The 143,017-nt window shown below is 44.5% G+C and overlaps 4 protein-coding genes and 1 pseudogene across 4 annotated transcripts; 3 read left to right on the top strand and 2 right to left on the bottom strand.

Annotated features, from left to right (window-relative positions):
* Positions 1 to 5,795: 5,795 nt before the first annotated feature.
* LOC101283895 (taurochenodeoxycholic 6 alpha-hydroxylase-like) lies at positions 5,796 to 17,043 on the bottom strand. Its single transcript, XM_049708156.1, has 12 exons — positions 16,802 to 17,043; positions 13,823 to 13,964; positions 13,140 to 13,184; positions 12,531 to 12,658; positions 11,219 to 11,343; positions 10,691 to 10,845; positions 10,116 to 10,222; positions 9,843 to 10,033; positions 9,615 to 9,748; positions 8,658 to 8,722; positions 8,448 to 8,524; positions 5,796 to 6,056 (listed from the first exon to the last, which is right to left on the bottom strand). The coding sequence occupies exons 1-12, from the start codon at positions 16,994 to 16,996 to the stop codon at positions 5,888 to 5,890; spliced, it is 1,533 nt and encodes a 510-aa protein (XP_049564113.1). The 5' UTR covers positions 16,997 to 17,043; the 3' UTR covers positions 5,796 to 5,887.
* A 24,646-nt stretch (positions 17,044 to 41,689) lies between these two features.
* LOC125964032 (dnaJ homolog subfamily C member 14-like) lies at positions 41,690 to 43,044 on the bottom strand (annotated as a pseudogene).
* Positions 43,045 to 56,010: 12,966 nt separating this feature from the next.
* LOC101272359 (cytochrome P450 4A11-like) lies at positions 56,011 to 142,251 on the top strand. Its single transcript, XM_049694246.1, has 13 exons — positions 56,011 to 56,187; positions 72,717 to 72,858; positions 74,010 to 74,054; positions 113,586 to 113,713; positions 114,696 to 114,820; positions 115,171 to 115,313; positions 115,750 to 115,856; positions 115,939 to 116,129; positions 116,225 to 116,358; positions 117,260 to 117,324; positions 117,467 to 117,540; positions 119,928 to 120,544; positions 135,351 to 142,251. Exons 1-12 carry the CDS (start codon positions 56,011 to 56,013, stop codon positions 120,094 to 120,096), a joined length of 1,500 nt encoding a protein of 499 aa, XP_049550203.1. The 3' UTR covers positions 120,097 to 120,544; positions 135,351 to 142,251.
* On the top strand, positions 109,202 to 112,709 carry LOC125964034 (taurochenodeoxycholic 6 alpha-hydroxylase-like). Its single transcript, XM_049708140.1, has 2 exons — positions 109,202 to 109,442; positions 112,269 to 112,709. Exons 1-2 carry the CDS (start codon positions 109,248 to 109,250, stop codon positions 112,557 to 112,559), a joined length of 486 nt encoding a protein of 161 aa, XP_049564097.1. The 5' UTR covers positions 109,202 to 109,247; the 3' UTR covers positions 112,560 to 112,709.
* LOC101272104 (taurochenodeoxycholic 6 alpha-hydroxylase-like) lies at positions 123,787 to 142,251 on the top strand. The gene is made up of 12 exons (XM_049708104.1): positions 123,787 to 124,017; positions 127,107 to 127,248; positions 127,888 to 127,932; positions 128,410 to 128,537; positions 129,508 to 129,632; positions 129,973 to 130,127; positions 130,564 to 130,670; positions 130,753 to 130,943; positions 131,038 to 131,171; positions 132,071 to 132,135; positions 132,272 to 132,348; positions 134,734 to 142,251. Exons 1-12 carry the CDS (start codon positions 123,823 to 123,825, stop codon positions 134,900 to 134,902), a joined length of 1,533 nt encoding a protein of 510 aa, XP_049564061.1. The 5' UTR covers positions 123,787 to 123,822; the 3' UTR covers positions 134,903 to 142,251.
* Positions 142,252 to 143,017: the final 766 nt, after the last annotated feature.

Here is a 143,017-nt window from a genome sequence, read left to right as displayed (position 1 = left end):
TAGGATGTGATCAGTCCGTACGGCGTAACTGCAAGTTTGATTCTCAGACCTAGTGGTGATGGAAATAGGAAAGGAAGGGCCCCAGGGGCCAGGAAGAACTGTCTATCAGGATTAACTTCTCCCTTCTTGGCCTCCAGTTACAGTCTGTCCTCTACCTGTCAGTCTCCTCAATTCTTAGAATGTGTCACCTTGAGGCAGGGTCATGTCCTAGTCTTCCAGGGCCCGCATCATTCCACTCTGGGGCCCGGGGAGGACCTTGCACATAGTAGGGGCTTAGCCATACTGTTGGCCAGAAGATGGGGCCCCTGGGAGGAGCCCGTGACTCTGGCCTGTATTGGGAAGGGGTAAGGGAGAATGCCAACTTCAAGCCCAGGAAAGGTGATCCCCTGAGATTGTAAAGCCCTCTTCCCTGGCCTTGCTCATTGCTGGGACAGTTCCCTTGACCTTGTGCTAGGTAGTGAAGAGCACTGGTCTGGGGGTGTGGCTTATTTTCACTCAGCAGACATTGATCATGGGCCTTCACTGTGCTTCCTCTCCGTGTTTCCCTTTCCTTGTCAATAGTGTGGAGAAAAGCATTTTTACCTTGCTGGGTTAGAAAAGGATCAAAAGAGATAAAGTACAGGTACCGCCTTCCCGCAGGACCGTGTTGCTCGCAGCCCGGAAAGGCCTGGCTCTGTTGCTGGCAGTGGTGATCTGAGGAAGATGACCTACCTGACCATGTGCCTCAAGGAGAGCTTCCGCCTCTACCCCCCTGTGCCCCAGGTGTACCGCCAGCTCAGCAAGCCCGTCACTTTGTGGATGGCCGCTCTCTACCTGCAGGTGGGATGGGGTGGATTCTGGGTGGAACCGGAGTCCTTGCGGGTGCTCTCTGTACCCTCGCACCAGTGGGGAAGAGCCCAGGCTTTGTGCTTGGCCTGCGTCCAAGTCCTAGCTCCATAAGGTAGGGGTAAATCCCTCTACCTCTAAGCCTCTGCTCTCTCTTCTGTAACTGGGGATGAGAAGGGTCCCTGCCTTACTGGGTTGTCCTCAGGAGGAAAGAGACAATATTCGTCAGGGCTGTCATGTACCACCATGCAGGTTGGGCCCTGAACAACTTCAGGAGGCATCATTCACTTCGGGTACGATGCTGTGCGATGTACAACCCGTATAACCGTGTGTGGTAGCTTTGTAAGGAGTGTTTAATGCTGGGTCTGACACCTAGTAAGCACCAATGAATGGTAGCTGTTACTGCTGATAGCATAATACCATGAACAAGTACTTCCCTTGAGAGTCAGGTAATGGAAAGCAGGAAGTGTGTGATAGTCCTTGCCTGTCCTACCTTGTGGTGGGGTGGGTGCATCAGTCCTTTTTCCCTTTTCCTTTCTACAAATGTCTGTGTCCAGTGTTGTGCTCAGTGAGGGGGCTACAGGAAGTAGGTGTGATGATGATCAGAGGTACTTTGATGTGTTGAGGGTGGTCATGGACTCTCTGTCACTGGCAGTACTCAGGGAGGAGCTGGTACCCAGTTAGGGGGACGTTAGGGGATTCTGGCCCTGTGAGGAGGTGGGCCTGGCTGCCTCATGACCACCTGGTCAGAAGGCCTCTGCTCTGCCCACAGGTAGCCTGATTTCTCTGCACATCTATGCCCACCGTAGGAACAGTGCAGTGTGGCTCGACCCCGAGGTACGCCATCCCCGGGCCCAGAGGTCAGATGGGGTGGGTGGCTACGGGGTCAGCCTGCCCTAGGACCTGGGTATTTAAGCAAGGCCTGTCCCCTCAGGTCTTCGTCCCCCTGCCCTTTTCCCCGGAGAATGTGGTTGGATTTTTGCCTTCATTCTGCTCTCTGCTGGGCCCAGGTAAGGAGAGCCTAACATCCCTGGTCCTCTGAACCAGGGAGGTGAGGATGGAGGATGTCGTTGGGGAGGCATCCTTTGGGGGAACTCTGGGATGAGGGGGACCATGCTGGGTGTGCGGTGACCCTGATGCGGGGGAAGTTCCAGGGACCTTCCTCCTACCATTAGCATAGTCTTGTCCTTGGCAGGTGGGTGGGTGAGTCGTTCCAAGAGAGACCCCCTAAGCCACAGCCCACAGTGTGAACCTTCCTGGTCTGGGACCCTCACCATACTCCCAGGGTCTGTTTCTTAAGCCCAGGTCAATCAATCAATCAGCCAGTTATTCATCCAAAAAGAGCTACTGATTTCTGTTGGTCACTTAGAGCACTGGTTTTCATCACTCTGGACACCCTGTAGCCTGATGTCATTTTGTGCTGCTCATCGCAGGAACTGCCTCGCACAGCAGTTTGCCATGAACAAGATGAATGTGGTCACAGCCCTCTGCTTGCTCTGTTTTGGGTTTTCCCTGGACCCCTCAAGGCCACCCATCCAGATGCCCTGCTCTCCAAGAATGGCATCCACCTCCACCTGAAGCCGCTGGGCCCCGGCTCTGGGAAGTAGATCTGCTGAGAGTAGGGCCCCAGCCAGCCCAGGTTGTGGCCTCTCCCTGGGTGCTGCCATCTCCAAGCTGGGTTGCAGAGTAGCTGTGTTCCCTTGTCTTCCGCAGGCTTGTGGATTAGTGGGGAATAGGCACCTGCGTAGACTGTCACCTTGAGGGCAGTGCCATGTAAACATGTGTGTCTATAAATGCTTACTATGCATGTGTTCCAGAGCTCACTCATTCATTCAACAAACATATGGTGAACACCTATTTGCTTCTAGACTCTCCATTCATCTCCCGTAATTGTCCATCTTTCTAAAATTGACTCAGCGTTTGCTGCAGAAGCTGTGCCTTGGGATTGGCGGTTATGAGCAGGCACTCACTCACTTCACGTGATAGATGGCTGGCTTTCGGGCCTGCCCCTTCACTGAGATCTGTTTCTTTTTTAACTTTGTGTGTATGTTTTTGGAATATAACAGACATAAGGAAAAATTGCTTAAAGCAGAAATACACAAGACAATGAATTTTTTTTAAAAATCATTTATTTATTTATTTTTGGCTGTGTTGAGTCTGTTGCTGCGTGCGGGCTTTCTCTAGCTGTGGGGGCTACTCTTCATCACTGTGCGTGGGCTTCTCATTGCAGTGGCTTTTCTTGTTGCAGAGCATGGGCTCTAGACACTCGGGCTTCAGTAGTTGTGGCACGCAGGCTCAGGAGCTGTGGCTCGTGGGCTCTAGAGCACAGGCTCAGTAGTTGTGATGCATGGGCTTAGTTGCACAGGTGAAGAAATGGTTTCAACAGGTATCATCAGGGAGCAGAGCCCAGTGTCCCAACCATGTCTGGCCCACGGGTGGCTCTCGAGTCTAAGATGTGTCTCCTTCCCTGATCTCTGGATCCTCCGCAGGCCAGTGAGGCAGGACTGAGGAGGCTGTGATCCCACTTAAATACTAAGGGAAGGAACCTGCCAAGATGCTCATCGGGGAGGAGCTTGAGCGGAGGCCTTCTGACTCTGGCCTCTTCTGACTAAGACCCCATGGGTAGAATTGCCTTTCTCTCTGAGGACACGTGTCTGTGGGAGCTCTGGAGCCAGAGGGAAGGAGGAGGCTCCATGTGAGAGGGGAGCTGGGAGCAGCGGGCACCAGAGATGAATTCCACGTAATCCTACCCGCTCGCAAAACAAACCCTGCTGCCTCCTGGGATCCAGAGGCTGTGTGCATGTGTGTGAGCAGAGCGTGCAGTGTACGAGGGGCACATATAGCTGAGGCTGCACAGGGGTGACTGTCTATGTATGTGTCCTGGGGGGTGTGCATAGGAGTGTGGACACAGCTGGGGTTTTTCCTACTGTGTGGAGTGAGCAGGGTCTCTTCTTAGTCACTCTCTTCAGCTCCTGTAAAATCCTGAGATTAGAGCTCACGTCCATGGCTGGCACCCGGAAGACAAAGTCCCCATCGTCCCATGCTCTGAGAGTGACCAGCCCGAGCCCTTCTGCACCACCTAACACCAGGGGACCTGCCAAGCTTCCTGTCCAGGACAGTCCCAGCGAATTCTCCTGCCCCACCCCCGGTCAGGCACAGAGAGTCCTCCTGGCCCCATGTTGGAGCAGAGTGAACTAGCCCTGTGACCTAGGAATGGGGAGGGGACTGGGCCGAAGGTTCCAGCTGCAGGCGGCGGCTGGGGGGAGATGTCCCCTTCAGGAGGCACATGGTCGCATCACAGCACAGCACAGGGCTGCAGCGGGGTCTCGTCTGGCATCCGGGGCCCTGAGTTAGGAAGGGCAGGGGTGGGACGGGAGGAGGACCTGTGTGCAGAAGCAGCAAGAGAGCAGGGCTGGTGTAGAGAGGCTGGTGGAGGAGTGCGAGGGGCCTGGCACTGGTCAGGGTCAGGAGGACCAGTCCCCCCGAGGTCTCCAGGAGCGCCAGGGTTGAAGAAGCCCGTCCTTGCTCAGGGGCTGGGCAGACACGCCGGGGACTGCAAGGGGCTGTCCTGTGGGGTAGGTGCACCGGCTGGTCCTCTGCTTCGGGTCTGACATCCTCTCCCAGCAGCCAAGCCTCGTGCCCAGCTGGTCCTCCCAGACCCTCCTGCACAGTCGCCCGCTCGGGCCTCTGAGGAGCCTGCAGGCCCTGCGTGTAAGGAAGGGCTGCCGGGGTCTGGTGACATGGCCAGCGCTTCTCAAATCTGGGCTGGGCTCTTCTCAAATCTCATTTGGGGTGAAGGATTGGCTTCCTGAGGCCCTCGCGCTGAGCCAAGTCTGTAAGGCTTCTTTGCTCAGGGCAGGATGGGCTCTGGCTGGGCCCCTCTAAGGATATAGCAAGGAAGCTACCACACAACAGCAGGGAGGCTCCTTCCCCGACGGGTGCCCAGGGTGAGCTTCTTCCCTCTGAGCCTTTGGAGACGAGCCCTTTCTCCTGACTCAGCTGCCGTGGGAGCCTCAGGTGACAGGCGGGTTGTGGGGCGTGAGGGACCCCAGAGTGTGAGGCTGCAGGGGCGCTGGGACACGCTTGTCCTGCTGGGGTTCTGGGCCCACAGACCAGGGGTCATGTCCCCTCCTCGTCTCCTCTGCTTTCCCTCCCCTTCTCTCTCTCTTTCATTCGGTCCAGCTCCTTGCAAGGGAAGACACACACGCTCCATATGACACTGTGAATTTATCCAGGGAGTGGGAAAGAGGGGAAGCCAGGTGAGTGACAAATGGGCAGACCCGTAACACACGGGAGTGATCGGGGGCCCAAGGCGATGGTAGTCACGCGGGACTTAGCAGCTACAGTAACGGCTGCCCAGGGTGTCCGTGTCCTAATCCCCGGAACTCAGAGCAAGCCTGTTTTATCTGAGTGGGCCTGCGTAATCACAAAGGTCTGATGAAAGAGAAGGTGATGTGAAGACAGAAGCAGAGGAACATTTGAAGAAGCTGATGGATTTGAATATGGAGGAGGGCCCAGGAGCCAAGGAATGCAAGGATTGCAGCTCTAGATGTGGGAAAAGGCAAAGAGAGGGATGCTCTCCTACATCCCTGCACCGGGGGCCCTGCCAACACCTTGGCTGTGTCCAGGGAAACCCACTTCCGGCTTCTGACTCCAGAGCTGTCAGAGAATAACTCTGTGTTGTTCGAAGTCCCTAAAGCTGTGGTCAATTATTTTAGCAGCAAAAGGAAGTAAATTCAGGGACAAACAGTCAGGCAGAAGGGGCAAAAGACAAGGAGAGAGTAGACAGACTGGAGGAGGGCAGGCGATCAGGGTTTAGGTGGACAGTCAGAGGCACAGGTGGGTCAGAGACAGATGGAGAGATAAGCAGATAGGGAGCCTGGAGAAAGGTGAGAGGAGGAGGGCAGAACGTCTGACGGGCAGGAGGCAGGAGATGAGGTAGGCCGGGCAGGTGGGCAGATAGAAGCAGGAAATGGGCACAGAGGCAAGGACGGGAGAGAGTGACAGCGAGACAGGTTGGCAGGCAGGGGCCCTCAGAGCTCATCCTTGTCTCCAACAAGCATTACAGGAGCTTCCTGAGCTGCAAGTGGATCCCATTCTTGGGCTTCAGCACAACTCTTGGAATGGGAACAGGGACCCTGGAGGGATCGGGTGCCAGCTCAAAGCGAAGCAAGGTCAGGGCCACGGCCACCTTCATCTCATTCATGGCAAACTGCTTCCCGATGCAGTTCCTGGGTCAGGGAGGGAAAAGGAAGTGAGCAGAGGCTTCTAACCCCTGCCGGGCACAGGGCATTCAGGGCTCGCCTCCACGTGGCCCAGCCCCGATCCCTTCCTTAGGGTTCACACTGAACGTGCCGCCCAAGCCTCGGTCCACCCTCTCCCCCTGACCCTTACAAAGGCCACCTCTCTCCAGGACTAGCTCCTAACTCCTACTTCTGCTCTCAGCTCTAGCAAGTCCTATTGGGGAAGGTCTGCCTTCTAAGCCACAGGGTCAAGTCACGTGAATCAGTAAATGTGAATTAGTACTTTGTTCACTCGTCCACAGGCAGTTTCTGCTTTCAGGCCAGGCCAGGGCACTGTAGGGGGGTGTGGGCAACTCTCGGGCCCTCACTACCCATGGCAGACAAGCAGGGGCCCCAGTCCCCAGACAGGACAGGACGGAGTTGTGTAAGGAAGTCAGGATGGCAACCAGGCTTCTTGGAGGGGCCACGGGTTAGCGCCCCTCGACCTGCTGGACCACTTGCCTCCCAGTTAATGCTCCGGCCTCCTGTCTCCCCGCAGCCCCTCAGTCAATCCGCCCCTGGAGCCTTCCCATTCTACTCCAGCAAGGCCCCTCCTCCCATCCCGTGGGCTCTTCACTGGCCTTTCCAGTCTCCTTGCCTCCCGTCCCTCTACTGCAGCCACGGTGGCTCGGGGCCTGCTGCGCCCTCCATCACAGGGATGACACGTTGTGGGCCTCAGCTGGCGTCACAGCGCTCTCTGGGCTGCTCCTCACTCACCTCGCACCTGTCCAGCCCCTCTTCCTCATTCCACTGCTGTTGAGGTCCCCTCCCCCCGCCTCTGCCGGCCGCATGCTCAAGACTCAGTCTAGTGACCACCTGGCCTCCCGCCTCTGCCGCCTGCGCCTCTTTCTCCCACATCCCCAAGCAGCTTTAGTGTTAACTCAAGGACACATCATCGTCCCGTGACCAGACAGTGCCAGAAATATGGAACATTCCACAATCTGCTCAGTGAATGAATGAGTGAAAGAGTGGAAGAATGCATGATGTCTGTCTTGTAAGGCCAACGTACTGACCACTACACTATGGAAACGTCGCATGTCTGTCTTGAATAGCGGTAGTTGTCTCTTGACTGTGAACTCTCAGAGCAAGGAAAGTTCCTTTCGTCTCTGTGTTCCCATCTTGTAATATATGGTTTGGCACACAGAGGCAGGCTTAATAAATAGCTTTCTATTTGAACAAAGTTAATTGAATTGAAAAAAAAAAAAGGAGTGGATTAAAATTAAACATTAATTCTGACCTCAGAATTGAGTTGCCAGGTACCCCCTGTCCTCTGGTGGCAGCCGCATGACCTGCAGCCAATGTCTACGAGGAAGAACAGGACCCTGGCACAGATCAAATCCTAGAGCAAATTCCGGGAACGTGTTGCCCAAGCCTGTTCTGTGAAGGTTGATTCACCGACTGAAAATTTCACAGAATTACAGGCTCAGAAAAAACTTGGATTACTAAGTAGTTCCAAAGTTATGGAAGTTACTATTTCGGAGGGGATCTGTAGCCGTTGAAGGTTTTCACAGCAGTCATTGTGGAGTGTATCATCCAGGTGAACAGCTATTTCATGTGTGCTTTGTATTGTACACGGCAGGAACCTCTCAAATGCGTGTGTCCAACACAAAACAGTGAGTTTTCTCTCAAAAGCACTTGATTGCCTTCAATTTCATCCTTTTTTGCCAAAATTAGACTCTGTAGATTCTGGGACTATGGTATATAATCCCCACTACATATATAGAATTTTGGCAACCAGAAATGGTGTCATGTTTATATGAATATGCAGTCACAACTGTTAGGTTTGACTACAGAAAGAGAAAAGACACATGTGGCTATGTAACTTTGTTCAAACGGCAACTGTAAGTGATCACATACATGGTTTGAAGCCTCAGGAGAAGAAAAGCAGCTGGAAATCTAAATCCATGCAAACACAACTGATGATACAGTCAGAGGTGGATTGTTGAATTATGTAGAAAAGGCAGTGGGCTGGACTAGAAATGTGTGAAGAGAGAAAACTATCTTTAAAGATGACTGATAATTGTGGAAAGCAAACATCTGAAGTTTACCTTTCATGAAAAATTCTAAAGCTGAAAAGTCATACTCCTAAAGTGAGGAAAACCCTGGAATACTTTGGAACAGCCACGGCCATGGCAATGTGGCTGGTCGTTGCGGAAGTCAGGAGGTCAAGGTCTCCGTGGCGTGCCCTGAAGGCCTTCTTGTACATGGGGACACACGCCTCCTTCTCAAAACGTCAACATACAGGGACATAACTGCATACACCACATATGAATGTAGACAGTCACACACATCAGGTAGCACCCAGTGACACCTCGATGCCCCAGGTACAGAAGGCCTCACCTGGATCCTCCTGAGAAGGGCAGGAAAGCATGGCTGTGTTGAGAAGAACCTGGTGCAAACCGGGATGGGTCAAACACCTGCAGAGAGCACCGGGGCCAGGACAGGTGGGATCAAACTCCTTGCACCAATCCACCAGGGGACAAGAATCCCCGAGGGGAGCAGGGGAGGTGCTGGTCTGGAGAAAGCATTCCATCCCCTCCTCCATCATACCTCTGGGTTCGGCCACACCTTCGGGTTGTGGTGAAGCCCATAAAAGAAGAGGGAGAGCGGGACTCCTGTGGGGCAGGGAGGAGAGAGAGAAGACTGATGGTACCCATGGTAACAGGGGCAATGTGCACAAAAGGCCCAGGAGCCACCATGAGAGCTACCCTCCATCCCTCTGAATGAAATGGTGCTCTTGCAAGACAGGTGGGCTGGAGGTGACAAAGCACATGAGCACAGATTAGGAGCAGGTAACCATGGCCAGGACTGAGAAGGAAAAGAATTGGAGGCTTAGTATCAGGATCGCCTCACATGAAAACTCACAGTTATCAGATGCCATCATGAGCCCTCGGGGAAAGTGCATTAACTCATCTAATCCTCACAGCAGCCCTCAAGGAAGGCACTCCTATCCGCATGTGCAGATGAGGCACCTAAGCTTCTGAGAGATTAAGGGACGTGACCATAATCCCACAGCTAGGAGGTGGCAGGGCTGGGATTCAGACCCACTGGGAGGTGAGCCAATGGGTGGTCTCCAACCATGGCAGGGCTCTCAGACCTGATCATCAGCTGCTCTCGGCCATCCACCTGAGGGCTCCTCAGAGACTGGACCAACTGACCCATGACAATGGATTCTCTGAGCTCCCTCATTTACTTAGACCCCATATGGAAAGAACAACATCTCCACCTGCTTCTCTCTTAAGCCTTGATGTCTCAAGGAATTCGAATTTTCAGGCTCTATTACAAGACCACCTTCAGGGTCTAGCATTTGTTTACTGAGCTTTTGCTGTGTTCAACTTCTATGTCAAGCATTTTACAAAACTTGTCCAAACTACAGAGTAAACATTAATTATCTTAAGGTGGAAACGAGTCAGAGCATCTCAGAACTGGGAAAGCACATGTGGATTTCTGATCTCCCAGGTGGTCATGCAGAGTGCTTAGTTCAGTGGGTATGGGTGAAGCTCATACCTGCAGGTAAGGAGCGTCCATCAGGGAAGGTGATGGGCTTGCTCAGATCTCTGAAAATGAACGGCACTGGTGGATAGAGTCGCAGTGCCTCCTTGATGCACATGGTGATGTAGGGCATCTGTTCCAGGTGGTCCCTGAAAGGCAGCCCATTTGAGAGCGGCAGAGCCAGACAAGCAGGGGTCCTCCACTCGCGGAGGGGCGAGGTCCTCCCACCTGCTGGGCACTCACCAGGTGATGGATGCGCCATCCCCCAGGAGGCTCTGGATCTCTTCCCGGCACCTCTGCTGATGCTCAGGGTGGGAGGCCAGAGCATAGAGGGTCCAGGAGATGCCACTGGCTGTGGTGTCGTGACCCTCAAACATGAACGTGTCCACTTCGGCACGGAGCTCCCTGTCAGACAAGCTGCTCCCATTCTCCATCTGCGGAGGCAGGGAGAGTGCAGGGTCTGCCCTTCCTCTGTGCTTCTGGGCAAAGCCTCAGGCCTCTCCTGCCCACACTCACTCTGGCGAAGAGGAGGATGTCCAGGAAATCCAGGTGCCTCTTGCTCCTCACCTTCTCCAGCTCTCCCTCCTTCTGCAGGTGAGCCTTCCTCATCTTGATCACTCCATCTGTCCCAGAACAGTGGTTCCCAGGCAGAGCTGAGGGCTCCTGGGGGCTCAGATGCAGCACCCACTGTACCCCTATCTGCCCCTCAGGCCCAATCTGGGTACCAGGTGGATGAGGACGAGGGTGGGAATGGGCGCACATGTCAGGGCAGAGAGCTCCAGCATCGTCTGATCCAGGTGGGGAATCCCCTCAATAGCACAGCCCATGGAGGCTCTGCCTGGATGATGCTGGGAGGGGGTCTCATTCCACCGTCAGCAACGTGGTGACACATGTGTCTCCCTGCACCTCACCTGACACCCTGACGTCTCGGGTCCCAACCCCTGCACCAGGAAGTACCCAGTGTGGGTGTGTGCCAGCCCCTGAAGAGGAAGCAGGAGTCTGGGCCCTGCCTGAGGGGTCAAGGCCAGGCCCTTTTACATGTGCATGATGGGGGTGGGTGGGCGGGAGATGCCCAGAAGGATCAGAAGAACCTGTGTGTTGATGGGTGAGCTGACAGGCGCGGTGGCTCCAGCGGCCTTCAGGGCTCAGCCTGTAGATGATGTCGTTCTGGTAGAAGATATTCCTCACCCGGGAAAAACTCAGATTGCTGAGGTCCTTGATGGCTTGGATGTAGGATTGGATTTTCCTGAAGGGAGAGGATGCAGAGGAGACTGGATTGGAGGGAACCTCTGACCTGGAGACGGAGTGGGGCTCCGGGTGGGGATTCCTCAGTCAGTGGGGACAGGCAGCACTGAAGCTTTGTCATTTCTGCCTTACAGCCCTGGAGGCACTTAGTCCTTTACAAGTGGCCTGAGCAGCCAGGCTTCTCCCTGTGCAGGAATCAGGGACCTGTGACTGAGGCAAGGTTGGTCTGGGTGGAATTTGACTGTGGTCCATGGCTCTGTGCAGAATATTGCTTTTAGAGCTCATAAGTGTCCACGCTGCCCTAACTGCTTCTCAGGTAAGTCCTCCCCAGCTGGTGAGAACAAGGACCCTGCCGTTGAAAGGTTGTCACTGACCTGTCTGTCTGGATGCTGCCCTGGTGGCTGAAGGCGCACTTCATGATGGTGTCCAGGGTCATCAAGGAGACGTGTCCAAGGACCTCCAGATGTGAGTCCAGGCTGACGAGCTCCTCCCACTTGTCCTGTGGTGGGAGGGGTACATTGACCCTGCTCTGCTCTCCCAGAAGGCCTGTGCTGACAAGGCCGGGCTCTCTCTCTGTCTCTAAATCTTCGGAAGAGATTTCCTCACTTTCTAAGCAGATGTGTTTTAGCAATTTAAGGCTGTAACACACACATGTAATGTGACGTCTATTTTCTCAGAATCTTTTATTATATAATTAATCATGTTCTCTCATAATATTCTGTATTAGTTCCAAAGTTTAGGAACAAGTGTTGATCATAACCACCTTATGGGAGGCCAGAAAACATAGCTTCTCAGGGAACAAATGTGGAGTCTTTTGTGTCCTGAGATTGGAACCGGACAGGTGATGCCCAACACTAGTATGCAAATATTTCAAGGCAAGGAAAAGCTTATGGGGCTCTATTGGGGCTCCTAGGAAGGGACATGAGGTACTTCAATTCCTTTTATTCATTTCATGTTAGCTGAGACCAGGTGGTGCCCAGTCCGGATGAGAGGTGATGCTTGTGAAGACCCAGCTCTCTGCATGTAAACCTGGCCTCATTTCCTCCCATGAGTGGCTCAATTCCATGCAGAGGCCCTGGACTCCATGCCAGAGTCTATCTGAGTGACATCCTAGGATGCCCACTCTACCACTGAAGCTGCCATTGTCCAGGGCAGCCAGGGGCAGTTTGCACTGCTGTCCAGGGGAATGACCCTTGCTCTTTCCTTTGTGTTGAAGATGTGGAGATGAGAGGAGAGTGGACTCTCAATACACCATGGCCTTGCTTTCCCTTTCCTTGGATCCAAGCTGGTGCTGGGATACCCCTCTGTCCCATCCAGTTTTGGTGAGCACTGTCTCAGAGTACGTTCTGAATGCATAATTCCGGGGGCTGTGTCTGACGGATGCCTGAGGGACACAAGTGTTTGAGAGTGGACTTTTTTTTTTTTTTTTTTTTTTTTGCGGTACGCGGGCCTCTCACTGTTGTGGCCTCTTCCATTGCAGAGCACAGGCTCCGGACGCGCAGGCTCAGCGGCCGTGGCTCACGGGCCCAGCTGCTCCGCGGCATGTGGGATCCTCCCGGACTGGGGCATATCCCCTGCATCAGCAGGCGGACTCTCAACCACTGCGCCACCAGGGAAGCCCCTGAGAGTGGACTTTGTCAGCAGTGCTGGATATGAGTGGGTCCAGGTGACGAGGGATAGACTCACCAGCATTGCTCGGACAGAGTCGGCCATGAGATCCACGTAGGGCTTCAGGATGTCATAGTGGAAGGCTGGGGTCAGCATCCGCCGGTGCTGGAACCACGTCTGCCCCTCCAACACAAGCAAACCATTCCCTGGGCCACAGATGGGTGTGTGTGTGGGTCGGGGAGCCTGGATCAGAGGGACGACTGGGCACAACTTGGGAGGAACCAAAGGTGTCAGGAAAAGACACACCATGGGCAAAGGTAGGAAAGGCCAGTACAGTTCAGGAATGTGAATTTCCAGAATGGCTGGTCCATAGGATGTGATTATGACAGCTGTGAGACAGAGGTTGAAGAAGAGTAGGGGGGCAGGTGATAGAAGGAATTAGTTAATAGTCAGGCTGAGAACATCGCAGAGGACTGAGAAGTGATGAAGAAGAGGCTGAGCTTCAGGCGGGCTCTCAGCACCATTACAAAGGGTGAGAGTTTCACTGGAAGGAGAGAAAATGAGGCTTGACTGAGAGATGAGGTGGTGACAGGGTGCCTGGTACCCGTTGTTCTCCATTAAGCAAAGAGATAGCTCTTGGTAAACCTAACTGGTGGGTGGACTGCAGTTGTATTTAAATGTACTTACCAATCCAGGGGATCAGCATTCTGTAGGAATCGTGAGACTTTGGGTCTGAAAGGGAAGGAAGGGAAGTGGAGGGCACCGAACAAGGCAGGCAGCCCCCAGAGCAGCTGTGGCACCTTCCATTCCTCATGCTGGTCAGCTGGCAGTCTGTCTCTAGCCACCTCCCTCTTGCCTCCCATCCCTGACTCTCTCTGTCCTGATGGTCACTGTGGGCCCAGGAAGGCAGACTCAGTGTCCCAGCAGCAGAACACCCACAGGACTAAGACGGTGAATCGGCAAGAAAGATAGGCTCTGCTCAGCGCCACAGAGTAAGAAAGGAGCCTGTGGGTTTCTACAGTTTGTGGTGGTTTGGCCATTTCATGACCCAGGACAGGCAACAGTGAGAGGTGCCAAACCTACATCAGTGTGGACAGGGAATTGTCTTCCAGACCTGGGATCATCTCAGTTGGGTTAAAACAAGAAAGAAAGTAAGGCAGGAAAGAGAAGCCAGCCCCACCCAGGTGCTGAAGCACTCACTGTACGTGAGTAATGCTGGCCTTAGTCTGGCTTGTGGGCTGCAAGGACGGCTGGTAGGGAGCCAGGTACCGATGGCTGTAGTGCCAGTTTCTTCTGGAATTTCACAGATCCAGGGCCATGTACCCGAGAGGGAAGATTTTCTCCTGCTGGGATGTGGGTTTCCCTCTCACCTGATCTCCCCAGGACCGCCTTCATGTAGTCAGGGTCATAGATCAACACCAGGGCTTTCGTCCCCCACAGCCAGCGAGCACAGGCACTTGGGTACTTCTGTACCCACTTCAGTAGGGGTTGCAGCTCGGTCTCGTCTTGGAACTGTCCCCAAGGGAAAGATAAATCAATAAAACCCTTCTCTGAGTTCCAGTGCTGGAGTGGGGGTACAGGGCAGGATGGGTACAGGGAGATCGTTCTGGATCGATCAGCAGAACTAGGAGTTTGGAACTATTTCTTCTGACCTGGGCTCTGCCCCAGACCTGCTGGCTGTGCACCTTTGTCCTAAGACAACATTCTGTCCCCTTGTTGGGTAGAGCCCTGGGCCACCAGTACGAACTGCCTACAGAAACTTACATCAGGGATTCACTCCCAGCCGTAGAAAACTTTGGGAAGTGATTCGTACAACATTTGCATGAGGAATTTATGATAATTCGTATCACTTGGTAAGTAGTTTTGTCATGTAATTTTGTTTATTTAGAGAATAAAATATATTATAAAAATTAAATTTATAAATTAATTTCATTTTGCTATACTGGTTGTTATATATTTTCAGTAGTACCCCAGCATACATATAAATGTTTGTTAATTTGAAAGAGTGTCGGATGTATATGGATAAGTGAGAAAAATTATATACTAAATTGTGTTTGTATCATATATTTTACATATTGAGTGTGTACACAGATTCTGGATGTATATATGGAAGGTTTTGATATGTGGATTATTTTATCCCATTTTCATTTACCAGTGTCCAGAAACTTGTGTACACTTTCCACCACCTAAAGGAATCTCCTGAAACTCCTCAGTGTGGACCACAAAGGCCCTTGCTTTCTGCATTTACCCTCTCTATTCTTGCCTCCTGCTGGGCTGGTGAGTCCACAGGACCCATTGCTCTGCCCCCAAAGATGCTGCTGCCTGTGCGCCTTGCACTGGTCCCACCTGCTCACACTTCTAAGCCTCTGCCCAGGTTCTTTCCTCTACCTGGTGTGCCCCTCCTCTTTGCCACAGAGCAACTGCCTCTCCTTAACCTTGCAGATTCAGCTTCGTTTTATCAGCTCTGGATTTCTCGTCAACATTTGGTCCTAGGCATGTTCCATGCAGTCACCTCATCTTTAATTTAATGGCTTCTGTGTAACTCAAAGCAACCATCCGCCACTTGGGTATCTAATCTCTGCCTGCATCCTTCTACCATCAGGACTCACCAGCTCTGAGGCAACTTGCCTACTGTGGGATGGGTTCCTTCACTGAGCACGTATTTACTGAGCATCTACTATGTGCCAGGCACTGGTTTAAGGCACTGAATGAGGATGTGGCTGTAGATGCTTGTCTGTTTGGAGCCTCCAGGAGGAGACAGCGAGATTGAGGACGTGACAACCCTAGGGGCTCATGAATGTGTGATGGAGGGAAGACCAAGCCTCTGGGGAAGCTTTGGGGAAGGGGCCCTAACTCAGATCTGGACATTAGAAAGCTCTTTGTCATGCATGTACTCATTCATTGAGTCATCATTTACCCAGATGCTCTCAGGTTATAAAGATGAACCAGAGGAAGGCTCTCCCAGAAGGAGCTCACAGCTATGACACTGCAGACAAAACTAGTGGAATCCGGTTAGCACTGCTTTATGAGAAGGACAGCCAAGGGAAGAAGGGTTGTCCCCTCCGCTCCTGGGAGACCCGGAAAGACATCTTGGAGGAGGTGGCTTGGAGTTGGGCCTTTGTAGACAGACATATGAGGGACAAGATCATTCCAGGTAGAGGGTACATGGGAGCAGAGTCCCAGAGGCCAGAATGCCCAGGCAGGCGGGGAGGATGCTGAGTAACCTGGGGTGCTGGAGATTAGGAAGGAGAGGGGAGAGAGGTACTGGGCCAGCCCACGTGGGGCTCGGGCTGTTTCCGGTTCCCGTCTTTGGCTCCACTCTACTCTAATCACGCTGCAGAGAAAGGGAGGCCTCAGCTCTCTGCAACCCCTGATTTTCTCCCAGCATTTGTTCAGTCCACAAACCCTTGATGAGCCCCTCTCCACATGGCCCCTGGCGTGGCTCTGAGCCCCCCGCCGACCAGGCTAGTGCTGCCAGTGCTGGGTGGGTAGGCGCTGCCCCTGCCCAGCCTGCAAGCCGCTCCTTCCCTCCTTCCTGTCCCTCCACACACTGGCTGGGCAGGCTCCGTGCAGGGTGCTGGGGGTGAGGGGGATTTCACGCTCGGTTCCGAGAGCACATAGGCCACTGAGGGAGGACACCAGGCGGGCGACCTCACCCTGCGGATGCTGCAACTCAAATGTCAGTTCTCCTTACCTGGCATCATCCTGGGAACCTCGCTCATGTGTGCCAGCAACTTGTCAGGGTTTAAGCACCGAAATCAGGAGACTGGAAAATTCCTCAGTCTTAAACCGAGCCAGTTTGTCCCTACAGCTGACGTAACCCCCACCCAGCAGGTGGGTCTCTTTTCCTGTCACCTGACACCTTCTTAGATTCCTGTCTGTCATCTCCACGGACAGTGAGCCCACAGGGCAGCGTCCATCAGACTGATGTCTGTGCTCCCAGGCAAGCTCAGGGCCAGGCAGAGAGGATGCGATTGAGGGATGGGGCAGGGAAGCATCTAGAAGCCTGTTCTATGAGAACAGCTGAAGCTGCTCAGCCTGGAGACGGGGGAGACTCAGGAAGGAAGAGCCACTGTCCTCAAAGTGCAGGGCTGCCAGGACAGCCTGCAGATCTCCCTAAGGAAGGAGTGTCTGATAGACCCAAGGACACCAGCATGGGGTCCTGGGAGGGAGGGAGCTCCCCGGACTGGGATGAGGAGCCAAGACCTGAGAGGTAAGCTGGGTCCTTTTGTGAGGCCACGTGCTCGTCCCACAACAAGGCTTCGTCCCATGGGCTTGCTCACCAGGACCATGGTCTGAGAGCCCCGGCCCTCCCTGCCCTCCCACTTCCCCGTCCCACTCCATCCTACCTCCTGCATGTGCCCATAGAGCCAGTGGGAAGGAGGAGACGGGAACTGCTGGAGGGCTTTGAGCAGCCACTGTCTGTGCAGGTAGAGCTGTGCTGCCTTGAGCAGAAGCAGAACCAGGCCGAGCAGGGAGGCCACCTGCAGGAGCCCAGAGACACCGCCCAGGGCTCTGGGGGTGCTCAGCACAGAGACACTCATGGTGCAGCGGCTTCTGGATTGCTGACTGTCCCTGAAGGTGGCTGACCTCCCCTGAACACCCAGCCTGGTCAGGGAGGCTTGCCCCGCCCACCTGGGTGAGGGTGAAGGTGAGGACAGAGCTCAGACCTGGGCCTCCCGAGTTGTCTTTTGTTTTTTTTTTTTTAATTTAAACCAATATCTGTTACAAAATGTAAGTAATATAAAGAGACGATAATATTTATAAATAGAAATGGGAGTTTAGGTTGTAGCAGGATCCTGCAAACTATCACGTGCTTACTTTTTAAAAAACTTATACAAATGGAAATAAAACAGAAAAATGGATGTTTTTTTAAAACTTCTTTGAATAACATATCCCTGTGATATCTTGTTTAACACTGTGATATTGTACAGAACCAGAGTTTAAGTCTGTAGTATCATCTAGCTGTGGACTACCCTGCATGACCACACGAATCATTTTCATTCGTCTCATGCAACTGAAAATTCCATCTCCCCCGCTTTTTTTTTAACTAACCAGTAAGTTAATGAACACTGAGGGTATGGATGCTTAATATTTTCTTAAGTTTGCAGTGATATGTCTGTGTCAATACCCCTGCCTTCCTTCTTAAGAAATGAGAGAATACAAATTTGAAATGCAGTAAAATATGGCTACTATTGAAATACGATAGTCTTAGTTTTAAAAAAGGTTTAGGATAATGTACTTAATATTTAAATAAATTTAATTCAGGTCTCTTGCTTTAGTCACCTTTTGAGGCTTAAAGATTCTTAAAGCAAGATTCCTTTCAGAGTCATTGTTTTCACCTTGCTGTTTATTAATTATTGACTTAATCTGTGTTTGTCTGCATCCTCCATTCTTTCTCTCTGTACGATCATGCCTTCATCTCTCAGCAATGTTTCTGGAGGCTCTACCTCGTACCAGACACTTTACTAGAAGCTGGAGATACAGTCACAGATAAACAGATACAGTCGCTGTCCTTGTGCAGCTGGGTCCAGGCGATGCAGGAGGGAACGTCTACCCTTCTGGGGTTGGCACCTTACCATTCTGCCACCATCATGTCTGAGTGGCACTGCTGAATCCTATTCCAAGAATCTGATTCTAATCTCATGGCCAAGGCGTCCATCTGCTATAGTCAACTGTGGTTGGTGGTGAATAGGGTTTTCAAAGGCCCACCCTTTGCGAGGGAAGAGATCTCAGAGCAGACATCCAAATGAATGTCAAATACATGAATGAGTAGATGGGTAGAAGGACTCATTCGTTTATTTGTAACTATGTATTGAGTACTTACTTTGGGTCAATTGCCATCCTAGGAGCTAGAGATCCAGCAGCGAACAAGATCCCTGCTATTGTGGAGCTCCTGTTCTAGTGGGGGTGTGGGCGGGGCTGACAATCCTGCCCTGAACTGAGACGTGTCCTGCTTGAATTCATTCTCGGGGCTGCTCTGTGTTTCCAGGTCACGTCCATCATTGGGACTGCCCTGCTCTGTTGATCCAGTGCAGACACTGACTGGTGGGAGCCTCTTACCTCCCCAGCTGTGTTACCTGGTTTTCCTGGATCTCCTCTTGTTGGCCCAGAGGACTTGGGGTCCGTGTTTCCGCACAGGAGCATGCCTCCTTTCTGATTGCTTGGTGCCCAAGCCAGCCAGCTGCCTGCAAATCATTCTTCATTGGCACTGCCTTTGTTCTACCCGATTATGTATGGCATTCTAATTCCTGACTTTGCCAATATTAGAGGGGTTGAAAGAAATCTCAGTATTACAAGAGCTAGAAATGTTTGGTTGTGGTTGCTATATTAGGCCAGTAGAAATTGAGAGGTGATTAAGCACCATTAGTATAATTTACGTAAGAGAAATTATCTACTTATTGAGTCTATATATTCTCTGATGGCCATCTGTATAATGGGAACATCACTGGAGGTGTTTTAGTGGTTCCATCGGTCAACTCTTAACTCAGAAAAGTGACAACTGCATCAAAAAAAGACCAGAATTTCTCAAAATCAAAATAATCTGGAAATCGAATACAACAATTTTCATGAACAAACTGGGCTTTGGCTGACTCTCTGTGGCTGACTCCAGTAGGAGCCATCTTAGCTCCACTCTGCTGATAATCGCTCGGCCTCCTTCTCTTGAGAAAAGACTGGCTCTCCCCGTGTGCCCTCACCCCCTGCATCCCCCCAGGGCTGAGTGCTGGCTCACTCAGTGGGTAGGCACTGCCCTTCCCCAGCCTGCAAGCTGCTCCTTTCTCTCCATCCTCTCTCACTCCACACACTGGGCAGAGCATCTCTCCAGGTCAGGCTCTGTGCTGGGTACTGGCGTACAGGAAGGGGACGATATCTCAGCCCCAGGAAGCTCGCAGTACGGGGTATGAGGGAAGAGAGCCCAGAGATGAACAGACCCTACTTAATGGAACAGTCAAATGTCAATACCCTTTGCCTAGAGGCCATCCTTGAGGCCTGATTGATCAGTTTGCCTGGGAATATCAGTTTTAACCACTCAGAGTCCTGCATTCCACCAAACCGAGCCAGTTGGCCCCCCTCTGGCTGACATAACCCCCCACCCAGCAGGTGGGCCTCTTTTCCTGTAACCTGACATCTTCCTAGATTCCTGTCTGTCATCTCCACGGACAGTGAGCCCACAGGACAGCATCCATCAGACTGATGTCTGTTCTCCCAGGCAAGCTCAGGGCCAGGCAGAGAGGATGCGATTGAGGGGTGGGGCAGGGAAGCATCTAGAAGCCTGTTCTATGAGAACAGGTGAAGCTACTCAGCCTGGAGAGCAGGGAGACTTAGTAAGAAGAGCAATTGTCCTCAAAGCGCAGGGCTGCTAGGACGGCCTGCAGATCTGCCTAAGGAAGGAGTGTCTGACAGACCTGAGGACAGCAGCACGGGGTCCTGGGAGGGAGTGAGCTCCCCGGACTCACTGATTGATTGATCAAATATTCCTGGTTTTTCCCAGGAACCACGTGCTTGTTACACAACAAGACTTTGTCCTGTGGACTTGCTGACCAGGACCATGCTCTGAGAGCCCTGGCCCTCCCTGCCCTCCCACTCCCCCCGTCCCACCCCTTCCTACCTCCTGGTTGTGCCCGTGGCTAATTAGAAGCCCTTCAAGAACATTTTTATAATCACATTGGAGAGATCGGTTTTGCAATATCAATATCAAAATCATTTCTCCATTCAAATACATGAGAATTTCAAGATTAAGTTTTATCTTTAATCTAAATTATGATATTTTCCTACTAATAAGTTTAATTTGAACTGCAACCAGAAAATGTGCTCAACTGGGACTGCATCCCTTGCTTCCATCATCCAAAGAGGGTCCACCAGTTTCAGTCCTACTTTATTGAAGTACTACAGTTGTAGCAGGAGTAGTTTTACTTATTCCCTTTTATCCTTTGTTAGAATGGATATTTATTACGTTGAGGTAGGTTCCCTCTATGCCCACTATCTGGAGAGTTTTTATCATAAATGGCTGTTGAATTTTGTCAAAAGCTTTTCCTGCATCTATTGAGGTGATCATATGGTTTTTATTTTTTAATTTGTTAATAGGGTGTATCACATTGATTGATTTGCGTATATTGAAGGATCCTTGCATCCCTGGGATAAAGCCCACTTGATCATGTTGTGTGATCGTTTTAGTGTGTTGTTGGTTTCTGTTTGCTACTATTTTGTTGAGGATTTTTGTGTCTATAATCCAGGAGCATGGTATATTTCTCCATCTGTTTATGTTTATGAAGATATTGGTCTGTAATTTTCTTGTTTTGTGATATGCTTGTCTGGTTTTGGTATCAGGGTGATGGTGGCCTTGTAGAACGAATTTGGGAGTATTTCTCCTCTGCAGTTTTTTGGAAAAGTTTGAGAAGGATAGTTGTTAACTCTTCTCTAAATATTTGATAGAATTCGCCTGTGAAGCCATCTGGTCCTAGGCTTTTGTTTGTTGGAAGATTTTAAATTACAGTTTCAATTTCATTACCTGTGATTGGTCTGTTTATATTTTCTAATTCCTGGTTCAATCTTGGAAAGTTGTACCTTTCCAAGAATTTGTCCATTTCTTCCAGGTTGTCCATTTTATTGGCATATAGTTGCTTATAGTAGTCCCTTATGATGCTTTGTGTTTCTGCAGTGTCAGTTGTAATCTCTCCATTTTCATTTATAATTTTATTGATTTGAGTCCTCTCCCTTTTTTCTTGATGAGTCTGGCTAAAGGTTTATCAATTTTGTTTATCTTCTCAAAGAACCAACTTTTAGTTTTATTGATCTTTGCTATTGTTTTCTTTGTTTCTATTTCATTTGTTTTTGCTCTGATCTTTATGATTTCTTTCCTTCTACTAGGGTTTTCTTTGTTCTTTCTTTTTCTAGTTGCTTTAGGTGTAAGGTTAGATTGTTTATTGGACATTTTTCTTGTTTCTTGAGGTGAGCTTGAATTGCTATAAACTTTCCTCTTAGAACTGCTTTTGCTGTGTCCCATATGTTTTGGGTTGTCATGTTTTCATTGTCATGTTTCTAGGTGTTTTTTTCTTCTTCTTCTTTGATTTCTTCAGTGATCTCCTGGTTATTTAGCAGTGCACTGTTTAGCCTCCATGTATTTGTGTTTTTTACAGTTTTTTTCCTGTAATTACCTTCTAATCTCATAGCATTGTGGTTGGAAAAGATGCTTGCTACAGTCTTAATTTTCTTAAATTTTCCAAGGCTTGATTTGTGACCCAATATGTGATCTATTCTGGAGAATGTTCCATGTGCACTTGAGAAGAAAGTGTATTCTTCTGCTTTCAGCTGCAATGTCCTAAAAATATCAATTAAGTCTATCTGGTCTATTGTGTCATTTAAAGCTTGTGTTTCCTTATTAATTTTCTGTCTGGATGATCTGTCCATTGGTGTAAGTGAGATGTTAAAGTCCCCCATTATTATTGTGTTACTGTCGATTTCTCCTTTTATGGCTGTTAGCATTTGCCTTATGTATTGAGGTGCTCCTATGTTGGGTGCATAAATATTTACAATTGTTATGTTTTCTTCTTGGATTGATCCCTTGATCATTATGTAGTGTCCTTCCTTATCTCTTGTAACAGACTTTATCTTAAAGTCTATTCTATCTAATATGAGTATTGCTACTCTAGCTTTCTTCAGATTTCCATTTGCATGGAATATCTTTTTCCATCCTCTCACTTTCATTCTGTATGTGTCCCTAGGTCTGAAGTGGGTCTCTTGTAGACAGCATATATGTGGGTCTTATTTTTGTATCCATTCAGCCAGTCTGTGTCTTTTGGTTGGAGCATTTAATCCATTTACATTTAAGGTAATTATCAATATGTATGTTTCTATTACCATTTTCTTAATTGATTTGGGTTTGTTTTTGTGGGTCTTTTTCTTGAGTTTCCCACTTAGAGAAGTTCCTTTAGCATTTGTTGTAGGCTGGTTTGGTGGTGCTGGATTCTTGTAGCTTTTGCTTGTCTGTAAACTTTTGATCTCTCCATTGAATCTGAATGAGAACTTTGCTGGGTAGAGTAATTTTGGTTGTAGGTTTTTCCCTTTCATCACTTTAAATATGTCCTGCCACTCCCTTCTGGCCTGTAGAGTTTCTGCTGAGAAATCAACTGATAACCTTATGGGGATTCCCTTGTATGTTATTTTTTTGCTTTTCCCTTGCTGCTTTTAATATATTTTTCTTTGAATTTAATTTTTGTTAGTTTGATTAATATGTGTCTTGGAGTGTTTCTCCTAGGGTTTATCCTATATGGGACTCTCTGTGCTTCCTGGACTTTCTCATGTTACGGAAGTTTTCAGCTATAATCTCTTCACATATTTTCTATTATAGAAATAGAAAGACCCTTTCTCTTTCTATTATTCTTCTGGGACCCCTATAATTCAAATGTTGGTGTGCTTAATGTTGTCCCAGAGAATTCTGAGACTGTCCTCAATTCTTTTCATTCTTTCTTCTTTATTTTGCTCCGCAGCAGTTATTTCCACCATTTTATCTTCCAGCTCACTTATCCATTCTTCTGCCTCAGTTATTCTGCTATTGATTCCTTCTAGAGTATTTTTAATTTCACTTATTGTGTTGTTCATCACTGTTTGTTTGCTCTTCAGTTCTTCTAGGTCCTTGTTAAGCATTTCTTGTATTTTCTCCATTCTGTTTCTGAAATTTTGGATCATCTTTAGTATCATTACTCTGAACTCTTTTTCAGGTAGGTTGCCTATTTTATCTTCATTTATTTGGCCTTGTAGGTTTTTACCTTGCTCCTTCGTCTGTAACATAATTTTTTGTCATTTCATTGTTTTTGTTTTTTTTTTTTTTGATGGGTGGGGTTGTATTCCTGTCTTACTGGTTGTTTGGCTTGAGGTGTCTAGCACTGGAGTTTGCAGGTGGTTGGCTAGAGCCAGGTCTTGGTGCCGAGATGAGGACCTCCAGGAGGCCTCACTCTGATTAATATTCCCTGAGGTCTGAGGTTCTCTGTTAGTCCAGTGGTTTGGACTCAGTGCTCCCACCACAGGAGCTCAGGCCTGACCTCTGGCCTGGGAACCAAGATCCCACAAGGCATGCAGTACAGCAAAAAACAAAAAAAGAAACAAAAGGAGCTGTACAATAACAAAGAATAAAAAATAAAATAAAATTAGAAAGATAAAAAATAGATTAAGAAAAATAAAAATATTATTGAAAGAACTGCAACAAGGTAAAACAAAACCACAACAGAATAAAGAAAAAAAAAGTGGGTTGTGGGGGGCAAGCCAAAAGGAGCAGAAAAAAAAACAAAGAATAAAATTAGAAAAATTAAAGATTTATTAGAAAAATAAAAATATAAATGGATCAACAACAAGGTAAGACAGAACCCCAACCTAAAAGAAGAAAAAAAAAAGAAAGAAGAAGAAGGAAAAAAGGCCCTGGCTATCAGGGGTAGAGCTTCTGCAGGGGTGGGACTTAGGCAGGGGTGGGGTTTAGGGTAAGGCAGGGCCTAGGCGTGGTGGGGGTGGTTACTTTTAAGCATGGGGCGGGGCCTAGTCTTAGGGCCTGTGCGGAAGGGGAAAGGCAGCAAGTCCTCAGGGTGGCCTCCGGAATGTGGAGTTCCGGAGTTTGGAGGTAAGGCCCTCAGTGAGGGTATGTGTGTGAGGTTTAGGCCCAGTGCAGTTGGAGGGGGTCTCAGAGGGGGGTCTCCGAGTGTAGAGGTAGGGCCCTGGGTGGGGGTGTAGGTGCGGACCTTGGGCTCTTTGTGGCAAGAGGGATGTTCTGAGGGCAGAGGATTATGCCTGGGAGCCCAACAGGCTCCCCAGTGCCCACGTGGGCAGGGAAAGCACTGGCCACATTCCCTTCCATTCCTCTGCCTCCCCTGAGGGTCTCCCCCATTGCTGCTGGGCCCCTAACCATGGGAGGGTCCTGCTGGGTGTAGGAACTCCTCCTCTCCCTCAGCCGCCCCTCAGGGGTGCCGGTCCCATAGGTCTGGCCTCCCCCTGCCCTCCCTCCCACTCCCTCAGGACCCACGCATCTGGAGGGGGCCTCTGTGGGCAGAGGATCAGGCCCGGCATCTCAGCAAACTCCCAGGGGCCAAGTGGGCAGGGGAAACCCTGGCCACACTCCCTTTTTATCCTGTGCCTTCCCAATGGTGACCCGCTTTCCCCCTCCAGGCGTGGGATCCCTTCCCCTCCCCCACCCACCCCTAAGCGGCACGGGTCCCGTCCCACCTCCACTTCTCCTCCCCCCTCACTACCCCCAAAACCTCATGTCCTACCCGGTCGCTGGGGTTCCTCCCATCCCCTTGGGTGTCTATGGTCCCCTTAGGTGTCCGTGGTCTCCTACCGGTGCCTGGTAGGTGTCCTAGTTGTACAGAGACACGAATTCCACGTCCTCCTAGTGCGCCATTTTGACTCCACCCAGCAGGCGGATGCTTAACCACTGTACCACCAGGGAAGTCCTGCAACACTTCTTCTTAACAATACGTTCATTATTAATCACTTGTTACAAGCTATTCCTATTTAATTAGCCATAGCATTCCTAATGTTAATTGTACAAAAAGTTTTAGGGTATACACAACTTCAAAAAGGACCTAGTATTATTGTCTTCTATGGACTACTATAATCACCAAAGCTGTAAAATTATTAAAGAATCATTATAACCATGAACTTCCTCTATGTTAATATTTATCATTATATCACTTCTGTTGCTTGCCTTAATGTTAAATTGAATGCCCTTACCCATACCATTAATTAATATGAAATTAGGGATATGATTTATTATACGAATAGCAAGTTAGCTGTGTACTCCATCCCAAGATCAGGATAGGCTTCAAATTCAAAATATGCCTAAAATTGGTACATAGGAGCAGTTGCACAATTTCATATGAAGTAATTTCAGCAATCATTTTATTATCAGTTATATTAATAAGTGGGTCATGTATACTACATACTCTTATGATTACTCAAGAATATTTATGATTAAATTTCCCCTCATGGCCACTTACCATAATAGGATTTATTTCAACTTTAAAAGAAATGACTTGAGCTCCATTTGACTCAACTGAGGGAGAATCAGAACCTGTACCTGGCTTTCATGTTAAATATGCAGTTGGACCATTTCCCTATTCTTCTTAGCTGAGTATTAGCTGAGTATGCTAATATCATCATGATCAATACTCCTATAAAAATTCAGTTTTGGGCTTCCCTGGTGGCGCAGTGGTTGAGAGTCCGCCTGCCGATGCAGGGGACACGGGTTCATGCCCCGGTCCGGGAGGATCCCACATGCCGCGGGGTGGCTGGTACCGTGAGCCATGGCTGCTGAGCCTGCGTGTCCGGAGCCTGTGCTCCGCAACGGGAGAGGCCACAACAGTGAGAGGCCCGCGTACTGCAAAAAAAAAAAAAAAAAAATTCAGTTTTTAAAGTTGAAGTATAATTGATTTACTATGTTGTGTTAGTTCCAGGTGTACAGCAACATGATTTAGTTATACATACATATATATATATACATGTATATATATTATTTTTTAGATTCTTTTCCATTATAGGTTATTTAAAGATATTGAATATAGTTCCCTGTGCTATACAGTAGGATCTTGTTGTTTATCTATTTTCTATATAGTCGCGTGTGTCTGTTAAACCCAAACTCCTAATTTATCCCTCACCCTCAAAATTCAATTTTTAGAAGCATTTCATAACCTCTGTATTCCAGAAATCTACACATTTGATTTTAGTTTTAAGACTTTAACAATTTTATTTCTATGAGTGCAAGTATCTTACCCATTATTTTGTTATGGCCAACTCATTCATTTCCTATGAAAGAATTTCCTGCCACTAACCTGAGCCCTATTCATGTGACATGTTTCAATCTCCATTACGTTATCACTATTCCACCACAAACATTAAAAAAAAAAAGAAGAAGAAAGAAAGATACTGTAGTTTTAAGCCAATGATATTTGAGGAGATTTTGGACTGGAGTTAATGTTGTAATGGGTTGAGGATTTTGGAATGTTAGGATGGGATGAATGTGTTTTGCAAAGGGGATGAACAAGAATGTTTGAGAGCCAGAGGGCAGACTTCAGTAGGCTGAAAAATGACCCCCAAAGATATCAGGTCCTCATCCTGAGAACCTGTGGATGTTATATGATTTGGGGAAAGAGTCTTTGTAGATGAGATAACTTAAGAATCTCAAGCTGGGGAAATTTTCATGGGTTATCAAGGTGGGCCCTAAATGCAGGGAGAGATTTGGCACACACAGAGGAGAAGATCATGCATGCCAAAATGCAGAAGAGAAAGACTGGAAGATGTTGGCCTTGAAGATTGGAGTGATGCAGCCACAGCCAAGGAATGCTGGCAGCATCAGGGAACGGATTCTCCACTAGAGCCTTCGGAGGAAGCACAGCCCTGCTGACACTTTGGCTTTGGTCCAGGATGCTGAGTTTGGACTTCAGGCCTCCAGAACTGTGAGAGATTAAATTTCTGTTGTTTTCAGTGACCATGGTTGTGGTAATTTGTTACAGCAGCCCTAGGGGTTTTGTACCAGAGGAGGGGGTGCTGTAACAAATACCTAAAACTGTAAGTGGCTTTGGAATTGAGTACTAGGTAGAGGCTGGAAGAATTTTGAAGTGCATGATAGAAAAAACCTAGACTGCCTTAAACAGATGATTAGTAGGCATATGGACATGAAAGACGCTTTGGTGAAAACTCAGAATGAAGTGGAAGCATGGAAGGAAATGCTTATAGTCTTACAGAATATACATTTCATCATAACAGAATGTTGGGCGAAATATAAACATTAAAGGCGCTTCTGATGATGGCTCAGAAAGAAATGAGGAACATGTTATTGGAAACTAGAGAAAAGCAAATCTTGTTATACAGTGGCAGGAAATTTAGCCGACTTATATGCTACAGTTATGTGGAAAGCAGGGCCTCTAAGAAATGACCTTGGATATTTAGCTGACAAGATTTCCAAGCAAAATATTGAAAATATAGCCTGGTTTCTTCTTGCTGCTTATAATAAGAAGTGAGAATAAAGAAATAAATTGAGGGAAGAGCTGTTAAACAAAAAGAAACTAGTTCTTTATGATTTGGGAAATTGCCAGCCTATCCAGATTGCAAAAATTAGGCTAAAATGAAGAGAATCTCTCTTAGGAAATCATGCCGTGCAGAGAAGTCCAAGGGTGTCCTTTGTCGGTTCTGAAGAGGTCAAATGTGTGACACATAGATTCTCTCAAGAAACTCAGAAGGCAGGAATAGAGGTGGGATTATTCAGGAAAAGCCTCTGGAGGATCTCCCTGTCTAATGGTGTGAAGCCCTGTGACATACAGGGGAGATCCACAGGATTTATGAGAATGTTCTGTTAGCTGAGCTAGCTTGTACTGAAAGGGATCAAGAGAGGACAAAATGAAGGAAGGCTGCTGGACTCCAAATTCTACAGGAAAGAAACAAGCTAACAAAACTACTCAGCTGCAGATATGTGCTGTCCTTCAAGAGAAAGGGAGAATGACTCCAAGACAAAACCTTAGTGTCAGAGGGTACAGTCATGAGCCCAGAGGATGGAACCTCAAGCCACAAAGGATTATTCCCAGGCCTGAAATACAACGACATTTGCCCTGCTGAATTTTGAAATTGCAACAAACCAGACTCCTTTCTTCTCTTGTCTTCCTTTTGAAACAGGAATGTCTATAACTCTTACACTAGGCTTTGTCACCAATTTACTTTGAGAACAGATAAATTGTTTTTTACTTTCACAGGGCCAAATATTTAGGGGAATTTTGTTCCAGGATGGCTGATACCCAGGCTCACACCCATACCAAAGTGAGATGATTTAGGTAATAAGATTGAGACTTCTGAGCCGATGATATTTCCATGAGACTTTGGACTTGAGTTGATACTATAAAGGACTGAGGTTTGGGGGATTATAGGATGGAGTGAATGTATTTTGCAAGTGGAATGGACATGAATCTTTGGGAGACAGAGGGCAGACATTCGTAGGCTGAATAATGACTCCCAAATATATCAGATTCTATTGATAATTCTAGGACCATGTAAATATTACCTTACTAGAAAAAATGGTCTGGGAAGATGTGATTACATTCAGAATTTTGAGACTGGGAGACTATCCTGGATTATCAAGGTGGCTCCCAGATTAAATCATTTGTATCCTGATAAGAGGGAGGCAGAGGTAGACGTAACACACATGGGAGATGATCATGTGAAGACAGAGTGAAAAGAGATTTGAAGATGCTGATTTTGAAGAATGGAGATATGTGGCCATAAGCCAAGGAATTCCAGCAGCCACCAGAGCTGGAAAAGAAAGGGAATGAATTCACCCTAGAGATTCCAGAGAGTGTGGCTCTGCCAATATCTTGATTTTGGCCCAGGGATACTGATTTCACACTATGGCCCCAAGAATGATGACACATTAAATTTCTATTGTTTTAAGCCACGAAGGTTCTGGTACATTGCTACAGCTGTCCCAGGAGACTAAGATAGGTAGGATAGTAATCCTTTCTCTGAATACCTCATAGAATTATTCATTCATTCAGTCATTCATTCACTCAAAAATTACTATCTTTTGAGTTCGCAGTTTAGTGCCTAAAGGCAGAAAAAAAAATTAGTACAATAAATTATGATAAAGGATGTCCTGAAGGAATGAATAGTAGGCATAGACCACCTAGAGAAAGAGAAAATTAAAAAATAAAGATATCTTGGAGGATGGATAGAATACCAGTTGGCAAACGCTAGAAAAGATTTTAAAGTATTAGCAAATCCATGGATATCATACAGAAAAAAGCCAGGGATGAGGACACCATCTTCAACCCAACCCAACACTTCTCTCACTTTTCTCATGATTATCTCCTTCAAGGTCATATCCAAGACCCAAAACGCAGAAAGTAAAAAAAATATGCATTTCAGGAAGAATTCCTTGGAAGGCATCCTCCAAGGGGCCCCATTTCCTACAGACATGCTCTTCCACCTATTTACCTCTTACTCCCAACACCCTCCTCCTTTGCCCGTCCTCGTGACAGCTAATGCATTACACAACCCATGAGGCCAGAGTTCTTTCCTTTCTCCCCTAAATCCTGGGCTCGGTCCAAACTCCAGGGCATGTAACCACTTACATTCATTCCTCTCCACTTTCCCCCAGTTCTGTGGTTGCTCTCCATCCCCCTCTGGGCCCCCCTCGCCCCCACACCCCCGCCCCCAGGGACTCTTGGACTCCAAATCTTTCCCTTACTTGGCTCAGCGCCAGGTTTTCGCCCACAGCATAGGGGCAGTAAGGGAAAGACCTTTGAAGTGGGAGAGCCTGGGTTTGAATTCTGGTTGTACCTCTTTCTTTCCCTCCCTCAGTCCTCAGCTTCTTCTATATACGTGGGCTCACAATGCTCACAAACTCCTAGAACTCATCAATGAATTTGGTAAAGTTGCAGGATACAAAAGTAATGCACAGAAGTCTCTTGCATTCCTATACTCTAACTATGAAAGATCAGAAAGAGAAATTAAGGAAACAATCCCATTTACCATTGCAACAAAAAGAATGAAATATCTAGGAATAAACCTACCTAAGGAGGAAAGACCAGTACTCAGAAAACAATAAAACACTGATGAAAGAAATCAAAGATGACACAAACAGATGGAGAGATATACCATGTTCTTGGATTGGAAGAATCAACATTGTGAAAATGACTATACTACCCAAAGCAATCTGCAGTTTCAATGCAATCCCTATCAAAGTACCAGTGGCAGTTTTCACAGAATTAGAACAAAAAAATTTTACAATTCGTATGGAAACACAAAAGACCCCAAATAGCCAAAGCAATCTTGAGAAAGAAAAACGGAGCTGGAGGAATCAGGCTCCCTGACTTCAGACTATACTATAAAGCTACAGTAATCAAGACAGTATGGTACTGGCACAAAAACAGAAATATAGGTCAATGGAACAGGATAGGAAGCCCAGAGATAAACCTACACACGTATGGTCACCTTATCTTTGATAAAGGAGGAAAAAATATACAGTGGAGAAAAGACAGCCTCTTCAATAAGTGGTGTTGGGAAAACTGGACAGCTACAAGTAAAAGAAAAATTAGAACACTCCCTAACACCATACACAAAAATAAACTCAAAATGGATTAAAGACCTAAATGTAAGGCCAGACACTATCAAAGTCTTAGGGCAGAACAGGTAGAACACTCTATGACATAAATCACAGCAAGATCTTTTTTGACCTACCTCCTAGAGAAATGGAAATAAAAACAAAAATAAACAAATGGGACCTGTTGAAACTTACAAGCTTTTGTATAGCAAAGGAAACCATAAACAAGACGAAAAGAAAACCCTCAGAATGGGAGAAAATATTTGCAAACGAAGCAACTGACAAAAGATTAATCTCCAAAGTGTACAAGCAGTTCATGCAGCTCAATATCAAAAAAACAAACAATCGAGTTTAAAAAAGGGCAAAAGACCTAAGTAGACATTTCTCTAAAGAAGATATACAGATTGCTAACAAACACATGAAAGGATGCTCAACATCACTAATCATTAGAGGAATGCAAATCAAAATTACAATGAGGTATTACCTCAAACAAGTCAGAATGGCCATCATCAAAAAATCTAGAAACAATAAATGTTGGAGAGGGTCTGGAGCAAAGGGAACCCTCTTGCGCTGTTGGTAGGAATGTAAATTGATACAGCCACTATGGAGGTTCCTTAAAAAACTACAAATAGAATGACCATACGACCCAGCAATCCCACTACTGGGCATATACCCTGAGAAAACCATAATTCAAAAAGAGTCATGTACCAAAATGTTCATTGCAGCTCTGTTTACAATAGCCCGGAGATGGAAACAACCTAAGTGTCCATCGACAGGTGAATGGATAAAGAAGATGTGGCACATATATACAATGGAATATTACTCAGCCATAAAAAGAAACGAAACTGAGTTATTTATAGTGAGATGGATGGACCTAGAGTCTGTCATACAGAATGAAGTCAGAAAGAGAAAAACAAATACCGTATGCTAACGCATATATATGGAATCTAAAAAAAAAAGAAAAAAAAAAGGTCATGAAGAACCTAGGGGCAAGACAGGAATAAAAATGCAGACCTACTAGAGAATGGACCTGAGGATATGGGGAGGGGGAAGGGTAAGCTGGGACAAAGTGAGAGGGTGGCGTGTACATATATACACTACCAAACGTAAAATAGACAGCTAGTGGGAAGCAGCCGCATAGCACAGGGAGATCAGCTTGGTGCTTTGTGACCACCTAGAGGGGTGGGATAGGGAGGATGGGAGGGAGGGAGACAAAGGGGGGAGAGATATGGGGACATATGTATATGTATAACTGATTCACTTTGTTATAACGCAGAAAGTAACACACCATTGTAAAGCAGTTATACTCCAATAAAGATGTTAAAAAAAAAAAAGTTAAAAAAAACAAAAAAAACCCCAGCCTTATTGATATATAATTTACATACTATACAATTCATCCATTTACCAACAAAGATTTTTGGAATATTACATTCTTATTTTTTTAATTAGTAATATATATAATATGAAGTTTGCCACTTTAACCATTTTAAAGTATAAAATTCAATGGCATTAATTACATTCACTTTTGTGTAGCCATTGCAACTACATATTTCCAAAATTTTTGCATCACGCCAAAGAAACTCTGTAGCCATTAAGGATTAACTTCCCATTCTGCCTTCCCACATGCCCTGGTAATCTCAATCCACTTTCTGTCTCTATGAATTCGACTATACTAAATTCTACATATAAGTGGAATCATACAGTATTTTTCTTTTTGTGTCTGGCTTCTGTTACTTAGCATAATGTTGTCAAGCTTCATCCATGTAGTAGCGTATATCAGAACACCATTCCTTTCCATGACTGAATAATATTTCTTTGTATGTATATACCACATTTTGTGTATCCATTCATCTATCGATGGACAGTTATGTTCTTTCTACCTTTTGTCAGTTGTTAGTTTGTTGCAACGAACATTGCCTTACCAGTATCTGTTTGAGTCCTTGCTTTCGATCCCTTTGGGTATATACCTAGGAGTAGAATTCTATTTTAAGCTTTTTGAGAAATTGTCAAGCTGTTTTTGGTGGTGGCTGCACCCTTTCACATTTACCAGTGATGCACAAAAGTCCCAATTTTCCCACATCCTGTCCATTTGTTATTTTTTATTTGCTTTTTTAAAAAAATAATTATAGCCATCCTCAAGGGTGTGAGATAGTATCTCATTGGTTTTGATTTACATTTCTGTAATGACTAATGATGTTGAGCACCTTTTCATGTGCTTTTTGGTCACTTGCATATCTTCTTTGGTGATGTGTCTGTTGAAGTCCCTTGCCTATTTTTGAATGAATTGCTGTTTTTTTGTTGTTGAGTTGTAGGAGTTTTTTTTTCATTCTGATATATATGAATATTTTCTGCCATTGTGCAAGCTATCTTTTAACTCTTTGATCCATTTTGTGTTATTTTTTTGTATATGGTGTAAGGTAAGAGTTCACCTTCGTTCTTCTGCATGTGGATATCCAGTTTTCCCAGCATCACTTGCTGAAAAGACTGTCTTTTCTCCCATTGAATTGTCTTGACACCCTTGTTGAATGTCAATAAGCCATATATGGTAGGGTTTACTTCTGAGTACTCTATTTTTCCCTTTTGTCTATACATTTATCCTTATGCCAGTACCACAATGGTTTGATTATTGTAGCTTTGTAGTAAGTTTTGAAATCAGGAAGTATAAGGCCTCCAACTTTGTTCTTTTTTTGTAGTTAGTTTTGGCTGTTTGGTGTCCCTTGAGATTCTATATAAATTTTAGGATGAGTTTTTCTATTTCTGTAAAAAAAAAATCATTGGAGTTTTGATAGGGATTGTATTGAATCTATTCATTGCTTTTGGTAGTATTTTCACCTTAACAACACTAAGTGTTTCAATCCATTAACATTGGACATCTTTCCATTTATTTGTGTCTTCTTTAATTTCTTTCAGTAATGTTTTATAGTTTTCAGTGTACAAGTCTTTCACCTTTTTGGTTAAATTTATTCCTAATTATTTTATCCTTTTTGATGCTTTTGTAAATGGATTTTAAAAGTTTCTTTTTCAGCTGTTCATTGCAAGTATATAGAGATACAACTGATTTTATGTGTTGATTTTATATCCTGCAACTTTGATGAATTAGTTCATTAGCTCTAACAATTTTTTTTGTTGATTTTTCAGGGTTTTTTACATATAAAATCTTATCATATGCAAAGAGATAATTTTACTACTTTCTTTCCAATTTGAATGCTTTTTATTTCTTTTTCTTGCCTAATTGCCCCAGCTGAAACTTCAAGTACTGTGTTGAATAGAAGTGATGAAAATGGGCATCTGGGCATCCTTATTTTTCCTGATATCAGCAGAAAATCTTTCAGTCTTTCACTGTTGAGTATGTTGTTACCTGTGGGGTTTTCATATATAACCTTTATTGTTTTGAGGAAGTTTCCTTCTGTTGCTAATTTATTAAGTGTTTTTATCATAAAATTGTCAAATACTTCTTGACAAATATTGTCAAATACTTTTTCTGCATCAACTGAGATGATCATGTCAGTTTTTTCCCCCTTCATTCTATTAACGTGGTGTATTATATTTATTGATTTTTGTATGTTGAATCACCCTTGTAATTCCTGGAATACATGTCATTTGGTCAAGATGTATAATCCTTTTAATATACTATTGAATTTGCTAGTATTTTGTTAAGGATTTTTGCTTCTATAATCATAAGAAATATTGACCTGCAGCTTTCTTTTGTTGTGGTGTCTTTGGGTTTTGTATCAAGGTAACGTTGACTTATAGAACGAGAAAAGAAGTGTTTCCTCCTCTTCAACTTTCTGGAAGAGTTTGAGAAGAATTGGTGTGATTTCTTCTTTAAACATTTGATACAATTCACCAGTGAAGCCATCTGATCTGGACTTTTCTTATTTGGGAGGTTTTTGATTACTTATTTGATCTCCTTACTAGTTACACTTCTATTTGGATCTTCTATTTCTTCTTAAGTCAGTTTGGTAGATTATGTGTTTCTAGGAACTTGTCAATTTCATCTAAGTTACCTAATTTGTTAGTATACAACTGTTCAAAGTATTCTTTTATAATCCTTTTTATTTCTGTAAAATCAGTAGTAATATCCCCACTTTCATTTCTGATTTTTTAACTTGAGTCATCTCTTTTTTTCTTTAGTCAATCTAGCTAAAGGTTTGTCATCTTATTGATCTTTTCAAAGAGCCATCTTTTGGTTTTGTTGATTTTATCTATTGCTTTTTTTATTCTCTATTTTATTTATCTCCATTCTAACCTTTATTATTTCTTTCTTTCTGTCAGCTTTGGGTTTAGTATGCTTTTCTTTTTCTAAGTCCTTAAGGTATGCAGTTAAGTTATCATTTGAGACCTTTCTTTTTTTTCAATATATGTGATTGCAGCTATAAGTTTCCCTCCCAACATTGCTTACATAAGTTTTGACATATTATGCTTTTGTTTTCATTTGTCTTACGGTATTTTCTAATTCTCCTGTGGTTTTGACCTATTGATTGTTTAAGTGTTCTGTTTAATTTCCACAAATTTGTGAATTTTTCAGTTTTCTTTTGTTATTGATTTCTAGTTTCATTCCATGTAATCAGAAAATGTACTTTGCATTATTTCTTTTTTAAAAATATGTATGTATGTATGTATGTATGTATTTTTGACTGCATTGGGCCTTAGTTGTGGCACACAGGATGTTTCATCATGGTGCGCAGGCTTCTCCCTAGTTGTGGCATGCTGGCTCAGTAGTTGTGGCGTATGGGCCACATGGCATTTGGGATCTTAGTTCTCCAACAAGGGATTGAACCCACATCCACTGCATTGGAAGGCAGATTCTTAACCAGTGGACCACCAGAGAAGTCCCTGTATTATTTCAATCTTTTAAAATTATTCAAACTTTTTTGTGGCCTAACATATGGTCTATCCCAAAGAATGTTCCATGTGCACTTGAAAAGAATATATTATTGGGTGGGGTATTGAAGTCGTCAACTTATCATGGAAATATCTATCTCTCCCTTCAATTCTGTCAACTTTTGATTCATATATTCTGGGGCCCCTTTGTTGGGTGTGTATATATTTAAAATTGTATCTTCTTGCTGTATTGAACCTTTTATCAATATATCATGTCCTTTATTATCTCTTATAAATTTTTGAGTTCAAAATCCATTTTTCTGATAGTAATATAGCCACCGAAGCTCTCTTATGGGTACTGTTTGCATGGGATATATTTTTTATCCTTTTACTTTACTTTTTATCCTTTTACTTTCAACCATTTGTGTCCTTGTATCTAGAGTGTGTCTCTTCTAGAAGCATATAGATGGATCCTGTTTTTTTTCTTTTAATCTAATTTGCCAACTTCTGTCTTTCAATAGAAGAGTCTAATGCATTTATATTTAATGTGATTACTCATAAAGAAGGATTTACTTCTGCCATTCAGCTATTTGTTTTCTGTGTGTCTTATATGTTTTGTGTTCATTTCCTCCATTAATGCCTTTTTTGTTTTGCATTTTGTTGATGTTTTGTAGTACACCTTTTGGATTCCCTTCATCTTGCCTTTTATGTATATTTTAAATTTATTTTCTTAGTGGTCATCTTGGAGCTTACAATTACCACCTTAAATTTATACTAATCTTATTGAATAATACTTAGTAGTATATAAACATGTGTTCCTATACATCTCTGTCCCAACCTCTTTATATTATTATTGTCAAAGATTATGTCTTTATATATTGTATGCTTATTAACATAGCTATATAATTTTAATGAATTTTCCTTTTCATTTATGTAGAAAAAAGAAACTACAAACCAAAAGAAAACTACAATAATACTGGCTTCTATATTTACCTATGAAGTTACCTTTACTAGTTTTTTTTTAACATATATTTTATATCTTCAAGTTACTGTTTAGTGTCCTTTATTTGAGGCTGAAGAAATTTCTTTAGCATTTTTATTTATATTTTTATTTATTTATTTGGCTCATTGGGTCTTTGTTGCTGCACACAGGCTTTTCTCTAGCTGCAGCAAGCGGGGGCTACTCTTTGTTGTGGTGCGCGGGCTTCTCATTGTGGTGACTTCTCTTGTTGCAGAGTATGGACTCTAGGGTGCATGGGCTTCAGTAGTTGTGGTGCACAGGCTTAGTTGCTCCACGACATGTGGAATCTTCCCAGGCCAGAGCTCAAACTGGTGTCCCCTGCATTGGCAGGCAGATTCTTAACCACTGTGCCACCAGGGAAGTCCCTCTTTAGCACTTTTTGTGGGGCAGGTGTACTGGTATTAAATTCCCTCAGCTTCTGTTTATCTTGGAATGTCTTAATTTCTCCTTCATTCTTAAAGATAATTTTGCCAGATATCAAATTCTTAATTGACATTTTCTTTCAGAACTTCACATATATCATTCCACTGTCTTCTGGCCCTCATGATTTCTGGTGAGAAATCAGCTGTTAATCTTATCAAGGATCCCTTGTATGTGATGAGTCACTTATCTCCTGCTGCTTTCAGAATTCTCTTTCTGCCTCTAGGTTTTTATAATTTGACTATAATGTGTCTCAGTGTGGATCTCTTCAAGTTTATACTGCTTGGAGTTCATTGAGATTCTTAGATGTGTGTATTCAAATCTTTCATCAGATTTAGGAAGTTTTAGACCATTATTTCTTCAAATATTTTTTCTTCCTCTTTCTCTGTCTTCTTGTGAGATTCATAAAATGCACGTATTGGTATGCTTCATGGGTCGCACAGGTCTCAGGCTCTGTTTGTTTTCCTTCATTCCTTTTTCTTCTGTTCCTCCAACTGGTTAATTTCAAATGTCTTATCTTCAACTTGACTGATCATTTCTTCTGCTTGCTTAAATCTGCTGTCAGATCTCTTTAGTGAGTTTTTCTTTTCAGTTATTATACTTTTCAGAGCCAGTTATTGTACTTTTCTGTTTTGTTTATTTTTATAATTTCTATCTTTTTATTGATAATCTCATTTTGTTCAAACACGATTTTCCTAATTTCCTTTAGTTCTTTGTCCATGGTTTCTTTTAACTCATTGAACATATTTAAGACTGTTGGTTAACATCTTTGACAAACAATTCCAATGTCTAGGCTCCCTCAGGAATAGTTTATGTCATATTCTTTATTTCCTTTGAGTGAGTCATATTTTTTGTTTTTTTGCACGTTTTGTAATTTTTGTTGATTATTGGACATTCTGACTCTTATGTTGTAGTAATTTGGAAGTCTAATTCTGTCACTCTTCAGTCATTGCTTGTATTTTACTTGTTGAAGCTGGGAGCCATCCCTTGTGACTCTTCCAAACTATTTTTGCAAAGTGTGTATTCCTTGTTGTGTGTGGCCAGCCAGTTGTTTTCCATTGTCTCTGTTGTCAGCCAGTGACCTGGAAAATATTTCTTTAAATATCTGGCTCACAGGATGGGGTGAGGAGATCCTGTCACTTAAAATTCCCTCTTAGTTGGGAAGCCATTTCAGCCTGTGGGGGCCAAAACATATTGTGCTGGTCCCTTAGTGATGAAAAGCAGCAAATCAGCAACTGAAACACTCAACTCCAGCCTTGGGAGGACAGAGCCTTATTGCCAACCCTGGCTCCAGCAAGTTGCACTGGAAACACATGCCACTGTCCCCACAGCTGCCTGCCCTGGAGATAGTAGCCACTAATGCAACAAAGCTGAAACTGACTGAAATTTACCTGTCCCTTCATCAAGCTTTTCCTTAGATGTTATGAGTGTTCTACTAGACTCAGAGTTCCAAAATAGTTGCTTAAGACAGCTCCTGCTAGCTCAAGTGTTTCAATGGAGATATGGATTCCTGGGGCTTCTGACTTTGCCATCTTTCCTAATGTCACTGTGGCAGAGGGCCTTCTAATACTCAAATATTTAAATATTTGCCTACTTTTCCCATCCAAGGCGAAGCACAGAACTGTCAAGTTTCTCTTCAGCTGGGAACATTGTGTATCACCACTTCATATCTGGAATGAGAGTCAGAGGCAAGTTCTAAGAAAGTGAGATTTTCTTTCCTTAGCACCTAACACAGTGCTGGTAGCAGTAGAGCAGCAAAAAAAAAAAAAAAAATTCTGCTCTACCTTTGTCTAGTGCTTAACCTTTCCAAAGCACATTCATATCTACTCCTCAATTTATCAGGTGTTATTAACCTTATTTTACAGATAAGAAAACTGAGGCCCAGAGGTATCAATTGACTTTCTCAAGGTTACAAAGCAAGTACGTGTTGGAGTCAGGACCCACACCTCAGATTTCTAACTCCAGTTTTGCTACTACTGGCCTATCATTTATTTGGCACAATACTATATTCTCAGCATTGTACTAAATTAGCTTCCTTAATACTTATACTACCCTGTAAGGTAGTTTTTAGGAAATGCTCTATGGAACAACACCTGTGAGGAAGCAAGGACAGCAGGGATTAGGCAGGGGGAGAATATGAACTGTGATACACTTGAAATAGTTGGCTCAGGCAATCTCATGGTAAGCACTGAATCTGGGGTGTCCTTTAGAGTTGTTCTGAAAAGGGGTAGGGGAATAACTATTGTACCTCTACACTGACCAGTCATTGATTGCAGGCTGCCCCTAAAGGAGGAATGTGACCTTGGGCAAGGCAGGCTCATGTGGCCTAGGGAATTTCCCAGAGAGGAACATAGATGTGAGCCATCAGCAGCTAATACTCCTAGCAGTTGGGGGAATATGTACCTTATTCCTAAAGGGGGAACTTAGTGGTGCACCATACTCTCCTTTATAATCCACACTGTTCACTGCTTGGATCCACTTGCTTCATGTAGTAAATTCCTTGGGAAATTTAGAAGGCAAATGAGATGACCATTTGTGCTCTCAAGGTCACAAATGATACTCATCATCTCCCTCCTCTACTCCTTCTAAATTTTCCTCATCTTCAGCTAGCATCTCTGCTGGTCTAGATGGGGTGACTCAGCTCCTTATCCCTTAGGGACTGAGCCCTTGATCACACATGATCATCTCAGGATGCACTTGTCTGTCTACTGTCATAATTGGGTAGGTAAATACCAGAAGATTTCCTAATTGGTCATTTGGATGTCAAAGTAATTTACCCTGCTCCCATCGTGAATAGTAGCCATACCTCATCCTAATGATCAGGGTCAATTACCCCTTACAGGATGGGACTCCTTGTCTTGCCTTCTTGTCTCTTGGTAAAAAGACCCTGAAGTAACTGGGTGGAAGCATAGATTAATGTTTAATGGGATTTTTGCTGTGCCCCTGGTAGAAATATCTCCCGCTTGGGAAGAAAGTCTTTAGAGCCACAGAGCCTATTTTTGTGCATAAAGGAAGCATTAATTCCCCGAAGTGAATCACTGAGAGTGATGGTGAGCAGAGTCAATTCTTCTTCCACTGTTTGGTTTCTAGACCGATGTAATCTATGCATTGAAAATACAGAACCATTAGGTCGATGAGTAGGTTGTATATTGCATCCATGGGGCCCCATTCTCACAAGGTATTATCTCCAAGTTGGAGCCTCAGCTGTGCTTTCAAAAGGCCATTTCATCACCTTTTCAGGACAAACTTTTTGGTGGGCAGTATATGATGGGTCCCATGGTTCTATGTTCACCACCATACCTCCTTTCCTGTAAAGCAGCTCTCATAGTCGAAGATGATGTGTGAGATCTTGTGTTAAAGCCAAACCCTGTGTAAGCCCTTGAACAATGGTGTTAGCTGAAGCCCTGCAGGCAAGAATGGTAAACCAATAACTGGAACTTGGCCAAATCCAGTTAAGATTAATTCTCTCTCTTTCAGGATGCAAGATATCCAGTGTGTTTATCTTCTCAGGGGATGTCCTGTTTCAGGGGTTTAGCATTGGTCTCTTTTGTTGGTAGGTTGAATGTTTCACAGTGGCAGTCACTAGGTAAAAACTTCATGAGTAAGAGGGAGTCCATGTTACTGGACCCATTCATAGCCTCCTTCCCTGCCACTATGGCTACCCTGCTCATGTAGCCTTTGTGCCAGTACTGGAACACATGATGACAGAGGTTGATGTTAACTGATTGAGTCACTTTGTCTACCAGGATTTTTATGCCTCTTTTGTGATAGAAACTCTTGGGTGGGTATTAGGATACAATACAAAGATCTTCACACTTCGTGCCCATTGCCATTTTTCCATCCACACAACTGTTTCCCAGACCTTCTTCTCCCCTATTTTCTAATCTTTCTCCCTCTAGGTCCCAGTCAAACCAGCCAAGCCACTCACCACTGCTCATGAGTCTGTACATATTCTTATTCTATTTCCCATTGAAAGTATGATCAGATGCACTTCCTAAAGCTCTGTGCGTTGGGAAGATTTCCTCTCACTGCTGCCCTTCAGAACCGCCCCTGAATGGGGCTGTAGAGCAGTAGCAGTCCATTAACAACTTGCACTCACAGACGGCACCAACCCACGTGAGCACCACGCTCAGCCTTTTCCCTCTTCCGTAAGTGAGTCATAAAGGACCACACCTGCAGCTATTGGTATGAACTGAGGGAAAGTGTCCCAAGCAACAGTGGTGGACAACATGAAAGTCTGAGCCACTTAGCTCATGCATAACATAGAACTCACGCAGCTTATCTGTGCTCTCTGGTCCTAGTTGCACCGGATCCCGGGTGCACCACTTCTATCTTATGATCTATTGCTGCTGGGCCTGCTCAAACTTATGACTTAGTAGGTCTGACAGACCCAGCTCAAACAAATGTTTGTGACTACATGGTCATTCGTGCTCCATGGTTAGGTACCTTATCTCTACTGGGGCCCAGGAGCATGACAAGAGTTGATTTTCAAATGGCTGGAATCGTTCAAGGGGGATTGGGGACCCAAGATTTTTTTTTAAAGGGGGGGGAAGTGTCATCAGCTGTAGAAGCAAAAGACAAGACAAAGGCATACAGACCCCAGGGAAATACCCAGTTCCCACACTACTATGGGAGATATTGTCCAGCCCAGGTCCAGGCCCTAGGTTCTTTGTTCTAGCCACCCCCTATTTCTTTGGTATTGTCAGGAGACAAGACTCAGTTCCTGGGTGCTGGTGGAGGAGGGAGAGTAGTTCCAGGGCTTCCTATAACTACTGAGTGAACAATTTGAGCTTAAAATTTTCCCTTTTTTAAATATTTAAAAATAAACAAATCAAACTCCATCCTGCACTGTACACAGCCCTTTTGACTCCCTGACATTGATTTGTGGAAAGAGAGGGGGTGTCAACGTTGGAAGGGCCTCCTCACTTTCTTTCCCCACTTTCGTTTGGCTCCTCCTACTGTGCTGTTGGGCTTGGAGGCTGCAGTGGCCCCAGGGCCCTGCTGAGGAGCTGCAAAGAAGTTCCCGTTGGACACCTGGCCTGGGGGTACTTGAAAGATCTGGCTCAAGAAATCCCGAAGGTCAGCAGGAGGGGCATCTGGGGTAGCTCTCTGCTGCTCACTGGCGCCTGGCATCCGTGAACCAAATGAGATGTGATAGGGGACTCTGTGGGTATCTTGGGAGATTCCCACATGCTGGCATCCAGCCCACTCTGTGATGTCATACACCTTTCCATCCATCAGCGCAAAGTAGGTGATCTTGAGGCCCAACCTGCTTGACTCAGCCCCAAATTCTCCTTCCTCAGCAGGATGCAGCCTATTACACTCAGCACGGTGTCTGGCACTCTCAGGTTCCCGTTCCATTTCAAACCTCCCATGTCTTTCCCTGGCGTCAGCTGCACATGATAGTATTCACTGCTTCTTTGAGGTCATCCTGCAGCTTGGACAGAAACTCATTCACTGACTGGCTCAGCTCATTCTCTGCCATTCGATTCATCTCATATTGCTTCCATCTTTCAGGGTTGCTGACAATGTCCCAAGCTGCCTCCTCAGCCCGGGGATGATTATTGTTTGTCAGGATGAACCATCACTGCCAGCTGCCTATAGGCCTTCTTCAGTTCAACATCCGAGGCTGTGGCTCCAACCCCTAACACATGAAAAGGGTTTAGCTCATCCTCAGGAACCCCAGCCATGGTCAACAGTCGAGCCACTTCCTCTTCAGGCTGGCAGTAGCAACCACTAGCTACAGGTGCATTCCCCGGCTTATTCCTCTCTCGATCCAAGGCCAACTCCAGCCAACCCCACTGAACTATTCTTACCAGCTGCTGCCACGGCCTGCTATCTCTTGGCAGAATCAGGCACTGCTGCCAGGTGGGAGAAGCCAGCCAAGAGAAGAGCCAGGTGGCTTTACCCGTCCGGCCTAACCGGTCACTCAGTGCTACCAGAAACCTCCAGCCCAACTGTAGGCAGCCCAACAAAAGGGCCACAGCTGGGAGCAGCAAAGCCCCCAGTAGCCTAAGAAAACGGGTGAACAGCCCTACCCCATAGCAAAACCCTTGGCTCAGAAATTGGAACATTACCTGGTCCCAGCCCCCCAGCCACCCTGCCCAGACTCCCACCCAGACACAAAAATGGTCCAGATCACTGCCTTTCAGCTGCCTGCGTGCATGGATGAGATGGCCATAAGTTTCCATGTACTTCCCCACTAATACAAGCAGTTCGATCAGCCTCTAGAAACCTGCCTGTCCAAGCTGACACAGTTCCTCTGCCCCCCACAATCCCAGTCCTCTGTGCTAATCTGCCTGACTCCATTTCCGACCCAGCCGATGTAGACCAGGGGATCTGGGATCGCTGCGTCCACCCTCCCAAGTATCCTCCTTGGCTGGAACGCGGTGCCGTTGTCTCCGGGGTGCAGGTTTCTTTCCACTGGGCACGTGAAAAATCACTGGGAAACTTAAGAGGTTCCTCCTTATCATATTCCTCTTCCAACTCTTCATCTTCCCCCAAAGCGAAGAGCTGCGGTCACTCCTTCCCGGCAGAGGGCCAACTCCTCCCCGGCAGAGGGCCAGGAGGAGCTACGAGAGCAGCTCCCCCGGCTCCGCCTCCTGTTCACTCTCTGCTCGGGACCCAAGATTTTTAAGTGCATTGACTCAGATGTCCTATCTTAGGTATTAGGGTCCCATTCTTCCCAACTGGTACCCTGACTTTGTTGTGGCAATCCTGCTGGGGTTGAAAGTTTAATCTCCTCTGGAGCTTTGTTCTTCTGGGAATTAAGTTCTGGAGCTGCTCTTCAGTCCTTTCTGCCCTTTGGCTGCAGCAGGGCAATCCCCGGAGAAGGATGCGTCTTTGAGCCATTAGCAGCCAACACACCAGGGAGCTAGAGGAATGAATGCCTTGGCTCCGCAGGGGGATCTTGAAGGTGAACAAGGACTTCCACTGCAAGCCCTATGAATAAGTACTGAAAAAAATGCCCATTTTACAGCAGAGGAAACTGAGTCTCTGAAGCCGCAAAGTAACTTGCTCAAGGCTACACAGATAGTAAATAGTGCCCCATTATTTGAAACTGGTTTGTTCTGAATATTGAGCCAAGAATCTTAACCAACATGTTATATTTCATGAGTGTGTTTGCCAAATATCTCAGCTTCAAAAATCTGCTTAGTTACTTGGACAACCCTCAGTTAACTTTTGGATTACTTTCTGTGATAGGCAGAATAACAGCCCTTCCAAATATGCCCATGTTCTTATCCTTAGAACCTGTGTATATGTCACTTACATGACAGAAGGGACTTTGCAGATGTGATTAAGTTAAAGACTTTGAGATGGGGGAGATTTTCCTGTATTATTTGGATGGGTCCAAACTGAATCACATGGGTCCTTAAAGCAGAGAACCTTCCCAGGCTGTGGTCAGAGGGAGATGTGACTACAGAAGGGTCAGAGATCCAGTGTTGTTGACTTTGGAGATGGTGGAAGGAGTCTATGAACCAAGGAATGTGGATGGTCTCTAGAAGCTGGAAAAAACAATGAAATGGATTCTCCCCTCGAGCCTCCAGAAAGAAATGCAGCCTTGCTGACCTTGATTTTAGCTCAGTGAGACCCACGTCAGACTTCTGGCCTACAGAACTGTAAGATAATAAATTAGTGTTATTTTAAGCTACTAAATTTGTGGCAGCAGTAGAAAATGAATACACCGTCCTTTGAAATTATTCCTGCTTCCCTCCATTTGTGTAGCTATAAGAGTTGCACAGTGTCAACTGAAAAAAAATTTTTTTATGGTGGTGCTGGTTGTACACCTTGGGAATATACTAAAAACCACTGACCTGTGCACCTTAAAATGGTGAATTTTGTAGTTTGTGAATTACGTCTCATTTTTTAAAGAAAATACATGTGCTTCTTAACAGGGTTATCATTAGGGGACAGAGAGAAAGGGTACACAAAACCTTTATAAAACTACAACGTGCCATTTTTAGTGAGGATCAGATATATTAGTTGGGAGTTTCATTGTTGTTGTTGTTTGTTTGTTTATGTTTTAGTGGAAAGTAACAGAAACCTAACCTGAGACTTTACTGATTCACATAACCAAATCACAGGATGCCATAGGCCTGGAACTAGAGATTCCAAGGGGGCCACGTTCTCTCCACCTCTCATCTTGGCTTTTCTTCTTTTTTAATTTAATTAACTAATTAATCAATTTTATTGAGGTATAGTTGAGCTACAATATTATATACGTTTCAGATGTACAGCATAGTGATTCACAATTTTTAAAGACTGTACTCCATTTATAGTTATTAGAAAATATTGGCTATATTCCCTGTGCTGTACAATACATCCTTGCAGCTTATTTATTTGATACATAGTAGTTTGTTCCTCTTAATCTCCTGCCCCAATCTCGTCCCTCCCCACTTCCCTCTCCTCATGATAACCACTAGTTTCTTCTCTATATATGTGAGTCTGTTTCTTTTTGTTATATTCGCTAGTTGTGTTATTTTTTAGATTCCTTGTATAAGTGATAACATACAGTATTTGTCTTCATCTATCTGACGTATTTCACGAAGCATAATACCCTCCAGGTCCAACCACGTTGTTGCAAATGGCAAAATTTCATTTTTTAAAATGGTCGATTAGTATTCCATTGTGTATATACATACCGCATCTTCTTTATCCATTCCTCTGTTGATGGACACTTAGGTTGCTTCCATATCTTGGCAATTGTAAGTAATGCTGCTATGAACATTGAGGTGCACGTATCTTTTCAAGTTAGTGTTTTCATTTTCTTCAGATATATACCCAGGATTAGAATTGCTGGATCATATAGTAGTTCTATTTTTATTTTTTTGAGGAACTTCCATACTATTTTCCACAGTGGCTGCATCGAGTTACATTCCCACCAACAGTGTGTGAGGGTTCCCTTTTCTCCACACCCTCACTGATATTTATTATTTGCGTTCTATTTGATGATAGCCATCCTGACAAGTGTGAGGTGATATCTCATTGTGGTTTTGATTTCATTCCTCTGATGATTAGTGATGTTGAGCATTTCTTCATGTGCCTGTTGGCCATCTGTATGTCTTCCTTGGAAAAATGTCTATTCAGGTCTTCTGCCCATTTTTTAATCAGGTTGTTTTTTTGATATTGAGTTGTATGAGCTGTTTATATATTTTGGATATTAACCTAGAAGTAGAATCAGATGTACACCTTGAAGCTGACTCTGTTTGTCCTATGAGAGTCCCTTGAGTTGTAGGGAGAATAGACATCCATTTTCTGGGACAACTCAGGGTGTAATAGGACCTTCTGTTTGTGGGATTTGGCAAAAACTGTGTCTCTGAGTCAAAGTTCTCTACACAGACAGGTACAGAGGGACACACACTCCTTCCTCATCTGCATAATTGGAAGTGAGGGAGATTTGAGAGGATCAACAACGTGGTCCTGATAATCTCAGTGGCAGGGAAGGGCAGTGATTCCATTTAAATAAAATTACCTTATGCAAAGGGATATTCTAGACTGGGCACCACATTCAACGTAAGCCCCTAGGAGTTTTTAGGGGAAGGAATGATTTTTGCCTTGGTTTGTGGCTCGTTCAAGTAGCTTTTTCTGGTGCAGTGCTTTGAGGCACAGTGGCTGAAATGGTAAAGGGTGTCGACTAAAAAGAATTGTGACATTAGCCATCTCCTAGGTGGGTAGCCCTGACTGAAGCTTGGGCAACATCAGTGGTACCTCAGCATCACTCCCAGGTGGCTTTACAGAGCAAAACCAGTTTCCAACAGTGCCACCTCATGGCAGTAAGAACAATGACAGTGGCCGGGCTACTAGACTCCACTCTTGGTCTGGACTTGACTACCTACTTTGGGACCTCGAGTAAGTCCCTGGGGGCGGGGAGATGTGTGGAAAGAAAGGCCTCAAGAGGAAGCTGGCTGAAACTCTGTGCCTGTTGGCATTCCTGATATGAAATGAATCCCTTGCTTTATTCTCTCTAGTCTTCTACTGGCTGTGAATTTTCTGCTGGAATCTTCAGAGCCCATCCAATTGGGGAGGAGGTGAATTGCAAAGGAATCAGAAGGAAGGAACAGCAAAGGCAAAGGTCTGGAGGCATGGTGCTTTTAGGGAATGATGAGGTGAGTTGGCTGAGGGGGAAAAAGGGCCGTGGAAGGTGGAGATGGAAGTAAGAGTAGGGGTATACCTTGCATGCCATCACAAGAAAGAAGACCTTTTCCAAAACCCATGATGGTTTTGAAGCAAGACATGGACTTGGTCTAGGTCTGACCTACAACCATGGCAGCAGCCAGACTGCACAGATCAGATATGAAATTTGTTTGTAAGGTAGAGTCAGCAGTTTGTGAGGCAGAACAGGAAGAGAAAGTATCTGTCAGACTTCAGAGAGGTCTCCATTCACCTCCTCAGGGACCAAAGTGTCAGTTTACCCCCGGGGTCCCCCACTAGGCTCATTAAGAAGTCTGAAAAAAAAATTTAGGGCTTCCCTGGTGGCGCAGTGGTTGAGAGTCCGCCTGCCCCGATGCAGGGGACACGGGTTCGTGCCCTGGTCCGGGAAGATCCCACATGCCGCAGAGCGGCTGGGCCCATGAGCCATGGCCGCTGAGCCTGCGCGTCCGGAGCCTGTGCTCCGCAACGGGAGAGGCCACAACAGTGAGAGGCCCGCGTACCGCAAAAAAAAAAAAAAAAAAGAAGTCTGAGTGGGACCCCGTGCAGAGCCTACGTTTCTTTAAAAATACCAAGCACAGTCGGGCTCAGTGGCGCAATGGATAGCGCATTGGACTTCTAAAAATACCAAGCACAGATAGGAAGCATCCATTCTGAGGTGGGGTAGGGGGAGGACAAAGGCTTCCTGAGCTCTCAGAATAAGAACTGACTTAGGGCTTCTACCTTGACTCTCAAAATACGGGCTACGGAAGGGTCTTTGGAATGGGGGGTAAGGCATCTGTTCTACCCTGGAATCTGGGGGATCAGAATCTATCCTCATCACTACACCCCTACTTTCTGCACTGGGTCTTGATCCACACCCTGACCACGACTTCCTCATCTGGGCCCAGACATTAGTATCCCTTGTAGATCATCAGGTGGGTCTCTCTGACTTATATAAGTTAGCCCCTACCCCAGGCATTGCATATTTTCTACCTCCTCAGCTCAGCTTCTTCAAGACTGACTGATCGTCTGACCTCCACTCTCTCCTTTCCTACATCCTCCTTCCTTGGCAACACATGCATGCCCTCCTACCAGTTCTGGAAAATCCTGGCCAGAAAGAGATGACACAAATGTGAAACAATACACATGCCAGTCCCTTTTGCAACGGCTGCTGAGAGCCCGAGCTGGGACCAGCGACCCAGATTTAGTCTCACTTGTACATCCCACTCACCCTGGGAGCTCTCTGCGTTTCCGCATCCTTATCTGTGAAATGAACCTTATGTTGCCCTACCTTTCACAGAGCAGTCGGGAGAATCAAGCAGGGGAATATTTCTGAAAGTGGCGTATTTCTGTAAGCTCTTGTTATTTCCACTTCCTTGTGTTCCAGGTATGGATTCTTTTAAATTACAAGAGTCTAAAAGTCCATTTGTCTCTAAAGTAAGTCCCTTTTTCTGTAACAAAAAATAATTAAAGCCCTTTACCTAACCTTATTACTTAACTCATTTCTGCCCATTTGAGCATCTTTCTGTTTAAAAGGTTTGGGCTGTGCTTTTCAGTTCCTTCGCAGCACATAAGGTAATTTCCAGCTTTCAGCTTCATTCTAGGGGCAAAGCCACCCCACCATTTCCTCAATAGTGGTAGCTGTTGTAGCTGGTTCACTCAGAAGTTTTGAAAATGTAGGGATGAAAGCATTGAAAAAGAGGTTCGAACCATGGTTCATTCATTCACTTAATAAACATTCACTTGGTGGGAAATATGTGGTAGATGGTAAACTGCATGACAGTGTCTTTGCATGTTTGTTTATTGATGGGATATGTTTGTTTAGTATACATATTTTTTGTTTAATTTATGTTTGTTTAATGGCTGAATGACAAACCCCTTCCTTCACTTCCTTAGGTTTCCCTGGCCGGAGCCCTGGTTTCTCTGATAATCACAGTATATAAAAGCACGTGTGCACTCACTGCTCCCGCACAGTGCTCAGTGCTGTGCATTTAATTCTCACAGTAACTGACTGTGGTGGGTGCTATTGTCATTGCCATGTTTTACAGTTGGGGAAACTGAGGCTTAGGTTGCCACTGGCTTAAGTACCACGTGAGTCCAGGAGTTATGTTCCATCCACAGAACGGCATTGCAGGAAGCTGGTGAGCGGTTTAATCTGTAAGTAGATCTGACACAAAGCAGGATAATTTTTGGAGACATTAATCCTCATTTCCCTCTTTCCTGCTCCCATTTACTGGCTCGGTTATTTCTTGTCCTGGGGAAAGTTTAACATAGAGCAGGCAGTGCAGAAAGACTGGTTTCTTCTCTTGCTTTGTTTTCTACTGGCTGAGATCCAGATGGTGTGCTCCCAACTCTGAGCAGAGTTTCAGGCAAAAGGGCTATAAAGTATCATTTTCGTTCTGCACTTGATAGAGTGATTACATTAGCAATTTTAATATTTCAAGAAATGACCTACTGATGCTGACATACTTGCATTTTTTTCCCCTCCAACCCAATTATTTCAAGTGGAGGAAAATCTATTGTAAAAAATATAAAGGTTGCAAAAAAACAAAAAATGAAGTGACCCATCAGAGCTATTACCAATACAATGAAGGCCTTGAATAAAATCATTAAAAATGAAATTGAAAAAATACTTCTGCAGATCTGCTGAGATCATTATCATAAATACAATATACATGCAAGTTTTGCAAAATAGGTTCTTCATTAATTTTATTTTGACAATTCCCATCTTTGTCTCTATGGTAGAATGTCTTTCTGCATATTAAAAATTAAAAGCCATTTAAGTAACACAATGGGATAGCCATGATTAATAGAGCTAGTGCTGTTGACCATGGAAGCTAAAGCAATTGAAAAAAATGGAAGTAGTAACACATTTATAATTTTGCTACTGTCACAGTACAAAGAAGAATATTTTAAGTTTAAAATATTTTAAAAATGTTAAAATTTGCTTGTAAAGGCAACGTCTTTAGTCTTTGTCGAGTTTTTCCTTAAAGTTTAAGATTTCATATTTGTATATATAGTTTTTGTTTATCAAAATGAGTGCCATTTTATGAATAAAGTTATGTGGTATTTACTTATACAAAAATAAGCTCTCTGTTGTCCATAGAAAAGTTTGGATCCTGTTCTACAAGAATATAGGAACCTGGATATATTTTCTAATGCTGAATAAGGCTCAGAGTTCATTGTAATTGGAGTAGGTAACTGTGCTCTAAGTTTCAGGAATTTAAGTAATTTAAGGAAATGTGAATAGTGGTCATGTGGAAAAATACTTAGATGATTTGAATTTGGTAATATTGAATACTTCAAAATGTATAATTCAGGCTGATTTTCCTTTTCGTTTCTTACCAGGGTAAAATGTTATTATTTAGTCAATAATGAACGCAGGTTGATATTCGAAAATATTGGCCCATTTATGGCTCACTGTATGTGTCTGTGTAATGAGAAGAACTGGCAGGGGAGGGGTCTTATGATACCTTGGAGGCACCATGTGATACAGAGGACAGATCAAGGTCATGTGACTTAGCTTCTCTAGCCTTCAATGTGCTCATCTGTAAAGTGGGGATGGTAAGTAAGGCCTACCTAGAAGAATGGAGACAGTGCATGCAAAGTGCCTGGCATGTAGTATGGGTTCAATATTATTTTGATTTTATTATTATTCCGGATGAGAGTCTATCTTAGCATAGGCTGTTATGCCCTATAGTTACGTTACTTATGTGATAGCTTGAATAAAATTATTATTTTTTGAATTGCACCCAATTCAAACAAATGTGAAGGATTGCTGAAGGCATTTGTTTAACTTACTGTTGAGAATAGCAATTTATTTAACTCGATATTATGCAAGTATACTTTTGATCAGATGACTTCAATGTCCTCTTCAATTCAAGTATTTTGAATTTAAAATAGTTTTGAAACTATTTTTAAAATAGAAGATAAGAGACTAGCTCTTGAAATTGTAAAATTGAGTGATATGCATATAATTCAAAACTATGATCTGGAGACCTTTTTATGGGATTTTTAGGAGATTTACATTTTGTGCTCTTCTCTGTTGTGGTTTGAAATACCACAAAATGTGAAACTTTGCATCTACCCCTAACCTTTCCTTCTTCCTTCTAGCTCAAGACTAGTGACTGCACCAAGGATTCCAACCTCTCTCCTAAGAACCAGGGTAGCAGGGAGACCTTAACTTCCACTCTCAAATCCCTAACTAGGTAACATCCTGATTTTCTCTTTCTCAGAGCCAAACTTTTCAGGGTGGTTAATACTTTCTCCACAGTCTCGACAAGTTGCCATCATGTTCACTGCTCAACCCACTTTATTCTGGCTTCTGTATCTATCATTTCAACAACTCTTCTAACAGTTACCACTGACTTCCATGACACTAATTCCAAGAAACACATTTTATACTTGGTCCTTGTTGTCTCAGGAGCGCTTGACATCCATCTTTCTTTTCACGTGTTTCGACACTCCTTGTAGGCCATAACCCTTGGTGCTCCTGGTTTCCTTCATACCTCTCTACTGGCTCCTTTTCCTCCTCTGAAGCCTCACACTTCTCTACCCAGCTTTTAAAATATTGGAATTACTCAAGGTAACAGAGCAACACGATTAGACACATTCATTCAAAAGTCTCCCCAATTCACTGGTTGTGTCATTCAAAGGGACTGGGGAGAATAGTGCAACTGCTGTGTCATACAGGTGATGAGGAAAGGAGAAAGGACCTTGAAATTCTCAGTCTGGTGATAAGGGGCTTAGGGCAAGCCCCTTTCCTTTTTTCGGATTTAATTTCTTTATTTGGAAGACAGGACAAGGTCTAGATAATCCATGTACGTCCTTCCAGTTGTAGCATTTATCCATTATACTGTGTCTCTTTGCTTATCAATCTGTCCCCTCCACCAGACTGTGAGCCGTCCCAGGGAAAGGCCTCCCTTGATTCACCTTTGTATCCTGGCATGGCTCAGCACTAGCTGGTATACAGGAGGCAGCAGTGAGTGTGGGGACTGAGTCTATACCTCCTTCCGGAACATTTCCATTCTCTTACCTCCAGGCTCTTGCGGGAGAAAATAATGGAACTATGAGTCCTTGGCCCTCTGTATGGAACCTGCTATGTAAATTCTATTGGTTCCTGTTTTTTAACAACTTGCTTGCCCATGCCCTCAACATTAGCCATAGCAGCTGTTCCAGATCACCACTCTGCTCAGGCACTCAATCCTCCCTGCCCCTGCCAGGGCAGATGACGCCTCCGAATCCTCTAAGAAAATTGAGGTTATTTGGCATCAGAAATCGAATCTGTCCACTCCCTTCCCCTTTCTTGTCTCTTATACATCTAACGTGTTGGTCTTCCCAGTTGGACCCCTTCACAAACTACAACTACTGTTTTAAATTAAGAGCAGAACAAAGTGATTTCTACCTAGCCTCAATACGTTCATAAAAATGTCCATCTGTGGAGTTTCTGAGCCCCATCCCACCCAGCTCATCCATTCTATTCAGTGCCCATTCATCCCCTGACCCCATTTTTTCTCTCTTATTGCCCCTTTCTCAGCACTTTTCAGCACCATCTCCCTTATGAACAAACACCAGGCTCCCTGTCATGAAAACAGCCGTCATTTTAATTTAGTCTTCCTCTTCTCAGCTCCTTTCCCCACTCCCTGCCCTATGTTTATTCTCTTAGTATACAAACTCCTTGACCTGCAATGTCTCCATTTCTTTGTTGTCCCCTTGCTTTGGAGATCATTTCTATATTCCTCATTCTGCTCTTTCCTAAGTCTCCCCCTTCTCCCATACGTCTTCTTAGTTCAAGTAAATTAAATAACTGTAAAACATCCACTGTGTGCCAAGCCCAAATCTGAGCTCCAAGGGAATCCAAGAGATGAAAAAAACAATGTTTGAATCACCATAGAGTTTCAAAACCTAATTAGGAAGACAAGTTGTATATACAAAGAGATACATAAAGAGGCTGCGTAGGATTGCTGATTGTGGAATGAATAGTAAATGAAACCATGAACAAAGTGTCAAATGAGAGCTATAAAAATGAATGCTTTAATTGTTCACAGGATAGATTCCCATGGGCGGGTGGTGGTTAGAGAAGCGTTTATAGAGGAGGTGAGTCATGAACATGGTTTTGAGAAGAGCACGAGACACACAGGACAGGAGTTGGGGGGTGTTGGGGAGGGTGGTGTTAGGAATATTGATTCTTCTTCCTTTGTCTATCTCAATGAATAGAAACATAGGGATCGTCCTAGATTTCTTCCCTACTGTGCCCACATCCAGCCAGTTACCAATTCCCATCAAAAATACACTCCAATATTTCTCCCACTCATTCTGCCTCTCTGTCCCCTGAAATTCCCAGTCCAGGCCATCATCACATCTTATCTGAATACTACAATAGCATTTGAACTGGTCTCTTAGTTCAGGTCTTATACCCCCTATACACACACATAATTTGCTTCCATAAGTGTTAAGATCCTGGGACGTGGATTCCTGAAACTGCCTCCTTACCCTCTGATGTCCTTGAGCAAATTGCATAATCTCTCTGTGTCCCAGTTTCCATATATGTAAAATGAGGATAAGTAAAATGCTAATACCAACCTCAAATTTTTAATATGAGAATTAAATGAGCTACTACATATAAATCACTTTAGAACAGTACTTGGCACTTCGTCGGCACACAATGAATATTTACCTGCTATTATTAACCAAATAGTCATCAGGGTGCTCTACTATCTAAACATGTAACTTTCCATCTTAAATCCCTTCAGTGGCCTAAGTAAAGTCCGAAATCCTTACCTGGACCTGCCAAGCATCATTATCTGTGTTGCTGGGGGCTTTTTCAATGCCCCCTGTCCCCTGTATTGCAGCTGAGGAAATTTAATTCGGTGGACATTTGCATATGAATGCCAAGAGAAGGAAAAATCCCTAAAATGGGATTTTTGAGTCGCAGTAAGTATGGTAAGCCTTTCTTTGGCCAGAATAAATAATTTTCTAAATTCCTGTATCTCCCACTGTTGGAGTGGGTTGTAGATCTTTGCTCTCAATTAGAGGTAGAAAGAACACAGGTAATATCATAAGGAAAGTTTCTACTACATGAAATGGAGTTGTGGAAAATCCACCTCTTCCAGGCTGGTGGGCTGAGGCAGGAATGGGCAGAGGCCGGGAAGCCAGTGTTCAGGAGAGTAACTGATTTCTCCCACCGAGGTGCAAATCCGGGGAGGGGGAGTTTTGGATAGATGAGGGAAAAGTTGAGAGCACAGAGTTCCTTTTTGGGAGGAACCAGAGTGAAAATGGCAGTGAAGCAGAAAGAAGGCCTGAGCTAGCACCCTCAAGCCTCTTTTCGGTTCCAGGGTATATTGTAAAAAGCCCCAAAGTTCCTTTGTTTTCCAAGGAAGGACATGAAATGCAGCTGATGGACTGGCCAGGTCTCAGAGGGATAACACCTCCAGCAAGAGCCTGGGTATGACTGGGTCAGCTAAGGTGTCCTCAGGCCCTGACCTTGCCGAGAGAACTAACTAGAAGTTCACCAACCCAGGGACCAGACAAGACTAGATCTCACGAAGCTTAGACTAGCCAGGACCCTAGGCATGGATCTGAGGTCTTCAGCTCGACCACCATGATGCAGTCTTATGAAGGCCACCATACACTCATCATGATTTGGGGAAAGAGCAGGACACAGAAAAAGAATCTGAAAAACGAAAATGCCATGAGTCTCCCAGGAGAGACTGTATAAACCAGAAGATTCGGAGACACTGTCAAATAGCAACTTCTAGCTGAGGGACGGAGGTAGGCAGGAGGTGGGAAGATCTGGAGAAGAGGGAGCTGAAACACTTCATGGGTGCTGCGCGATGGTTTCAAAGGGCCAGCACTCGGTCCAGATGAAGTCATCCTCACTGGAGTGTGTCTTAACTATTACCCTGCCAAGTGAAATCTGGCTCCAGAGACTGGGGTTCCCAACCTGAGGAGTGCAAGGCAGTGAGGAGAGGAGAGCAGGGAGTTGTAGCAGAGACTGGGTTTATTGTTCTGGGCTGTAAATCCAACACCTTACATGTGCCTGTTTTAGCATAAATCAATGAATGAATAAAAGAATTCTGGGCAATATGTAAAAAGCAGGCTGGGAGTGGGGGACAGCAGCTTGGGAAGTTAGGTCCGTTGGGTCCTAGTTTACCATCTGATAGGTAATAAGTGCTAAAAACTCATCACTTTCTAATTATTTTACTATATTTTACCATTATCTATAATAATAGATGAGCTTGAGATTAATTACGTCTCTTGTATCCAGGGCTGGCTTCATGGGCCCCGGTCCTGAGCAGTCACACGGGGCTCTGCACTCAGAAGGGTGCTTGGTTTAATGCTCTGCTGTCATCAACTTGAAATTGTTAATGCATTTTTAACAAGGGGCCCCACGTTTTCATTTTGCGCTGTGGGACCCACAGATCTTGCAGCGGGCCCTTCTTGTGTCCGTGTGGGGGAAATACTGTATGATGGTAGCTACTTTGCATCTCTTCCCAGTTGAGTGTTCTGGGTCCTCTGCTGGCAGGCTTGAAATAGGACATGGTGGACATTGGCAAGCACCAGAAATCAGAGTGAGAACCAGTTGTAAAACATTTACCAGCGCACCACTGGACAGGCCACGCTCTTCAGGCCTAGTGATCGTACACACCCACTACCAGCCCCCAGACACCTGTGGGGTTTGATAGCATTTCAGTGGGAAAGAAGTTCTGTTTTTCAGAGCAGTTTACTAGTTCTTTGTGGCAAAGAAGAAAAACAATGACCTCAGCTTTGGCATTATTTCAAAACTTAAATGCAGGCCTTCCGTGATTGAAAACTGTCACAGTTGAATTATGACACTCCATGAGAAGAAAGTGTCCTGAACGAAGGTCGGCACCAATTGATAAAGGGCTAGAAATCCAGGAACTCACGCCTGCCTTCTCCGGCCAAGCCAGAGCTGCCCCTCCCACCGCTCCTGCTTTCTCCGGGGGAAGTGGGGATCTTGCCCGAGGGCTCAGAGATGCGGTGGGCTGGCTTTGTCCCGGAGTGAGTGGATGGATCCTCCCCCAAGAGCCAGGCTACAGAAAGCTGCCCCGCAATCCGCGCAGCGCAGAGCGATGGAATCCTCCTGGCGCGAGGCGCACTGGGCAAGGCCCTTTGACCTGGCGTTGGTGTTCTGCTTGGCCCCGAGTCTGCTGCAGGCCGTCAAGCTCTACCTGCAGAGGCATCGGCTGCTTCGAGACCTGCGCCCCTTCCCCTGGCCCCCCACCCACTGGTTCTACGGGCATCACAAGGTAGATAGAGGGAAGGGAGGGGTGAAGGAGGATGCTGGAAACTGGGCGGGCAGAGAAGTGGTTGTTTCCTTCCCTTACTCCCATCCCTCCCATCCCTCCGTCCTGCACAGACCTCTCCTGCCCCACCTGTGGCTCTCGGCATTGTCATTACTCCAGACTTGTTTTCTCACAGCCCTCCAGGGAAATGGAAACACCCTAGAGCCACTAGAAAGGAAGTTTGGGGGGCTGGGAGGGGTTATTTAAAGACACAATACGAAAAAAGAAGGCTCTGGTGTAATTCAGGTCTAATTGCTTCACCCGTCTCTTGCATTTATGTACTGTGTTTTAAAAAGCCTTCCGCATATACTGCTAAAAATAGTCGGTTATCCTAAATAATACATGTTAAGTGCAGAAGATACACAAAATTGGACACAGTAGTTGCCACCCTTAGTCCTTTCCAACCAGAGATTCTTGTGAAGTAGGGAGCAGCCCCAGCCAATCACACAAAAAATATTGACTAATTGGAATTTGCAAAGTAGAGAGAGACTCCTTACCTTTTGTTCTCTCCTGTTCTCTAAATCCACTCCCCACCCATTCCTTGTTTTATTCATTCAACCAACTTTGAGTGGCAGTTGTGTGATAGGTGCTAAGATTACAAAGAGAAGACAGATGCCTGCCCTCAAGGGGCCCAAGTCAGATGTATACTTAGACCACAAAGGGAAAATGAAAATACAGGGTAATGAGTGCTTTGGCAGAGGCCTAGGGACAAGGCAATCTTGGAGGGAAGTATATATCTCCACCTAGAGGAGAAAAAGTTCTATGAAAGGCTGAGCAGAATCTTAAAGGATGGGTGGGTGGAGAGGGTGTTCCCAGCAGACCTATTGTGTGATCTTTTGGCTCCCCCACTCCTAGTCCCTCTTCCCTAAAGCAACCACTTTCCCTTCTTTTATCTGTTTATTTAAATCCTTACCTGTAAGATAATACTGGGTTGGCCAAAATGTTTGTTTGGGTTTTTATATACGCTCTTACAGAAAAACCTGAATGAACTTTTTGGCCAACCCAATATTACTACATTGCATTTCTTAATTTAATAATTTTAGTTATCCATCTATTAACTACCTTATGATGAGTAATCACTTACACCCATCTTTCATTGTCCCAATATAGTGATATTGTATTTTTTATTAAATAGAAAAATTATTATTTATACTCTTTTGATTATGTAAATGTTATTTATCACTGACCTAATGGTTGATTTTGGTCCTTTTCTCATAGAGCTTTTTTTTCCCTCATGGTGTTGTTAACTTCCTCCTTTTCTCATTTGCTTAGTTTTTCAATATCTATCACTATTTTTTCCCCAAATGCTTTAATAGGCCTGTCAAACACATCACAATAATATTTCCAAATATTGGAACATATCAAACAATCTATCAGCCCATATGTTTTTCTGGAGGCGTTTCTCCCACAGACTTCTCCTCCTGTTCCAATCTGGACTGGTTGCTCTCTAGACCTGGTACACAGATGTTGTGCTGTCCTGTGTCATATCTCCTGTCTCCTGGACATTATGCCTTTTTTCTTCCTAATTTATTTAATCATTTTTACGGGTGACTTCTTGAGAATGAGTGAAGGAATGCCGGGTGAATTTTTTGAGCTCCTGAATCATTGTAAATGTCTTTATTATAATTTTGAACTTGAGTGATAACTTGGTTGGATATAGAATTATACTTTGGAAATAAATTTCTGTCATAATTTTGAAAACATGTTCCATTGTCTTCTAGCTTTCAGGATGACTTGAAAATTTCTTATTCTTTTCCAACTTTTTTTATTGTGGTCAAATACACCTCAAATAAAACTTACCATCTTAACCATTTTTAAAGTGTACAGTTCAGTGATGTTAAATACATTCATAATGTTGTGAAACTATCAACTCATCCGTCTCTGTAACTCTTTTATCTTGTAAAACTGAAACTCTTTACCCATTAAGCAGTAACTCCCCACTTCTGCCTTTCCCCAGCTCCTGGCAACCACCATTCTATGTTCTGTCTCTATGATTTTGACTACTCTTAAGTATCTCGTACATCGTGTAGTATTTACCTTTCTGTGATTAGCTTATTTCACTTAGCATAATGTCCTCAAAGTTAATCCATATTGTAGCATATGTCAGAATTTCCTGCTTTTTTAAGGCTGAATAATATTCCATTGTATGTATAGACCACATTTTGCTTATCCATTCACTTAATGGAGTTGGTGGACTCTTGGGTTGTTTCTACATTTTAGCTGTTGTGAACATGGGTGTACAAATACCTCTTTGAGACCTTGCTTTCAATTCTTTTGGGTAAATATCCAGAAATGGAATTGCTGGATCATATGGTAATTCTATTTTTAATTTTTTGAGGAACCACTGTACTGTTTTCCACAGTGGCTATACCATTTTACATTTTCACCAGAAGTGCACAGGGGTTCCAGTTTCTCAACATTCTTGCTAAAACTTGTTATTTTCTGTGCTTTTTTTTTTTTAATAGCGGCCATCCTAATGGGTGTGAGGTAGTATCTCATAGTTTGATGTGCATTTCCCTAGTGATCTGTGATACTGAGCATCTTTTCATGAGCTTATTGCCATTTGTATATCTTACTTGGAGAAATGTCTATTTAACTCTTTTGTTCATTTTTTTGAAATTAAAAAAATTTTAATTAAAATTTTTTTATTGAATGAAAATTCATTATTTTTTAATAAATTTATTTATTTTATTTGTTTATTTTTGGCTGCGTTGGGTCCTTGTTGCTGCTCGTGGGCTTTCTCTAGTTGTGGCGAACAGGAGCTACTCTTCATTGCTGTGTGTGGGCTTCTCATTGCAGTAGCTTATCTTGTTGCCGACCACAGGCTCTAGGCACACAGGCTTCAGTAGCTGTGGCACATGGGCTCAGTAGTTGTGGCTCGCGGGCTCTAGAGCGCAGGTTCAGTAGTTGTGGTGCACAGGCTTAGTTGCTTTGCGGCATGTGGAATCTTCCTGGACCAGCGATTGAACCCATGTCCCCTGCATTGGCAGGCGGATTCTTAACCACTGTGCCACCAGGGAAATCCCTGAATGAAAATTCTTTAAATTCTTTAGTGCTTTACAATTTTCAAAAGTTTCACACACGATTTCATATGATCCCCTAATAACCCTTTTTCCCCCACCCCTATATTGCCCACCCCCCTCCCCACTGGTAAGCACTAATTTCTTCTCTATATCTGTGTCTGCTTCTTTTTTGTTTTATTCACTAGTTTGTTGTATTTTTTATATTCCACATATAAGTGAGATCATACAGTAGTTTTTCTCTGTCTGACTTATTTCACTTAGCATAATGCCCTCCAAGTCCATCCATATCGTTGCAAATGGCAAAATTTCATCTTTTATGGCTGAGAAGTATTCCACTGTGTGTATATATATACCACAATTTCTTTATCCATTCAGCTGTTGATGGACACTTAGGTTGCTTCCATACCTTGGCTATGGCAAACAATGCTCCTGTGAACATTGGAGTGCATGTATCTTTTCGAATTAGTGTTTTTGGGTTTTTTAGGATATATACTCAGGAGTGGAATTGCTGAGGCATATGATAGTTCTATTTTTAGTTTTTTGAGAAACCTTCATACTTTCCACAGTGGCTGTACCAATGTACAATTCTCACCAACAGTGTACGAGGACTCCCTTTTCTCCATATCCTCGCTAACGTTTGTTATTTGTTGTCTTTTTGTTGATAGCCATTCTGACAGGTATGTGGTGATATCTCATTGTGGTTTTGATTTGCATTTCCCTAATGATTAGTGATGTTGAGCATCTTTTAAAGTGCCTGTCGGCAACTGCATTTCCTTTTTGGAAAAATGTCTATTCAGTCCTTTGTTCATTGAATCAGGTGGATTTTTGTTGTTGAGTTTTAAGAGTTCTCTATATATTCTGGATATTGATCTCAGATGTATGATTTGCTAATATCTCCTCTCAATCTGTGGATTGTCTTTTTACTCTGTTGATACTGTCTTTTCATGTACAAAAATTTTTTAATTTCATGAATTTGTCTATTTTTTCTTTTGTTGCTTGTGCTTTTGGTAAAGTACCCAAGAAATCATTGCCAAATCCAATGTTGTGAAGCTTTTGTCCTATATTTTCTTTTAAGAGTTTTAAAGTTTTAGGTCTTTGATCTATTTTGGGTTATATTTTGTATTTTTGGTAAGGGTACAACTTCATTCTGTTGCATGTGAACATCCAATTTTCCCAGCACATTTGTTGAAAGTCTGCCCTTTCCCCATTTAATGGTCCTGGCACCTTTGTCATAAATCATTTAACCATATATTAAAGGGTTTATTTCTGAGCTTTCTATCCTATTCCATTTGTCTATTTTTAAGCCAGAACCATACTATTTTGATTACTGTACTTTTGTAGTAAGTTTTGAAATCAGGAAAAGTGAGTCATCCAGCTTTGTTCTTATTGAAGATTGTTTGGGCTATTCAAGGTCCTTTGCTATGCCACATGAGTTTTAGAATGGATTTTTCTATTTCTGCAAAAGCATAATTGGGATTTTGATAGGGATTGCATTGAATCTGTAGATTGCTTTGGGTAGAATTCACATCTTAATATTAAATCTTCCAATCCATGAACATGGGATGTGTTTCCACCTATTTATGCCTTTTTAAATTTCTTTCAGCAGTGTTTTATAATTTTCGATGAATAAGTCTTTCACTTTGTTGTTTGGAAATACATAGTTTTCCAATACTTGGAAAGAGGAAGTTTCACTTCCTAAGTATTTTATTTATTCTTTTTGATATGCAGGCAGCAAAGCAGGCTCCAATGTCCACGAAAAAACCCTAGGTTAATAAATGCAGATGCTGATTATGGTATATATTAAGGTTGAAGAGTTAGGGACAGGACATTAACAGTGAATACTACAATTTGTTTGATACATCCTCTACCTCTCTCAATTTCTCTTTTCTCTCTTTCTGGAACTCCTATTGGTTGGAGATAAACCTTCTAGATCCATTTTTTAATCTTTTCTTCTTGATTTTATATTCCTAGAATTTCTACTAAAACATTGAAAAATTTTGACTGTCATAATTTTCATTTCCAAGAGCTCTGTCTTATTCTTCATCTATTCTTGCATCAGCTTCCTTATGATGCATTAAAAATCACCCTAAAACTTAGTGGCTTAAGACACAGCCAGCTATTTAGCTTATGATTCTGTGGGTCAGAAATTTGAGCTGGACTAGGCTATGAGGTTCTGCTGTTATGATCCAGGCTCAGTTGACCTCAGTTTGGCTCACTGATGCATCTGCAGTCAGCTGCTGGGGCAGGTAAAGGCTGGCTGTCACCTTGGGTGCCTTCTTTCTCTTCCATCTAGTTTATTATCCTTCAGCTAGTTAACCCAGCCTTGCTCATATGGTATCGGGGTCTCAAGAATAGCAAGAGACAAGGCTTCAATGTGCAAGTGTTTTCTAAGTCTCTGAGTCATGTTTGCTACTCTCCCAAAGGAAGACACATGGCCGAGTCAGTGTGGGAGAACACTATCAAAGTGTATGAATACAGGGAGGCATTAACAAATTGAGGCCATTACTACAGTCAATTCAACACATTCCTCTTTGGTATAGAATCCTGATCTTGTTTCATGAAATGCTATATCATGTCTTTTTTGAAGTATTAGTAACTTTTTTCAGTGTTTTTTCTGTTTGTGTATTAGTTATCTATTGCAGCTTAGCAAATTACCCCCAAGCTTAGCAACTTAACCCATGGTGATTATCTCACACAGTTTGTGAAGGTCAAGAATTTGGGAGTGGCATTGATTAGGTGGGTGAGTCTCTGTGAGAGACTCAGGGTCTCTCCTAAGGTTGCATGGGGTTGGCTGGGGCTGCAGTCATCGCAGGGCTCCACTGGAGCTGGAGAATCCACTTTCAAGCTCACTTACATTGCTGTTAACAGGCTATTGACCAGGACGCTTCAGTTCTTCCCACATGGACCTTTCCATAGGGCTGCTCACAACTAGGGTGACCCACTTGTCCCAGGTTACCTGGTTGTCTCCTGATTTTAGTTCTGAAGGTTTTATCTCCCGGGAACCCCTTCAGTCAGGCAAGGTGGAAGGGTTAGTCACCCTACTCTCAACAAGGCAGCTTGTTTCCCTCAGAGTAAGATGTGAGAGAGCAAGAGTGAGAGAGAGAGAATCTAAGATGGAAATTGCACTCATTTATAACCTCATCTTGGAATGTTTATACCATCACTTGTACTGTATGCAATCAGTCACACTGGCAAATCCGTGTACAGTGTGGGAGGGGACAATATAAAAAGATGGGAGATGATTGGAGGCCATTTTGGAGGCTGGCTACTGCAGTTTCTTTTGCTTTATGCCTTTCTTCTTGGAGGCTATCCTCAAATGTCAGATGCTCTTTGGCTGTCATTTCATTTTCTAGAGTGAGGCACTAAAGATGTTTGAAGTCTTGTGTACAGAGCGAGAACTTTCCCTGAGAGCAAACCTGTTGGAGGACCCAAACTGCCAGTATCTGTGGTTTTGTTTTTATTTTATTTTTTCCAGTTTCTTAGAGATGAATCTGCCTTTTATTTAGGAGATTGCAGATGACTTCTGGCATTCTGGGAGCAGAAAAAGGGAGTTAGGGATCTAATCATTTGTTATGCAGTCTTTCATTTAACTCCTCTATTTTTAGTCCAATGATTCATCCCTGCCCTCCACAATGCCTGATTTCTTCCAGTCTTAGAGCCTCTCTGGTTTAGTTTTTCTAGAAAATAAAACCTCTGATCTGTTGTGGGACTTAAAGGGGGTATTGCATGGGGAGAGGGTGGAGACCTGGGGTTGAACCAGCCCTTCCTTTAATCTACTTCTCCTTTAAGTTACTGCTCTCTATGTAACTTTTTTTTAATTTAACCTGATTAACTTTTTCTAAACTTCTCATTCCTCAACTTCCATTTACTCTGTTTCTCAGTAGAGTTTGATTTTTACCTTCCAGAAACTGGAGTTGAGAAGGAGCTATCAATCAGAAGTTGGGAATAATGAAAATGGACCAAGAGATCTGTTCTACCAGCTATTGAGAATGATGTATTAACGTAGTGCTTCTCCAAGTATTTGTAGTGAAGAACCAGTTTTTTTCCAATCTCTTGTAGATGTTTACTTTCATTAAAAAAAAAACAACAGAAATTGCAACAATGTCAAGTTACTATAAAAATTTCTAAATGCTATGCTCAGTTTCTATAATTATCTCATCACGGACTGGTTTATGGACCATGCTTTGAGTAACATTGTGTTAAAGTCTTCCACTCTTATTGTGAATTTCTTTATTTCTTTTTTTAGTTCTGATGTCCATTTTTGTTTTATCAATTTTCAAGATATAGTATAGTGTGCATACAGATTTTGAATTATTATATCTTCCTGGTAGACTAATCCTTTTTATATATGAACCATTCCTTTTTATATCTAGTAAGACTTCTTGCCTTAAATTCTACTTTATCTGATATTAGTGTAACTACACAGACTTTTTGTTAGTATTTAAATGATACTTTTAATCCTTTATTTTTAACCTTTTGGACTTTTTGTCTTGTGTCTTTTGTAAGCAGTATATAGGTAGGCTTTTAAAAATATATAATCTGACACGTTTTGAATTTTACTTGAAATAATTAGGCTATTTACATGTAATATAATTACTGATATGTTATTGATTTTTTCAGAGGATAAATTTATTTGATATTTGAAAAGAACTGAGACGATGTCTGGCACTTTGTAAGTGCTATGTAAGTGTTTGTTAAATGAAACATAAGTTCCACCACCAGACTGTGACCACTATAGGGTAAGGCACTAACCTGTCTTAATTCCATGTCTTCAGCACCTGGTACTTTGTATATTCCTTGTTCCTGTTCCCTCTGTGCTATTTGGTTTGACTTGTCTATTACATACTCACTAGTCCATTGTTAAATCAAATCCCATTCTTCACTGACACCATTACTATATTCTATCAGCTGATAGATGAATTGCTTCATTGTAATTTTTGTAAAGCTTTATTGAGATATAACTCACATACCACAAACTTTTACCCACTTAAAGTGTATAATTAGACAGTTTTTAGTATAGTCACAGAGTTGTGTAATCATAACCACAATCAATTTTAGAATATTTTTATCATCTAAAAAGACCCCACAAAACCTATACCCTTTAGCTCTCAGTCCCAAAGCACCCCATCACTCATCCCTGGGCAATCATTAATCTACTTTCTGTCTTTGTATACTTGCCTCTTAAGAATATTTCATATAAATGAAATTAAGTAACATGGTCTTTTGCAACTTGCTTCTTTAATTCAGTGTAATGTTTTTAAGGTTCATCCATGTTGTAGCATATATCTATGCTTCATTCTTTTTTGTGGCTGAATAATATTCCATTGTATGTATGTACTACATTTTGTTTATCCATTTGTCAGTTGATGGGCATTTGAGTTGTTTCCAATTTGGGGCTATTATTTGAACATTTTTTAACATATTTTTTTGTGGGTGTATGTTTTCATTTCTCTTGGGTATATATACCGAGGATTGGAATTTCTGGGTTAAATGGTAACTCTGTGTTTAACTTTTTGAGGAGATACCAGAGTTTTTTTCCAAAGTGACTACACCATTTTGCATTTCCATCAGCAGTGTATGAAAGTTCCAATTTTTTCACATCCTCAACAACACTTGTTATTATCTGTCTTTTTTATTATAGCCATTCTAGTAGGTATGAAGTGGTCTCTCATGGTTTTGATTTGCATTTCCCTGATGACTAATGATACTGAACACCTTCTCATGTTCTTCATTGGCCATTTGTATATCTTCTTTGGAGAAATGTCTGTTCAGATTATTTGTCAATTTTTAATTGGGTTATGTGTCTTTATTATTGAGTTGTAAGAGAGTTTTTAACGATATATATTAGCTACAAGTTTCTTATTATATATACGACTTGCAAATATTTTCTCCCATTCTGTAGTGTCTTTTAAAGCACAAAAGTTTTTAGTTTTAAAGAAATCTAATTTATCTGTTTTTTTCTTTTATTGCTTGTGCTTTTGGTGTCATAGCTAAGAAACAACTGCCAGATCCGAGACTAAGTCTTCATGTTTTCTTCTAAGAGTTTTATGTTTTTAGCTCTTTTATTTAGAACTTTGATCCATTTTGAGTTAATTTTTGTGTATTGTGTGAAGTAGGGGTCCAAGTTCATTCTTTTGCATGTGGATGTCCAGTTATCCCAGCACCATTTGTTGAGAAGACTATTATTTCTCTCAGTTGAATTGTTGTGGTACCTGAGTAGGAAGATTCCAGTCTTCCTCCTGTGTTTCTCCTTTACTCTCACATCACTACCACACTCACAGCACTTCTGATGCCAGATGTGTGGGGGTTTTCCCCACATCAAGCAATTCAGTGACACTAACTGCGTGTCCTACAATTTACCTCAACTATACTCAGTTAACATTATCTACCTGGAGATAGCATCAGATCCCACAGTTTAAGATAACATTCAGTCCCATAAGACTACCTCCACCCCACTTCAGATGCCAATTGCAAGTCCAGGTTGTTACCTATGCTTTTGACCAATCAGCTGCAAACCTGAGGTTCCCATGACCATCTCCTAGTTTTGATTAATTTGCTAGAACAGCTCACAGAACTCAGGAAAACAGTTTACTTACTGTTTACTGGTTTATTGTAAAAGGATATGATAAAGGATACACATGAACATCCAGATGGAAGAGGTGCATAGGCAAGGTGTGTGGGAAGGATCACAGAGTTTCCATGCCCTCTCCAGGTGTGTCACTGTCCCACCACCACCACCTGTTCACCAACCCAGAAGGTCTTTTGACCCTGTACTTTGGGGATTCTTATGAAGGCTTCATCATATAGGCGTGAATGATCACTAATTCCATTTCTAGCCCTTCTCCCATCTCTGGATAATGGAAGGAGGGGGCTGAAAATTCCAAGTTTCTAATCGTGGTTTGGTCTTTCTGGTGACCATCCCCCATCCAGGAGCCCGCCAAGAGTCATCTCATTAGAACAAAAGACACTGGTATCACCCAGGAAATTCTAAGGAATTTAAGAACTCTGTCAGGAACTGGGGTCAAAGATCAAATATTGGGGGCTTCCCTGGTGGCGCAGTGGTTGAGAGTCCGCCTGCCGATGCAGGGGACACGGGTTCGCGCCCCGGTCCGGGAAGATCCCACATGCCGCGGAGCGGCTGGGCCCATGAGCCATGGCCGCTGGGCCTGCGCGTCCGGAGCCTGTGCTCCGCAACGGGAGAGGCCACAACAGTGAGAGGCCCGTGTACCGCGAAAAAAAAAAAAAAAGAAAATCAAATATTGCAACAAAAGATGTTCCCAGTGCTCTTATCACTTAAGAATTACAAGGGTTTTAGGAGCTCTGTGCCAGGAACCAGGAGCAGATATATATATATAATTATAATAATATGTACAATTATTTTTGTATTATCTCACAGCACTTTTGTCAAAAATCAGTTGACTGTACATGTGAAGTTTTATTTCTGGATTCTCAATTCTATTCCATTGAGCTATATGTCTATCTTTATGCCAATACCACTGTCTTAATTTCTGTTGCTTTATAGTAAGTTTTGAAATCAGGAAGTGTGAGTCCTCCTACTTTGTTCTTTTTCAAGAATAAGACTGTTCTGGATCCCTCTGGTTTCCATACAAATTTTAGGATCATCTTGTCAATTTCTGCAAAGAATCCAGCTGTGATTCTGATAGGAACTGTATTGAATCTGCAGATCAATTTGGGAAGTATTGCCATCTTAATACTGAGTCTTCTGATCCATGAACATGGCTGTCCTTCATTTTATTTAAGTTTTTAGAAATTTCTTCCAGCAATGGTTTGTAGCTTTTGCTGTATGAGTTTTACATTTCTTCTGTTAAATTTATTTCTGAATGTTTTATTCTTTTTGATACTGCTGTAAATGGAATGGTTTTATTTTCAGATTTTTAATTGTATTCATAGTGTTTTGAAGTCCATATCCCTCTTGACTGTCACTAGATTATTTTTTGAATATTTTAGAGGTGCCTCTATCAGAGTTTTGAAGATTAGAAGCGGCTGATATGTCAAGCTGGCTAATATCCCCATCCCTGCCTATCTACCTTTTTTTTTTTAACTTTTTATGTTCCTTTTGATGATTCATCACTTAGTCGCAAGGAAAGGATGGAACTACTTCACATAGACAGTAACATTTTAGATATAGTCATAAGGTTCCAGAAGGGAAATGTGTGTGTAGTGAAAATTTCCTACAAGACCAGAAATTTCATTCCTTGCTCTGTTCCAGTCATACTGGTCTTCCCACTATTCCTCAAACATGGCAAGCAAATTCGCTCAGGGCTCCCTCAGGGCTTTGGATATGCTCTTCTCTGGTTGGAATGCTCTCCATGCACTAGTTTCAGGCCTTTGAACAAATGTCACTCAAACTAAAATAGAGCCTCCAATACTCTCTATCCCTAACTTTGTTTTTTTTATCTTAGCACTTGTCACTCTCTGACATCATATTATATACTCTGTTACTATACACTCCTGTTGACTGAAAAAAAAAATGCACAACCCAAAAGTTGAGAATTATATTTTATTCGGTGGACTTTCTGAGGACTTCAAGCCTGGGAGGTAGCCTCTCCGCTAGCTCTGAGGGACTGCTCCAAAGAGGTAAGGGAGGGGCCAAGATACGTAGGAGTTTTGCAACAAAGATCAAGTAGTTGGAACTTCAAAAGATTACTGTTAATTAAAGAAAACCGGGGGCATTCCCTGGCTGTCCAGTGGTTAGGACGCCGAGCTTCCACGGCAGGGGGCACGGGTTCGATCCCTGGTCAGGGAACTAAGATCCCAGAAGCCGCACAGTGTGACCAAAAATAATATTAATAATAGTAAAATGATATCTCAACTTAAGGAGTTTAGCACTTTTCTATGTATGGGAAGATGCAAGAGTCTGGGCTCATTGAAATCACTCCTTTGATATGCACTTTAGCTATCTAGGGGCAGCATCCTGTTCTTTCCCATTCTGCGTACCCTCAGGCTCACTGTTGGGGGGCAGTGGTAGTGGCTGATGGCTTGATGGCTTCAACATCCTTTGTTTGCTGATATGGCAGGCAACATTTTTCATCCACACTCCCCTTCTCCCCACTAGAATATAGGATCTGTGAGAGGAGAGTCTTTGTTCACCACTATAAACCCAGTGCTTGCGTCATAGTAGGTGTTCAATAACTACTTTGTTGCTGGAGAGGATGTGCGAAAGGGGGAACCCTCCCACACGGTGGGTGGGAATGTAAGTTGGTGCAGCCACTGTGGAAAAAAGTATAGGGGTTCCTCAAAAAACTAAAAATAGAATGATCCAGGAATCCCACTCCTGGGCATATATCCAGACAAAACTATAATCCAAAAAGATAATGCATGCCTATGTTCATAGGAGCACTATTCACAATAGCCAAGAAACAACCTAAATGTCCATCGACAGATGAATGGATAAAGATGATGTGATACCTATATACAATGGAATAGTACTCAGCCATAAAAAAGAATGAAATAATGCCTTTGCAGCAACATGGATACAACTAGAGATTATCATACAAAGTGAAGTAAGTCAGAAAGAGAAAGACAAATACCATATGGTATCACTTATATGTGGAATCTAAAATATGACACAAATGGACCTATCTACAAACCAGAAACAGACTCACAGACATAGAGAACAAACTTGTGGTTGCCAAGGGGGAGTGGGGGTGGGGGAGGGATGGACTGGGAGTTTCGGGTTAGCAGATGCAAACTACTACATGTAGAATGGATAAACAAGGTCCTACTCTATAGCACAGGGAACTATTTCAATATTCTAAGAAATCATAATGGAAAAGAATATAAAAAAGAAAGTATATATGTATAACTGAATCACTTTGCTGTACAGCAGAAATTAACACAGCATTGTCAATCAACTATATACTTCAATAAAAAGACTACTTTGTTGAATGCTCACATATATTAGATGCTAAATAAATTCATTCATTCAAAGATTTACTGACTACAAAGAATAGACCAGGTAGACTGACATTTATTCAGTCGCCAGTGTAACCCAGCCAGTGTGGGGGACCTAGTGTGTGTTTATGCAGGGTGTGTGTGTGTGTGTGTGTGTGTGTGTGTGTGTGTGTGTGTGTGTGTGTATCCTTGTATATAATTCAGGGAAAGTCTGTGTAGATAAGTAGCACTTGGGCTCCATAGTTCAACCCAGGTTTGAATCCTTACTACTAGTTGCTGGCTACATAATCTGGGAGAGATTACTTAACCTCTCTAAGGTTCAATTTCCTCATCTGTAAAATGGAGATTGCAATCATATCTGCTTCATAGGGTTCCTGATGTAAAGATTAAAGAATATAAAGCATGGGGGCTTCCCTGGTGGCGCAGTGGTTGAGAATCTGCCTGCTAATGCAGAGGACACGGGTTCAAGCCCTGGTCTGGGAAGATCCCACATGCCGCGGAGCAACTAGGCCCGTGAGTCACAACTACTGAGACTGCGCGTCTGGAGCCTATGCTCCGCAACAAGAGAGGCCGCGATAGTGAGAGGCCCGCGCATCGTGATGAAGAGTGGCCCCCACTTGCCACAACTAGAGAAAGCCCTCGCACAGAAACAAAGACCCAACACAGCCCTAAATAAATAAATAAATTAAGAAAAAAAGGAAAGAGTAAATCCTATTTAAAAAAAAAAAAAAAAGAATATAAAGCATGGAAAGCACTTGGCAGTGTGAGTAAAAAAATGTGGCCCACCATGTCAGCAAACAAAGGGTGTTAGAGCCATCAAGCCACTACAGCCACCCCCCAAGGTGAGCCCTGAAGGAACGCAGGATGGAGACAGACGGGCTGCTGGCTGCCAAGTCCTCAGCTGCTGCAACCACCCCCAGTGGTGCACCCTGAGGGGATTCAGGAGAAAATCAGGATACTGTTCCTAGATAGCTGAGGTGCATACCAAATGAATGATCTCAATGAACCCAGACTCTTGCATCTTCTGATACATAGAAAAGTGCCAAATTCCTTAACTTGAGATCTGGTTTTCTTTAATTAACAGTAGTCTTTTGAAGTTTCAACTACCTGGTCTTTGTTACAAAAACTCCTGTATATCCTGGCTCCTCCCTTACCTCTTGGGAGCAGTTTCTCAGAGCTATCTGAGAGGCTGAGTTCTGGGCTTAAGCCCTCAGTTTTGTCTGCCAACTAAAACATAATTCTCAACTTTTAGGTTGTGCATTTTTTTCCGTCAACGGCAGCACCTAGCTCATCGGAGTGTTTGGTAAATGTTAGCTATTACTATTCCTCAGGGGCTAAGCATTTTTCAAATGTTTCTGGACGGTGTTTCCTAAATATGTGTGATATTTATTTTCAAATGTATGTATATTTGTGGATGAAGAAATATAAATTCATCTATTACAAGATTCACGATAGCTTTCTCTCCTTTTTGTCCAGGCAAGAGTTACTAAAAGTATAACCAAATGCTTATGGCTGAGGGCATCTATGACAATTTCAAACCTAAAGAAATAATCCTCATGTTAAGTTACACTTTCCATGAGGGCAAAGACCTCGCCTGTCTTATATTTCTCTGCATCTCTATTCTCCTGGCACATATAATAGGCACTTAATAAATACTCATCTGTTTATTGTTTGCGAATGAATAAATATTTACTTTGTCGGAAAACACCGTTTGCACTGTTGGTGGGCCCTTGTCACTGGCTTGATTGTGGGAATGTTAGCAAAACAGAGTGTGCAGCATTTCAGGAACTAGATTTCAAGAGTCTCAATGTTTTAGGGGCCCTAAACTATCCAGGGAACACTTCATGGGTTAGAGCTGCTAGCTGGTAAAAGAGGAAATTAGGAACTGAAGTTTTCCACCTTTTCTGAGGAAAGAACAGTCACGTGGCAAATTCTGTGATGGGTCACACAAGGAAGAACTTGCCAGCTTTAAGATTTCTTTGCAAGTCAGACCCCCCACAATTGTGCTCAAATGCATAGCTAGGAACAACCAGACACACACACACAGATGCCCCTCCACCCTCCCACTTTATACAACAAGCAGATGTAAATGGATCCTACTGTCAGGGATTTAGAAGTGATCTGGTGTGGGGCGGGGGATGTGCGTCAGCTTGAAGCGGGATCTTAGTTCCCCAACCAGGGATCGAACCCAGGCCACGTTGGTTAGAGCACCGAATCCTTAACCAGTAGACCACGAGGGCCAGCGAGCTTGAAATGGAACCTTGGTCCTTGTCTTCTTTGAAGAAAGAATTCAGCAAAGAGATGAAGATAGTAAAGTGGGTAAAGCATTTATTAGAAGCAGAGTACATGTGAAAAGGACACATGGGTGGGCTCAGAGAGAGAGCTGTGCTTTGGGGGTGGCTTAAATTGCTTATATGGGGGCAGTTTTCCAGGTTCCCTCTGGCCAATCATCTTGCAGGTTTCCTCTGGCCAATCATCTTGCAGGTTTCCTCTGGCCAATCATCTTGCTCATTGCTCATATCTGGTCTGACTCAGTGCCCTACCCGATGTGCACGCACATCTTTTAGCCAAGATGGATTCCAGTGCAAGAGTCTCTGGGAGGTTGGCAGGACATATTATGGGTTGGTGCCCCCTCCCTTCCCTGACTCCTGAGGATCTTTTCTGCACATGTGTGGCCTGGGAAGTCTCCTTGATTCCAAAAAATGTGGTCATCTTATTTTTTTACTCTAGCAGAACTCAGCTCCTCTCTCCTCCTGTCTTGTCTTTGAAATGTCAGCAGGAGACAAGCTCCAACTGCTCAGCCTGAGGCCCATCTACCTCCTACTCAGAAGGAGTCATAGTAATCTTCTTATATCTACTATTTAAATGAGCCGTAGTAATCTGCTTATCAAGGCAGAAAGTTCATCTCTGATGGCAGTGTTCGTACGCTAATTTATAAATGTTGGAAGCTCAGAGTTTTGGTTTTTGAGTCTGCTTCCAGCTTTACACACCTGTGACAAAGAGCCTTCTGCTGTTATAAAGGAAAAGAATTAGGTTTTTTTGTAGATGGAATTGGCAGGTTTTTAGAGAAGCACTTACTACTAAGTCATGAGAAAGAATCAGTCATCAGTAATTACAGAGAGGGAATGGTGAGCTGGAAGGTGGGTCATGTTCAGTCTACTAACATCTTTTCCTTCCCACGTAAAAACATTTTTTTCAGCTTCCAGACTCCACTCCTAACCTATGTGACACTGGCAGGTGAGGCAGAGTGTGTGACTCTCCTAACTTCACCTTCTCACTTGGAAAAGCAGCTCACAGTATAGGTCATTCAACAGTCATGGGGTCTGGGGATACAACATATATTTATATTGAAAGATGAATACACTAACCTTGTTTAGAAAATTATACCCCAGACTTGGAAATCCCAAGGAATGTGTGTTCACTCACTTCCAGAAAAAGAGTCAAGGCCCTCTACCTGTGGGACCTCATCCAGGCCTTGAGCTCAACTTGCGGCTGTAAACGGGATGAGTCCAGATTGGCTGGCTTCTCTAATTTCTTTCACTTTTTTCACTGCAGATATTTCAGAATGGTAAAATGGAGAAGCTTGAGGAGATTATAGAAAACCACCCTTGTGCCTTTCCTCACTGGGTTGGGCCCTTTCAGGCATTTTTCTATATCTATGACCCAGACTATGCAAAGACATTTCTGAGCAGAATGGGTAAGAAAAGGGATGAATCTCAGGATCCCAGTCCTCCTAGGAGCGATTTGCACAACCCACAAGCAGGATTCTGAAGGAATTCTGAAGCAAAGATTGGTACTGGGCCTTTAAGAGACACTGGGGGAAGTGTGGAGAGGTTTCCCACCAATCCTGAAGGGGATTCCCACATCCCCCAGTCCCTTGTCTAGTTCAGACTCCCATAGGCCCTTTTAGGTCAGTGTATCTTAAAGCCCATCTGGCACCACCAGATCTCCAGGGCCTTCCTTTGCCTCTGTTGGTTTTGTGACTTCAGCAATACTCCCCACGCCCATCCCCTTTCTTGGACATAAAGTCTCCTTATTCTCCTGAAGGAGAATTCAGAAGTAGTGCTGCCTCTGCTGGTTCAGTATGTAAACCTGAATTAGATCATCCATTTGCCAGTCTAACCTCTTGATTGTGGTCTAAAATGTTTCTGTTTTCTGCATGTTTCTCAGCTGTGTTCCCTTTTGGGACATGAGGCATCTAACCTTCCCATGAGTCCTTTCTCAATGCTTCCAGGGTAGAGATTATCTCATACCACAAAATTTAAATGTCCAGTTTTTGCTCCCTCAACTTTGTAAAACTAAGATCTGATATGCTCACCTTTCTTCTTTGTGCTATTACCTCCGTGACACTTAGTAAAACTTGATAAAAGAAAGCAGCCTTCCCTTGAAAGCCTCCATGTCTCCCAGTCCCCCAGCTCTGATTCATCTCATGTTCACCTTGTAAAGGACACGAGCTGTAAAACACCCTCATGTTAGAGATCACGAGAACCCCGAGAGGGTTCTCACTCTCTGGGGTCTGCTGGTCCCTGCTCTAATAGTTCATTTGCTTTCCAAAAAGGATGTGATATATTGTCCCGACTCCTGTTCTGGACACTTTGCAATCTCTGTTTCTGTTGGGAGAAGTGGAAACAAGGGTTTGTGTACCTGCCTGCCTCCTGGGGCTGCTCTTGTCAGCTTTGTGAACCAAGATTTGTATGTTTCCCCAGGCGGCCAAGGCTGTAAGGAATGAGCCCTGGGCTCCCTTTTGCTCACTATTTATGGTTAGTGCAGGCAAATGAAGAGAACCTTCACCAACTCTGGTAATTTTCCTCTAATGTTGTCTTTCATTTCCTCTGCTTGACTCTACAGATCCCAAGTCCAAGTTCCTGTATGAGTTCATGGTTCCATGCCTTGGTATGTATGTGCAAATGAAGGGGGTGACTGACCCACTCTCTCTTGAAGTCCCCTTTCTATAGTACAGCATGCCAAGAAAACTCAAAAATTTTTTTCTCTCTCTCTAGTTGAGGCGTGTGAGCTCAGTAGTTATGGTGCGCAGGCTTAGTTGCCCCGTGGCATTTGGGATCTTTGCTCCCCAACCAGGGATGGAACCCGCGTCCCCTGCATTGGAAGGTGGATTCTTTACCACTGGACCACCAGGGAAGTACTAACAATACTGTATTGTGCACTTAAAAATTGAAGTGGGTAGATTTCAAGTTAAGTATTCTTACCACAATTTAAAAAAATAAAAGAAGCTTGGTCCAAAAATAAATCGCTTTAACAAAACATAAAAGTTGAAATCAATTAAGCTTTTTAAATTTTTATTTTATTTTTTAACATCTTTATTGGAGTATAATTGCTTTACAATGGTGTGTTAGTTTCTGCTTTATAACAAAGTGAATCAACTATACCTATACATATATCCCCATATCCCCTCCTTCTTGCGTCTCCCTCCCACCCTCCCTATCCCACCCCTCTAGGTGGTCACAAAGCACCAAGCTGATCTCCCTGTGCTATGCGGCTGCTTCCCACCAGCTATCTATTTTACATTTGGTAGTGTATATATGTCCATGCCACTCTCTCACTTCATCCCAGCTTACTCTTCCTCCTCCCTGTATCCTCAAATCCATTCTCTACATCTGCATCTTTATTCCTGTCCTGCCCCTAGGTTCTTCAGAGTGAAGTAAGTCAGAAAGAGAAAAAGAAATACCGTATGCTAACACATATATGTGGAATCAATTAAGCTTTTTAAGCAGTTCAACATCACTTTTCATGAGCACCATAATAGAGAATATTTATCAGGCAGTTAATTAATCCTTCCTCAGCTCCACCACTTAGTAGCAGTATGACTTTGGGCAAGTGACTGCTTTGTCTCAGTGTCATCTGTAAAATGGAGATAAAAAAGAACCTATCTCATAGGTTTGTGGTGATGATTAAATATGTTAATATATGTAAAGCACTTAGGACAGTGCCTGGAACTGAATAAATGTTAAATATAAAATATATTTGCCCCAGGAAACTGGCAAGACACACCTACACATGCATACATATAGACACACACAAACATAGATATTATAAGGAGGACACTCAGATAAGCAGATTAGAAATTATTTAAGACACAAATGGACGTTATGTATAGCAGTAGTTCTCAAACTTGTTCTCATCATGGCCCACACAGAAAATATTAATATTTCTATGGCTCATTGGAGGAAAAAAGAGTGGATTTGGGGGCATCTACACAGAACTTAGTGAAAAAAATTCTTCACATTTTCTTTCTATTACATAATTATGATGAAAAAACAAAATGCAGAATATTAGGGGGAAATTAAATGTTAAATTTGTTAAAAATAAAAACTTTTCAAATTAAAAAATTTTTATTAGTCAAATTTATCAATATTTTTACTGCATCTAGATTTTGAGTGTTAGTCAGAAACCTTTCCCTATTCCAGAATGTCTCAGCTGCGGCATTAATGACATTTTGGGCTGGATAAGTCTTTGTTATCCAGGTAGTGAGGAGCTGTCCTGTGCATTGTAGGATGTTTAGCTGCATCCCTAACATCTACCCACTTGATGATAGTAGGACTCTGACAGTTGCGGCAACTAAAATATCTTCAGACATTGCTGAATGTCCCCTGGGGTCAAAATTGTGCCTGGTTGAGAACCACTGCCCTGTAACCAAATTGTAAAGGCATTCATTCATATTTTCTTCTAGTGCTTGCACGGTTTTGTTCTTCTTGGATTTAGATCTCTGATCCATTTAAAGTTTATTCTTATGTACGATATGAGGAGTTGTTCTAATATTTCTGAATGGTTATCCAGTTGTCCCATCACCATTTTTAAAACGTTCCATCTTTTCCAGTGATTTGAGATGATAACCACTTTTATCATATTCTAAATTGGCATATGTACTTGGACCTATTTCTTGACTTTCTTTTCTATTCCATTCATCTCTCTATTTGTGAGCTAGAATCACACTGACTCACTTAAAGAGACTTTGTAGTATGCTTTTTTAATTACTAAGGCATTTTTCAGAGGGTTTTAGGTTTACAGAAAAATTGAGCAGAAAGCACAGAGTTCCCATATATTGATACTTCCTCACCTCCCCCATATACACAGTTTACCTTATTATTAACATCTTGCATTAGTATGGTACATTTCTTGTAATTGGTGAGCCATTATTATTAACCAAAGTCCATAATTTAGGGTTCACTCTCTATGTTGTACACTCCATGGGTTTTGACAAATATATAATGATATGTTTCCACCATTACAGTATCACACAGCATAGTTTCACTGCCCTAAAAACCCCCCTGTGCTCCAGCCACTTATCCCTCCTTTCTTTGCCCTGAACCCCTGGCAACCACTGATTTTTTTTACTGTCTCTATAGTTTTGCTTCTTCCATGTCATTAGTTGGAATCATACTATATGTGGCCTTTTTAGATTGGTTTCTTTCACTTAGCAATATGCATTTAAACTTCCTCCATGTATTTTCATGGCTTCATAGCTCATTTATTTTTATTGCTAAATTATATTTATTGTATGGGTGTACCACAGTTTGTTTACCCATTCAACTACTGAAGGACGTCTTAGTTGCTTTCAAAAAACAAAGTTTTGGCAATTTTGAATAAAGCTGCTATAAACATTTGTGTGCAGGTTTTTTTGTGAACTTAAGTTTTCAGCTCCTTTGGATAAATACCACGGAGGATGATTAGAGATTGTATGGTAAGAATAAGTTTACTCTTGTAAGAATCCACCAAATTATCCTCCAAAATGGCTGTACCATTTTTCATTAACACCAGCAGTGAATGAGAGTTTCTGTTGCTCCACATCCTTGCCAACATTCAGTGTTGTCACTCTTCTGGATTTTGACCATTCTAGTAGATGTGTAGTGGTACCTTATTATTTTTATTTTTTTTTTATTTAACATCTTTATTGGAGTATAATTGCTTTACAATGGTGTGTTAGTTTCTGCTTTATAACAAAGTGAATCAGTTATACATATACATATACCCCCATATGTCTTCCCTCTTGCATCTCCCTCCCTCCCACCCTCTCTATCCCACCCCTCTAGGTGGTCACAAAGCACCGAGCTGATCTCCCTGTGCTATGAGGCTGCTTCCCGCTAGCTACCTATTTTACATTTGGTAGTGTATATACGTCCATACCACTCTGTCTCTTTGTCCCAGCTTACCTTTCCCCCTCCCCATATCCTCAAGTCCATTCTCTAGTAGGTCTGTGTCTTCATTCCCGTCTTGCCCCTAGGTTCATGATCTTTATTTTCTTTTTTTAGATTCCATATATATGTGTTAACTTACGGTATTTGTTTTTCTCTTTCTGACTTACTTCACTCTGTATGACAGACTCTAGGTCCATCCACTTCACTACAAATAACTCAAAGTCGTTTCTTCTTATGGCTGAGTAATATTCGATTGTATATATATGGCACATCTTCTTTATCCATTCATCTGTTGATGGACACTTAGGTTGCTTCCATGTCCTGGCTATTGTAAATAGAGTTGCAGTGAACATTGTGGTACATGACTCTTTTTGAATAACGGTTTTCTCAAGGTATATGCCCAGTAGGGGGATTGCTGGGTCGTATGGTAGTTCTATTTTTAGTTTTTTAAGGAACCTCCATACTGTTCTCCATAGTGGCTGTATCAATTGACATTCCCACCAACAGTGAAAGAGGGTTCCCTTTTCTCCACACCCTCTTCAGCATTTACTGTTTGTAGATTTTTTGATGATGGCCATTCTGACCGGTGTGAGATGATATTGCATTGTAGTTTTGATTTGCATTTTTCTAATGATTAATGATGTTGAGCATTCTTTCATGTGTTTGTTGGCAAACTGTATATCTTCTTTGGAGAAATGTCTATTTAGGTCTTCTGCCCATTTTTAGATTGGGTTGTTTGTTTTTTTGATATTGAGCTGCATGAGCTGCTTGTAAATTTTGGAGATTAATCCTTTGTCAGTTGCTTCATTTGCAAATATTTTCTCCCATTCTGAGGGTTGTCTTTTCGTCTTGTTTATGGTTTCCTTTGCTGTGCAAAACCCTGTAAGTTTCATCAGGTCCCATTTGTTTATTTTTGTTTTTATTTCCATTTCTCTAGGAGGTGGGTCAAAAAGGATCTTGCTGTGATTTATGTCATAGAGGGTTCTGCTTATGTTTTCCTCTCAGAGTTTGATAGTGTCTGGCCTTATATTTAGGTCTTTAATCCATTTTGAGTTTATTTTTGTGTATGGTGTTAGGGAGAGTTCTAATTTCATTCTTGTACATGTTGCTGTCCAGTTTTCTCAGCACCATTTACTGAAGAGGGTATCTTTTCTCCACTGTATATTCTTTCCTCCTTTATCAAAGATAAGGTGACCATACGTGCATGGGTTTATCTCTGGGCTTTCTATCCTGTTCCATTAATCTATATTTCTGTTTTTGTGCCAGTACCATACTGTGTTGATTACTGTAGCTTTGTAGTATAGTCTGAAGTCAGGGAGCCTGATGCCTCCAGCTCCGTTTTTCTTTCTCAAGATTGCTTTGGCTATTCGGGGTCTCTTGTGTTTCCATACAAACTGTGCAATTTTTTGTTCTAGTTTTGTGAAAAATGCCAGTGGTAGTTTGATAGGGATTGCATTGAATCTGTAGATTGCTTTGGGTAGTAGACTCATTTTCACAATGTTGATTCTTCCAATCCAAGAACATGGTATACCTCTCCATCTATTTGTATCATCTTTAATTTCTTTCATCAGTGTCTTATAATTTTCTGCATACAGGTCTTTTGTCTCCTTTGGTAGGTTTATTCCTAGATGTTTTATTCTTTTTGTTGCAATGGTAAATGGGAGTGTTTTCTTAATTTCACTTTCCGAATTTTCATCATTAGTGTATAGGAATGCAAGAGATTTCTGTGCATCAATTTTATATCCTGCTAATTTACCAAATTCATTGATTAGCTCTAGTAGTTTTCTGGTAGCATCATTAGGATTCTCTATGTATAGTAGCATGTCATCTGCAAACAGTGACAGCTTTACTTCTTCTTTCTGATTTGGATTCCTTTTATTTCTTTTTCTTTTCTGATTGCTGTGGCTACAACTTCCAAAACTATGTTGAATAATAGTGGTGAGAGTGGGCAACCTTGTCTTGTTCCTGATCTTAGTGGAAATGGTTTCAGTTTTTCACTGAGGACGATGTTGGCTGTGGATTTGTCATATACGGCCTTTATTATGTTGAGGTATTTCCCTCTATGCCTACTTTCTGGAGGGTTTTTACCATAAATGGGTGTTGAATTTTGTTAAAAGCTTTCTCTGCATCTATTGAGATGATCATATGGTTTTTCTCCTTCAATTTGTTAATATGGTATATCACATTGATTGATTTGTATATATTGAAGCATGCTTGCATTCCTGGGATAAACCCCACTTGATCATGGTGTATGATCCTTTTAATGTGCTGTTGGATTCTGTTTGCAAGTATTTTGTTGAGGATTTTTGCATCTATGTTCACCAGTGATATTGGCCTGTAGTTTTCTTTCTTTGTGACATCCTTGTCTGGTTTTGGTATCAGGGTGATGTTGGTCTTGTAGAATGAGTTTGGGAGTGTTCCTCCCTCTGCTATATTTTGGAAGAGCTTGAGAAGGATAGGTGTTTGTTCTTTTCTAAATGTTTGATAGAATTCACCTGTGAAGCCATCTGGTCCTGGGCTTTTTTTTTTTTTTTGCGGTACGCAGGCCTCTCACTGCTGTGGCCTCTCTCGTCGCGGAGCACAGGCTCCGGAAGCTCAGGCCCAGCGGCCATGGCCCACGGGCCCAGCCGCTCCACGGCATGTGGGATACCCCTGGACCAGGGCACAAACCCGCGTCCCCTGCATCGGCAGGCAGACTCCCAACCACTGCGCCACCAGGGAAGCCCTGGGCTTTTGTTTGTCAGAAGATTTTTTGTTTTGTTTTGTTTTTGCAGTATGCGGGCCTCTCACTGTTGTGGCCTCTCCCGTTGTGGAGCACAGGCTCCGGAAACGCAGGCTCAGCGGCCATGGCTCCTGGGCCTAGCCGCTCCACGGCATGTGGGATCTTCCCAGACTGGGGCACAAACCCCTGTCCCCTGCATTGGCAGGCGGACTCTCAACCACTGCACCATCAGGGAAGCCCTGTTGGAAGATTTTTAATCACAGTTTCAATTTCAGTGCTTGTGATTGGTCTGTTCATATTTTCTATCTCTTCCTGATTCAGTCTCGGAAGGTTGTGCATTTCTAAGAATTTGTCTATTTCTTCCATGTTGTGCATTTTATTGGCATATAAATCTTGTAGTAATCTCTTGTAGTAATCTCTTGTACTTTACTACAAGTAAAATCTTGTAGTAATCTCTCACGATCCTTTGTATTTCTGCAGTGTCAGTTGTTACTTCTCCTTTTTCATTTCTAATTCTATTGGTTTGAGTCTTCTCTCCTTTTTTCTTGATGAGTTTGGCTAATGGTTTATCAATTTTGTTTATCTTCACAAAGAACCAGCTTTTAGTTTTATTGATCTTTGCTATCCTTTCCTTCATTTCTTTTTTATTCATCTTTATGATTTCTTTCCTTCTGCTAATTTTGGGGTTTCTTTGTTCTTCTTCTCTAATGCTTTAGGTGTAAGCTTAGGTTGTTTATTTGAGATGTTTCTTGTTTCTTAAGGTAGGATTGTGTTGCTATAAACTTACCTCTTAGAACTGCTTTTGCTGCATCCCATAGGTTTTGAGCCGTTGTGCTTTCATTGTCATTTGTTTCTAGGTATTTTTTTATTTCCTTTTTGATTTCTTCAGTGATCTCTTGGTTATTAAATAGTGTATTGTTTAACCTCCATGTGTTGTATTTTTTTACAGATTTTTTCCTGTAATTAATATATAGTCTCATAACTTTGTGGTTGGAAAAGATACTTGATACAATTTCAATTTTCTTAAATTTACCAAGGGTTGATTTGTTACTCAAGGTATGATCTGTCCTGGAGAATGTTCCATCACCTGAGAAGAAAGTGTATTCTGTTGTTTTGGATGGAATGTCCTATAAATATTTACAATTGTTATATCTTCTTCTTGGATTGATCCCTTGATCATTATGTAGTGTCCTTCTTTGTCTCTTGTAATAGTCTTTATTTTAAAGTGTATTTTGTCTGATATGGGAATTGCTACTCCAGCTTTCTTTTGATTTCCATTTGCATGGAATATCTTTTTCCATCCCCTCACTTTCAGTCTATATGTGTCCCTAGGTCTGAAGTGGGTCTCTTGTACACAGCATATATATGGGTCTTGTTTTTGTATCCATTCAGAAAGTCTATGTCTTTTGGTTGGAGCATTTAATCCATTTACATTTAAGGTAATTATTGATATGCATGTTCCTATTACCATTTTCTTAATTGCTTTTGGTTTGTTATTGTAGGTCTTTTCCTTCTCTTGTGTTTCCCACCTAGAGAAGTTCCTTTAGCATTTGTTGTAAAGGTGGTTTGGTGGTACTGAATTCTCTTAGCTTTTGCTTGTCTGTAAAGGTTTTAATTTCTCCGTCGAATCTGAATGAGATCCTTGCTGGGTAGAGTAATCTTGGTTGTAGGTTTTTCCCCTTCATCACTTTACATATGTCTTTCCACTCCCTTCTGGCTTGCAGAGTTTCTGCTGAAAGATCAGCTGTTACCGTTATGGGGATTCCCTTGTATGTTATTTGTAGTTTTTCCCTTGCTGCTTTTATTATTTTCTCTTTGTATTTAATTTTTGATAGTTTGAATAATATGTGTCTTGGCGTGTTTCTCCTTGGAATTATCCTGTATAGGACTCTCTGTGCTTCCTGGACTTACTAACTATTTCCTTTCCCATATTAGGGAAGTTTTCAAATATAATCTCTTCAAATATTTTCTCAGTCCCTTTCTTTATCTCTTCTTTTTCTGGGACCCCTATAATGCGAATTTTGGTGCATTTAATGTTGTCCCAGAGGTCTCTGAGACTGTCCTCAATTCTTTTCATTCTTTTTTCTTTATTCTGCTCTGCAGTAGTTATTTCCACTATTTTATCTTCCAGGTCTTATCTGTTCTTCTGCCTCAGTTATTCTGCTATTGATCCCTTCTAGAGAATTTTTAATTTCATTTATTGTGTTGTTCATCACTATTTGTTTGCTCTTTAGTTCTTCTAGGTCCCTGTTAAACATTTCTTGTATTTTCTGCATTCTATTTCCAAGATTTTGGATCATCTTTACTATCATTATTCTGAATTCCTTCTCAGGTAGACTGCCTATTTCCTCTTTGTTTGTTAGGACTGGTGGGTTTTTATCTTGCTCCTTCATCTGCTATGTGTTTTTCTGTCTTGTCATTTTGCTGAACTGTGTTTGGGGTCTCCTTTTCACAGGCTGCAGGTTCGTAGTTCCCGTTGTTTTTGGTGTCTGTCCCCAGTGGCTAAGGTTGGTTCAGTGGGTTGTGTAGGCTTCCTGGTGGAGGGGACTAGTGCCTGTGTTCTGGTGCATGAGGCTGGATCTTGTCTTTCTGGTGGGCAGGTCCACGTCTGGTGGTGTGTTTTGGGGTGTCTGTTGCCTTATTATGATTTTAGGCAGCCTCTCTGCTAATGGGTGAGGTTGTGTTCCTGTCTTGCTAGTTGTTTGGCATGGGGTGTCCAGCACTGTAGCTTGCTGGTCGTTGAATGGAGATGCGTCTTGGCATTGAGATGGAGATATCTGGGTGATTTTTGCCATTTGATATTACATGGAGCTGGGAGCTCTCTTGTGGACCAATGTACTGAATGTGGCTCTCCCACCTCAGAGGCACAGCCCTGATGCCTGGCTGGATCACCAAAAGCCTGTCATCCACACAGCTCAGAATAAAAGGGAGAAAAAAAAAAAGAAAGAAAGAATAAAATAAAATATAATAAGAAAGTTATTAAAATAAAAAATAATCATTAAAATTTTTTTAAAAAGTAATAAAATAAAAGAAAAAAGAAAGCAACCAAATCAAAAAACAAATCCACCAATGATAACAAGCACTAAAAAGTATACTAACAAAACAAAACAAAAGAAAACAAAACAAAAAAACGGACAGACAGAACCCTAGGACAAATGGTAAAAGCAAAGCTATACGACAAAATCACACACAGAAGCATACACATACACATTCACAAAAAAGGAAAAAGGGAAAAAATATATATATATCATTGCTCCCAAAGTCCACCTCCTCAATTTGGGAAGATTTGTTGTGTATTCAGGTATTCCACAGATGCAGGGCACATCAAGTTTATTGTGGAGATATAATTCACTGCTCCTGAGGCTGCTGGGAGAAATTTCCCTTTCTCTTCTTTGTTCGCACAGCTCCTGGGGTTCAGCTTTGGATTTGGCCCCGCCTCTGCATGTAGGTCGCCTGAGGGCATCTGCTCTTCCCTCAGACAGGACGGAGTTAAAGGAGCAGCACATTCAGGGGCTCTGCTTCCCTCAGGCTGGGGGGAGGGAGGGGTACGGAATGCAGGGTGAGGCTAGGGTGGCAGAGGCCAGCGTGACGTTGTACCAGCCTGAGGTGCACTGTGTGTTCTCCTGGATAAGTTGTCCCTGGATCACAGGACCTTGGCAGTGGCAGTCTTCATAGGCTCCTGGGAGGGGAGGTGTGGATAGTGCCCTGTGCTTGCACACAGGCTTCTTGGTGGCTGCAGCAGCAGCCTTAGCATCTCATGCCTGTCTCTGGGGTCCGCGCTGATAGCCGCGGCTCGCGCCCATCTCTGGAGCTCCTTTAAGTGGCACTCTTAATACCCTCTCCTCACGCACCAGGAAACAAAGGGGCAAGAAAAATCTCTTGCCTCTTCAGCAGCTCCAGACTTTTTCCCGGACTCCCTCACGGCTAGCTGTGGCGCACTAGCCCCTTCATTATGTGTTCACTCAGCCAACCCCAGTCCTCTCCCTGCAATCCGACCTCCGAACTCCGAAGTCCGAGCCTCAGCTCCCAGCCCACACCCGTCCCGGCGGGTGAGCAGACAAGCCTCTTGGGCTGGTGAATGCTGGTCAGTACTGATCCTCTGTGCGGGAATCTCTCCACTTTGCCCTCCACACCCCTGTTGCTGTGCTTTCCTCTGCGGTTCTGAAGCTTCCCCCCTCCACCACCCTCAGTCTCTGCCTGCAAACAGGCCTCCTAGTGTGTGGAAAGCTTTCTTCCTTCACAGCTCCCTCCCCTAGGTGCAGGTCCCCTCCCTATTTTTTGTGTCTGTTTCTTCTTTTTTCTTTTGCCCTACCCAGGTACGTGGAGAGTTTCTTGCCTTTTGGGAGGTCTGAGGTTTTCTGCCAGTGTTCAGTAGGTGTTCTGTAGGAGTTGTTCCAGATATAGATGTATTTCTGATGTATTTGTGGGGAGGAAGTTGATCTCCATGTCTTACTCTTCTGCCATCTTGAAGCTCCTCCCCCCTTATTAATTTTTTAACTTGCATTTCTCTGATAGCACATGATGTGGAGCATCTTTTCATATGCTTGTTTACTATTTGCATATATGCTTTGGTGAGGTGTCTGTTAAGGTCTTTGGCCCATTTTTAAATTACTTTTTTCTAATGTTGAGTTTTAAGAGTTTTTTATATATTTTGGATAACAGTCCTTTACCAGAAGAGGCTTTTGCAAATACTTTCTCCCAATATGTGGCTTGTCTTAATAGTCTCTTAACTGTGTCTTTTGCTGGGCAGAACGTTTGTTTTGTTTTGTTTTTTGTTTTTGGCTGCGTCAGGTCTTAGTTGTGGCACATGGGCTTTTTGCTGCAGTGCGTGGGCTTCTCTCTAGTTGTGGCATACAGGTTTTGTCTTCTCTAGTTTTGGCGTGCAGGTTTTCTTTCTCTAGTTGTGGCGCATGGGCTCCAGGGCTTGTGGGCTCTGTAGTTGTGGTGCACGCAGGCTCCAGAGCACGTGGTCTCTGTAGTTTGCAGCACGTGGGCTCTCTAGTTGAGGCGCACAGGCTCAGTAGTTGTGGCGTGTGTGGGCTTAGTTACCCTGTGGCATGTGGGATCTTAGTTCCCTGACCAGGGATCAAATCCACATCCCCTGCATCGCAGGACAGATTCTTTACCACTGGACTACCAGGGAAGTCCCAGAAGTTTTTAATTTTAATAAAATCAGCTTATCAGTTTTTTTTTTTCTCTCATGGATCATGCTTCTGGTGTTATATCATTGCCATACCCAAGGTCATATAGATTTTCTCCCATGTTGTTTCCTAGGAGTTTTATAGTTTTACATTTTACATTTAGGTCTATGATACAATTTAAGTTAATATTTAAGATGTTAAAGTGTAACATCTATGTCTAGATGCTTTTTCTTTTCTTTTCTTTTCTTTTCTTTTCTTTTGGCATGTGGATATCCAGTTGTTCCAGCACCATTTGTTGAAAGGACTATTCATTCTCCACTGAATTGCCTTTGCTCCTTTGTGAGAGATTAGTTGGCTGTATTTGTGTGGATCTATTTTGGGGCTTTCTATTTTATTCCATTGATCTATTTCTCTTTCTTCACCAATGCCAGACTCTCTTGATGACTGTAATTTTAGAGTAAATCTTGAAGTCAGGTAGTGACAGTCTTCCAACTTTGTTGATCTCCTTTAATTTTGTATTGGCTATTCTGGGGCTTTTGCCTTTCCATATGAACGTTAGGATCAGTTGTTGATAAACACAAAGTAACTTGTTGGGTTTTTATTGTGATCGTGTTGAATCTATAGATCAAATTAGAAAGAACACAATATTTAGTCTTCCTATCCATGTTCATAGACTATTTCTCAAGTTATTTGGATCTTTTATTTCTTTCATCAGAGTTTTGTAGGTTTCCTCATATAGGTCTTGTACATATTTTGTTAGATTTATTCCTAAGTACTTCATTTTTTGTTCTAATATAAATGGTATTATATTTTTAATTTCAAATTCCAATATTATTTATTGGTAGTATATAATAAAGCAGTTGACTTTTGTATATTAACTTTGTATCCAGCAACCTTGCTACAATTGCTTATTAGTTCCAGGAAGTTTTTGTTGATTCTTTGGGATTTTCTACATAGACAATTACATCATCTGTGAACAAAAACAGTTTTATTTCTTCCTTCTCAATCTGTATGTTTTTTATTTCCTTTTCTTGTCTTGTTGCATTGGCTAGGATTTCCAGTACAATGTTGAATCATAGTGATAAGAGGGGATATCCTTGCCTTGTATCTGATCTTAGTGGGAAAGCATCTAGTTTCTCACTATTAAATATAATGTTAAATGTAGGGTTTGGGGAGATTTTCTCTGTCAAGTTAGGGAAGTTCCTTCTCTATTTCTAGTTGCTGAGGGTATTTTTTTTTTTAATCATGAATGGGTGTTGGATTTTGTCAAATGTTTTCTCTGAATTTTTGATATGGTTATATTATTTTTCCTCTTTAGCTTGTTGATGTGATAGATTACATTAATTAATGTTTGAATATTAAACTAGCCTTGCATACCTGGACTAAATCCCACTTGGTCATGGCATATAACTCCTTTTATGCATTGTTGGATTCAATTTGCTAAAATTTTTTTGAGCGTTTTCGTATCTATGTTCATAAGAGATATTAGTTTGTAGTTTTCCTTTCTTGAAATGCCTTTGTCTGGTTTTGGTGTGAGGATAATGGCTGGTCGCATAAAATGAGTCAGGAAGTACTTCCTCTGCTTCTATTTTCTGGAAGAGATTGTAGAGAATTGGCAGAATTTTTTCCCTAAATGTTAGTTATAGTTCACCAGTGAAATCATCCAGGCCTGGTCCTTTCTGTTTTGGAAGGTTATTAATTATTGACTTAAACTTTGTTATAGATAGAGGTCTATTCAGATTTGCTATTTCTTTTTTGACTTTTGGTAGATTGCATCTTTCTAGAAATTGACCCATTTCAACTAGATTATCAAATTCGTGAGCATAGAGTTGTTAATAATATTTCTTTATTATCTTTTTAATGTCCATAGGATCAGAAGTGATGGTTCCTTTTATATCTGATATTAGCAATTCATGTCTTCTCTCTTTTTTCCTTAGTTAACCTGGCTAGAGATTTATCAACTTTATTGATCTTTTCTAAGAACCAAGTTTTGGTTTCATTGATTTTATCTCTTGATTTCCTATTTCAATCTTATTTCTTTCTGCTCAAATTTTTGTTATTTCTTTTTTTCTACTCAGTTTGGACTTAATTTTTTCTTCTTTTTCTGTTTCCCAAGGTAGAAGCTTAGATTACTGGTTTTAGATCTTTCTTCTTTTCTGATAATTCATTTAATACTATAAATTTCCCTCTAAGCACTGCATCTTACAATTTTGAATTTTCATTTAATTCAAGATATTTTTAAAATTGCTCTTGAGACTGCTTCTATGATTCATGTGTTATTTAGAAGTGTGTGCTTTACTCTCCAAATATTTTGGAGTTTTCCAATTATTCTTTCTCTTATTGATTTCTATTCCATTATGGTTTGAGAGCATACATTGTATGATTTCTGTTCTTTTAAAATTTAGGAAACTTCAAAGCTTTTGCACAGCAAAGGAAACCATAAACAAGACCAAAAGACAGCCCTCAGAATGGGAGAAAATATTTGCAAATGAAGCAACTGACAAAGGATTAATATCCAAAATTTATAAGCAGCTCATGCAGCTCAATAACAATAAAACAAACAACCCAATCCAAAAATGGGCAGAAGACCTAAACAGACATTTCTCTAAAGAAGATATACAGACTGCCAACCAACACATGAAAGAATGCTCAACATCATTAATCATTAGAGAAATGCAAATCAAAACTACAATGAGATATCATCTCACACCAGTCAGAATGGCCATCATCAAAAAATCTAGAAACAATAAATGCTGGAGAGGGTGTGGAGAAAAGAGAACACTCTTGCACTGCTGGTGGGAATGTGAATTGGTACAGCCACTATGGAGAACAGTATGAAGGTTCCTTAAAAAACTACAAATAGAACTACCATATGACCCAGCAATCCCAGTACTGGGCATATACCCTGAGAAAACCATAATTCAAAAAGAGTCATGTACCAAAATGTTCATTGCAGCTCTATTTACAATAGCCCAGAGATGGAAGCAACCTAAGTGTCCATCATCAGATGAATGGATAAAGAAGATGTGGCACATATATACAATGGAATATTACTCAGCCATAAAAAGAAACGAAATTAAGCTATTTGTAATGAGGTGGATAGACCTAGAGTCTGTCATACAGAGTGAAGTAAGTCAGAAAGAAAAAGACAAATACCATATGCTAACACACATATATGGAATTTAAGAAAAAAAAATGTCATGAAAATCCTAGGGGTAAGACAGGAATAAAGACACAGACCTACTGGAGAACGGACTTGAGGATGTGGGGAGGGGGAAGGGTGAGCTGTGACAGGGCAAGAGAGAGGCATGGACATATATACACTAACAAACGTAAGGTAGATAGCTAGTGGGAAGCAGCCGCATGGCACAGGGATATCGGCTGGGTGCTTTGTGACCGCCTGGAGGGGTGGGATAGGGAGGGTGGGAGTGAGGGAGACGCAAGAGGGAAGAGATATGGGAATATGGGAACATATGTATATGTATAACTGATTCACTTTGTTATAAAGCAGAAACTAACACACCATTGTAAAGCAATTATACCCCAATAAAGATGTTAAAAAAAAAAAAGCAGCCTAACAGAAAAGACAATTTACTTACCTCCCCTAAAAAAGCACAACAAATGAACCAAGAGGTGACTTCTTTACAATGAAGATATAATACTCAATCTAGAATTCTATACCCAGCTACCATATCATTCAAGAGTGAGAATAAAATAAAGAAAAATTTTAAAAAATTTTTAAAAAGAAAGAGAAAGACAAATACCATATGCTAACACATATATATGGAATTTAAGAAAAAAAAATGTCATGAAGAACATAGGGGTAAGACAGGAATAAAGACACAGACCTACTAGAGAATGGACTTGAGGATATGGGGAAGGGAAAGGGGAAGCTGTGACAAAGCGAGAGAGAGGCATGGACATATATACACTACCAAATGTAAAATAGATAGCTAGTGGGAAGCAGCTGCATAGCACAGGGAGATCAGCTCGGTGCTTTGTGACCACCTAGAGGGGTGGGATAGGGAGGGTGGGAGGGAGGGAGGCGCAAGAGGGAAGAGATATGGGAACATATGTATATGTATAACTGATTCACTTTGTTATAAAGCAGAAACTAACACACCATTGTAAAGCAATTATACTCCAATAAAGATGTAAAAAAAAAAGAAAAAAATTTAGGGTGTGGTTTATGGCCCAGAATGTTGTCTATCTTGGTCAGTGTTCTGTATGAGCTTGAAAAGGAGGTGTATTCTGCTATTGTTGGATGGGTAATTCTATAGATGTCAAATAGATCCAGTTGATTGATGATATTGTTCAGTTCAACTATGTCCTTGCTGGTTTTCTGCCTGCTGGATCTGTCTATTACTGATAGAGAGGTATTGAAGTCTCCAACTATTATAGTAGATTTATTTATTTCTTCTTGTAGTCCTATTAGTTTTTGCCTCACATATTTTGAGACTCTGTTGTTAGGCACATGCACATTAAAGATCTTTGTCTTCTTGGATAATTGACCCCTTTATCATTATGTAATGCCTAAATAATTTTCTTTATCCCTAATAATTTTCTTTTCTCTGAAATCTCTTCTGTCTGAAACTAATATAGCTTCTCCAGCTTTCTTTTGGTTAGTTAGCATGGTATATCTTTCTCTATCCCTTTACTTTTAATCTATGTGTACCTTTGTGGGTTTCTGGGACTTCCCTGGTGATGCAGTGGTGAAGAATCTGCCTGCCAATGCAGGGGACATAGATTCGATCCCTGGTCCAGCAAGAGCCCACATGCCATGGAGCAACTAAGCCCATGTGCCACAACTACTGAGCTCACGCACCACAACTACTGAAGCCTGCGTGCTCCAGGGCCCGCATGCTGCAACTCCTGAGCCCGCATGCTGCAACTACTGAAGCCCGCATGCCTAGAGCCCATGCTCTGCAACAAGAGAAGCCACCACAATGAGAAGCCCACACACCGCAATGGAGAGTAGCCCCCGTTCACCACAACTAGCGAAAAGCCCGAGCACAGCAATGAAGACCCAATGCAGCCAAATAAATAAATTTTAAAAATATACATATAAAAATACATAAATGAATTAAAGTGGGTTTCTTGTACACAACATACAGTTGGGTCTTGTTTATTCAGTCCATTCTGACAGTCTTTGTCTTGCGGGCCTCTCACTGTTGTGGTGGCCTCTCCCGTTGCGGAGCACAGGCTCCAGACGCGCAGGCTCAGCGGCCATGGCTCACGGGCCCAGCCGCTCCGCGGCATGTGGGATCTTCCCAGACCGGGGCACGAACCCGTGTCCCCTGCATCGGCAGGCGGACTCTCAACCACGGCGCCACCAGGGAAGCCCAGTCTTTGTCTTTTAATTGGTGTATTAAACCATAGATTTTTTTTTTTTTTTGGCTGCATTGGGTCTTCATTGCTGCATGTGGGCTTTCTCTAGTTGCAGTGAGTGGGGGCAACTCTTTGTTGTGGTGCACGGGCTTCTCATTGCAGTGGCTTCTCTTGTTGCAAATCATGGTCTCTAGGCACGCAGGCTCAGTAGTTTTGGTGCACGGGCTTAGTTGCTCCATGGCATGTGGGATCTTCCTGGACCAGGGTTTGAACCTGTGTCCCCTGCATTGGCAAGCAGATTCTTAACTACTGTGCCATCAGGGAAGTCCCGTGTATGATACTTTCAATGTATTGTTGAATTCAATTTGCTAACATTTTATTGAGCATGTTTGCATCTATGCTCATCAGGGATATTGGCCTGTAATTTTATTTTTTTGTGGTGTCTTTGTCAGGTTTTGGTATCAGGGTAATGTTGCCTTTGTAAAATAGTTTGGAAGTGTTCCTTCCTCTTTGGTTTTTTGGAATAATTTGAGAAGGATAGGTATTAACTCTTCTTTAAACGTTTGGTAGAATTCACCTGTGAAGGTATCTGGACCTGGACTTTGTTGTGTGGGAGTTGTTTGATTACTGATTCAATGTTGTTACTAGTAATCAGACTATTTGGATTTTTCTATTCATGATTCAGTCTGGGAAGATTGTATGTTTCTAGGAATTTATCCATATTTCTAGGTCTATTTTGTTGGCATATAATTGTTCATATTATTCTCTTATGATCTTCTGTATTTCTGTGGTGTTTGTTATAATTTCCCCTCTTTCATTTCTGATTTTATTTAGTGGCTCTTTTTTTTCTTGGTGAGTATGGCAAAAGGTTTGTCAATTTTGTTTTTCTCTTCAAAGAACAAACTCTCAATTTCATTGATCTTTTCTGTATTCTTTTTTAGTCTCTATTTCATGTATTTCCTCTTTGATCTTTATTATTTCCTTTCTTTTATTAATTTTGGGCTTTTCTTGTTCTTTTTCCAGTTTCTTTAAATGTACATTTAGGTTGGTTATTTGAGATTTTTCTTTTTTCTTGAGATAGGCCTGTATCACTTTGAATTTCTCTCTTAGAACTGCTTTTGCTGTGTCCCATAGATTCTGGAAAGTTATGTTTCCATTTTCATTTGTCTCAGTATTTTTTTTATTTCCTCTTTGATTTCTTCATTGATCCACTGATTGGTTAGTAGTATGTTGTTTAGTCTCCATGTGTTTATTTTTTTTTCCAGTTTTCGTCTTGTAGTTGATTTATAGTTTGCTGTGGTCAGAAAACATGCTTGATATGATTTCAGTCGTCTTAGATCTATGGAAACTTGCTTTGTGGCCTAGCAGGTGATCACATCTGTTAAGACCCTATTTCCAAATAAGGCTACTTTCACCAGTTCTGGGTGGACATGAATTTGGGGAGAACATTATTCAACCCAGCATATACTGTTTCTTTCTCTATGTGGTATGTCTTCTTTGCTTTATTAAAATATAATATTTTTTCCTTTTATGTGCTAATTCTAAACTCCTAATTTATCCCTCTCCCAAACCTTTCTCCTTTGGTAACCATAAGTTTGTTTTCTATGTTTGTGAGTCTGTTTCTGTTTTGTAAATAAGTTCATTTGTGTCATATTTTAGATTCCACATATAAGTGATATCATATCGTATTTGTCTTTCTTTTAATACAAGATCTTTTGATATTTAAGTTTAGGGACTTCCCTAGTGGTGCAGTGGTTAAGAATCTGCCTGCCAATGCAGGGGACGTGGGTTCGATCCCTGGTCCAGGAGGATCCCACATGCTGCAGAGCAACTAAGCCCCTGGGCCACAACTACTGAGCTTGTGCTCTAGAGCCCATGAGCCACAGCTACCGAGCCCACGTGCCACAACTACTGAAGCTCACATGCCTAGAGGCCATGCTTTACAACAAGAGAAGCCACTGCAGTGAGAAGCCCATGCACCACAATGAAGAGTAGCCCACGCTCGCCACAACCAGGGAAAGCACCTGCACAGCAATGAAGACCCAACACAGCCAAAAATAAATAAATTAATTAATTAAATTTATTTTTTAAATAAATAAATATAAGAAGTTTATATTTTTGTTCTATGGCTACAGTAGTATTTAGTCCTTTCATAGATCCTTAATCCCCCTTTTCCTTATTTAAACTTTTGCTATCTGATTTGTCAGTATTTTTTACTGTAGTAAAATACACATGGCATAACATTTACTATCTTAACCTTTTTTAACTGTGTAGTTCAGTGCTATCAAGTACATTCACATTGTTGTGCAACCATCACCAGCATCCATCTCCAGAACTCTTTTTATCTTGCAACACTGAAACTTTGTACCCATTAAACAATAACTCCTCATTCCACTCTCTCCTCAGCCCTTGGCCACTACCTTTCTACTTCCTTTCTGTATGAGTTTGACTAGATACTCCTACTACCTTATATATGTGGAACCATACAGTATTTGTCCTTTTGTGACTGATTACTTGATAGTTTGTCAGTTTTTAATGATATCCACTGATTTTCATTTATTACCTACACAGTTATTAGTGATTTTAATCTACTTTCCCATTTCTCCCTCCCTACTCCTCCTATTTTTGGTAGCATAATTTTTACTTTTAATGTTTATGTGCCCAAATTTCTATCCTTATTTTATTCTGAGATCTAGAATTAAATCTATGAAATACCTACCTCAGTTATTTTTATTTATTTATTTTTAAAAATATTTATTTATTTATTTATTTATTTATGTGGTTGTGCTGGGTCTTAGTTGCAGCAGGCAGGCTCCTTAGTTGTGGCTTGTGGTCTCCTTAGTTGCAGCTCACCAGGTCCTTAGTTGTGGCATGCAGGCTCCTTAGTTGTGACATGAAAACTCTTAGTTGCAGCAACCATGTGGGATCTAGTTCCCTGACCAGGGATCAAACCCGGGCATCCTGCATTGGGAGCACAGAGCCCTAACCACTGTGCAACCAGGGAAGTCCCCCTACCTCAGTTATTTTTATAAAGTTTTCCCAGTACTTTCTTGGTTGGATAAAGCTCATCCACTATAGATTCCTCAGGATGGGCTCATGAGCATAGCATTTTCTGAGTTCATGCAAGTTTATAACTGTTTTTTGGTAGACTTGATACTTGAAGAACAATTTTGCTGGATATAATATACTTGCTTCACACTTTGTTTCCTTGAGTTTTTTTTAAATGCTCTAATCTTGCCTTGATTTCTTTATTGTTCTTGAGAAGTATGATGCTAGCTTAATTTGTCATCCTTAAAAGTCATTTGGTATTTTTGCCTGGAATCTCTGTGGATTTCCTTTTCTCTGTCTTTAATGTCAAGTAATTTTATTAGGGTATATATTGAAATTGGTTATTCCCTTCCAATTTTTCCAGGCATAGCATGAGCCCTTTAATATGTAGATTTAATTTTTCTCTTATTTCCAAAAAGTTTTCTTAGATACAGTTTTAAATATTCTGTTCCGTATTTTTTTCTTTTAGCCCCTTCAATTATACATATGTTGGCATTTCTTTGCTTGTCTTTCTTTTTTTTATTTTATTTTATTTTTATTTATTTATTTATTTATTTTCGGTATGTGGACCTCTCACTGCCGTGGCCTCTCCCATTGTGGAGCACAGGCTCCAGACGTGCAGGCTCAGCGGCCATGACCCACGGGCCCAGCCGCTCCGTGGCATGTGGGATCCTCCTGGACCGGGGCAAGAACCCGTGTCCCCTGCATCGGCAGGCGGACTCTCAACCACTGCGCCACCAGGGAAGCCCCTACTTGTCTTACTTTTCATTACATTTCATGTGATAACTTTTCCATGAAAATGAGAGATTAGACTGAGGAAGAAAAGAATGATTGGTCACTTGCACCTAAATTTGACATTATTTTAATTATATTGCCTACCTAGTTATATAAAGTATATTTTTGGTCTGTTGTGTTTGTCTTTGGAACTTTGACCAAAAGTTTTAATTTGATGGGAAGATAAATATCTGCATAAATTAAAGCTATTTAAATATAATGTACCCACTTTGACCTCAGGAAATGAGGCAAGATTTGAAACTATTCTTGGGCCATGGCTTGTTCTGTAATTTATTTTACTTTGATTGACTTTGCTGTCACTTCGGTAATGGGGAGTTTTTATTCTACCCCAGAAAAGATAATCCAGGTTAGAAAGAACTCCCTCAAGGATGAGAATAAGCAGACTAACACTAAGAAGAGGAAGTAGCAGGATTTTCTGGATATTGTCCTTTCTGCTCAGGTAAATCTTTCAGATTTTGAGCCTGCTTGTATATTTAGTTAATTGTGTGGGTAGTTGGATGATTGGGGAGGAGGGAAGACAGAAGCAAAATTGGTCAACTAAATTTAATGGTACTTTTGAATTGGTGGTTGGTGCTGTACAGTTTGAGATAAAAACTGATACTGCAACTCTGTCACTAGAGGGAGTCAGATAAGACTAAATTTTTTACTGATTCAACAGGATTTGGTGATTATCATAAAGATACATGGTAGTTCAGGGAAACACAGGAAAAATGAATTGCAGGCTAAGCTGATAAAATGATGAGGTGGAGGTGCTGGAAAGTCTGGATAAATCTGGCAGAATGATTGTAGGAACTCTTTGCAGGGCCTGCTTTTCTTGTCTATCTTTGGTTCTCCTTTATGCTCTGGGCAAAGTGCAGCTCATAGTATATATTTGTGGAACTGAATAAAAATTAAAACTCTTATTTGATACTCAATTTTTTCCCCTAAAACCATTATTTTGATTGGGGCTCCAAACGTCTATAAATTGACATTGCATAAAAATATCTCTACTGTTCTTTCTAGGCTGAAAATGGCAACAGCCTCTCAGATACTGACCTATGGTCCAAGGTGAACACATTTGTGTTGGAAGAGCATGAATCCGTGACAGGAGGCATTTGCTGGCTCATCTACCACCTGGCTCTGTACCTTGAGCATCAGGAGAGATGCCGACAGGAGATCAGGGGCATCCTGGGGGACGGCTCTTCCATCACCTGGTAAGATCTGCATCCCTAAACATTTCATCCTAGTTTTCCTCCTGGGATTTTGCTTTTATTCTTTCCTCTTGGTGACTATAGTGTTTCAGGATTGCAGAAGATGTAGGTTACTATCCTCTTTTTCTAGAGGGCCCAAAATTATCCCTTTGTCTTTTGCACTCACTCATCCATAAGTTATCTATTTCATTGTTTTTCTAGTCAGTGGTGTGTAAAATGTCTGATTTCTTTCTTTCACTCAGGCCCTGGTGCACTGGAAATGGGGACATGATCCCTATATTTGCATTCACAGCTTGAATGGTAGGGCTCAAGTGGAGTTCCACTTCTGAGAGACCTGAGTGAGTATCTGTATTTTTAAGCCTCATTGTAGACATTCTCTCCCATCCCCTTGTTCACTTCTCAGGATCAGCTTTGGACTTAGAACTTAGTAATAAATGATACACACTGTACTTGAGTTTTGCAAATATAGGCTGAGTATATTTAAGTACTGAGGCACTAAAAAAAGGTGCAAGATTTGGTGTAGGTTCTGCCCTCAACAAGCTCATATTCTAGTACAGAAGGCTGGTCCCCATATAGTTGATTGCAGTATAACGTGGTGAGGGTGATGAGAGAGATACACATTGGTGACCACAGAGATTTAGAAGACCAGCAACAAACCTGGCATGGGAGGGGGGGCTCAAGAAGACTTCCTGGGAGATCTGACACTTAAGCTGCCTCTTATAGGATGGGTAGGAGTTAGCCAGGGGGAAAACATCAACTCCATTTGGCTAGACTTTGAGCTCTTCTTGCTGTTGGTGAAGCCCAGGTTATAGATTTGCCCCTCAGACATGATGTTTGCAAGGAAAACAGAGGTCCCTAATACAAGCAATGCTCTTCACCCTAGATAAATATTTCACATATCATTATTTTGCTGGTCAAAGAAGGATAGAAATGCTAACGACAACCCAGCCCAGTGACTAGGGGGAAAACACCATATTTCAAATGCAAAAGTCAGCTCGGTTAGAACATTTATAAAGGAAAATTTGAATTTATATAGGTATAGTAGATATCTCACTTTTTGTAATGAAATACTAGTCATTTCCTACCATAAATTAAAGGTCTAAACTGTATACCACAAGATGCAGTGTTGACTAGTAAGTTTTTATTCATTCGTTGAGTTTAGAAACAAACACTGTATATTATCTCACAACATTAGATATTTTAACCTTGATTAGGGTAGATATATATACAACTCAAATATTGACCTTCTTATTCTTGTTTGATGTATGTGAAATGTGAAAATTATAAAGAAATCTTTGCAAGATGAGAAAACAAAGTCCAGAGGATCTATTAACTACCATTTATTTTAATGAGAGAAAAGTCAATAATATTATAGAGAATAAAATATGGGCTTATAGTTACACTTTTTTATATTTATCATTGTAATTTTTTTTCATTGGAGTATAGTTGCTTTACAGCGTTGTGTTAGTTTCTGCTGTACAACGAGTGAATCAGCTGTATGTATACATGTATCCCCTCCCTCTTGGGGCTCTCTCCCACTCCCTCTGCATCCCATCCATCTAGATCATCAAAGAGCACTGAGCTGAGTTCCCTGTGCTATACAGCAGGTTCCCATTAGCTATCTATTTTACACATGGTAGTGTGTATATGTCAATCTTAATGTTCCAATTCATCCCAGCCCCCCTTCCCCTACCATGTCCACACGTCCGTCTTCTATGTCTGCATCTCTATTCCTGCCTTGCAAATAGGTTCATCTGCACCATTTTTCTAGATTCCACATATATGCGTTAATATACAATATTTGTTTTTTTCTTTCCGACTTACTTCACTCTGTATGACAGACTCTAACTCCATCCACGTCTCTACAAATGAACCAATTTCATTCCTTTTTAGAGGTGAATAATATTCCATTGTATATATGTGCCACATCTTCTTTATCGATTCATCTTTCTATGGACACTTAGGTTGCTTCCATGTCCTGACTATTGTAAATAGTGCTGCAATGAACATTGGGGTACATGTCTCTTTTTGAATTATGGTTTTCTCAGGGTATATGCCCAGTAGTAGGATTGCTGGGTCGTATGGTAGTTCTATTTTTAGTTTTTTAAGGAACCTCCATATTGTTCTCCATAGTGGCTGTATCAATTTACATTCCCACCAACAGTGCAAGAGGGTTCCCTTTTCTCCACATCCTCTTCAGCATTTGTTGTTCATAGATTTTTTTTTTAACATCTTTATTGGAGTATAATTGCTTTACAATGGTATGTTAGCTTCAGCTTCACAACAAAATGAATCAGTTATATATATACATATATTCCCATATCTCTTCCTGCTTGCGTCTCCCTCCCTCCCACCCTCCCTATCCCACCCCTCCAGGCGGTCACAAAGCACCGAGCTGATCTCCCTGTGCTATGCGGCTGCTTCCCACTAGCTATCTACCTTACGTTTGGTAGTGTATATACGTCCATGCCTCTTTATCGCTTTGTCACCGTTTACCCTTCCCCCTCCCCATAGCCTCAAGTCCATTCTCTAGTAAGTCTGTGTCTTTATTCCTGTTTCACCCCTAGGTTTTTCATGACATTTTTTTTTTAATTCCATATATATGTGTTAGCATACGGTATTTGTCTCTCTCTTTCTGACTTACTTCACTCTGTATGACAGACTCTAGGTCTATCCACCTCATTACAAATAGCTCAATTTCGTCTCTTTTTATGGCTGAGTAATATTCCATTGTATATATGTGCCACATCTTCTTTATCCATTCATCCGATGATGGACACTTAGGTTGTTTCCATCTCTGGGCTATTGTAAATAGAGCTGCAATGAACATTTTGGTACATGACTCTTTTTGAATTATGGTTTTCTCAGGGTATATGCCCAGTAGTGGGATTGCTGGGTCATATGGTAGTTCTATTTGTAGCTTTTTAAGGAACCTCCATACTGTTCTCCACAGTGGCTGTATCAATTTACATTCCCACCAACAGTGTAAGAGGGTTCCCTTTTCTCCACACCCTCTCCAGCATTTATTGTTTCTAGATTTTTTGATGATGGCCATTCTGACTGGTGTGAGATGATATCTCATTGTAGTTTTGATTTGCATTTCTCTCATGATTAGTGATGTTGACCATCCTTTCATGTGTTTGTTGGCAGTCTGTATATCTTCTTTGGAGAAATGTCTATTTAGGTCTTCTGCCCATTTTTGGATTGGGTTGTTTGTTTTTTTGTTATTAAGCTGCATGAGCTGCTTATAAATTTTGGAGATCAATCCTTTGTCAGTTGCTTCATTTGCAAATACTTTCTCCCATTCTGAGGGTTGTCTTTTGGTCTTCTTCATGGTTTCCTTTGCTGCGCAAAAGCTTTTAAGTTTCATTAGGTCCCATTTGTTTACTCTTGTTTTTATTTCCATTTCTCTAGGAGGTGGGTCAAAAAGGACCTTGCTGTGATTTATGTCATAGAGTGTTCTGCCTATGTTTTCCTCTAAGAGTTTGATAGTTTCTGGCCTTACATTTAGGTCTTTAATCCATTTTGAGCTTATTTTTGTGTATGGTGTTAGGGAGTGATCTAATTTCATACTTTTACATGTAGCTGTCCAGTTTTCCCAGCACCACTTATTGAATAGGCTGTCCTTTCTCCACTGTACATTTCTGCCTCCTTTGTCAAAGATAAGGTGACCATATGTGCGTGGGTTTATCTCTGGGCTTTCTATCCTGTTCCATTGATCTATCTTTCTGTTTTTGTGCCAGTACCATACCGTCTTGATAACTGTAGCTTTGTAGTATAGTCTGAAGTCTGGAGCCTGATTCCTCCAGTTCCTTCTTTCGTTCTCAAGATTGCTTTGGCTATTCGGGGTCTTTTGTGTTTCCATACAAATTGCAAAATTTTTTGTTCTAGTTCTGTGAAAAATGCCAGTGGTAGTTTGATAGGGATTGCATTGAATCTATAGATTGCTTTTGGTAGTAGAGTCATTTTCACAATGTTGATTCTTCCGATCCAAGAACATGGTATATCTCTCCATCTATTTGTATCATCTTTAATTTCTTTCATCAGTGTCTTATAATTTTCTGCATACAGATCTTTTGTCTCCTTAGGTAGGTTTATTCCTAGATATTTTATTCTTTTTGTTGCAATGGTAAATGGGAGTGTTTTCTTGATTTCACTTTCAGATTTTTCATCATTAGTATATAGGAATGCCAGAGATTTCTGTGCATTAATTTTGTATCCTGCCACTTTACCAAATTCATTGATTAGCTCTAGTAGTTTTCTGGTAGCATCTTTAGGGTTCTCTATGTATAGGATCATGTCATCTGCAAACAGTGACAGCTTTACTTCTTCTTTTCCGATTTGGATTCCTTTTATTTCCTTTTCTTCTCTGATTGCTGTGGCTAAAACTTCCAAAACTATGTTGAATAAGAGTGGTGAGAGTGGGCAACCTTGTCTTGTTCCTGATCTTAGTGGAAATGCTTTCAGTTTTTCACCATTCAGGATGATGTTTGCTGTGGGCTTGTCATATATGGCCTTTATTATGTTGAGGAAAGTTCCCTCTATGCCTACTTTCTGCAGGGTTTTTATCATAAATGGGTGTTGAATTTTGTCAAAAGCTTTCTCTGCATCTATTGAGATGATCATATGGTTTTTCTCCTTCAGTTTGTTAATATGGTTTATCACATTGATAGATTTGTGTATATTGAAGAATCCTTGCATTCCTGGAATAAACCCCACTTGATCATGGTGTATGATCCTTTTAATGTGCTGTTGGATTCTGTTTGCTAGTATTTTGTTGAGGATTTTTGCATCTATGTTCATCAGTGATATTGGCCTGTAGTTTTCTTTCTTTGTGACATCCTTGTCTGGTTTTGGTATCAAGGTGATGGTGGCCTCGTAGAAGGAGTTTGGGAGTGTTCCTCCCTCTGCTATATTTTGGAAGAGTTTGAGAAGGATAGGTGTTAGCTCTTCTCTAAATGTTTGATAGAATTCGCCTATGAAGCCATCTGGTCCTGGGCTTTTCTTTGTTGGAAGATTTTTAATCACAGTTTCAATTTCAGTGCTTGTGATTGGTCTGTTCATATTTTCTATTTCTTCCTGATTCAGTCTTGGCAGGTTGTGCATTTCTAAGAATTTGTCCATTTCTTCCAGATTGTCCATTTTATTGGCATAGAGTTGCTTGTAGTAATCTCTCATGATCTCTTTTATTTCTGCAGTGTCAGTTGTTACCTCTCCTTTTTCATTTCTAATTCTATTGATTTGAGTCTTCTCCCTTTTTTTCTTGATGAGTCTGGCTAGTGGTTTATCTATTTTGTTTATCTTCTCAAAGAACCAGCTTTTAGTTTTATTGATCTTTGCTATTGTTTCCTTCATTTCTTTTTCATTTATTTCTGATCTGATATTTATGATTTCTTTCCTTCTGCTAGCTTTGGGGTTTTTTTGTTCTTTTCTCTAATTGCTTGAGGTGCAAGGTTAGGTTGTTTATTCGAGATGTTTCCTGCTTCTTAAGGTGGGCTTGTATTGCTATAAACTTCCCCCTTAGAACTGCTTTTGCTGCATCCCACAGGTTTTGGGTTGTTGTGTCTCCATTGTCATTTGTTTCTAGGTATTTTTTGATTTCCTCTTTGATTTCTTCAGTGATCACTTCATTATTAAGTAGTGTATTGTTTAGCCTCCATGTGTTTGTATTTTTTACAGATCTTTTCCTGTAATTGATATCTAGTCTCATGGCGTTGTGGTCAGAAAAGATACTTGATACAATTTCAATTTTCTTAAATTTACCAAGGCTTGATTTGTGACCCAAGATATGATCTATCCTGGAGAATGTTCCATGAGCACTTGAGAAAAATGTGTATTCTGTTGTTTTTGGATGGAATGTCCTATAAATATCAATTAACTCCATCTCGTTTAATGTATCATTTAAAGCTTGTGTTTCCTTATTTATTTTCATTTTGGATGATCTGTCCATTGGTGAAAGTGGGGTGTTAAAGTCCCCTACTATGAATGTGTTACTGTCGATTTCCCCTTTTATGGTTGTCAGTATTTGCCTTATGTATTGAGGTGCACCTATGTTGGGTGCATAAATATTTACAATTGTTATATCTTCCTCTTGGATCGATCCCTTGATCATTATGTAGTGTCCTTCTTTGTCTCTTCTAATAGTCTTTGTTTTAAAGTCTATTTTGTCTGATATGAGAATTGCTACTCCAGCTTTCTTTTGGTTTCCATTTGCATGAAATACCTTTTTCCATCCCCTTACTTTCAGTCTGTATGTGTCTCTAGGTCTGAAGTGGGTCTCTTGTAGACAGCAAATATATGGGTCTTGTTTTTGTATCCATTCAGCCAATCTGTGTCTTTTGGTGGGAGCATTTAGTCCATTTACATTTAAGGTAATTATCGATATGTGTGTTCCTATTCCCATTTTCTTAATTGTTTTGGGTTCGTTATTGTAGGTCCTTTCCTTCTTTTGTGTTTCTTGCCTAGAGGAGTTCCTTTAGCAGTTGTTGTAGAGCTGGTTTGGTGGTGCTGAACTCTCTCAGCTTTTGCTTGTCTGTAAAGGTTTTAATTTCTCCATCAAATCTGAATGAGATCCTTGCTGGGTAGAGTAATCTTGGTTGCAGGTTTTTCTCCTTCAACACTTTAAATATGTCCTGCCACTCCCTTCTGGCTTGCAGAGTTTCTGCTGAAAGATCAGCTGTTAACCTTATGGGGATTCCCTTGTGTGTTATTTGTTGTTTTTCCCTTGCTGCTTTTAATATGTTTTCTTTGTATTTAATTTTTGACAGTTTGATTAATATGTGTCTTGGCGTATTTCTCCTTGGATTTATCCTGTATGGGACTCTCTGTGCTTCCTGGACTTGATTAACTATTTCCTTTCCCATATTAGGGAAGTTTTCAACTATAATCTCTTCAAATATTTTCTCAGTCCCTTTCTTTTTCTCTTCTTCTTCTGGAACCCCTATAATTCGAATGTTGGTGCGTTGAATGTTGGTGCGTTTAATGTTGTCCCAGAGGTGTCTGAGACTGTCCTCAGTTCTTTTCATTCTTTTTTCTTTATTCTGCTCTGCAGTAGTTATTTCCACTATTTTATCTTCCAGGTCACTTATCCGTTCTTCTGCCTCAGTTATTCTGCTATTGATCCCATCTAGAGTACTTTTAATTTCATTTATTGTGTTGTTCATCATTGCTTGTTTCATCTTTAGTTCTTCTAGGTCCTTGTTAACTGATTCTTGCAATTTGTCCATTCTATTGTCCATTCTATCTCCAAGATTTCGGATCAACCTTACTATCATTATTCTGAATTCTTTTTCAGGTAGACTGCCTATTTCCTCTTCATTTGTTAGGTCTGGTGGGTTTTTATCTTGCTCCTTCATCTGCTGTGTGTTTTTCTGTCTTGTCATTTTGCTTATCTTACTGTGTTTGGGGTCTCCTTTTTTTTTTTTTGCAGGCTGAAGGTTCGTAGTTCCTGTTGTTTTTTGTGTCTGTCCCCAGTGGCTAAGGTTGGTTCAGTGGGTTGTGTAGGCTTCCTGGTGGAGGGTACTAGTGCCTGTGTTCTGGTGTATGAGGCTGGATCTTGTCTTTCTGGTGGGCAGGTCCACGTCTGGTGGTGTGTTTTGGGGTATCTGTAGACTTATTATGATTTTGGGCAGCCTCTCTGCTAATGGGTGGGGTTGTGTTCCTGTCTTGCTAGTTGTTTGGCATAGGATGTCCAGCACTGTAGCTTGCTGGTCGTTGAGTGAAGCTGGGTGCTGGCGTTGAGATGGAGATCTCTCCGAGATTTTTGCTGTTTGATATTATGTGCAGCTGGGAGGCCTCTTGTGGACCAGTGTCCTGAAGTTGGCTCTCCCACCTCAGAGGCACAGCACTGAGTCCTGGCTGCAGCACCAAGAGCCTTTCATCCACAGGGCTCCTTAATTTGGGATGATTCGTTGTCTATTCAGGTATTCCACAGATGCAGCGTATATCAAGTTGATTGTGGAGCTTTAATCCGCTGCTTCTGAGGCTGCTGGGAGAGATTTCCCTTTCTCTTCTTTGTTCTCACAGTTCCCAGGGGCTCAGCTTTGGATTTGGCCCCGCCTGTGCGTGTAGGTCGCCGGAGGGCGTCTGTTCTTTGCTCAGACAGGACGGGGTTAAAGGAGCCGCTGATTCGGAGGCTCTGGCTCACCCAGGCCGGGGGGTAGGGAGGGTCACGGAGTGCAGGGCGGGCCTGCAGCGGCAGAGGCCGGCGTGACGCTGCAGCCTGAGGCGCGCCGTGCGCTCTCCCGGGGGAGCCGTCCCTGGATCCCGGGACCCTGGCAGTGGCGGGCTGCACAGGCCCCCCGGAAGGGCGTGCGGCCAGCGACCCGCGTTCGCACACAGGCCTCCCGGCGGCGGCAGCAGCGGCCCCAGCGTCCCATGTCCGTCTCTGGTCTCCGCACTCCCAGCCGCGGCCCGCGCCCGTCCCCGGAGCTCTCTCAAGCAGCGCTCCCAATCCCCTCTCCTCGTGCACCAGGAAACAAAAAGGGACGCAAAAGTCTCCCGCCTCTTCGGCAGGTCCAGACCCCTCCCCGGACTCTCTCCCGGCCAGCCGCGGTGCACCAATGCCCCGCAGGCTGCGCTCACGCCGCCAACCCCAGTCCCCTCCCGGCGCTCCGACAAAAGCCGGAGCCCCAGCTCCCAGTCCCGCCCGCCCCGGCGGGCGAGCAGACAAGCCTCTCGGCTGGTGAGTGCCGGTCGGCCCGATCCTCTGCGCTGGAATCTGTCCGCTTTGCCCTCCGCACCCCTGTTGCTGTGCTCTCCTCCGCGGCTCCCAAGCTCCCCCACTCCGCCTCCCGAAGTCTCCACCCGCGAAGGGGCTTCCTAGTGTGTGGACACTTTTCCTCCTTCACAGCTCTCTCCCGCTATTGCAGGACCCGTCCCTATCCTTTTGTCTCTGTTTAGTTTTTTCTTTTGCCCTAACCAGGTACGTGGGGGGTTCCTTGCCTTTTGGGAGGTCTGAGGTCTTCTGCCAGCGTTCAGTAGGTGCTCCGTAGGAGTTGTTCCACGCGTAGATGTATTCCATAGATTTTTTTGATGACGGCCATTCTGACCGGTGTGAGGTGATACCTCATTGAAGTTTTGATCTGCATTTCTCTGTTAATTAGTGATGCTCAGCATCTTTTCATGTGCCTCTTGGCCATGTGTATACCTTCTTTGGAGAAATGTCTATTTAGGTCTTCTGCCCATTTTTGGATTAGGTTGGGTTTTTTATGATATTGAGCTTCATGAGTTATTTTGGAGATTAATCCTTTGTCAGTTGCTTCATTTGCAAATATTTTCTCCCATTCTGAGGGTTGTCTTTTCATCTTGTTTATGGTTTCCTTTGCTATGCAAAAGCCTGTAAGTTTCATCAGGTCCCATTTGTTTATATTTCCATTTCTCAAGGAGTTGGGTCAAAAAAGATCTTGCTGTGATTTATGTCATAGAGTGTTCTACCTGTTTTCCTCTAAGAGTTTGATAGTGTCTGGCCTTACATTTAGCTCTTTAATCCATTTTGAGTTTATTTTTGTGTATGGTGTTGGGGAGTGTTCTAATTTCATTCTTTTACATGTAGCTGTCCAGTTTTCCCAGCACCATTTATTGAAGAGGCTGTCTTTTCTCCACTGTATATTCTTGCCTCCTTTAACAAAGATAAGGTGACCATACGTGCATGGGTTTATCTCTGGGGTTTCTATCCTGTTCCATTGACCTATATTTCTGTTTTTGTGCCAGTACCATACTGTGTTGATTACTGTAGCTTTGTAGTATAGTCTGAAGTCAGGGAGCCTGATTCCTCCAGCTCCATTTTTCTTTCTCAAGATTGCTTTGGTTATTTGGGGTCTTTTGTGTTTCCATACGAATTGTTAAATTTTTTTGTTCTAATTCTGTGAAAACTGCCACTGGTACTTTGATAGGGATTGCATTGAAACTGCAGATTGCTTTGGGTAGTATAGTCATTTTCACAATGTTGATTCTTCCAATCCAAGAACATGGTATATCTCTCCATCTGTTTGTGTCATCTTTGATTTCTTTCATCAGTGTTTTATTGTTTTCTGAGTACAGGTCTTTCCTCCTTAGGTAGGTTTATTCCTAGATATTTTATTCTTTTTGTTACAATGGTAAATGGGATTGTTTCCTTAATTTCTCTTTCTGATCTTTCATTGTTAGAGTATAGGAATGCAAGAGACTTCTGTGCATTACTTTTGTATCCTGCAACTTTACCAAATTCATTGATGAGTTCTAGGAGTTTTCTGGTGGCATTTTTAGGATTCTCTTTGTATAGTATCATGTCATCTGCAAACAGGGACAGTTTTACTTCTTTTCCACTTTGGATTCCTTTTATTTCTTTTTCTTCTCTGATTGCCGTGCCTAGGACTTCCAAAACTATGTTGAATAATAGTGGCAATAGTGGACATCATTGTCTTGTTCCTTGTCTTAAAGGAAATGCTTTCAGTTTTTCACCATTGAGAATGATGTTTGCTGTGGGTTTGTCATATATGGCCTTTATTATGTTGAGGTAGGTTCCCTTTATGTCCACTTTCTGGAGAGTTTTTGCAATAAATGTGTGTTGAATTTTGTCAAAAGCTTTTTCTGTATCTATTGAGATGACCATATGTTTTTTATTCTTTAATTTGTTAATATGGTGTATCACATTGCTTGATTTGACTGTATTGAAGAATTCTTGCATCCCTGCGATAAATCCCACTTGATCATGGTGTATGATCCTTTTAATGTGTTGCTGGATTCTGTTTGCTAGTATTTTGTTGAGGATTTTTGCATCTATAGTCATCAGTGATATTGGTCTGTAATTTTCTTTTTTTGTAGTATCTTTGTCTGGTTTTGGTATCAGGGTAATGGTGGCCTCATAGAATGAGTTTGAGAGTGTTCCTCCCTCTGCAATTTCTTGGAAGAGTTTGAGAAGGATAGGTGTGTTAGCTCTGTTCTAGCTGTTTGACAGAATTGGCCTGTGAAGCCATCTGGTCCTGGGCTTTTGTTTGTTGGAAAATTTTAATTATAGTTTCAATTTCATTACTTGTGATTGGTCTGTTTATATTTTCTATTTCTTCCTTGTTCAGTTTTGGAAGGTTGTACCTTTCTAAGAATTTTCTATTTCTTCCTTGTTCAGTTTTGGAAGGTTGTACCTTTCTAAGAATTTTCTATTTCTTCCTTGTTCAATTTTGGAAGATTGTACCTCTAAGAATTTGTCCATTTCTTCCAAGTTGTCTATTTTATTGGCAGATAGTTGCTTGTAGTAGTCTCTTATGATTCTTTGTGTTTCTGCAGTGTCAGTTGTAATTTCTCCTTTTTCATTTCTAACTTTATTGATTTGAATCCTCTCCCTTTTATCTTGATGAATCTGGCTAAAGCTTTATCAATTTTGTTTATCTTCTCAAAACAACCAAATTTTAGTTTTATTGACCTTTGCTATTGTCTTCTTCATTCCTATTTCATTTATTTCTGCTCTGATCTTTATGATTTCTTTCCTTCTACTAACTTTGGGCTTTTTTGTTCTTCTTTCTCTAGTTGCTTTAGGTGTAAGTTTAGATTGTTTATTTGAGATTTCTCTTGTTTCTTGAGGTAAGCTTGTATAGCTATAAACTTCCCTCTTAGAACTGCTTTTGCTGCATCCCATAGGTTTTGGATTGTCGTGTTTTCATTGCCATTTGTCTCTAGGTATTTTTTGATTTCCTCTGATTTCTTCAGTGATCTCTTGGTTATTTAGTAACGTATTATTGTTTAGCCTCCATGTGTTTGTATTTTTTACATTTTTTTCCCTGTAATTGATTTCTAGTCTCATAGCATTGTGGTCAGAAAAGATGCTTGATATGATTTCACTTTTCTTAAATTTACTGCAGCTTGATTTGTGACCCAGGATGTGAAGTATCCTGGAGAATGTTCTGTGTGCACTTGAGACGAAAGTGTAATCTGCTGTTTATGGATGGAATGTCCTATAAATATCAATTAAATCTATCTAGTATATTGTGTTATTTAAAGCTTGTGTTTCCTTATTAATTTTCTGTTTGGGTAATCTGTCCATTGGTGTAAGTGAGGTGTTAAACTCCCCCACTATTATTGTGTAACTGTCAATTTCCTCTTTTATAGCTGTTAGCAGTTGTCTTATGTATTGAGGTGCTCCTATGTTGGGTGCATATATATTTATAATTGTTATATCTTCTTCTTGGATTGATCCCTTGATCATTATGTAGTGTCCTTCCTTGTTTCTTGTAACATTCCTTATTTCCTTACTTTAAAATCTACTTTATCTGATATGAGGATTGCTACTCCAGCTTTCTTTTGATTTCCATTTTCATGGAATATCTTTTTCCTTACCTGCAATTTTAGTCTGTATGTTTCCCTAGGTCTGAAGTGGGTCTCCAGTAGAAAGCATATATGTGGGTCTTGTTTTCGTATCCATTCAACGAGCCTATATCTTTTGGTTGGAGGATTTAATCCATTCACATTTAAGGTAATTATCGATATGTATGTTACTATTACCATTTTCTTAATTGTTTTGGGTTTGTTTTTTGTTTTCGCTGAGTGGTGCCTACTGCTGAGCCCTCTCTTTCTAGGCAGGTACAGTTATGTTGGAGTATGCGCTTGCTCCAAGAAAGACTTTAGTCATTGTTAACAGACGCACTGACACCAAATCTAAGTGCCTCTCCACGATGACCAAGTGGCAATCATGTTTCTCTTACACTGTCACTGCTGATTAAGATTGCCTTTCATGAAAATTTAATTTGTCCTCTTTTCTTCAGCATTTTTTTAATTTCTGAAAAAACACTGTATTCAGGAAAGACTTCATATACAGCAAAAGAAGCTGCACCTATAATATAGCTAACAATATAAAGATTACAAGATTCTCAGCTACCTATTTTATCTAATCCAACAGAAAAATACAAATTAGTTCAGTGACTAATAAACAGTAGAGTGAAAACAATGACTCTGAAAGGAATCTTGCTTTAAGTGTCTATCAGCCTCAAAAGGTGACTAAAGCAAGACATCTGAATAAAGATTCCTTTAAATATTAAGTACATTATCCCAAATCTTTTTCAAAAAATATCATATTTCAGTAGTAGCCATCTTTCACTACATTTCAAATTTGTATTCTCTCATTTCTTAAGAAGGAAGACAGGGGTATTCACACAGACATATCACTGCAAACTTAAGAAAATATTTAAGCATCCATACACCCTGTGTGCATTAACCTGCTGGTTAGTTGAAAAAAAGGGTGGGATGGCGTTTTCAGTTGCATTGGACAAATGAAAATGATTCGTGTGGTCATGCACGGTAGTCCACGGCTGGATGATACGACAGACTTAAATTCTGGTCTGTACAATATCACAGGGATAAACAAGATATCACAGAGATACGTTATTCAAGGAAGTTTGAAAAAACATTTATTTCCCTGTTTTATTTCAATTTGGTTAAAGTGTTTAAAAATGTAAGCATGTGATAGTTTGCAGGATCCTGGTACAACACAAACTCCCACTTCTATTTATAAATATTATCTTCTCTTTATATTACTTACATTTTGTAACAAAAAAGAGATTGGTTTAAATTTTAAAAACAAAACAAAACATAAAAACCCAACCCTGGAGGCCCAGGTCTGAGCTCTGCCCTCACCTTCACCCTCCCCTAGGTGGGCGGGGCAAGCCTCCCTGACCAGGCTGGGTGCTCAGGGGAGGTCAGCCACCTTCAGGGACAGTCAGCAATCCAGAAGCCGCTGCACCATGAGTGTCTCTGTGCTGAGCACCCCCAGAGCCCTGGGCGGTGTCTCTGGGCTCCTGCAGGTGGCCTCCCTGCTCGGCCTGGTTCTGCTTCTGCTCAAGGCAGCACAGCTCTACCTGCGCAGACAGTGGCTGCTCAAAGCCCTCCAGCAGTTCCCGTCTCCTCCTTCCCACTGGCTCTATGGGCACATGCAGGAGGTAGGATGGAGTGGGACGGGGAAGTGGGAGGGCAGGGAGGGCCGGGGCTCTCAGACCATGGTCCTGGTGAGCAAGCCCATGGGACGAAGCCTTGTTGTGGGGCGAGCACGTGGCCTCACAAAAGGACCCAGCATACCTCTCAGGTCTTGGCTCCTCATCCCAGTCCGGGGAGCTCCCTCCCTCCCAGGACCCCGTGCTGGTGTCCTTGGGTCTGTCAGACACTCCTTCCTTAGGGAGATCTGCAGGCTGTCCTGGCAGCCCTGCACTTTGAGGACAGTGGCTCTTCCTTCCTGAGTCTCCCCTGTCTCCAGGCTAAGGAGCTTCAGTTGTTCTCATAGAACAGGCTTCTACATGCTTCCCTGCCCCATCCCTCAATCGCATCCTCTCTGCCTGGCCCTGAGCTTGCCTGGGAGCACAGACGTCAGTCTGATGGACGCTGCCCTGTGGGCTCACTGTCCGTGGAGATGACAGACAGGAATCTAAGAAGGTGTCAGGTGACAGGAAAAGAGACCCACCTGCTGGGTGGGGGTTACGTCAGCTGTAGGGACAAACTGGCTCGGTTTAAGACTGAGGAATTTTCCAGTCTCCTGATTTCGGTGCTTAAACCCTGACAAGTTGCTGGCACACATGAGCGAGGTTCCCAGGATGATGCCAGGTAAGGAGAACTGACATTTGAGTTGCACCATCCACAGGGTGAGGTCGCCCGCCTGGTCTCCTCCCTCAGTGGACTATGTGCTCTCGGAACCGAGCGTGAAATCCCTCTCACCCCCAGCACCCTGCACGGAGCCTGCGCAGAGGGCTGCCCATCCAGCGTGTGGAGGGACAGGAAGGAGGGAAGGAGCGGCTTGCAGGCTGGGCAGGGGCAGCGCCTACCCACCCAGCACTGGCAGCACTAGCCTGGGCGGCGGGGGGCTCAGAGCCACGTCAGGGGCCACCTGGAGAGGGGCTCATCAAGGGTTTGTGGACTGAACAAATGCTTTCTCTGCAGCGTGATTAAAGTAGAGTGGAGCCAAAGACGGGAACCGGAAACAGCCCGAGCCCCATGTGGGCTGGCCCAGTACCTCTCTCCCCTCTCCTTCCTAATCTCCTGCACCCCAGCTTACTCAGCGTCCTCCCCGCCTGCCTGGGCATTCTGGCCTCTGGGACTCTGCTCCCATGTGCCCTCTACCTGGAATGATCTTGTCCCTCATATGTCTGTCTACAAAGGCCCAACTCCAAGCCACCTCCTCCAAGATGTCTTTCTGGGTCTCCCAGGAGTGGAGGAGACAACCCTTTTTCCCTTGCCTGTCCTTCTCTTAAGGCAGTGCTAACCGGATTCAGCTAGTTTTGTCTGCAGTGTCATAGCTGTGAGCTCCTTCTGGGAGACCCTGCCTCTGGTTCATCTTTGTAACCTGAGAGCATCTGGGTAAATGATGACTGAACGAATAAATACATGCATGAAAAAGAGCTTTCTAACGTCCAGGTCCGAGTTAGGGCCCCTTCCCCAGAGCTTCCCCAGAGGCCTGGTCTTCCCTCCATCACACATTCATGAGCCCCTACGGTTGTCATGTCCTCAATCTCGCTGTCTCCTCCTGGAGGCTCCAAACAGACAAGCATCTACAGCCGCATCCTCATTCAGTGCCTTAAACCAGTGCCTGGCACATAGTAGATGCTCAGTAAATACATGCTCAGTGAAGGAACCCATCCCAGAGTAGGCAAGTTGCCTCAGAGCTGGTGAGTCCTGATGGTAGAAGGATGCAGGCAGAGATTAGATACCAAAGTGGCAGGGGGATGCTTTGAGTTACACAGAAGCCATTGAATTAAAGACGAGGTGACTGCATGGAACATGCCTAGGACCAAATGTTGATGAGAAATCCAGAGCTGATAAAACGAAGCTGAATCTGCAAGGTTAAGGAGAGGCAGTTGCTCTGTGACTAAGAGGAGGGGCACACCAGGTAGAGGAAAGAACCTGGGCAGAGGCCTAGAGGTGTGAGCAGGTGGGGCCAGTGCAAGGCGCACTGACAGCAGCATCTTTGGGGGCAGAGCAATGGGTCCTGTGGACTCGCCAGCCCGGCAGGAGGCAAGAATAGAGAGGGTAAAGCCAGAAAGCAAGGGCCTTTGTGGTCCACACTGAGGAATTTCAAGAGATTCCTTTAGGTGGTGGAAAGTGTACACAAGTTTCTAGACACTGGTAAATGAAAATGGGATAAAATAATCCGCATATCAAAACCTTAGTTCAATACCATTTCCATATATACATCCAGAATCTGTGTACACACTCAATATGTAAAATAATATGATACAAACACAATTTAGTATATAATTTTTCTCACTTATCCATATACATCCGACACTCTTTCAAATTAACAAACATTTATATGTATGCTGGGGTACTACTGAAAATATATAACAACCAGTATGGCAAAATGAAATTAATATATAAATTTAATTTTTATAATATATTTTATTCTCTAAATAAACAAAATTATATGACAAAACTACTTACCAAGTGATACGAATTATCATAAATTGCTCATGCAAATGTTATACGAATCACTTCCCAAAGTTTTCTACACCAGGGAGTGATTCCCTGATGTAAGTTTCGGTAGGCAGTTTGTACTGGTGGCCCAGGGCTCTACCCAGCAAGGGGACAGAATGTGGTCTTAGGACAAAGGTGGACAGCCAGCAGGTCTGGGGCAGAGCCCAGGTCAGAAGAAATAGTTCCAAACTCCTAGTTCTGCTGATCGATCCAGAACGATCTCCCTGTACACATCCTGCCCTGCACCCCCACTCCAGCACTGGAACTCAGAGAAGGGTTTTATTGATTTATCTTTCCCTTGGGGACAGTTCCAAGACGAGACCGAGCTGCGACCCCTACTGAAGAGGGTAGAGAAGTACCCAAGTGCCTGTGCTCGCTGGCTGTGGGGGACGAAAGCCCTGGTGTTCATCTATGACCCTGACTACATGAAGGCGGTCCTGGGGAGATCAGGTGAGAGGGAAACCCACATCCCAGCAGGAGAAAATCTTCCCTCTCGGGTACATGGCCCTGGATCTGTGAAATTCCAGAAGAAATTGGCACTACAGCCATCAGTACCTGGCTCCCTACCAGCCATCCTTGCAGCCCACAAGCCAGACTAAGGCCAGCATCACTCACGCACAGTGAGTGCTTCAACACCCGGGTGGGGCTGGCTTCTCTTTCCTGTCTTACTTTCTTTCTTGTTTTAACCCAACTGAGATGATCCCAGGTCTGGAAGACAATTCCCTGTCCACACTGATGTAGGTTTGGCACCTCTCACTGTTGCCTGTCTTGGGTCATGAAATGGCCAAACCACCACAAACTGTAGAAACCCACAGGCTCCTTTCTTACTCTGTGGCGCTGAGCAGAGCCTATCTTTCTTGCCGATTCACCGTCTTAGTCCTGTGGGTGTTCTGCTGCTGGGACACTGAGTCTGCCTTCCTGGGCCCACAGTGACCATCAGGACAGAGAGAGTCAGGGATGGGAGGCAAGAGGGAGGTGGCTAGAGACAGACTGCCAGCTGACCAGCATGAGGAATGGAAGGTGCCACAGCTGCTCTGGGGGCTGCCTGCCTTGTTCGGTGCCCTCCACTTCCCTTCCTTCCCTTTCAGACCCAAAGTCTTACGATTCCTACAGAATGCTGATCCCCTGGATTGGTAAGTACATTTAAATACAACTGCAGTCCACCCACCAGTTAGGTTTACCAAGAGCTATCTCTTTGCTTAATGGAGAACAACGGGTACCAGGCACCCTGTCACCACCTCATCTCTCAGTCAAGCCTCATTTTCTCTCCTTCCAGTGAAACTCTCACCCTTTGTAATGGTGCTGAGAGCCTGCCTGAAACTCAGCCTCTTCTTCATCACTTCTCAGTCCTCTGCGATATTCTCAGCCTGACTATTAATTCTTCTATCACTAATTCCTTCTATCACCTGCCCCCCTACTCTTCTTCAACCTCTGTCTCACAGCTGTCATAATCATATCCTATGGACCAGCCATTCTGGAAATTCACATTCCTGAACTGTACTGGCCTTTCCTACCTTTGCCCATGATGTGCCTTCTCCTGACACCCTTGGTTCCTCCCAAGTTGTCCCTAGTCGTCCCTCTGATCCAGTCTCCCCGACCCACACACACACCCATCTGTGGCCCAGGGAATGGTTTGCTTTTGTTGGAGGGGCAGACGTGGTTCCAGCACCGGCGGATGCTGACCCCAGCCTTCCACTACGACATCCTGAAGCCCTACGTGGGTCTGATGGCCGACTCTGTCCGAGTGATGCTGGTGAGTCTATCCCTCGTCACCTGGACCCACTCTCATCCAACACAGCTGACAAATTCCACTCTCAGACCCTTGTGTCCCTCAGGTGTCCATCAGACCCAGCCCCCAGAATGGTGCATTCAAAACGTACTCTGAGACAGAGCTCACCAAAACTGGATGGGACAGAGGGGTACCCTGGCAGCAGCTTGGATCCACAATTTGCTCTGAGATAAGGGAAATCAGGGCCATGGTGTATTCAGGGTCCACTCTCTTCTCATCTCCACATCTTCAACACAGAAGATTAGAGCAAGAGTCATTCACCTGGACAGCAGTGCAAGCCGCCCCCGGATGCCCTGGACAATGGCAGCTTCAGTGGCAGAGTAGACATCCCAGGATGTCACTCAGGTAGGCTCTGGCCTGGGGCCCAGGGCTTCTGCATGGAATTGAGCCACTCACGGGAGGAAATGAGGCCAGGTCTACATGCACAGAGCTGGGTCTTGACAAGCATCACCTCTGATCTAGACTGGGCACCACCTGGTCTCAGCTAACACTGGATGAATGAAAGGAATTGAAGCATATCATGCCCCCTCCTCGGAGCCCCAATAGAGCCCCTTACGCTTTTACTTTGCTTGAAATATTTGCTTACTAGTGTTGAACATTGTCTGTCCAGTTCAGATCTCAGAACCCCTAAGTTTCCCCCTCTGTCCCATAAAAAAGTATGGTTTCTGGTCTGCCACAAGGTGGTCATCATCATACTCTATTCTTAAAATTCAAAACTAATTCAGAATATTATGAGAGAACATGATTAACTATATAATAAAAGATTCTGAGAAAATAGGCATCACATTACACATGTGTGATATAGCCTTAAATTGCTAAAACAAATCTGCTTAGAAACAGAGGAAGTCTCATCCAAATATTTAGAGAGACAGAGAGAGAGCCTGGACTTGTCAGCACAGGCCTTCTGGGAGAGCAGAGCAGGGTCAATGTACCCCTCCCACCACAGGACAAGTGGGAGGAGCTCGTCAGCCTGGACTTGCACCTGGAGGTCCTTGGACACGTCTCCTTGATGACCCTGGACACCATCATGAAGTGCGCCTTCAGCCACCAGGGCAGCATCCAGACAGACAGGTCACTGACAACCTTTCAATGGCAGGGTCCTTGTTCTCACCAGCTGGGGAGGACTTACCTGAGAGGCAGTTAGGGCAGCGTGGACGCTTATCAGCACAGAAAGCAACATTCTGCACAGAGACATGGACCATGGTCAAATCCCTGATCCTGGCAAATGGAGAAGCCTGGCTACTCAGACCACTTGTAAAGGACTAAGTGCCTCCAGGGCTGTGAGGCAGAAATGACAAAGCCTCAGTGCTGCCTGTCCCCGCTGACTGAGGAATCCCCACCCGGAGCCCCACTCCGTCTCCAGGTCAGCTGCTCCCTCCACTCCAGTCTCCTCTGCATCCTCTCCCTTCAGGAACATCCAGTCCAACATCCAGGGCATCAGGGAATCTCAACAATCTGATTTTTTCCCGGGTGAGGAATCTCTTCCACCAGAACATCATCTACAGGCTGAGCCCTGAAGGCCGCTGGAGCCACCGCGCCTGCCAGCTGGCCCATCAACACACAGGTTCTGCTCCTCCTTCTGGGCGGCTCCTCCCCTGGCCTTGACCCCTCAGGCAGAGCCCAGACTCCTGCTTCCTCTTCAGGGGCTGGCACACACCCACACTGGGTACTTCCCTGGTGCAGGGGTTGGGACCCGAGACGTCAGGGTGTCAGGTGAGGTGCAGGGAGACACATGTGTCACCACGTTGCTGACGGTGGAATGAGACCCCCTCCCAGCATCACTCAGGCAGAGCCTCCGTGGGCTGTGCTATTGAGGGAATTCCCGACCTGGATCAGACGATGCTGGAGCTCTCTGCCCTGACATGTGCGCCCATTCCCACCCTCGTCCTCATCCACCTGGTACCCAGATTGGGCCTGAGGGGCAGATAGGGGTACAGTGGGTGCTGCATCTGGTTCCCCAGAGCCCTCAGCTCTGCCTGGGAACCACTGTTCTGGGACAGATGGAGTGATCAAGCTGAGGAAGGCTCACCTGCAGAAGGAGGGAGAGCTGGAGGAGGTGAGGAGCAAGAGGCACCTGGATTTCCTGGACATCCTCCTCTTCGCCAGAGTGAGTGTGGGCAGGAGAGGCCTGAGGCTTTGCCCAGAAGCACAGAGGAAGGGCAGACCCTGCACTCTCCCTGCCTCCACAGATGGAGAATGGGAGCAGCTTGTCTGACAGGGAGCTCCGTGCCGAAGTGGACGCGTTCATGTTTGAGGGTCACGACACCACAGCCAGTGGCATCTCCTGGACCCTCTATGCTCTGGCCTCCCACCCTGAGCATCAGCAGAGGTGCTGGGAAGAGATCCAGAGCCTCCTGGGGGATGGCGCATCCATCACCTGGTGAGTGCCCAGCAGGTGGGAGGACCTTGCCCCTCCGCGAGTGGAGGACCCCTGGTTGTCCGGCCCCACCTGCCCTCAGATGGGCTTCCTTTCAGGGACCACCTGGACAATATGCCCTACACCACCATGTGCATCAAGGAGGCACTGCGACTGTATCCACCAGTGCCATTCATTGGCAGAGAAATGAGCAAGCCCATCACCTTCCCTGTTGGACCCTCCTTACCTGCAGGTATGAACTTCACCCACACTCACTAAACTAAACACTCTACAAAACCACACAGAAGATCAGAAATCCACATGGGCTTGCCAAGTACCAGGATGACATGACTATTATCTCCGCCTCAAGATAATTAGTATTTACTCTGTGGTTTGGACGACTTTTGAAAAATGCTTGACACAGAAATTGAACCAACAAAAGCTCAATAAGCAAATGTCAGTTCCTGAATGTGGTTATAATGGAGGGCTAAAAGTCTAATTCCTTGAGACGTGAAGGCTTAAGAGAGAAGCAGACAGAAACAGGTGGACATGTGGTTCTTTCCATGTGGGGTCTATGTAAACAAGGGAGCTCAGGGAATGCACTGTCATGGGTCAGATGGTCCAGTCTCTGAGGAGCCCTCAGGTGGATGGCCGAGAGCAGCTGATGATCAGGTCTGAGAGCCCTGCCATGGTTGGAGGCCACCCATTGGCTCACCTCCCAGTGGGTCTGAATCCCAGCCCAGCCACCTCCTCTCTGTGGGGTCACAGACACATCCCTTAACCTCTTGAAGGCTCAGGTGCCTCATCTGCACATGGGGATAGGAGTGCCTTCCTTGAGGGCTGCTGTGAGGATTAGATGAGTTAATGCACTTTCCCCAAGGGCTCATGATGACACCTGATAACTGTGAGTTTTCATGTGAGGCGATCCTGATACTAAGCCTCCAATTCTTTTCCTTCTCAGTCCTGGCCATGGTTACCTGCTCCTAATCTGTGCTCATGTGCTTTGTCACCTCCAGCCCACCTGTCTTGCAAGAGCACCACTTCATTCAGAGTGATGGAGGGTAGCTCTCATGGTGGCTCCCAGGCCTTTTGTGCACATTGCCCCTGTTGCCATGGGTACCATCGGTCTTCTCTCTCTCCTCCCTGCCCCACAGGTATCGCACTCTCCCTCTCCTTTTACGGGCTTCACCACAACCCGAAGGTGTGGCCGAACCCAGAGGTATGATGGCCATGGGAGGAGCGGATGGGATGCTCCCTCCAGACCAGCACCACCCCTGCTCCCCTCGGGGATTCTTGTCCCCTGGTGGATTGGTGCAAGGAGCTTGACCCCACCTGTCCTGGCCCTGGTGCTCTCTCTGCAGGTGTTTGACCCATCCCGGTTTGCACCAGGTTCTGTTCGACACAGGGCTTTCCTGCCCTTCTCAGGAGGATCCAGGTGAGGCCTTCTGTACCTGGGGCAGCCAGGTGTCACTGGGTGCTACCTGATGTGTGTAACTGTGTACATTCATATGTGGTATATGCAGTTATGTCCCTGTATGTTGGTGTGTTGAGAAGGCAGCGTGTGTCCCCACGTACAAGAAGGCCTTCAGGACAGGCCACGGAGACCTTGACCTCCTGACTTCCGCAACGACCAGCCACATTGCCATGGCCGTGGCCGCTCCAAATTATTCCAGGGTTTTCCTCATTTTAGGTGTGTGACTTTCAGCTTTAGAATTTTCCATGAAACTTAAACTTCAGATGTTTGCTTTTCCCAATTATCAGTCATCTTAGAAGGTGGTTTTCTCTCTTGGCACATTTCTAGTCCAGCTCACTGCATTTTTTACTTAATTCACCAATCCACCTCTCACTGTATCAGCCGTCGTGTTTGCATGGGTTTGGATTTCCAGCTGCCTTCCTTGTCCTGAGGTTTCAATCCATGTATGTGATCACCTACAGTTTCTGTTGTTTGAAGAAAGTTACACAGCAGTGTGTAGTCTCTATCTCTGCAGTTGAAGCCAACAAAGTCATGACTGCTTATTAATATAAACAAGACACCTTTTCTAGTTGCCGTAATTCTTTATATGTAGCGGGAATTATACACCATAGTCCAAGAATCTACAGAGTCTAACATTGGCAAAAAGGCATAAAATTAAAGGCAATCAAGTGCTTTTGAAAGAAAACTCACTATTTTGTAATTGAGAAGTTTGTGGCATGTAAAATATAAAGGACACTTGAAATAGCTGTTAAGCTGTTAAGCTGGATGAGTCACTCCAAAATGACTCCTGTGAAAATCTTCAACAGTATAGGTCCCCTGCCGAAATAGTAACTTCCATTACTTAGTAACGACTTAGTAAACCAAGTTTTTCTGAATCTAAAATTCTGTGAAATTTTCAGTTGGTGAATCAACCTTCACAGAACAGGCTTGAAGCAAACATGCTTCCAGAATTGGCTCTGGGATTTGGTTTCTGCCAGGGTCCTTCTCCGCTGTAGACACAGGCTGCACATCATGTCGCTGCCACTAGAGGACAGCAGGTACCTGGCAACTCAATTCCTAGGTCAGAATAAACATTTAATTTTATTCCAATTTTTTTTTCAATTCAATTAACTTTGTTCAAATAGAAAGCTATTTATTAAGCCTGCCTCTGTGTGCCAAGTCATGTATTAGGAGATGGGAACCCAGAAACGTAAGGCACTTTCCCTGCTTCCAAGAGTTCACAGTCAAGAAACCACTACCGCTATTCAAGACAGACATGCGACGTTTCCATAGTGTAGTGGTCAGTACGTTGGCCTTACAAGACAGACATCATGCATTCATCCACTCTTTCACTTGTTCATTCATTCACTGAGCAGACTGTGGAATGTTCCATATTTCTGGCACTGTCTGGTCACGGGACGGTGATGTGTCCTTGAGTTAACACTAAAGCTGCTTGGGGATGTGGGAGAAAGAGGCGCAGGCGGCAGAGGCGGGAGGCCAGGCGGTCACTAGACTGAGTCTTGAGCATGTGGCCGGCAGAGGCGGGGGGACGGGACCTCAACAGGAGCGGAGCGAGGAAGCGGGGCTGGACAGGTGCGAGGTGAGTGAGGAGCAGCCCAGAGAGCGCTGTGACGCCAGCTGAGGCCCCGCGACGTGTCCTCCCTGTGATGGAGGGCGCAGCAGGCCCCGAGCCGCCGTGCCTGCAGTAGCGGGAGGGGAGGCAAGGAGACTGGAAAGGCCAGTGAGGAGCCCATGGGATGGGAGGAGGGGCTTTGCTGGAGTAGAATGGGAAGGCTCCAGGGGCGGGTTGACTGAGGGGCTGTGGGGAGACAGGAGGCCGGAGCATTAACTGGGAGGCAAGTGGTCCAGCAGGTCGAGGGGCGCTAACCCGTGGCCCCTCCAAGAAGCCTGGTTGCCATCCTGACTTCCTTACACAACTCTGTCCTCTCCTGTCTGGGGACTGGGGCCCCTGCTTGTCTGCCATGGGTGGTGAGGGCCCGAGAGTCGCCCACACCCCCCTACAGTGCCCTGGCCTGGACAGAAACCAGAAACGGCCTGTGGACGAGTGAACAAAGTACTAATTCACATTTACTGATTCACGTGACTTGACCCTGTGGCTTAGAAGGCAGACCTTCCCCAACAGGACTTGCTAGTGCTGAGAGCAGAAGTAGGAGTTAGGAGCTAGTCCTGGAGAGAGGTGGCCTTTGTAAGGGTCAGGGGGAGAGGGTGGACCGAGGCTTGGGCGGCACGTTCAGTGTGACCCGTAAGGAAGGGATCGGGGCTGGGCCACGTGGAGGAGAGCCCTGAATGCCCTGTGCCCGGCAGGGGTTAGAAGCCTCTGCTCACTTCCTTTTCCCTCCCTGACCCAGGAACTGCATCGGGAAGCAGTTTGCCATGAATGAGATGAAGGTGGCCGTGGCCCTGACCTTGCTTCGCTTTGAGCTGGCACCCGATCCCTCCAGGGTCCCTGTTCCCATTCCAAGAGTTGTGCTGAAGCCCAAGAATGGGATCCACTTGCAGCTCAGGAAGCTCCTGTAATGCTTGTTGGAGACAAGGACGAGCTCTGAGGGCCCCTGCCTGCCAACCTGTCTCGCTGTCACTCTCTCCCGTCCTTGCCTCTGTGCCCACTTCCTGCTTCTATCTGCCCACCTGCCGGCCTACCTCATCTCCTGCCTCCTGCCCGTCAGATGTTCTGCCCTCCTCCTCTCACCTTTCTCCAGGCTCCCTATCTGCTTATCTCTCCATCTGTCTCTGACCCACCTGTGTCTCTGACTGTCCACCTAAACCCTGATCGCCTGCCCTCCTCCAGTCTGTCAACTCTCTCCTTGTCTTTCTCCCCTTCTGCCTGCCTGTCTGTCCCTGAATTTACTTCCTTTTGCTGCTAAAACAATTGACCACAGCCTTAGGGACTTCGAACAACACAGAGTTATTCTCTGACAGCTCTGGAGTCAGAAGCCGGAAGTGGGTTTCCCTGGACACAGCCAAGGTATTGGCAGGGCCCCCGGTGCAGGGATGTAGGAGAGCATCCCTCTCTTTGCCTTTTCCCACATCTAGAGCTGCAATCCTTGCATTCCTTGGCTCCTGGGCCCTCCTCCATATTCAAATCCATCAGCTTCTTCAAATGTCCCCCTGCTTCAGTCTTCACATCGCCTTCTCTTTCATAAGGCCCTCTGTGATTACACAGGCCCACTCAGATAAAACAGGCTTGTTCTCTGGCTCTGGGTATTAGGACACGGACACCCTGGGCAGCTGTTACTGTAGCTGCTAAGTCCTGCGTGACTACCATCGCCTTGGGCCCCCGATCACCCCCGTGTGTTACGGGTCTGCCCATTTGTCACTCACCTGGCTTCCCCTCTTTCCCACTCCCTGGATAAATTCACAATGTCACATGGAGCGCGTGTGTCTTCCCTTTCAGGGAGCTGGATCAAATGAAAGAGAGAGAGAAGGGGAGGGAAAGCAGAGGAGACGAGGAGGGGACATGACCCCTGGTCTGTGGGCTCAGAACCCTAGCAGAACAAGCGTGTCCCAGCGCCCCTGCAGCCTCACACTCTGCGATCCCTCACGCCCCACAACCCGCCTGTCACCTGAGGCTCCCACGGCAGCTGAGTCAGGAGAAAGGGCTCGTCTCCAAAGGCTCGGAGGGAAGAAGCTCACCCCGGGCACCTGTCAGGGAAGGAGCCTCCCTGCTGTTGTGTGGTAGCTTCCTCGCTACATCCTTAGAGGGGCCCAGCCAGAGCCCATCCTGCCCTGAGCAAAGAAGCCTTACAGACTTGGCTCAGCGCGAGCGCCTCAGGAAGCCAATCCTTCACCCCAAATGAGATTTGAGAAGAGCTCAGCCTGGTCATGTCACCAGCCCCCGGCAACCCTTCCTCACACGCAGGGCCTGCAGGCTCCTCAGAGGCCCGAGCGGGCAGCTGTACAGGAGGCTCTGGGAGGACCAGCTGGGCACGAGGCTTGGCTGCTGGGAGAGGATGTCAGACCCGAAGCAGAGGACCAGCCGGTGTACCTCCCCCACAGGACAGCCCCTTGCAGTCCCCGGCATGTCTGCCCAGCCCCTGAGCAAGGACGGGCTTCTTCAACCCTGGCACTCCTGGAGACCTCGGGGGGACTGGTCCTCCTGACCCTGACCAGCGCCAGGCCCCTCGCACTCCTCCACCAGCCTCTCTGCACCAGCCCTGCTCTCTTGCTGCTTCTGCACACAGGTCCTCCTCCCGTCCCACCCCTGCCCTTCCTAACCCAGGGCCCCGGATGCCAGAGGAGACCCCGCTGCAGCCCTGTGCTGTGCTGTGATGCCGCCATGTGCCTCCTGAAGGGGACATCTCCCCCCAGCCGCTGCCTGTAGCTGGAACCTTCTGTCCAGTCCCCTCCCCATTCCTAGGTCACAGGGCTAGTTCACTCAGCTCCAAGAAAGGGCCAGGTGGACATATATGCACTACCAAATGTAAAATAGATGGCTAGTGGGAAGCAGCCGCATAGCACAGGGAGATCAGCTCGGTGCTTTGTGACCACCTAGAGGGGTGGGATAGGGAGGGTGGGAGGGAGACGCAAGAGGGAGGGGATACAGGGATATATGTATACATATAGCTGATTCACTTTGTAGTACAGCAGAAACTAACACAACATTGTAAAGCAATTATACTCCAGTAAAGATGTTTAAAAAAAAAGTTGGGGTCAGGAGTACACTCTGTGCCTGACCGGGGGTGGGGCAGGAGAGTTAGCCGGGACTGTCCTGGGCAGGAAGCTTGGCAGGTCCCCTGGCGTCAGGTGGTGCAGAAGGGCTCGGGCTGGTCACTCTGACAGCATGGGCTGATGGGCACTCACTCACTTTACTGTTCCTAGTGCTGGACCTAGTTGCTGAACCAACAAAGGAAAGTCTAGTTGCTCACAATCTCGGGGGAAGCAGAAGCAGAGACCTGAGAGGAACCTGAGAGGGGGTGAAAGGTTGTGCTGCAAGGGGGTATGTGTAGGTTGTTAGTTACCTCTGACCTTCAGTTAGGAGAGCAGCCCAGAATGTGGCCCTATAGGTTATATGTGAAGCACCTGTCATGAGGACAGGCAAAGGAAGAGGCTCTTGGGACAGAAGTTAAACTTGGTGGGGGAGCAGGTCAGGAGGAAACTCAAGGCTCCTAAGAGAGCTTGCTTCCAAGTAATTCTTCATGGAAATCTTTGGTGTTTTACTTTCTGAATTACAGGCACTGGATTAGATCTTGGGAAAGAGAATCATGAAACAGGGATGTAAGAGACAGAAAATGAAGGTTTCCCCATCCCTTGCTCTTTCACATATGACCTGCATGACTTTTTCAGTGCCCATCCCTCTAGAAGCACTCTCTACCTGGTGAACTCCTATTCACCCTTCAAAGCCCCATTCTTTTTTTTTAGTTTTCTCCTTTCCTGATCGGTCTGGACACTATTCATTCTTCCAGCACAAGCCTACAATTTTTCTTAACTAATATAGTTTTATACCTTTACCTATAGCCTGTGAGCTCAAGAAATATTTGCTGAGTGAATGAATGACTGAATGAACATTCATTGGATGTAAATAGGAAATGAATTATTATCCCACCTTTCAAAGGAGAAGCTGAGGCTCAGAGAGGACAAGTCTCTAGCTTCATATGTAGTGAAACTGCCCTGGGGCTGGACCTCCTGAATCCAAGGCCAGTGCTCTGTCCACTGGCACAGTCACCCAGGACACACTGCATAGTGGATGGGTACAAGCCCCGGGGAACATTTCAGAGGCAGCTGAGGCAGGCAGCTTTGAAGTCCAACAGAGAAGGATTTCAGTTTCAACTGGGACAAGCAGAGGCTGTTTTCCTCTGGCCACATCACTTTTCTTCTCTGAAATCAGTTTTCCCCTCTGAAATGGGATGATAATAAAACCAACCAAATCTACTGAACATTGGTAAACTAGACTGTGACTGTCTTGAAGTCAGCAAGATTCATGTCTGCTTTGCTTGCAGCTGTGTCCCAGCACCTAGCAGACTGCCTGACATGTTGTAGGTGCTCATTAAATATTTGGTAGGTAATATGGAGAAGGAAAGTGGGTTTGCGCTTGGCCATTGTCACTGTCAGCTGAGGAAGTTTTTCTCACACTGTTTCCAGAAGTGCATCCTCCACAGTTAATCAACCCTGGAGACCCAGGTCTGAGCTCTGCCCTCACCTTCACCCTCCCCTAGGTGGGCGGGGCAAGCCTCCCTGACCAGGCTGGGTGCTCAGGGGAGGTCAGCCACCTTCAGGGACAGTCAGCAATCCAGAAGCCGCTGCACCATGAGTGTCTCTGTGCTGAGCACCCCCAGAGCCCTGGGCGGTGTCTCTGGGCTCCTGCAGGTGGCCTCCCTGCTCGGCCTGGTTCTGCTTCTGCTCAAGGCAGCACAGCTCTACCTGCGCAGACAGTGGCTGCTCAAAGCCCTCCAGCAGTTCCCGTCTCCTCCTTCCCACTGGCTCTATGGGCACATGCAGGAGGTAGGATGGAGTGGGACGGGGAAGTGGGAGGGCAGGGAGGGCCGGGGCTCTCAGACCATGGTCCTGGTGAGCAAGCCCATGGGACGAAGCCTTGTTGTGGGGCGAGCACGTGGCCTCACAAAAGGACCCAGCATACCTCTCAGGTCTTGGCTCCTCATCCCAGTCCGGGGAGCTCCCTCCCTCCCAGGACCCCGTGCTGGTGTCCTTGGGTCTGTCAGACACTCCTTCCTTAGGGAGATCTGCAGGCTGTCCTGGCAGCCCTGCACTTTGAGGACAGTGGCTCTTCCTTCCTGAGTCTCCCCTGTCTCCAGGCTAAGCAGCTTCAGTTGTTCTCATAGAACAGGCTTCTACATGCTTCCCTGCCCCATCCCTCAATCGCATCCTCTCTGCCTGGCCCTGAGCTTGCCTGGGAGCACAGACGTCAGTCTGATGGACGCTGCCCTGTGGGCTCACTGTCCGTGGAGATGACAGACAGGAATCTAAGAAGGTGTCAGGTGACAGGAAAAGAGACCCACCTGCTGGGTGGGGGTTACGTCAGCTGTAGGGACAAACTGGCTCGGTTTAAGACTGAGGAATTTTCCAGTCTCCTGATTTCGGTGCTTAAACCCTGACAAGTTGCTGGCACACATGAGCGAGGTTCCCAGGATGATGCCAGGTAAGGAGAACTGACATTTGAGTTGCACCATCCACAGGGTGAGGTCGCCCGCCTGGTCTCCTCCCTCAGTGGACTATGTGCTCTCGGAACCGAGCGTGAAATCCCTCTCACCCCCAGCACCCTGCACGGAGCCTGCGCAGAGGGCTGCCCATCCAGCGTGTGGAGGGACAGGAAGGAGGGAAGGAGCGGCTTGCAGGCTGGGCAGGGGCAGCGCCTACCCACCCAGCACTGGCAGCACTAGCCTGGGCGGCGGGGGGCTCAGAGCCACGTCAGGGGCCACCTGGAGAGGGGCTCATCAAGGGTTTGTGGACTGAACAAATGCTGGGAGAAAATCAGGGGTTGCAGAGAGCTGAGGCCTCCCTTTCTCTGCAGCGTGATTAGAGTAGAGTGGAGCCAAAGACGGGAACCGGAAACAGCCCGAGCCCCACGTGGGCTGGCCCAGTACCTCTCTCCCCTCTGCTTCCTAATCTCCTGCACCCCAGCTTACTCAGCGTCCTCCCCGCCTGCCTGGGCATTCTGGCCTCTGGGACTCTGCTCCCATGTGCCCTCTACCTGGAATGATCTTGTCCCTCATATGTCTGTCTACAAAGGCCCAACTCCAAGCCACCTCCTCCAAGATGTCTTTCCGGGTCTCCCAGGAGCGGAGGGACAATCCTTCTTCCCTTGGCTGTCCTTCTCATAAGGCAGTGCTAACCGGATTCAGCTAGTTTTGTCTGCAGTGTCATAGCTGTGAGCTCCTTCTGGGAGACCCTGCCTCTGGTTCTTCTTTGTAACCCGAGAGCATCTTGGTAAATGATGACTCGACGAATGAGCAAGAGCATGACAAAGAGCTTTCTAAGTCCAGATCTGAGTTAGGGCCCCTTCCCCAGAGCTTCCCCAGAGGCCTGGTCTTCCCTCCATCACACATTCATGAGCCCCTACGGTTGTCATGTCCTCAATCTCGCTGTCTCCTCCTGGAGGCTCCAAACAGACAAGCATCTACAGCCGCATCCTCATTCAGTGCCTTAAACCAGTGCCTGGCACATAGTAGATGCTCAGTAAATACGTGCTCAGTGAAGGAACCCATCCCACAGTAGGCAAGTTGCCCTAGAGCTGGTGAGTCCTGATGGTAGGATGCAGGCAGAGATTAGATACCAAAGTGGCGGATGGTTGCTTTGAGTTACACAGAAGCCATTGAATTAAAGACGAGGTGACTGCATGGAACATGCCTAGGACCAAATGTTGATGAGAAATCCAGAGGTGATACAATGAAGCTGAATCTGCAAGGTTAAGGAGAGGCAGTTGCTCTGTGGCAAAGAGGAGGGGCACACCAGGTAGAGGAAAGAACCTGGGCAGAGGCCTAGAAGTGTGAGCAGGTGGGGCCAGTGCAAGGCGCACAGGCAGCAGCATCTTTGCGGGCAGAGCAATGGGTCCTGTGGACTCACCAGCCCGGCCGGAGGCAAGAATAGAGAGGGTAAAGCCAGAAAGCAAGGGCCTTTGTGGTCCAACATGAGGAGTTTCAAGAGATTCCTCTGGGCGGTGGGAAGTGCATAAAAGTTTCTGGTTATTGGTAAGTGAAAATAAGATTTAAAATACACATATAAGAACCTTAGTTCAATACCATTTTCATGTATACATCCAGAATCTATCCTATCACTGTGTATACGCTCAATATGTAAAACAATATATACACGGGCTTCCCTGGTGGCACAGTGGTTGAGAGTCCGCCTGCCGATGCAGGGGACACGGGTTCGTGCCCCGGTCCGGGAAGATCCCACATGCCGCGGAGCGGCTGGGCCTGTGAGCCAGGGCCACTGAGCCTGAGCGTCCGGAGCCTGTGCTCCGCAACGGGAGAGGCCACAACAGTGAGAGGCCCGCGTACCACAAAAATAATAAAAAAATAATAATATATACACATACAATTTAGTACTTAGTTTTTTTCACTTAGCCATATACATCCGACACTTTCATATTAGCAAACATTTACATGTATGCTGGGAAAATATTGATGATATATAGCAATCAGTAAGCAAAAGGAAATTAATATATAAATTTATTTTTTTAATATAATCTATTTTATTCTCTAACTAAAATTCTATGACAAAACTGCTTATTAAGTGATACGAATTATCATAAATTGCTCATGCAAATGTTATACGAATCACCTCCCAAAGTTTTCTACACCAGGGAGTGATTCCCTGATGTAAGTTTCTGTAGGCAGTTCGTACTGGTGGCCCAGGGCTCTACCCGACAAGGGGACAGAATGTGGTCTTAGGACAAAGGTGGACAGCCAGCAGGTCTGGGGCAGAGCCCAGGTCAGAAGAAATAGTTCCAAACTCCTAGTTCTGCTGATCGATCCAGAACGATCTCCCTGTACACATCCTGCCCTTCACCCCCACTCCAGCACTGGAACTCAGAGAAGGGTTTTATTGATTTATCTTTCCCTTGGGGACAGTTCCAAGACGAGACCGAGCTGCGACCCCTACTGAAGAGGGTAGAGAAATACCCAAGTGCCTGTGCTCGCTGGCTGTGGGGGACGAAAGCCCTGGTGTTGATCTATGACCCTGACTACATGAAGGTGGTCCTGGGGAGATCAGGTGAGAGGGAAACCCACATCCCAGCAGGAGAAAATCTTCCCTCTTGGGTACATGGCCCTGGATCTGTGAAATTCCAGAAGAAACTGGCACTACAGCCATCAATACCTGGCACCCTACCAGCCATCCTTGCAGCCCACAAGCCAGACTAAGGCCAGCATTACTCACTTACAGTGAATGCTTCAACACCCGGGTGGGGCTGGCTTCTCTTTCCTGTCTTACTTTCTTTCTTGTTTTAACCCAACTGAGATGATCCCAGGTCTGGAAGACAGTTCCCTGTCCACACTGATGTAGGTTTGGCACCTCTCACTGTTGCCTGTCCTGGGTCATGAAATGGCCAAACCACCACAAACTGGAGGAAAACCACAGGCTCCTTTCTTACTCTGTGGTGCTGAGCAGAGCCTATCTTTCTTGCCGATTCACCGTCTTAGTCCTGTGGGTGTTCTGCTGCTGGGACACTGAGTCTGCCTTCCTGGGCCCACAGTGACCATCAGGACAGAGAGAGTCAGGGATGGGAGGCAAGAGGGAAGTAGCTAGAGACAGACTGCCAGCTGACCAGCATGAGGAACGGAAGGTGCCACAGCTGCTCTGGGGGCTGCCTGCCTTGTTCGGTGCCCTCCACTTCCCTTCCTTCCCTTTCAGACCCAAAGTCTCACGATGCCTACAGAATGCTGATCCCCTGGATTGGTAAGTACATTTAAATACAACTGCAGTCCACCCACCAGTTAGGTTTACCAAGTGCTGCCTCTTTGGTTAATGGAGAACAACAGGTACGAGGCACCCTGTCACCACCTCATCTCTCAGTCAAGCCTCATTTTCTCTCCTTCTAGTGAAACTCTCACCCTTTGTAATGGTGCTGAGAGCCTGCCTGAAGCTCAGCCTCTTCTTCATCACTTCTCAGTCCTCTGCGATATTCTCAGCCTGACTATTAATTCCTTCTATCACCTGCCCCCCTACTCTTCTTCAACCTCTGTCTCACAGCTGTCATAATCACATCCTATGGACCAGCCTTTCTGGAAATTCACATTCCTGAACTGTACTCGCCTTTCCTACCTTTGCCCATGATGTGCCTTCTCCTGACACCCTTGGTTCCTCCCAAGTTGTCCCTAGTCGTCCCTCTGATCCAGGCTCCCCGACCCACACACACACCCATCTGTGGCCCAGGGAAAGGTTTGCTTTTGTTGGAGGGGCAGACGTGGTTCCAGCACCGGCGGATGCTGACCCCAGCCTTCCACTACGACATCCTGAAGCCCTACGTGGGTCTGATGGCCGACTCTGTCCGAGTGATGCTGGTGAGTCTATCCCTCGTCACCTGGACCCACTCACATCCAGCACTGCTGACAAAGTCCACTCTCAGACCCTTGTGTCCCTCAGGTGTCCATCAGACCCAGCCCCCAGAATGATGCAATCAGAACGTACTCTGAGACAGAGCTCACCAAAACTGGATGGGACAGAGGGGTGCCCAGGCAGCAGCTTGTATCCACAATTTGCTCTGAGGCAAGGGAAAGCAGGGACATAGTGTATTCAGGGTCCACTCTCCTCTCATCTCCACATCTCCAACACAGAGGATTAGAGCAAGGGTCATTCCCCTGGACAGCGGTGCAAGCTTCCCCCGGATGCCCTGGACAATGGCAGCTTCAGTGGCAGAGTGGACATCCCAGGATGTCACTCAACTAGTCTCTGGCCTGGGGCCCAAGGCCTCTGCATGGAATTGAGCCACTCATGGGAGGAAATGAGGCCACGTCTACACTCACAGAGCCAGGTCTTGACAAACATCACCTCTGATCCAGACTGAGCACCTACTGGTCTCAGTTAACAATGGATAAATGAAAGGAATCGCCCCTTCATAGGAGCCTAAATAGAGTCCCTTAACCTTTTCCTTGCCTTGAAATATTTGCTTATAAGAGTTGGCCATCTCCTGTCCAGTTCCGATCTCAGGACACAAAAGATTACCCGTTTGTCCCTTGAGAAACAATGTTTTCTGGTCTGCCACAGGGTGATTATCATCATAAATTGTTCCTAGAATTCAGAATTGATTCAGAATATTATGAAAGAGTATAATTAATTACATAATAAATGATCCCGAGAAAATAGACATCACATTACACACATGTGTCACAGCTTCAAACTGCTAAAACACATCTGCTTTGACAGTGAGAAAAACTCATCAGAAGATTTAGAGAGACAGAGAGAGAGCCTGGCCTTGTCAGCACAGGCCTTCCAGGGGAGCAGAGCTGGGTCAATGTCCCCCTCCCACCACAGGACAAGTGGGAGGAGCTCGTCAGCCTGGACTCACATCTGGAGGTCCTTGGACACGTCTCCTTGATGACCCTGGACACCATCATGAAGTGCGCCTTCAGCCACCAGGGCAGCATCCAGACAGACAGGTCAGTGACAGTCTTTCAACAGCAGGGTCCTTGTTCTCACCAGCTGGGGAGGACTTACCTGAGAGGCAGTTAGGGTAGCGTGGACGCTTATGAGCTCTAAAAGCAATATTCTGCAGAGAGACATGGACCATGGTCAAATCCCTGATCCTGGCAAATGGAGAAGCCTGGCCACTCAGGCCACTTGTAAAGGACAGAGGGTCTTCTGGGCTGTGAGGCAGAAATGACAAAGCCTCAGTGCTGCCTGTCCCCGCTGACTGAGGAATCCCCACCCGGAGCCCCACTCCGACTCCAGGTCAGAGGCTCCCTCCACTCCAGTCTCCTCTGCATCCTCTCCCTTCAGGAACATCCAGTCCTACATCCAGGCCATCAGAGACCTTGGCAATCTGACTTTTTCCCGATTAAGAAATGCTTTCCACCAGAATGACATCATCTACAGGCTGACTCCTGAAGGCCGCTGGAGCCACCGCGCCTGCCAGCTGGCCCATCAACACACAGGTTCTGCTCCTCCTTCTGGGTGGCTCCTCCCCTGGCCTTGACCCCGCAGGCAGAGCCCAGACTCCTGCTTCCCCTTCAGGGGCTGGCACACACCCACACTGGGTACTTCCCTGGTGCAGGGGTTGGGACCCGAGACGTCAGGGTGTCAGGTGAGGTGCAGGGAGACACATGTGTCACCACGTTGCTGACGGTGGAATGAGACCCCCTCCCAGCATCATCCAGGCAGAGCCTCCATGGGCTGTGCTATTGAGGGGATTCCCCACCTGGATCAGACGATGCTGGAGCTCTCTGCCCTGACATGTGCGCCCATTCCCACCCTCGTCCTCATCCACCTGGTACCCAGATTGGGCCTGAGGGGCAGATAGGGGTACAGTGGGTGCTGCATCTGGTTCCCCAGAGCCCTCAGCTCTGCCTGGGAACCACTGTTCTGGGACAGATGGAGTGATCAAGATGAGGAAGGCTCACCTGCAGAAGGAGGGAGAGCTGGAGAAGGTGAGGAGCAAGAGGCACCTGGATTTCCTGGACATCCTCCTCTTCGCCAGAGTGAGTGTGGGCAGGAGAGGCCTGAGGCTTTGCCCAGAAGCACAGAGGAAGGGCAGACCCTGCACTCTCCCTGCCTCCACAGATGGAGAATGGGAGCAGCTTGTCTGACAGGGAGCTCCGTGCCGAAGTGGACACGTTCATGTTTGAGGGTCACGACACCACAGCCAGTGGCATCTCCTGGATGCTCTATGCTCTGGCCTCCCACCCTGAGCATCAGCAGAGGTGCCGGGAAGAGATCCAGAGCCTCCTGGGGGATGGCGCATCCATCACCTGGTGAGTGCCCAACAGGTGGGAGGACCTTGCCCCTCCGCGAGTGGAGGACCCCTGGTTGTCTGGCTCTGCCGCTCTCAAATGGGCTTCCTTTCAGGGACCACCTGGACAAGATGCCCTACACCACCATGTGCATCAAGGAGGCACTGCGACTCTATCCACCAGTGCCATTCATTGGCAGATATCTGAGCAAGCCCATCACCTTCCCTGATGGATGCTCCTTACCTGCAGGTATGAACTTCACCCACACCCACTGAACTAAGCACTCTGCGTGACCACGTGGGAGATCAGAAATCCACATGTGCTTTCCAGCCCCGGGATGCTCTGTCTGATGTTTCCGCCTCAAGATAATTAATATTTCCTCTGCAGTTTGGAGGTTTTGTAAAACGCCTGACACAGAACTTGAACTAATGAGAGCTCAATAAGCAAATGCTAGCCCTTGAATGTGGTCTGTAATGGAGCCCTATAATTCTAATTCCTTGAGACGTGAAGGCTTAAGAGAGAAGCAGAAGTAAGCAAGGGGAGATGTGGTTCTTTCCATGTGGGGTCTAAGCAAATGAGGGAGTTCAGGGAGTCCATTGTCATGGGTCAGATGGTCCAGTCTCTGAGGAGCCCTCAGGTGGATGGCCGAGAGCAGCTGATGATCAGGTCTGAGAGCCCTGCCATGGTTGGAGGCCACCCATTGGCTCACCTCCCAGTGGGTCTGAATCCCAGCCCAGCCACCTCCTCTCTGTGGGGTCACAGACACATCCCTTAACCTCTTGAAGGCTCAGGTGCCTCATCTGCACATGGGGATAGGAGTGCCTTCCTTGAGGGCTGCTGTGAGGATTAGATGAGTTAATGCACTTTCCCCGAGGGCTCATGATGACACCTGATAACTGTGAGTTTTCATGTGAGGCGATCCTGATACTAAGCCTCCAATTCTTTTCCTTCTCAGTCCTGGCCATGGTTACCTGCTCCTAATCTGTGCTCATGTGCTTTGTCACCTCCAGCCCACCTGTCTTGCAAGAGCACCACTTCATTCAGAGTGATGGAGGGTAGCTCTCATGGTGGCTCCTGGGCCTTTTGTGCACATTGCCCCTGTTGCCATGGGTACCATCAGTCTTCTCTCTCTCCTCCTTGCCCGACAGGAATCCCACTCTCCCTCTCCTTTTATGGGCTTCACCACAACCCGAAGGTGTGGCCGAACCCAGAGGTATGATGGAGGAGGGGATGGAATGCTCTCTCCAGACCAGCACCTCTCCTGCTCCCCCTTGGGGATTCTTGTCCCCTGGTGGATTGGTGCAAGGAGTTTGACCCCGCCTGCCCTGGCCCCGGTGCTCTCTCTGCAGGTGTTTGACCCATCCCGGTTTGCACCAGGTTCTGATCGACACAGCCATGCTTTCCTGCCCTTCTCAGGAGGATCCAGGTGAGGCCTTCTGTACCTGGGGCATCTGGGTGTCACTGGGTGCTACCTGATGTGTGTGACTGTCTACATTCATATGTGGTGTATGCAGTTATGTCCCTGTGGTTTCACGTTTTGAGAAGGATGTGTGTGTCCCCATGTACAAGAAGGCCTTCAGGGCACGCCACGGAGACCTTGACCTCCTGACTTCCGCAGCGACCAGCCACATTGCCATGGCCGTGGCCGCTCCAAAGTATTCCAGGGTTTTCCTCACTTTAGGAGTATGACTTTTCAGCTTTAGAATTTTTCATGAAAGGTAAACTTCAGATGTTTGCTTTTCCCAAGTATCAGTCATCTTAGAAGGTGGTTTTCTCTCTTGGCACATTTCTAGTCCAGCCCACTGTCTTTTTTACTTAATTACCAATCCACCTCTCACTGTATCAGCCGTCGTGTTTGCATGGGTTTCGATTTCCAGCTGCCTTCCTTGTCCTGAGGCTTCAAGCTATGTATGTGATCAGTTACAGTTGCCATTTGAAGAAAGCCTTGTGTGTCTTCTCTATTTCTGTAGTCGAGCCCAACAAAGTTATAACAGCATATTAACATACACATGACACCTTTTCTAGTTGCCAAAAATCTATACATGTAGCAGGGATTATATACCATAGTCCAAAAATCTACAGAGTCTAATTTTGGCCAAAAAGGATGAAATTGAAGGCAATCAAGTGCTTTTGAGAGAAAACTCACTGTTTTGTGTTGGACACACGCATTTGAGAGGTTCCTGCCGTGTACAATACAAAGCACACATGAAATAGCTGTTCACCTGGATGATACACTCCACAATGACTCCTGTGAAAATCTTCAACGGCTACAGATCCCCTCCGAAATAGTAACTTCCATAACTTTGGAACTACTTAGTAATCCAAGTTTTTTCTGAGCCTGTAATTCTGTGAAATTTTCAGTCGGTGAATCAACCTTCACAGAACAGGCTTGACGCAACACGTTCGCGGAATTTGCTCTAGGATTTGGTCAGTGCCAAGGTCCTGTTCTTCCTTGTAGACATTGGCTGCAGGTCATGCGGCTGCCACCAGAGGACAGGGGGTACCTGGCAACTCAATTCCGAGGTCAGAATTAATGTTTAATTTTACTCCAGTCCTTTCTTTTCCAATTCAATTAACTTTGTTCAAATAGAAAGCTATTTATTAACCTGCCTCTGTGTGCCAAACCATATATTACAAGATGGGAACACAGAGACGAAAGGAACTTTCCTTGCTCCAACAGTTCACAGTCAAGAAACCACTACCGCTATTCAAGACAGACATGCGACGTTTCCATAGTGTAGTGGTCAGTACGTTGGCCTTACAAGACAGACATCATGCATTCATCCACTCTTTCACTCGTTCATTCATTCACTGAGCAGATTGTGGAATGTTCCATATTTCTGGCACTGTCTGGTCACGGGACGGTGATGTGTCCTTGAGTTAACATTAAAGCTGCTTGGGGATGTGGGAGAAAGAGGCGCAGGCGGCAGAGGCGGGAGGCCAGGCGGTCACTAGACTGAGTCTTGAGCATGTGGCCGGCAGAGGCGGGGGGACGGGACCTCAACAGGAGCGGAGCGAGGAAGCGGGGCTGGACAGGTGCGAGGTGAGTGAGGAGCAGCCCAGAGAGCGCTGTGACGCCAGCTGAGGCCCCGCGACGTGTCCTCCCTGTGATGGAGGGCGCAGCAGGCCCCGAGCCGCCGTGGCTGCAGTAGAGGGACGGGAGGCAAGGAGACTGGAAAGGCCAGTGAGGAGCCCACGGGATGGGAGGAGGGGCTTTGCTGGAGTAGAATGGGAAGGCTCCAGGGGCGGGTTGACTGAGGGGCTGCGGGGAGACAGGAGGCCGGAGCATTAACTGGGAGGCAAGTGGTCCAGCAGGTCGAGGGGCGCTAACCCGTGGCCCCTCCAAGAAGCCTGGTTGCCATCCTGACTTCCTTACACAACTCTGTCCTCTCCTGTCTGGGGACTGGGGCCCCTGCTTGTCTGCCATGGGTGGTGAGGGCCCGAGAGTTGCCACACCCCCCTACAGTGCCCTGGCCTGGACGGAAACCAGAAACGGCCTGTGGACGAGTGAACAAAGTACTAATTCACATTTACTGATTCACGTGACTTGACCCTGTGGCTTAGAGCGCCGACGCTCCCCAACAGGACTTGCTAGTGCTGAGAGCAGAAGTAGGAGTTAGGAGCTAATCCTGGAGAGAGGTGGCCTTTGTAAGGGTCAGGGGGAGAGGGTGGACCGAGGCTTGGGTGGCACGTTCAGTGTGACCCGTAAGGAAGGGATCAGGGCTGGGCCAGGTGGAGGAGAGCCCTGAATGCCCTGTGCCCGGCAGGGGTTAGAAGCCTCTGCTCACTTCCTTTTCCCTCCCTGACCCAGGAACTGCATCGGGAAGCAGTTTGCCATGAATGAGATGAAGGTGGCCGTGGCCCTGACCTTGCTTCGCTTTGAGCTGGCACCCGATCCCTCCAGGGTCCCTGTTCCCATTCCAAGAGTTGTGTTGAAGTCCAAGAATGGGATCCACTTGCAGCTCAGGAAGCTCCTGTAATGCTTGTTGGAGACAAGGACGAGCTCTGAGGGCCCCTGCCTGCCAGCCTGTCTCGCTGTCACTCTCTCCCGTCCTTGCCTCTGTGCCCACTTCCTGCTTCTATCTTCCCACCTGCCGGCCTACCTCATCTCCTGCCTCCTGCCCGTCAGACGTTCTGCCCTCCTCATCTCACCTTTCTCCAGGCTCCCTATCTGCTTATCTCTCCATCTGTCTCTGACCCACCTGTGTCTCTGACTGTCCACCTAAACCCTGATCACCTGCCCTCCTTCAGTCTGTCTACTCTCTCCCTGTCTTTCTCCCCTTCTGCCTACCTGTCTGTCCCTGAATCCACTTCCTTTTGCTGATAAAACAATTGGTCACAGCCTTAAAGACTTCGAACAACACAGAATCATTCTCTGACAGCTCTGGAGTCAGAAGCCGGAAGTGGGTTTCCCTGGACACAGCCAAGGTGTTGGCAGGGCCCCCGGTGCAGGGATGTAGGAGAGGATCCCTCCCTTTGCCTTTTCCCACATCTAGAGCTGCAATCCTTGTGTTCCTTTGCTCCTGGGCCCTCCTCCATATTCAAATCCATCAGCTTCTTCAAATGTCCCCCTGCTTCTGTCTTCACATCACCTTCTCTTTCATCAGACCTTTGTGATTACACAGGCCCACTCAGATAAAACAGCCTTGCTCTGAGTTCCGGGGATTAGGACACGGACACCCTGGGCAGCCGTTACTGTAGCTGCTAAGTCCTGCGTGACTACCATCGCCTTGGGCCCCTGATCACCCCCGTGTGTTACGGGTCTGCCCATTTGTCACTCACCTGGCTTCCCCTCTTTCCCACTCCCTGGATAAATTCACAATGTCATATGGAGCGTGTGTGTCTTCCCTTGCAAGGAGCTGGATGGAATGGAAGAGAGAGAGAAGGGGAGGGAAAGCAGAGGAGACGAGGAGGGGACATGACCCCTGGTCTGTGGGCCCAGAACCCCAGCAGGACAAGCGTGTCCCAGCGCCCCTGCAGCCTCACACTCTGGGGTCCCTCACGCCCCACAACCCGCCTGTCACCTGAGGCTCCCACGGCAGCTGAGTCGGGAGAAAGGGCTCGTCTCCAAAGGCTCAGAGGGAAGAAGCTCACCCCGGGCACCTGTCAGGGAAGGAGCCTCCCAGCTATTGTGTGGTAGCTTCCTCGCTACATCCTTAGAGGGGCCCAACTGAGACATGCTGGGCCTGGGACCCTTTGCTGTAGCGCTGCAATTCTTGCACCTGGTCACACCTCTCTTCGAGCAACAAAATACAAAGAAAGTGTATGGGACTAAAAATAACTATGTCCATGCACAGTTGGGGCAAATTCTGAGCAAAATATACCAAGAGACCAAAAAACCCAGCTGTCACTTTTTTTTTCTTTTTTCATCTTTATTGGAGTATAATTGCTTCACAATGTTGTGTTAGTTTCTGCTGTACAACAAAGTGAATCAGTTATATGTATACATATATCCCCATATCCCCTCCCTCTTGAGCCTCCCTCCCACTGTCCCTAACACACTGAAGGTAGTTGTACACAAAGACTCTTAAAAAGAGAGAGCAAAATCCCTTGATAAAGCAGTTTTGATAGTTTCTAATATTTGTGGGTTCTTTAATAGATGTTTTTTGGAGTATAATTGCTTCTCAGTACTCTGTTAGTTTCTGTTGCACAACAAAGCAAATCAGCCATGTGCATACACGTGTCCCCCTATCCCCTCCCTCTTGCGTCTCCCTCCCTCCCATCCTCCCTATCCCACCCCTCTAAGTCATCGCAAAGCACTGAGCCAATCTCCCTGTGCTATGCCGCTTCTTCCCACCAGCCAACTATTTTATACATTACACATTTGGTAGTGTATATATGTTGATGCTACTCTCACTTCGCCCCAGCTTCGCCCTCCCACCCCATGTCCTCAAGTCCATTCTCTATGCCTATCTCTTTATTCCTGCCCTGCAACTATGTTCATCAGTACCATTGTTTTTTTTTAGATTCTCTCTATATATGTGTTAGCATACAGTATTTATTTTTCCCTTTCTGACTTACTTCACTCTGTATGACAGACTCTAGGTCCATCCACCTCACTACAAATAACTCAATTTCATTCCTTTTTATGGCTGAGTAATATTCCATTGTATATATGTGCCACATCTTCTTTATCCATTCACCTGTCAATGGACACTTAGGTTGATTCCATGTCCTGGCTATTGTAAATAGAGCTGCAATGAACATTGTGGTACATGACTCCTTTTGAATTATGGTTTTCTCAGGGTATATGCCCAGTAGTGGGATTGCTGGGTCATATGGTAGTTCTATTTTTAGTTTTTTAAGGAACCTCCATACTGTTTTCCACAGTGGCTGTATCAATTTACATTCCCACCAACAATGCAGGAGGGTTCCCTTTCCACCACACCCTTTCCAACATTTATTGTTTCTAGATTTTTTGATAATGGCCATTCTGACCAGTGTGAGGTGATACCTCATTGTAGTTTTGATTTGCATTTCTCTAATAATTAGTGATTTGAGCATCTTTTCAGGTGTCTCCTGGCCATCCGTATGTCTTCCTTGGTGAAATGTCTATTTAGGTCTTCCACCCATTTTTTAACTGGATTGTTTGTTTTTTTGATATTGAGCTCCATGAGCTGTTTGTATATTTTGGAGATTAATCGTTTGTCTGTTGTTTCATTTGCAAATATTTTCTCCCATTCTGAGGGTTGTCTTTTGGTCTTGTTTATGGTTTCCTTTGCTGTGCAAAAGTTTTTAAGTTTAATTAAGTCCCATTTGTTTATTTTTGGTTTTATTTCCGTTACTCTAGGAGGTGGGTCAAAAAAGATCTTGCTGTGGTTTATGTCAAAGAGCGTTTTTCCTATGTTTTCTTCTAAGAGTTTGATAGTGTCTGGTCTTACATTTAGGTCTTTAATCCATTTGGAGTTTATTTTTGTGTATGGTGTTAAGGAGTGTGCTAATTTCATTCTTTTACATGTAGCTGTCCAGTTCTCCCAGCACCACTTATTGCCCACCCCTTAGGTGGTGTTGTGTGCAGGGGGCATGGGCAGCACGCTGCTTTTGCTTCTGACCCCCAACTGCCACTTTTGAAGAGCCTAGATTAAAAACAGGGTGTCAGGAGGAAAAGCAGGGTGCTGCGCATTCCCCCTGCACACGACACCACCTAAGCAGTGGGCAGACCACCTAAGCCACCCTCTGGCCCAACCCCTGGATACACCCCTACCCTCACCCCATGTAAGAAACAAGCTTGACCCCCTTCGGGGAGTGAGCAAACAAGGGAACCTGTTGTTTGTTCTCGCTCCCCCACTGCTGCAGGGGCCCCAATAAAGCCTTGCCTGCATTTCTTGTCTGGCCTCTGATCAACTTCTATTGATTAAGGAGGCCAAGAGCCCTGGTCAGTTACATATTTTGTGGCGCCCAACGTTGGGCCCTTCCTTGTGCCTGTCTGGGAAGAGGATCTGGGCACCTCTGGGACCACCGAACGCAGCTTCACAGCAGGTGACAAGCGGCCACCTGAACCTCTTGTTTCAGTGTCACCACGTTTGGTAAGTCTGCCTTCCTGGCCCCTGGGGGCTTCAGTACCCTCATTCAGACAACACTTTCCCCTTCCCTTCGTCCTTTTGCCTTCACCATTTTCCCTTTCCCCTTGGTCCCTTTCCCTCTCCTGAAATCTCTCTACTTCTCTTTCTGTCCTCTCCTCTCTCCGTCCTCTCCTCCTTCTGTCCTGTCCTTCCGAGAGAGTGGACATCAGGCAGCTACAGCATCACTCCTCTCAGCTTGTGAGACCTGCTCCCTCTGGCCGGCAACGGCTCACCTTGACGGGTGACAGGCAGAGGTGGGAGAGGCTCACCTCACGCCGTGCAGACCGTGGTCCAGAGGGCTCTCCCTGACCAGAGATTATGAGAGTGATAGATGTTCAAACCTCATATCGTGGAATGGCTGGAAGCCCTATCATCCCAATATTCTCACCTTTATTTTCCTGCCGCCAAGGAAAGTCCCACTGGGAACGGGCTGAAGGGGCAGATTTCTATATACTGGTGTACGTGTGGGTGACAGTCCCACAGACAACATACAACTGGCTGGTTTCCGGGCTTAATCACCCCCGTGGGCTCCCTCCGTCACTGGCCCTTTCTGGAAGAGCGCTGTTTGGTGCCTGCATGGACACCCGCGGGGGCAGGTTGAAAGGGCAATCTCTCTCTTTCTGTCTCTTTCTCTTTTTCTGACATTCTTTTCTGTCCCTCCTCCCTTTACCTCTCCCTTGGTCTTCACCCCTACACTCCATCCACTTTATCCTGAAACTTCTTGTTTGTGTCTTTAAGTTTTGTGATCGGCATAACTATTCTTTCCTTGGATCAAGGGGCTTGCATCTCTGCCTCTGCCTTTGCAATGTAACTATTCTGCCTGGGCTCTCAGGAAGCACCTGATCCATCTGTAGTCCCCCACACCGAGGGAAAAAAGAAAAAGAGGGCCATTTTAAATTCAAGCAGGAAAACTATGAAATCTCTGGTTCTGTAGAAATTAACTTGTCTAACTTAAGCTTGTGGGTTTAATTAATACAGACCTGTCTTTAGAGTCATCAACTTTCATTGTACCTAAGGTTCCTGGAAGTCAATAAGTGCATATTGTTTCTGTTATAAAATGTGTCAACAGGGGAAGTAACCTGATATCATTAAATTTTTAAGTGAAAGTACTGGGATCAGTTTTTGATAACCTCTATAGGAATAATTACGTCTTGGAAACATCCATCTAAAACAAGTCTCTCAAAATTTTGGTAAATTTGAAACTAAATTAAGTTAAATTGAATATTCAGGCCATTTCAAATAAGGTAAAATATTGGAACATTAATTGCTAAACAGGTCTAAACTTACCTACTTTTGTCTTCTTGTGAGAGAAAAATTAAGCTATTTGGTACTGCCTTGAAATGTTCTCTACCAATAGAGAATGCTTATGTAAAAGTTCATGGGGGGCTTCCCTGGTGGCGCAGTGGATGAGAGTCCACCTGCCGATGTAGGGGACACGGGTTCGTGCCCCGGTCCCGGAAGATCCCACATGCCGCGGAGCGGCTGGGCCCGTGAGCCATGGCCGCTGAACCTGTGCGTCCAGAGCCTGTGCTCCGCAACGGGAGAGGCCACAACAGTGAGAGGCCCGCGTACCGCAAAAAAAAAAAGAATCCTCCTGCCAATGGGATTTAGGGGACACAGGTTCAAGCCCTGGTCCAGGAAGATTCCACATGCCGTGGAGTAACTAAGCCCATGAGCCACAGCTACATAAGCTCGTGCACCTAGAGCCCGTGCTCCGCAACAAGAGAGGCAACAGCAATGAGAAGCCCGCACACCGCAATGAAGTGTAACCCACGTTCATCACAACTAGAGAAAGCCACGCACAGTAATGAAGACCCAACGCAGCCATAAATAAATAAATAAATAGGACAGTTCATGGTTGCTTAAGGAAAGTAGGATGCGTGTTTTCAGAAAAGAAGGTATGAGGAATGGAAATATATTTTGTCGAAAGGAAAAAGGGTGATCGTGTGGTAGAGCTGGATATTTCTCCATGGGGAAAGGATAAGGGACAAATTATGGCTACAGAAACTTGCAGAAGGTTTGCGGACGAGGAACACTGCACCGAGGAAACAATTTTGTATGTGGTCAGGATTTTCTAAGGTTGGATTAAATTTAATTAGGTAAATGGATTTTATTAAGAGTAGGCTGATGCAAGACTGGATTTGGTTTCTCTCTCATAAAAGAACAGAGTTGTCCTGGAACGCTGCTTTTGATAACAGCTTGTGTGAGTTTCTGTGCCTTTAAGTGATCTCTCAACTGGCAGGCCATCATGGTTATTCTGGCCCACTGTTGCACCCCAGATGACAAGGAGCATATACTGAGAAAGGCCAGGGAACGTGCAGGTGGCTTTCTGGCCACCAGTCCATGCCACCAAATTTATCAGGTGGGTGGGGATGCAATCCCAGATCATGACCCACACTGGGGCTGTGAAGATCGTGTAGGCCAGGCTAGGATGAGACATTATATTACTTGTCTATCAGAAGGAATGAAAAGTGTATGATGAAGCCTGTAAATGATGATAAGGTCCAAGAGGTTACACAGGAAAAAGATGAGAACCCAGCAGTCTTCCTGAGCCGGGTGACAGAAGCATTCATGAAGTCCACCAATACAGACCCTGAGTCTGCAGAAGGGAGGACACTATTGGCCGTGCATTTTATCACCCAGCCTACTCCTAATATCTGGAGAAAATTACAAAAGCTTGAGGCTGGGCCCCAAACCCCACTGTCAAACTTGGTAGAGGAAGCCTTCAAGGTCTATAACAACGGAGACTTAATGGAGGAGGCCAATGAGGATGAGAGGCTAATAAACAAAAGGCAGTTTTTGGCTGCTCTGATCCACCCCCCACGTCGAGGAGACCCTGGAGGGCCAAAAAGGCTGGACAGACCACTAAGAAGCCGCCTGGGCCCAAACCAGTGTGCCTTTGTCAGAAAGGGGGGTACTGGAAGAGGGAACATCCTGAGCACTGTCCTGTGGGACGCCCGAGGGGCGACCCCGACCGGCCCCATTTCCTTGCAAATCTCTTGGATGATAGATTCCTGCACACCAACTGACAGGGCCCAAGTGCCTGCTGGGCTCCAGATCCCACTCAATCCATCCTCATCACTCCAGCGGAGCCTCGGGTCACCCTTGACATGGCGGGTATGGGAACTGAATTGCTTGTAGACACTGGAGCCACCTGCTCTGTTCTGACTTGGCCAGCCGGCCCCCTCTCCAGGCGTGACTGTACAGTGACGGGAGTTGATGGACAGCCAAAGGTAAGGCGATTTATGTTTCCCCTTGCCTGCGGAATTTGGTCCATTATTATTGCTCACTCATTTTTGTATATGCCAGAATGCCCTGGCCCTCTCCTCAGGAGAGACTTGCTAAATAAGTTAGGAGCTAGTATATTCTTAGGACACGGTGAAGTCCAAGGAGGTAAAGAATTCAAACAGAGAATGCATCTATTAGTAGCCCCAAATGACCCACCTCTTGGGCATCAAAATATTCCCCAAGACATCCACCAAGAAATTAGAGTGGCATGGACATATATACACTACCAAATGTAAAAAAGATAGCTAGTGGGAAGCAGCTGCATAGCACAGGGAGATCAGCTCGGTGCTTTGTGACCACCTAGAGGGGTGGGATAGGGCGGGTGGGAGGGAGATGCAAGAGGGAGGGGATATGGGGATATATGTATATGTATAGCTGATTCACTTTGTTATACAGCAGAAACTAACACACCATTGTAAAGCAATTATACTCCAATAAAGATGTTAAAAAAAAAAAAAAGGAAAGAAATTAGAGAATAAGTAGATCCTGCAGTTTGGGATACCTCAGGCAAAATGTGTTCCCCCAATAAAAATAAGGTTAAGGCCTGGGAAAAAATACCCCTGGAAGAGACAATATCCTTTAAAGCCTGAGGCCCTGAGGGGAATCCACCCGCTGCTCAGCAAATTCCTAAAACACGGACTCATTAGGCCCTGCCAATCCCCTTGCAACACCCCTATCCTCCCTGTTCAGAAGCCTAACGGGGAGTATCAGTTTGTGCAAAACTTACGAGCAGTGAATGAGGCAGTCATCCCTATTCACCCATTGGTGCCAAATCCATAGACCCGTTTCACCCAAGTGCCAGGGAGCGCTCAGTATTTTTCTGTTTTAAACCTCAAGGATGCATTTTTCTATATTCGCCTACATCCAGACCCTCAATATGTTTTTGCCTTTGAATGGAGAGTCCCTGACACCCTGCGGGCTAACCAATATACATGGACAGTGCTTCCGCAGGGTTTTCAGGGCAGCCCCCATCGTTTTGAAAATGTGTTAGCAAGGGAACTGAGCCTTGAGAAGGGTGTTGATGATTTATTGATAAATAGTGAGACCAAACAAGATTCAGATCAAAATACTATTAGGGTCCTAAATTTTCTGGCAAGAAAGGTACATAAAGTCTCTCCAACCAAGGCTCAGATCTCACAGCAACGGGTTCAATATTTAGGATTTGTTTTGACCCCAGGGGCATGAGCCCCAGGCATAGATCAAAAAACAGCAATTAGTGCATTACCATCTCCAACCGCAAAGAGG

Source organism: Orcinus orca, chromosome 1, assembly GCF_937001465.1.
Source record: "Orcinus orca chromosome 1, mOrcOrc1.1, whole genome shotgun sequence".
Taxonomy (NCBI): Eukaryota; Metazoa; Chordata; class Mammalia; order Artiodactyla; family Delphinidae; genus Orcinus; species Orcinus orca.
The sequence above is the reverse complement of the archived record's forward strand: the minus strand, read 5'-3'. Positions and strand labels throughout refer to the sequence as shown.

Coding starts and splice junctions, on each gene's coding strand:
- LOC101283895 (XM_049708156.1), bottom strand. CDS start 16,996: ATGAGTGTCTCTGTGCTGAGCACCCCCAGAGCCCTGGGCGGTGTCTCT. Junction 10,223..10,690: donor GCTCACCCATCAACACACAG/GTTCTTCTGATC, acceptor GTTCTGGGACAG/ATGGAGTGATCAAGATGAGG. Junction 10,034..10,115: donor ACATCCTCCTCTTCGCCAGA/GTGAGTGTGGGC, acceptor CTGCCTCCGCAG/ATGGAGAATGGGAGCAGCTT.
- LOC101272359 (XM_049694246.1), top strand. CDS start 56,011: ATGGAATCCTCCTGGCGCGAGGCGCACTGGGCAAGGCCCTTTGACCTG. Junction 56,188..72,716: donor GGTTCTACGGGCATCACAAG/GTAGATAGAGGG, acceptor TTTTCACTGCAG/ATATTTCAGAATGGTAAAAT. Junction 116,359..117,259: donor TGGACCCTCCTTACCTGCAG/GTATGAACTTCA, acceptor CCTGCCCCACAG/GTATCGCACTCTCCCTCTCC.
- LOC125964034 (XM_049708140.1), top strand. CDS start 109,248: ATGAGTGTCTCTGTGCTGAGCACCCCCAGAGCCCTGGGCGGTGTCTCT. Junction 109,443..112,268: donor TCTATGGGCACATGCAGGAG/GTAGGATGGAGT, acceptor CCTTGGGGACAG/TTCCAAGACGAGACCGAGCT.
- LOC101272104 (XM_049708104.1), top strand. CDS start 123,823: ATGAGTGTCTCTGTGCTGAGCACCCCCAGAGCCCTGGGCGGTGTCTCT. Junction 130,944..131,037: donor GATGGCGCATCCATCACCTG/GTGAGTGCCCAA, acceptor GCTTCCTTTCAG/GGACCACCTGGACAAGATGC. Junction 131,172..132,070: donor TGGATGCTCCTTACCTGCAG/GTATGAACTTCA, acceptor CTTGCCCGACAG/GAATCCCACTCTCCCTCTCC.